At 39.8% G+C, this 144179-nt stretch overlaps 5 protein-coding genes across 5 annotated transcripts; 3 read left to right on the forward strand and 2 right to left on the reverse strand.

Annotated features, from left to right (window-relative positions):
• Positions 1-10633: 10633 nt before the first annotated feature.
• Positions 10634-115548, reverse strand: LOC128718923 (fibroblast growth factor receptor-like 1). Its single transcript, XM_053812540.1, has 5 exons — positions 115491-115548; positions 34089-34384; positions 30070-30280; positions 11133-11429; positions 10634-10995 (listed from the first exon to the last, which is right to left on the reverse strand). Exons 1-5 carry the CDS (start codon positions 115546-115548, stop codon positions 10634-10636), a joined length of 1224 nt encoding a protein of 407 aa, XP_053668515.1.
• On the forward strand, positions 93382-95052 carry LOC128718922 (protein yellow-like). The gene is made up of 2 exons (XM_053812539.1): positions 93382-93892; positions 93971-95052. The coding sequence occupies exons 1-2, from the start codon at positions 93382-93384 to the stop codon at positions 95050-95052; spliced, it is 1593 nt and encodes a 530-aa protein (XP_053668514.1).
• LOC128718924 (mitotic checkpoint protein BUB3-like) lies at positions 101875-102928 on the reverse strand. Its single transcript, XM_053812541.1, has 2 exons — positions 102734-102928; positions 101875-102663 (listed from the first exon to the last, which is right to left on the reverse strand). The coding sequence occupies exons 1-2, from the start codon at positions 102926-102928 to the stop codon at positions 101875-101877; spliced, it is 984 nt and encodes a 327-aa protein (XP_053668516.1).
• A 19044-nt stretch (positions 115549-134592) lies between the features above and the next one.
• LOC128718879 (uncharacterized) lies at positions 134593-138082 on the forward strand. Its single transcript, XM_053812495.1, has 11 exons — positions 134593-134635; positions 134731-134823; positions 134896-135097; positions 135169-135336; positions 135399-135493; positions 135564-135721; positions 135785-136230; positions 136307-136584; positions 136661-137322; positions 137382-137730; positions 137790-138082. Exons 1-11 carry the CDS (start codon positions 134593-134595, stop codon positions 138080-138082), a joined length of 2787 nt encoding a protein of 928 aa, XP_053668470.1.
• Positions 138083-138541: 459 nt separating this feature from the next.
• Positions 138542-142081, forward strand: LOC128718880 (uncharacterized). Its single transcript, XM_053812496.1, has 11 exons — positions 138542-138596; positions 138663-138749; positions 138821-139022; positions 139109-139276; positions 139399-139493; positions 139595-139749; positions 139817-140256; positions 140325-140581; positions 140653-141323; positions 141385-141730; positions 141795-142081. Exons 1-11 carry the CDS (start codon positions 138542-138544, stop codon positions 142079-142081), a joined length of 2763 nt encoding a protein of 920 aa, XP_053668471.1.
• The last annotated feature ends 2098 nt before the right edge of the window (positions 142082-144179 follow it).

A 144179-nucleotide genomic window follows, 5' to 3' on the forward strand; every position in this document is an offset into this window, starting at 1 on the left:
GAGTATTAATTTTTAATGGAAAGCATCTAAATTGTTTCATTGTAGATATTATTTACTTTTGGGAGTAATTTTATCGGATCAATTTTATTTCATTTTATTCATGCTCCAAATAAGTATGTTAAGGAATATTCAACTGCGAAACAAATTAGTAAACCTAACAGAGTATATAACAATTACAGTGTTTTTTTATAACTTGAAAAACCTTGGAAGCCACCTTAGAAACGAATGTCTACTTTGATTTATAATCCTTTTCAAAGGTTCAACTGTGGATGATGTTTTACATATTGCCGCAGCCTCAATCATGAAACCTGTCCTAATTAATTGTACACCAACATCAAAGTCCTACCCAAACGAAACAGCGGATGTTTTCAAACGCATAATATCGTTACAAAAACGTACGCTTAAGGATTGGCAGCAAAACGTTCAGGATGTATGGTTTGCATGTTTTACGCGTCGCCTGTTTCCGGTGTTTGAACAGAGCTTGAAACGAAATCGTTGCAACGATCGTGGTGAGAAAATCTGGCTTCATTATTTCTAACCTGCGCGATCGGTGTACCCAACCAAGGGGGAAAAATAATAAGGGACGGCAGCCACTCGCGGTTGACCAGACTTTGAAATGGTGGTTGGTGTTTTGATTGCACTCGAGCTTCCGGTCATGCGAGGTCAGCAAAGTTCGCATCGTGCTGCGGTGCTTGTAGACACTCGATTTGAGCATAGTTTTCTGCGAAAGTTGATGTTTTGTGAAACAGTTTACCGCCAGTGCGCGTAAACGGGGTGAAGTGCTGTTTAGGTTTGGTGTATGAAACGAAATTCGAGTGAAATTCGAAACACTACTTCGCTGTGTGCCGAGCCGAGTATCAGCATAGAACATGTGTAATTAAAACTAAAACATAGTGTGGTTTCGGATTGGGTTTGTGCTTTTGAATTTAGTGAACATTTTCTCTGAATGAGCACATTGGCATATATGTCAAAGAAAAAAAAATCTACTTTATATTGACAAATTTGTGTCAGGTTGTCAGTGTACAAAGTGTTTTTCACAACACTTAAAACACCATGGCCTGATGCGTTATTGCGAAATTGTCTAATTTTATGGATACTAGAACGGTGCACAGTATTCTATGGATAAAAAAATGATTTTTAGTGTTATGAATAAACTAAGTGTTGCTTGAGGTTAAACTTGAATCGTTTAATTGAAATCAATACCGTTCCCCATCTGATTGAAAGTTACGGTAAAATTTGATTGGTTTCACATAAACAGTTGAATACATTAAACAAACCACATGTAGCCTTCGATGACATCGATTCGTAATCTACAAATCTAAACTACACTCTATATGTGGTTGCCAATTGATGCTGTGCATAGTATTGCCAATTGATTTTGTGTCAAATGCTGATGATTCACGTACGTTTGAGTTTTTGTGTCAAGAAAATCAATTTATTCAATCATCATTTAGTTGTCGAAAAAAAGCACAACTGAGGGACGTTTTGCAAATCTGAAAATTATAATGCTTATACGCTAATCAAAAGAGTTTTCACGAGTTTAATTTAAGAGTTCTAATATGTATCTTTGTAGTAAAACACCATTTAAATGCTTTATATATCTATTATAACTCCATAATTCGTTGTTAAGATTCATTGTTTAGTCTTTACTATCAGATCAATGTTAAATAAAATAGATTAATTAATTAATTAAAAGTATGCATATAGTAAATGATATATTGAAGCAGTATTTTATACCACATACTGCGGATATAGACTGTGTTTATTTACATTGAACCCGACCATAATAAAGTACACTCGAAAATAAAAAAAAACTAACCGAGAAAAGCTAAACTTAACAAAAGTATCTACAAATTACGGAAAGAGTTTAGATTTTACTCGGCCTTTTTTATCATATTTTATCTCTTACACACCAGTTGCATTTGTCATTAACCGTACTGATCGAAGATCATTGTTAATTTGTGCCAACGCCATAAAGGGTTTCTTAAATAATAACACAACGCTAGAGACTATGACAACAATCGCAAGACATAACATTTCAACGGCCTTAGTTGACACCACAGCCGCTTCCGGCATAATAAATTTGAAGCACATTGGAATCGCACATTACCACAGCACTTTCTTTCTAACTGGCACAACAACCTAAAAAGTCCTTGATCTGTCATTTCTGACTTTCTTTTACTTAATTTACTCCTAGCTAGATGGTCAGTATCCGGTCACGTCCGGGGCGGCCCGGTGGCATGACGGCGGTGCCGGTCTTCACACGAACGGCCAAAATACCATCCGGACGAAACCCCCGTACGTAGGGCTGACTATTCAGCTGCGGATAAATAAAGTTACCGGTAGCCAGAAATGACCTCTTGAGGTTGTTGTGCCGATAAAAAAAAGATAATCAGTTGTGCATACGGGCGACCGGTCCATATAAGATCCCATCGGGTAAAGGTCGATTCCGCAACCGAATACACCACAGAGCCTCCACCAGTACAACGGTATAAGCGAAGTACGATGCGAGAAGCCCTGGAATGAATTTTAACAGCCGGGTTTTTCGGAACTTTAAGTATAAATAGCAACTATTGGTAGCACATCTGTTAAAATACACATACTGCTGTGATGGTATCGAAAACAATTCTCTTTATGAAATTGTAATACCCCATAACCATTTGATTAAACCGTATGTTGATGAATTGTGTATATCCTAATTGTTTTTTGGCTAAAGGCGCATTTTAGACCAATTGAAACAATAACTATTCATATCACTCGCAATTTATACGAAAGCATTATTATTTTGTTACTAAGCACGAATCCTGTTGCTTCAATGTTTTTGACAAATGGCCAAATTCGTGAGAATCAAACCATAAATGCACCATAAAGTAAAAGCTTTTTTTCAAACGAAAACAAATTGATCGTCGTTCGAACCAAAACATGAACAATAAATCCAAGCTTATCTTTCCAATTTGCACAAATCGTTCCTAGGATGGTGGCTTCACGTCTCTCTAATGTATCTCAATTATCCAAGGTTCGTTTTGGTAAAAGATCTTTACCGAACATTTGCCATCTGCCCATATACCGTATCGCAGTGAAAATATAAGATTAAGATTGAATAGTTGGAAGAGTTGAGTCGGATTATGATTTCATGCCGGTTCAACTCTTCTGCCATTGTGCTGGACAGAAGATTGATTTTCTGCATTCCCGTTTCTTCGTTTCCTTAGCGTTGTGTCGAGTGAGAGAATCGTTCATTACGGCTTTATGCTTCATTGTTGAAAAGATCAAAAGAGGGAACTTTTTCATCGGCCCATGGTAAACCCTAGAACTAGTTTCACAAAGTGGAGATGGAAATGGAAACTGTGCCTAGAAAGAATCATAAGAGTTTCGTTACTTCGATTGCTGACAATGCAGGGGGATTTTAGGAAGTTGTCTGTTGAATCAAAATCATTGAGTAGAATTTGAAGCATGAATAAGCCCCGGGTAGGGTCATGCCCATGCCGAGCAATAAATCTGATCTCTATCGATCCCTGAAAGTGGCGTTTCCTTTGGGAGCTTTAGGGATTGATGAATCTGAGGGGTGATTGAAAGTTAGTTCGGGTGAGTTGTGAGTAAGTTTGCTTTTTTTACGGAGAAAAGCAATAAAAAACGTTTCAAATTTTCCTTTCACAATATGTTAATCGGTGCCCATTGGGTTTTTGCCCAAAAAGTTGGGACCTATTCTGTGACCATTCCATCCCGGGCTAAATCCCTTATCAAAATGTTTTAAAGAATTCCGAAGCAAACACACATGCAAACAATTCGGGAGTTATGTCAAAACAGCTTAAATCCTCAGCGCTATCCATTGGGATCACTCAAGATTGGGATTTGATAAGATGCAAATAACGACTGATTTAATGGTCATATTGACATTACTGATAAAAACAAAGACACAAAGCATTATTAAGGTTTTGATGATCGAGATTTTTATCTTGAAAATGTGTTATGAATTACGCCTGTTAAATAATAATAAGGTTAATTTTATAAACAATTAAGGTTAATTATATCTGAATTTTGTTATTCAATATCATTAATTCATTATCTCAGGTGATACCTTACCTGCTTCGGTACTTGCTGCTCTGAAAAAGCTTAAACCATCAATCAACTCACAACATGACGGTGATTCGACCAATTTCGTGACTCTTGGAACCTCTGTGTTGTCTCTTCGAAATCTAGCTGCGTACTGGTGAAATTATTACTGCATATAAACTATCCTCAATGACTTCTATGATCAATAAAGGAGACAAATATTACACTGACAACTAATGTGGTATCACGTCGTGTGATATCAAACTGCTTGAGATGCTGTGGTACCAAACTTTGATGATCTACTGTCAGATACTTTCTATATTGATCTAAAGGTGGCGTCTGATCGTGTAAATTACAGTATGCTAATAGCCAAGCTCACGGCTGAATACACCCAAGATAAGATGACCTTTTACTGTTTGGAGAAGGAAATGTCTTCAAACGAATGTGAATTGTATCTTAGATTAAGTTACCGTTAGTTATAAGCAATACGGCCTGGTCGTTCGTCTTGAACAAAAAAATAACCAATCTCGAACGTACAGAGTTCTCTCATTCCTTTTTGGACTGGTTAAGCTCCTATCTACTTAAAAAGAAGTACTTAACAGGATTAGCATTTAGGGCCATTTTTATTACGCTCTTCTATACGCTCGTCTGTCCTGATGACCCTTAATTCTTTAATGTACGATGACGACAATATGATAGTTTATGTTATTCGTTTATTAACCGTTTGTACTGTACTACAGGTGCGTTTGATTTAAAAAAAATACGATTTATAAAAAAAAAACGATTCTCTTTGAGCAACTGTTCAATGAAGACTGTCAACCGCTTTAAATAGCCGGTTATGTAATTAATATTCGACCACAAGCTATTATGTGTTACATAAAGACGAAGTGGTATCTTTCATGATATAGATATCATGTTAAATAATAAATTATACTTAATTTATGTAAGTTAAAAAAGTAAGGCTTCGTGGAACGTGATTGAACTACCATAAGTGACTTTGATTGTCAAAGTCCTCCATCTGTCGTTGGTCCTGCCTGTGCTTGAGTACTGTTTCATTATAAGGTGTCCTTTTAGTATAATTTGGATCACTAAATCGGAATCTGTCTAAAGGAGATACACACGATTGTTACTTTAAACCCACCTTAGCGCAATGCTCCTTATCGCACTCGTTGCTCCCTACTAGGGGTACAGACCTTGACGCACTACGAATAATTATGTATCGAATTTAGGAGGCAACAATATACCACATACCTGCGTTATATAATTTGTTTAACGATGCTATATGGGTGTATAAGATTTTTTTCAGATTTAAATTTTTAGTTAGTTTCAGATGAGTTATATTTAAGTAGTGTAGGGTATTTTACAAATCATGTAAGTATTGCCATTAAGTAGATAAATAAATAACTATTTGAAGATATGTAGTCCATGATGATATTTATATTAATCTAGAACTACTTGCTGTACTGATTGTACATCAAAACACATTAGTTAAGGTTTTTGCGGTCGTTAAGAGCTGTCTCGTTGCCGAATCATACTCTTACGCAGAAAATACTATATTGAAATAATTTAAATACTTTTCTCGTGAAATAAACATCAGCAAGTTCTATCGATAGTCTCTTTACCAAGCACGAAACGAATCGGATCATAAATATAATGTTTTTATACGCTTCTCCAACGCAAAATGACAGAATAACGTTGAACGTTAGGGTGCACAAATGGTTGAAAATCGTTTCATACCCTATTGCTAAAGAGCGAACCGTCGCACTGATCCTTCTGTGCAGCACGACAGCCCTCTTCGGTCAATAAAATTCTTTCCATTTTAATAACTATCTCGCAGTGCGAAGAGGGAATGTGTTGGGGATTATGAAATGGAAAACTGAAGCACAAAAAAGCGGAATCTCAACAACTTGAAGCAGTTCATAATTTTACCCACAAATTGTGCTCCGAGCGAGTGCTAGGGCTAAGTACGCTGGATCGACTCTTGTCGAGACACACTGTCTTTTTGATAGGGTACATTCCATCCTTTCGGTCTAGCTGGACAAATGGTTGCTTCATGAACAAGAATGAAAAAATAAATAAAAAACAAACACGAGGAAATGATGGCGAACGAACAAGATGAAGGTTTATAGTTTTATAATCAACTCAGATGCTATATTTATTAATCTTTCTTCAAACCTCTTCACAATCCACTTTCAGCCACTTCTGTTCGCTTTTACATTATGTTTACTTTTTCACTTTTCTTCTCTATCTCTCTTTCGTTCTTGTCAGGTTCACAGCGTTTAAACCGCATCCTTTGGAACGGGTTTAAAATTGTATTATTTTTTTATCCACATTTGTGCTCAAGTACACAACACCATTCGTCGCTTATGCATGTTTTGTTTGAATCTGTTTTGTTACGTCTTATCTGTAGTGATTTTATACGATACGCGTCACGCAGGTTTGGTTTCCTTTTCTGCGTTGTTCTGTTTCTGGGGAAATTAGTTTACACTGTGGTATTTACAAATGGTTTAGGAATGTTTTCTCGTTTTCTTCTGCATTATGGATCATCAGCATTGAAATGGGTTATTAGCTCTTTAATTATGTATGTACTAAATGTAGTTTAATGGATTTTGTGTGTAATATGTCGTACCTTAACTTATCCAGATTACCACAAATCATACATTATCTGGATTTATTCTTTTTTTCTCGTGTTTTTTCTTCTTTACTATGCGCTTTTTTGCGTTCTCATATTTACACAATTTGCTATAATTTTCCAAATCGTATCAGCAACATCCCAATCAATTGGGGTAAAAATAAACATTTATCTTTCAGTTTAATCTTTCTTCACTTTGATTGATTGTAATGAGAGCATTTCTGTGTTTTCTGGCGTAATCTATTTCATTTTTCAATGAGATGCAACAACTTTTTACAATGTTTTGTTTTGCTTTGTGTGCTTTCTTTCTCAAATTGAAACAACCCTTCAATATCTTAACCGCACTGGAATGAAAATTAAACTCTCTCCAACCACTTTGCCAGACTCGCAGTTTTGATTAGCTGTGCGGTTATGGTTTCAATTATCAAACCACGTTTTGCTCACAAAGTCCCGAAAGTTCGAAACACAAATTAAGTTCTTCTTCATCACTTTTCGTGGTGAAGGTTGGTGGCATCTGAATCTCAATCTGCTGTTGCCCTCCTTTCCTTTCCAACTTTTTTTCACGCAATAAAAACAATCTTATCAATTTCCCATGAAGCTAGTCGTGCCTGTTCTAAGGTGAGGGTAGTTAGAGGCACCATTGGCGGATATTCGCATCATTCCGCCACCTGCCAAAAGTTGGAAAGCCACTCAATTTATTCTACGCTTGTGTTTTGTTTGGACAGAGAAGCTTTCCGAATTAGAGTCAGAAGATGAACCGAACCGAACAGGGGTGAAATGATTTGTTCACGTTCGTTTGCGGAAGTTGGCCGTATTGTAGGAAAGCTTCCGCTGGAGAAGACGTGCCCTATGTTGAGCGGTTTTTTTTTTCGTTTCCCCCCGTAAAGGTGTCGGTTAAGGTTCGTTGTTACTGTTGAATGATTCAAAAGTGGCGATTTGCCTCCGATATTCCTTGCAGCTGGCTTTCCGCTAGGATTTGTGTGTGCTTATGGGAGACCTGATTTGGGTCGTTACTGGAGCAGCCTTTCGAGCAGGATATGAAATGTATAGGAAAAATGGAAGATTTTTCTCAAAAAGAAAAATAAAACAAGACAAACCAAACATGATGGAAGGGATGATGCCAGCGGAAGTAAAGCCCATCAAACCTTGGTCAATGTTCGAACCCTTATTTGGTTGGAAGTGAACCGTGTAGTCAAAGCCACATGCGGGGAGTGATGCGAGAACCCGATCAATTATTTATGCATCAATATTTTTTTAATGATATTGAAAGGCGTCCTAAGAGTGCCACGCGGAGATTGCGTGCACTGTGTGTAGCGTTGTACGTTTTTCGGAAATTGTTTTTCGTCCTTTCCTTCTCTTCTTTACACCACAACGTGAATGGGAAAGCCTTTCTTACGAGACGGTGGGATCATTTTTATTTATCTGCCTATATGCTTTGTTCGATTTCGTAACCACAAACTTGTGAGTGGAAATGCACATACTTATCCCGAACACGCATTTATTCAAGTGCGTGTGGTGGAAAACCCACTGAGAAGAGTTTTGGCTTTTGGGGTTACGGATGATCCAACAGATGTAAAAACAGTAACCGGATAAGCAGCAGCGTTTAATAAAATTGCAGGAAAAAAATGCCCAAAAGGAAATGTAAAACCACATCCATTATTACAGTGAACAAACAAAAAACAAGACCCCGCTACAGAACAGTAAACTGAAACCGGGTGCGTTATATCATTTTCGACTTGTGTTGTGGTGGCAAAGGGTGTTATCGGTAGGGATGGTTGGAATCGCGCCAGTTTCTGCCAATGGCATTGTAATCGGTTTCCCATAAATGAGCTGATTATGAACAAATTGTTTTGCAATTGATTTCGTTCGTTGATGCTTCTTTTTCGGGGAAAGGTATAGAGCGAAAGCTTTGATTTTGGGTTGTTTCATCATGAGTTAATTAACAGAACGAAATATAATGAACTTCGGTGCGGGCGGCTTTGATGTAAATATTATTTGTTAAACGTTCTGAGTAAACCGAGAAATGTTGCGGTTAATAGTTGTCAGAAATTGACATCAACACATCACGTAATGTTTGATCGAAGAAAGTAATAATGGTATATGTTCTCTTTTATTTTACTACAGTAATTATTTAACCTATCTCAAAGTAGTAGTGATAACACAGTACTTAATGACTAATAAATAAGCCGTCTTTGGATGACATCTCGTATGAACAAATATACATAGGAGTTATGATACAACGATAAGTGATACCCCTGCTAGTACGGTTATAAAACTGATTAAAAGAGAAAATATCAAATATCTATGATAACAAATGTAAAACTAGACTTTTGATAATTTAGAAATTAAAACTTTCCAACAAATCACTTCTTTCCCGTTAAATTTGATCAGCACTGGACGTGAAAAGCGATCCAGGTTATTGCATTGCTCATCATTAATGATTTCACAAAAAAGTTTCGTTGCTTATTTCAATGCATGTGTTGTTATATAGGTTAAGGTTTAAAGTTTCTAGTTTCAGATATTCTATGTACAGCAGCACTTTTTCTCAAATCAGACCAACAAATGGTAAACGGGGAAAATCGAAACAAACGCCACGTGTAAAGTGCATTGTACAACTTTTTTACATTGGAAATTATTCTTTAGACAATCCGTTTTCTACGTTTCGCTATAAATACGATGAATACAACTCACCTGCTGGGAATTGTACCAATATAGACTTTTTATACTTCAAAAACTACAATACGATTAAAATCTCACTTGACATTAGTCAACGTTCGGTTCCCATTTCTTTTCCATTTTTCGTGTTTCGGATCATTTTGTTGAGTGTGCTGTTGTTTGTGTATTTTGTTTCGATTTTTTAATTAGCTGTGTAGTTTGGTTTTCCATACGTTAGGATGTGAAGGATGTGTCTATAAGTGTATTATACTTGTTATGTACAGGATATCTCACCAAATTTTGCAATCTTCTTCTTTTTCGCACTACCATAGTTGCATTGTCTTTCTTACTCTACTATCAATTTGATTGATTTATCTAGATGAAACAAATGAAATACATTTGTCACTTGATGAGATAAAAACCAATTCATCTCACACTATACATGTTTGGAAATGTACTTTTTTGTTGTTTTTCTTTTTTTTTGTAACAAAATTTGCCGATTTTTTTTCTCATCCGTTTGTCATTTTAACTAATTGTGAAAAAAAAAACCTTCATTGCTACACCAAATTTTACTAGACTTCCTTCGCGAATCAACGGCATTTAGAGATTGCAAGTCTATATACACAGGTGCTAGATTTGTACCGTTCGTATTTCATCCCAATTTGTTTAAAACGACGAAAAATTTCCTGTTACTGCGTTTACGCTACTGTTCCTAATTACAACTAGCTGCTGGTAAACAATATGCGTAATCAGTGTTGTCATACAACGTTTTTTGCTCAACATGATAAACAGTGTGCAAGTTTCTTTTACTAAAATAAATCGTTTGTGGAATCAATCAAGCCGATGTGAAATCTATCCTGTCACAAGAATCAAACCAAAGAAACGGATTGTTTGCAATTGGAAAACAATGAAACAAATCAAATTTATCTTATCCAACAGCCGCAATAAAACCACCTGTCTATTGATTCCATTTGTGTTCCGTTCTTTTTCCAAACGTTTCTGAATTGCTTACTGAAATTGCTGCTTTACTATTCCATCGCTTCCAGCGCACCTCCGTGCGGACAGCCACAAAATCGCATCTTCGCACAAACACTCGCGCTGCTGATGTCTCCCGGGACAAGGAACGGATTTATGAGCGTTTTCTCCCTCACGGTACAATCATACTGCCGTTCAACTATAAAGTCGAAACTAGGCAAACGAAAGCGACTACGAACGGGTGAAAAAAGAGATATGAAACAAAGGATCCCGGTTTCGTGTACGACACTACTGCCCTCGGACCAAATCGATAGGGGTTTATCATCTCACAGAATCACACCGCATGGGCGACCGTTTGTCGATGCTGGCAGTGTCGGTAATGTAGTGGTGAACATTCAGAGCTAACTGACGTTGAAGAAGAGCCGATTCTCTACTACAGCAGCAACCGGTGCAGCGTGAAGCCGACGTCACCGATGGTTTGCGTTCGCATGAGGTCTGTCGCCGTTCGAGCTGTCTACGGGGAATTGCTGAGACGACGTTCATCGATGCTGCCGGTGATAGCGTGAGGAGCAGTAGTGCGAGTAGTATCAGTGGTAGAAGCGAACGACCGTCCGACGAAACGACTATCGAGGCGCCACCGGTCTGCATCGCCTCCGGATGTTCACCTGAAACGACCGCGCGAACTGATATCAGCGTTAATAGAAGCGGTGTGTGGTGTGTTTTTCGGCTGGCAGCAGGCAGAACGTGAAGCGGAAAGCTTTTCCCCCCGGACACGTTCGCTGTCCGAAACAATAGAAACACCCGTCATGGTTACACTTACCGTTGAGAACGTGCACCCGAACGCTGGCTACGTCTGCGTTGGACGGTGAGCAGGAGTACTTGCCCGAATCGTCCAGGTCTGCGTTCTGAATCAGCAAGTGTGAGGTGGTGACGTCACCTTTCTCCGTGATGACCGAAACACCGCCACGGCTTGAATCGTAGCTGATCACCTCGTCGTGATGGTACCAAAAGATGTATGCCGGTGGCTCCGGACTGTACTTGACCGCACAGGTAAGGTTGATAGTGCTGCCCTTGTCCACGTGCAGATCGGGCCCACCGATTATTGTTGCCGTTGGCACTGCGAAGCAAAAACGGAACCAAACAAGCAGCTTCAGTTAGATGTTTCATTTTTTTGTTGTATTGCTTCACTAAAGAGGAATCGAGATGAGCTTTGAGCGTTTTGCGTTAGCTCTATTGCTGAAATGTCTCGAAGGATACGTATGCTCATCATTTATTCCGAATGGCCTGGGTAAGGAAGCGTTCAAATATAGAAGAATGATGTCCCCAAGACCACCTCGATGATGTCGTGTGACACTGAAAGCTACCTCTTTATTGACCAGGCAAAAGACTCTGGGGAAAGATTGATTGCACAGATGTTCACACAGCAAGCACGACAAGGTATATGAAATTGAATCAAGCGTGCAGTTCCATTGAAATTGTGATGAGTTTGAAATCTGTTTATTAATTTGCTCTCAACTCAGTATTTCAACGCTCAAACTGCTTCGAACAGTACTAAGAAGAGCTTTACAAGTTATTAAAATTTGTGTACCACTTAGTCTTTTATGTACAGTTTGTAAATTGTTGTTAGAATGTTTTCGATTTACTATGACATTGAACGGTTTTGCGCCAAACGTAAAGTTTATTGATTTGGAACTTCATTGAAAATACACAAACATTGATGCAAATTGAGGTAATATGCCGTAAGTTATAAGCGACTAACTTATAAACGCAAAACTGTTGTGTTTTTTTATCAAACAGCCCAAAGGCAGCGGGAAGGAAAGCTTTTGATACGAGGAAACGGTCCATACTAGAATTCGTACCGCTCTTGACGTTCTCGATATAGCTCGATATTCTATTGTTTTCCTTGTAAATTTTTTTTCACTTAATCGGTTATAAATGGTTCATAAATTGATCGTTGATTTGAACATTTCAGTATAAGAGTACCGGGTTTTTTTGCTTTATTTTGCATAGAGAAAACAATACTAGCGAATAAAAAATGCGCTTCGGGTCTAATCCCATATTAAAACAAATATCCTAGTTGTTTTGTATTAATTGACTTCGATGCGCGTTCTTTTCTTAAGTTCACGGGGTTCCATAGTTAAAACTTCAATGTTTTGCACCATATTGCTGTACTCTGCGTTTATGACGAATGATTCTTATAACTTAAGCAATCGATTAAAATATTATCGCACACATTTGTTAACCTACAATCAATGATCTTTACAATGTTGATTTGGAAGAGAGACAATGTGCTAGAATAGTCGCGACGAAGAAGGCCGAAGTTGTAAGTATATAGGTGTCGTATGGTATGACGATGACGATTAGGGAGTGCGCGAGGCAGTCGGATTCGGACAGTAAGACTGAACGGTCGAAAATCAAGGGCAGAACTTTAAATTCAATAGAGCACTGGATTACCCAACTTGCCATTTCGCTACATTGATTTCCCAGAACTAACGCTTTGACGGCTAAACGTACCTTCTTGTACAACCACTCAACCGAACACCTTGTGCCACACCTCGTTATTTCCCGTTAATACAATAATGTGACAGTGTTTAGGTTGTTTTACCAGATCAAACAAGGGTTACCACAACTGACTTTGTGAGGTCCAACCATTTCAGTCCTGTTTTGCTTCCTCGTTTCATCAAACAATCGGTCATTAATGTCAGGGTTAAGAACTTTTCATGGATATGGTTGGGATGGCGTATCAAGGTTTGATAATAAGTGGATGGAAGGCGGTGGTATAAGCATTACAATTAATTAGGTTCCCATTCCGCTCGAACTGACCCGCTCGTCAAATGTTGCAACCGCAACAAGTACAAACAGCTGTTTTACACCAGCAAAACGGTGAAGCTTAAAGTCGGTTTTGTCTAGCAGCCTTTAGAGACACTGAAAGTTGGGACTTGGATGAAAAATGAGATCGTCCTTATCTAAACGATACTGGACGGTTACAGGGCAGAGACAAAAAACACATCAACCGTCCGTTCTTTCTGGGGCGGTCTCAACGAGGCGTGAAAAATAAAAACACCCCCAAAAATAAGCGATCTCTGCCTTTACCCCAAAATACGTTCCATGCTTTGGGATTCTCCATACCGTCGAAAATATCATCCATCCGTACTGCTGATGTTGTGTACACGTAGCGTTGCGCTGTGTGGGAACCATTTGGTCCGATGGGTGGACTGGACTAAAATTAAACATCAACAGCGATTCATTTCCGTCGCGTCGTTTACAGCATTCCGTTTGAAACAAACAGTGGCCCCGCGTACCAAAACGCGTACCGTTGCTGTAGGTTGTTTCTGTGACAGGGATATCTTTTTCCCACCATCGGAGAAACTTTTTCCACACTGTGGCAGCAAAAACAGCTCGTATATATGGACCCGGGCATATTTGGGCACATTGGGGGTCAGGCAGTTGTTTACGTTGGTGCCTTTTTTGTCCGTTCCAGGCAAATTCCTTCATTATCATTATCGTCGTCACTGACAATATTTACATTATGGCTTTCGTTGTTGCCCTGCCTTGCGGAATGTCCCCTGTTCCACTAACCTCAACGGTTAGAGGATGGCACGGGTGCTAGGATCGTGATTTAGGACTAATGTAAACTGTTTAATGTTACACTGCAAATGAAGGAATTGTACTGTTGGCCCAGATCTCGCATTTTGTGCGAAATTTTAATGCTTCTTCGTTTTGAACCGTTTGTTTCCTGTACATTCCATGTTTGGATGAAAAATATACATTTCTAGCATTGGATTTTGTAAAGAATGTTCCATTCCAAGAACGCAGTCGGGATTAAAGTACAGCTTTAATCATTATAAATAAAAAAAAAGAAACAATCATAAACAAATGGTTCATAGATTTTAATTTTAGCAAGGTTTTTAAGAGTGACACTCGAACACTATTTTTCCAAGCTAACAGCATACTTTAAGACCATGTATAAAGCCACCAAATTGTTATGTTTCAAAGGCGTTTTGAAACTGCATGGCAAAGAGATTTTGGGAAAATAAGGGCTGTGGTTTAAAGCCTCAAAGTGGATAAACATAAAATGCCATGAGTTATGTTTACTCCACAAAAACACTAATTAATTCATTACAAACATTACAACAACCAATGCACATTGTATGTAACCCGTGAAGCAATACTGAACTAGGAGAAACCTTAGCAGTTTGGCACCAATTAGGAAATTTATTCGATTCGAAAGCAAAAAGCATGCTTTCTTCCCCTAAAGAAACGGAGCATTTTCGTCAGCCAATGGTAACTGATTTTCCCAAAGACGCTTGCGAAAACCCGGTGATAGTTCAGCAACCATTGGGAGCTCGTTCAGTGCTTTCTCAATTACTCAGGATTTTGTTTCACGTACCAAATCGAAGATTGCCATTTCTTAGCGTCAGAAAGTTTTCGCCCGTTTTCGATGGTAAATTCAATAATTTGCACTAAAACTTAGGCGACTGGTGATGGTTACTAAAGGGGTAGGAACACCCGTAAGCAAAGGGACAGAAATAAATCCACTCAAAGTTTACTTCCATTTTGTGCTTGTACCTAATGGTTCCCATTTGCTTCGCCGTTGGTGGTGAAGATTGATGGTCGCCTTTTTATATTTCTCGGTAGGTAAAATAACTCGGTAAAAGCTTGAATGAGAGAAACGCTGTTCGCCTAGGACACATTTCTATGTTAATTAATCGAACACTAATGCTTTTATCGGATTTAGTTTTTTATACTAGCAGAGAAGTTTTTTTGTGTTTCTCAAACACAGAAGCACAAGGCATAGTAGTGAAAGCTTTTTCTGGACTTGTTTGATTATGTTCACTTTTCTTCCATTTCGTACACTTTTATTTGACCCTTGTCCACCGAAAGCGAGGCAAAAGGAAAAGGATTATCATTTGCGAAAGGTCAGTTTTGGAAAGTTTTTCCCTTCATTCGCGAAATCCGTTTAACTAGTTTCCTCTTCCTGTTTTACTCAACCTCTCGGAAAGGAAATGCTTTACGAAAGTAAAGGATGAATGGGGGCAAAGAAAGCAAAAAGCTTTGTAACAATATTCTGCACACCCTTGAGGGTGTGCCAAACGAGAAAAAGGATGTACGACGCTTTACAGGTGGATTTTATAACTTCGCCATTAATGAAGTTTTTGTTTCTTGCTCTTTTAGTACAAAGCCATGTCATGGCACTAGGAAAAAGAAAAAACCCGTTGTCGAAGAAAGGTGTACGTCTCTGCGATTTGAAGATAATTCCGTAGCTAGAAATTGCATTCGGTAGAAGCGGTAAATCAACTGCGTTGAAACAGTTCTCAAAAGAAAAATGCAATAGCAACACGAACCGCGCAAAAAAACGAGGAAAAAAAAACACGAAGGTAATCTATTGGAATAAATGCATTTCCGAAATCGAGATAGGTTTATAGTGCTTTTTGAACAAACTCGGAACAAAATGGGATTTAAAGAACAAAAATTGATATAGCAAATAGAGAACTCCATTGCACGCGATTAATGAACTTCTAACGTTTTTTTTAAGATTCTTGAATGAGTGCTAAACTGAAAAGTCATTGGGAATAGATGATTCAACCTACTACTTTAAAAAATATATGTCCCAAATTAATAGTGATAAATTTAAAATGGCAATTAGAATGTCATGAACGGTGGTTTTGGTAGTGGAAATCCAACCCTAGTGGCAGTGACTGATCTGATACGTCAACCCCTATTGACACTTTCTTATTATAATGGCCTTTTTTCCTGGATCTTCTTCGAAGATTACTGGAAAAATAGATTGAAGAAGATGTCTTATCCGTTACGTTCGGAGCATACATAAATATGCACGATGAAAATGTCTTCGTAGTTCGATGAGGTACGAACAATACTTCGTAAGCAATTAGTGCTATAACTGATATTATTGTTTATTGCAATTAATTTAGCTTTTATTAAATTTTACTAACTACCTGAATAGTCAGGCTTTGCTAAGGGGGAATTGTGCAGGTAGGATTGAATGGGATTAGTTAACCTGTCACATAATTGACCGACTAAACATACACTTTTTTCCAACTTGTAAGTATATTACAGCTTCAAAAAATACATATTCACGACTTTTGAGGCCAAGGCGAATTTGTTGACTCCATCGACTAAAACAAAGTGTTCAGTATTAATTGAAAAATGATTCATCTATAGGTGTCAAGTCTGGAGTAAAAGACGAGAGAATATGTTTTCCACTATTCTCCATATAACTATTAGCAGAAGCAACCACATGTAGCCGTGTATTGTGGTAATGGAAAATTCCTGTGTCGTGTTTATTAAAATACTCAGACCATGGAAACTATGTATGTTTGCAAACATAACGCAAAAAAATCAAAGAAATATTTCTATCGACATAACGGTTCTCTTTTGGAATCTTTTGTTTCGGTGTCGTTTGAACATGATCTGGGCTTGGCAAATGTTTTTTTTTTAATTTTTGTTCAGGGTTATTATCCATTCTGTTCCAAAAGTTTCTCGTAACAAACGAAAAGCCTCAGCCCTACTTTTCTTCGTATTTTAAGATCAGGTATACTAATCGAATAACATAACCGTATCAATTCCGAGGTAGTCATGTAGCACATTTTGACAGACAAGTGTTTGTACTGCATGTATATTAATGCAAATGTCAGTAGTAATGAAATCGCTTTTCAAAAACGAATCACCCTCTTAATGTCTTTAAGCCCTTCTACGAAATGGAAAATGATTTCTTATGGTAACAAGTCATTTGTTCTTGCGTCATTACATAAATAGTTTTAAAGCGTTGTAAAGGTCAAGCATGTGTGCACACGACGATGTTTACGTAGAGCGCAAGTAATGACGCAAGAAATAGTTAAATTTAAAGGTATTGTAAGCGTTCACAGCAACTGCTTTTCAATTACGAAACATTTATTGCACTCGATACGACGTCACTAACGTCGTAATAAATTATTCATATGCGGCTAAACTTAAACATTAATTACATATTTGCTTACTTTGTTTTTAATGGAGGCCATTTAAACTACCACCACTGCTCCGATAATCAACACCATTCGAGAATGAATGTATTTACAATTTTCTAAAATGAGCAAACGATCCCTTAATTTTAAGGTGTACTAAAGGATGGTTAAACATTAAAACCATTTTTTAAATACTCAGGATGTGGAGTGTTGAGTATGAAGAAGTAGTAAACATATACTCGAGGGCCGTGTTTTAGATACTCCTGGTGCAAAATATCAATTTATTATTGCTATTAAAAGAAGTATTAAGTATTTAAAGAAGTTAAAGCTTTCACTGTTACTGTTACAGGCAGAAGAACCGGAAAAATAATGTAATAAAGTAAATCTCTTTTATGGCATGGTAGCGTTGTGATCCATAGGAAATATGGAAATCTCTAATCAAGAGTGATGCAAAAAAATCCGTTGCATGTTTTCTACTCCATCAGTCAATATGCTTCGTACCACTGGTTCGCACACCCAGGACCATGATATCAAGCACGAAATTGATTAAATCTAAACTGCATAATTTACACCTGCACGACGGGAGTTGTCAGCGTCATCGTTGTCGCCCGTTGAGGTTGATTCCGAGCCATAACTGACCTTCTGTCTATGTGCGGTGGTGCCCATGGAATGTACGGGACAAACAGTAGTTAGAGGAGCATCGCATGACGAGAAAACTAGAAAAGGGCTGAAGTAACCATAAACGGCACACCACGGAGTAAACGCGAATAGCATGACTGTTTCTTAGGGTAAAGCTATTTTAATCTGTGTCAGGTTGCTGCTGCAAGTGATTCGTGCTTTCTTTTTCATTCTCCGATTTATCCATGGAAATACAATGGTAGGACAAAAAAGAACCGACCAGGTGTTGCAAGGTGCATATTAAACAGTACTATTTCTACCCTGTTTCGTGAAACACCACTTTTACTTCTGCACCCATCGCCTAGATTGAGAATTCCCGATACAATCAACACGTCAGTAGAACGTAGAAGGTTGCAGAGCGGAGGTACCACCCAGAACCGGAAGTTACAAAGGATGGGTGGTTTTTGTAATTACAGTCCAATGTGTTAGGAATTAAAATGCAATTAAGCATTATATGGGGCTGCATGTGGAGTGGAAAAAAGTTCTGGTACGATGTAAAACGAAAAAAAGGAATACAAGAGACTGCAGTGCAACAAAAAATAAGTGTTATTACTGCTGTGCACAAAACAGAAAAAAAACCCTGATAAGATGGAACGTGAAAGATACATCGAAGCAAATGTACAATGATGCCGTTTTTTGTTTCGAAATTGCATGTCTATTGTGCAGCCATGTTTCTCCAGCCACTGCTGCATGCAAATGAAAAAATCATTTGTAAATTTCCGTACGTAGCCCGCCCTGCGGTTTATTAGTCCGCCAGTGACATCGTTTTGCTCTCTGCATGTTGGGTGTGCATTGCTATTTTATCTTCGGAACGTGTTTTAATCTATTTTTTATGATATTTTATTACCAATCAAAGGGATAATCCGTCTTTATGTGTGTGAATATGGAACGTAATATGAGAATTCACGAATCAATTATTATCGCGACGATTGAAATTCATGACAAAGGTTTCACTAAAAAAAGTGAGTAATAGCAATGGTACTTTTGGTTGCTGCCTTTTATTAAAGGTCAATACTGAATAAAAGTAAGTCAGCGTGACTTAAGTGGTCTAAAACTAATGTTTATGTTATGTTCCTTTTCTATTGTGAGGTAATTTGTAGTAGTGTGAGTCTTGTGAGACCCACCCGAATTGCTTACAAAACTCGTCGAGATACTGAGCCATTTTTATCGTAAGTAGGAATGATTATACCCCAACCAATTTCTATGGTATTAGTCTAATTGCTGAACTAAGTGGCAGGGGATATTGTCAAGTGGTGTACCCGATATCATAGACGCTCCTCGATCACTTTTTGGAATGCTGTGATAGTGGAACAAAAAGCACGTGAGAATATAAGTGCTTAATTCTTGCGTTAGTACTAAAAAAGAAACGATGAAATATTTCTATCGACATAACGAAGAAATGTTGTACAATCAGATCGGATGTACAGTCAAAGTATTCGTCTACCCGAGAATTTTACATAAACAGGCGAATGAAGGACGTTTTCATTGAAGCGGGAAAAGAACTATTTTGTAGATACTATTCATATAATTATTCAAAATAACTGCAAAGTGGTGATAAAAGTGATATTATTTTTCGATGGATTTTGAAACTTTTAAGTCAAATAGATCATCAGTTTTAATGGAAAAAACACAACACAACAATTGAAAAAAGAACTTCACGAAAGTTATGCAAGGAAATCATTTGATGAAAATACATACCTAGCGCTGGAACAATAAAACAAATTATACATTCATGTTTTCATCAAACAAGCAAAACATTACTTAAAAAAAATCAATGAACTTGTCTTTGCGAAAACGAACTTCATTTCGATTTCTTCAGCCCATGTTGACTAGGCAAAACTTTCACTAGAAAATAAATGATGCGATAAACTAACTGCTGTAGCAAAGCATCTGTTGTTGGATTTCACGCAAGCTTCAGAATGAAAGACCGCTGAAAGTATGTTGAAGCATAATTCTAGACCGATGAAGAGACACAATTTGCTTGAACTAATTTTGCACGAAACACTGAACCATCCTGACATCATCACAGAGCGTCACGGCTGAACTGTTTTTGGGGCTCCGATGGAAAAATTAATTTAATTTAAATCATTGCAAAGTTTATCCTTTGCGGCTTTGCCCGGCGAGAGTTCTTCTTAGCTTTTCAAAATCCTGAAGTAAAATTTGTTATGCAAGAGGATAGGCATGATGAACAACCGCGCATCACCACCAAGACATGAAACGGAAAGCTTAAAAGAAACGTTCTTCGTGCGTAATATTTTAGAATGATTTCATTCAAAAGGGTTATTTCTTGAAAGAAATTTGTAAATAATCGGCACATATATCGCCGCTGATCAACGAAACACTCAGGGAGTGTCTATGATTTTCCGTTCATCATACATATGGAACGCACGAGCGTCGGAATCATTAAATTTAAATTGTGGCACTAGCATTGATTAAAATAAAATTATGTACCAGCGGGTACATCGTGCTTCTCCGACGTGCGCTATGCAACATTCCGCCTGTCGAATATGCCATACAGACTGTAAAGAATCCTTGTGGTACGAGTCAACTTCTTTATTGCGGAAACCCCTCACAGTTCCACCGCATTTAGTCTTGAATGCAATCAGGCATGCATGTTCAATAATTACTTCTGCATATGTTGCTTTACCTCCTTATCGTTCCTGTGCCCAAGTTCGATTGAAAAGTAATTATTATGCTTCAATGGTTTTGTCCGGTTAGCTCAAAGGGACGGATATTAATAAACTGCAAAATCCACACGTTCGACGGTACGGTGGAAGTACAGCATTTTATACAAAACGGAAAATAAAAGTAAACTCCGCTTCTCTGGCATGTCTGAAGTGTGAAAAACAGTATTAACGCATAATGAACACGCACTTGTCGAGTTTAATACAATTCGAGTAACTAATAGTAAAAGGAGAATAACCAAATATCGTAATATGATGATAAGAATTAAAATGTTTGGCTTGCGTTTAAAAAAAAATCAATGCAATTAGATTAGATGCCATTAGATTGAAAAATTCGAACTTAAAATGTTAAATACCGTCTTGCATTATGTGTTCTATTTATCACTAAAAATGTAAAATGTCAGTATAAAAGGTACGGAATACACAAAAAAAATAAATAAAACAAACTGTTAACTCAACCCTTTTTGATACCGGAACCAAGTGCTTCATTAGCTTTAGGATATCGGGCAACTGCTTCCGGATTGTTGACAAGGAGCATGCACGATTCTCATCAAGCAAAACATAGTAAATAAAAAACATTCCCCTGTACACCTGCACAAACACCACTTAGCATTGGTTTAATTAAGCAATCTTATCCATAATCCACGAATTCTGATGGAGTGATATTTTTTGCCCCTCCCCAATAGTTTGTTCACTTTCAATAACACGCGGAACAAACGATGCAAAATTTCACTTTGACACGATTTTCTACCATTTGTGCCGTCAACTCTTTACCGGATTAGGAAGCAAAAATAGGAAAGTCTATTTTTCATGAGCTATTTCTGGCCTGTTTGTAGCAATAAAGGGGACGTTCTACGTTGGAACGTTGTGTGGATACAGAGTTGAACAGCCCATTTACGTTAGGTCATTTCGATCCGTGTAACATTTAATTATGACCGTGTACCGATATGGCTATCAAAACCGGTCCAAAGTAGAAAACCTCACCAGGGTTAGGTTGGGTCGTGGAAATGCAGGATATTTGCTCGAATGCCTTGAAGCCATTTCTTTCCGGCAAGGGTAACATGGATGAAACTCGAAATAAGAACACTGGAAAAGTATGCCGGACACAATATATTCGAGAATTAGTCATGTCCAACAGAAAAAACGAACATCGAAACCGGAGCAGAACCCGCGGCACAAGGTTCGATGGTTTAATAAATATTCAACAATGTTTACCCTTCGTACTACAAAAAGAAGGCAAATCAGCGAATATCTTACCAGCTCTACCAGACGGCACGAAAGAAGTACTGGTGCCTTTTGCTGAAACACGGTCTCAGTTGGCGTTTTTGCAAAGCACAATCTCACTTACGGCAGCACACCGACAAGCATTTGCACTGGGTTGATTCTGTTTTCCAAATTCCAGTGCTTTCTACCGCCAGTATAGACAGGGTGTATTCTAATGCTCAAACCCAGTACACGGGCCCACATTGTTATCCGGTCCCCATTTGCCATCGTCGTCCATAAATTATAACTTTCATGCAATAATTTTCCTACCATCTCAAGGCGCATGTATGCGTCGGGGAATGGTGACGGCTCACCAAAGTATTCGCTAGAACATGGCGAAGCTTTCGAGGCTCATTTCGTTTCGTTTATCGGGCTTAGGAAATCTACAGAAGGTGCTCCGTAAATGAAAGTCCAAAGAATTCGCAACGTTAGTACGGATTTTTCTTGCTACGAATTATGTTCTTCTTTTCCCCGCGGAAACTTAAATTCTCTCAACAAGAAAAAAGCATTGTGTATGTTTGCTGGTGTGAGCCCTTTGGAGTGGACAAGGTTAGCTGGGTAATTATGAGATTATCATATTTCACCGAAAATATTCGTCTACAACAATTTGCATACAATTAGAAGACGCTTAACCGTTGTGTTTGTTGTCGGGGGCACCATCAGCGTGTTATTTGGGTGAAATAGTTATATTTTCGGATTCACAAACAAACGTCTTTTTCTTTGATCCACAGGTGCCATGTAAGGTAAATAATTTAAACACCAAATGAAAATTTATCCAATAAGGTGCATTGATTATTTTAAAATGTTTTATAAAAAATGCGCAATGAACTTTTTTAATGTTCATATATTTGAAAAATGGTATTACCATTTTAATCATACAATTATAATTTCTACATCAGAAAGTATTGAGTTAATTGTGGCCAACAAAAGAATCCTGTCAGCTCAACCATTTTTTTTTTACTTCATTTTCAATTTTTTTTTTCAAATTTTTTACTTCATAGTAATTATCACCTACATTGGAAGAATGCTGATGAAGTTAATAATTCATGGGTAAGGAAATGTTTCAATAAAAAAATAGCAGAATAAAAATAATGAAGGATTTTTCATTTTAAATTGGGCTCGTTAGGGCATTGCTCGAATGAAAAGCTCATCGTCATTCCATGGTTTATTTTTCCTTAACTGTTACACACCTGGCACAGTTTAATTTCAAAATCAAATATGAAATAAGGTGCTAAGATACTGATAAAGCCTAATTTACATTTTTTGTTTGATAGGTTTGAATCGTAAAATGCACGAGAATTTATTTTTCATTGGTAATTGTTTTTCTTTTGTTTTCAATTTGTTTTAAATAGTTTCAAACATGTTTTTCTACTCACTAAATTTCAAAAATTCTCACGTCAAATTTGAAACTCTGTAATATCAATTATCTTAATGTTTCTTCCGTGTCCATAATTTTGGAAGCAGTTTGAAATTGTCGTACAATCATTACCCAGCCCAAAATGGTACATTTACATATTATTTCAATTCACCCGGCGAAATTGAAACCTAACGAGTGGGAGCGAACCTTTTGTGGTGCAAATGTGTCACAAAAATGAAGTAAAGATCACGCCCGTTGCATTCCATAGAGAGTAGCGAAAAATGAAGAAATTTTTGTTTGAACACAGGCGAAAGAAAACTGTTGACAAAAAATGAAGAGGAAAAGATCGTAGGTGAGAAAAACGGATGGAAAAAATTAGAATAAACGCTTCAACACAAACCGAATGGAATGAAATCAGGAGAGAACGTTCCTGCATCTGCTTGACGAGGGAAGAGCGGTTTTCAGAAAGAAAGTTTTTAATGAGATTGAGTTTGAAGCGATCCGAGACTACACGGACGATTCATTTCGATGTAGGTTCGCTCCCTGACCAGCAGACCGAAACCGTACCGAACTTCCCATTTTCTCTTCCCAAGTGGGCAGTGAGTTTGAATATGCTGGAATCCGGTCAGATAAAAGTTTTCATTTTTGCGTGAGTTCATTTCACATAAACTTTTTTACTAAATACTCGGGAATGCCCCAGGAGTTAGCTCGGTACGTGTCAATTGATATGCATATTCAAAGATGATTTTTTTTGCTTTTAAATTTTCATGTTGAGGACTTGTATTTTGTTCGTATATAAATTGATTGAGATTAAGTGCCATTTAATAATGTCATTTGCTTCTTAAAAAAGTGTACCATATACGATCCATTCTCTCATTTGATTTTGTACATAACTTGTAATAACATAATTTTAACGAAATTGTAAAAACATAATTTTTGATCTGAGATAGAAGAACAAGAAGAGTATGAATTCAGAGAATGTGGAATTATACTCTGAAAATCAATCAATAATGGATCCTGGAACACATTCTCTTTGTAGAGGAATAGATACGCAAGTGTGAACAAATGTAGCGAGCACAAACAGAACAATACAATAAGTCATTACATCATTACAAGCCGATTGAATTGGTCGCGTTAAAGCTCCCTGAATCGTTACATCCGAAATATTTAACCTTTCCTCAAACTGTGAAAGGACACCTTATTCTAACGAGCACGATCGTCTATTTTCTATTTTTAAAATTTCCTTACTCTTTCACAAACCGTGGTTGGGATCAATGTTTAGGTTGGTTGTTGGTTGATATCGATTTTCGTCGACTCAACCGACTTCAGAAGTCGAGAAGAAGACGATTTAATAACATAAAAGTATGGCGATCGTAAACTTCTGTACACTTCGTCAGTAAATTCGTTTGAGCATTTTTAGTCACCAGTTGGTGACCGCATGGTAGGTAAGAAGTATGAATATTATAAAAATTTGTGAAAAGTTTCTAATGATACATTTTTATGATGTTTAAATAAATATTCACATTAAATGTGTGGTGTGTTAATAGGATGAAAAAATAAAATTAAAGCAAGTACAAATATCAAATATTGTTTTCAGTGATATGTCTTAGTGGGAAACGTACATGTTTTTAATTATTTAATTCTTCAGGAAGCTAGTTTTGTTAAGAATTATTATTATTTCTATAATTGAGGGCAAACATATAAGTAAGAATAAGACTTATTTTGAAAAAAAATGAATTTTGTTCGTCTTCAGATCGTAAAACAAAGAGTAATTAACTTCTTCGTTTATTTTATTGGGTTTGCAAATTATGTTGCATATAACAGCGTCGTTAATGTTATGTAACGACGTTTACCGTGTATGACATCCTGATGTGTTTTGGCACAGCTTATACTGCGTTGAAAAAAACGTAATGGCAATGGTACATTTTATGATGCCTGTATCCCATGTTCTACCATCACAAAGATTAGCTCTAAAATGTGATTAAAAGTAACGTTATTGCTTCCCATTCCTTTTCAACACAAACACACGTGCGCAAAAAAAAAATTCATTAACTACATGCCTGCATCGAAGTAATCAAGTCATTAGAATGATTAAGAAATTACGCATGCTGGAAAAGTGGTTCTCGAAATGGTTTCCAAATTTGTGTACCCAACCGATGCAGCTAACGAATGAGAGTTAAGGGAACATGATGTGATAGGAGGTATTAAGCGTATGCAGAGGATTAATTGCGTTGACATATCCTGCTTCAAGTTAAAAAAAAAAACAATTTTGATGCCTCATTATCCTCATCGCGTTTTTGGGTTTAATCCATCGGTTAAGTTAAATGGGTCGGGGGATGGGGTGGGCTCTTTGGATGGCTAGTCACCCGAGTGTTTCGTTTACCGGGGGCCATTTATAAGTGTTTCAAATTGCGCATTTTACCAGCTGACGGTTCTGTGCATCAATTAAACTCGTCAAGTGTTACGCAGAAGTAATGATCCACGTGGTACCTTTTTTTTCATACTTCACGATATCATGAGGAAGCATAGCGCTTTCTCGTGGTGTGAGAGGAATTTTGGTTAACCAAAGCCTACAATTTTCCCGGTGACTATGGTCGGATGTTTGGGTGCGCACAAACATGCGAGAGTAACGCAACTTTGATGCTCATTATTTTCCTTTCGTAGGGCTCGTGCCGTGAAAGTTTGCACACACCACAAAACCCATATTTCAAACGCTACCTACGGAAAGATTCTAGTCCTTCGATAATTAGCTACATACCGTACGTGCTCCTCAAAGCACCCCACCCCACACGCAGGAAGTGCGTTCGTATGTGCGCATGTGGGTGTGTGTGAGTATGTTTCCGGTTGTTTGGTTCGAGTAACGTTCACCTACCGAACAGACGGTAGATAATGAGGAAGTACGGCATTCATAGCGCAAGATAGATCGCTCGTTGAAGGCGTACTGTCGGAAAACTTTTCGCTTGAATTGTGGTACTTGTGGGATTGGGATTGATGAGACTTTTCGCTTCTTGGTGGGGATAAAAAAAAGAACGACCTGCCGATCTATGACCTCAAACGCGGTGCGCACATTAGAGGCAACCTCCTATCCCTACAAACGTTTGCTCCATCTACTGTCGAGAGCACCGGATGCAGGAGTTTTCTCATTAAAAGCCGCCCGAAAAACCTCCGTCACTCTGCAGTCCATGATAACCGAACTAAACATTCGAGGCGGTGGCCCAATTAAAGAATGCTTCGATGCATAAATAACGTGACCCTGGGCAACATGGGAAGCTTTTCTTTTCCTTCGATGGCGAAAAGTTAGGGAGCGACGAAGAGACTTCCTCTTTCCGGAGTCTTTGAAGCGCATTTGTGTGAAAATTACTCTACACCTTCCGGACGCTTATTTTCGCCACTCCTGACTTGCTGGGCTAGTGAATGGACGTCAGGAAAATGGCTAACAGCAGGAAGGCCGAACTGAACGATTTATTTTGGACGATGGTGAGCGACGTCGTGTTGAAAAGGTAAGAACCATTGTGAGTACTTCATAGGCATCCTTAAATGGAACCTCCCGGATATTATTAGAATGGAGCAGTATTCAATTGTGCGGTAGTTCGGAGAAGTTTGAATATCGATTTTTTATTCCTTTTCTTGAAAGAATAGTGTACATTGTTATGAAAAGATAAACCCTTTATGAGGTGTCTTCCAGGAGGCTGCAATTTTTAGCGTCGTATTTCATGGACAGATAAAATAATTTATATTACTTTTTTAAGGATTTAGTTATTATTCCAGGAATTGTTGTCTGAATGACAGTCGTGGTTTAAGCAACATTAGTATTTCACAATACTTGGATTATTCTTAAAAAATCACGCTGTTCGGGATCGTTCTCCACGTTGTGTTTTTTATGTGTTTCATTCGAAATGGTGAAAATTAATAACACCATGATTCGGCTTGACCGTTCATCATACGTGGAAAATTTTTCTTAACCAACAACGGTAATAAACACTTATACTTTGATATGTAACGCTAATGCTGCCCCAGTGAAAATACTAACAGCCTAATCTGGTGTGCGGGCAGTTATCAAAAACGTCACAACAAAAAACAACAATGGGTGACGTCCAAAGCGTAAACAGACGCAAAATTTCTCAAAAAAAAATAATAAGAAATTAAAGCACATACTCTTTAAATAAGAAGCTTGTTTGAAAACATGCAAGAAACAAGCTCGGAATTTCATTCGCTACAAGTTAAAAATTGCATTATTTACTTGAACACCCTGGAAATGTAGTTAAACTGTTTTTATTTCCACTTGCTCGCTAGATAATATCCTTTGAACATAGCGAGAAGATGCAAATTACATAAAAAAAAGTTTATTTACCAAGCAGAATTATGTACTTAAATTCGATGCGATGTTTTGCCGACCCTTTGACTGAAGCACGAGTGGGTTTAAAAAAAAACCCCTATAAACGTCAAATTGCTATTTGCTTTGCAAACAGCTAACGTTGAAGCTAAACATTATTACGGTTGTAGTTACTAGTTAGTTATAACGGTTGTAGAACTATAAAAAAATTCTGAATTTGTGAAATAATTCGTGAAACATTGCTGTTGAACGTTTCGATTTCGTTCGGAACAAAATAGTAAGGGAGAAAGAACTGTTGCAATAAAATGTATGTAACTTTGTTTACGCCAATTTGCAAAGTAAGGTTTCCTACCGGCTCAGGCTAGCGTAAACACCCATTGTTTTTATTTCGTTTTTTGTTAATTTAAATCACATGATAAGATATTTTTCTAAAATGTGATTGTGAATTTGAAACTTTTGGCCAAATACTGCTTTGGACCGCTCGATCGAACGGTGAATGAAACGAAACTTGAAATGAAATGAAACCAAATTTGACAATGCAGTCGAAGTGGTCATACTAGAACATACAGCCTGATTAAATAAAAAACTTTGTTTATTGAAAGAAAAGTATCGATTGAATTCGATCGATGAAAAGAAAAGGATCAGTAACGAAACGCATTTTGAAACATTTTTCCGATTCGATGCATTTACTTTTCCCCAATCGAAGTGACTTTCTGATACGTACGAAATAAGCACTTTTTTCTTATCAACATAACCGTTCATCATATTTACTAGAATTGCAGTCGGTGAAGTTTCAAGAAGATCACATGCGCATAAAAAGTAAAAAATAAAAGTAAAAACTAAAAACTATGGAAATATCGAATATAGATAAAAAAATATTGGAAATGTAAATAAATACTCCGTTTATGTTAAGTGAATAGCAAATAAAACATGGAACGAAAATTTCAATTTTTTTATTTTTCACGTAAGTTCTTTCTGTTAATCATGGGGACGCATGGTGTTTTTCTTGCGTTAAATGGAGACGCCTGGTATTTTGTTCTCAAATGTGAGGGGTTGTTTTTACATGCGGGATTGCCTTTCACACGAGTGCTTGCATATTTTTAATTATTCACTGAATTCTATTCTAATCGATCCCATAACTGAAAACGTGACACGGATTATGCAACCAAACGAATAACAAACCATGTTACAAAAACAGACTACAAAAATCAAAGCAATATTAATCCATTTGCATGTTTGATTATGCATCTTTGATGGAAATAAATTAATCTACCCGAGAGGTACTACAAAGGGTGTACAGTTCTATATCCAAATTCATCCACAACTATATCAATGGATTAATTTGGTTCCCACGAGAACGATTGGCGTAATGTCTGTGTGTGTATGTAAGTAAATAATTAACCCATTCTGCTCTGTAAATTCCGCCTAGCATTACATTTTGCACTCACTAATTGTCAGATGAGTTTTAGATCGATTTTAAGCATACGCAGGTGTTATGGCTGGAGGAAAAAGCTTCTCCGATACATCCTGGGGGGATATTATTGAATGTTGCAAACTTGCGTGATACAGGATGGTGAAATGTTAGCACACGGCAAGGTGCATGCTAAAGAGCTATCACATTTCACGTCCATTCCGGTCGGTGGAACGCTATAATGGAATTCAAATCAATTCCGATCCAGTTAACTCACCCGTACATGTTATTTGATTATACGTATGCGAGGCGGGTTGATTGACATAATTACAACATATTCCGATCGGCATGGTGCTGTGCTGGGAGCTTTGGTAGGCCTCAGCATCGGCGGGCAACGTAATTCTAAATGCAAATCAAGGCCACATGCCACTAACGAAGACGGATTACGCGATTGCAGAGCCGATGTTCGACATCTAAGATTTGCTCTCGTTAGCCAAACGATACCCGTGAGGTTTACGATCGTTATCAGCCGTATTGGGTAAGGAAAGTATTTGGCAGGTCCATTTTTTGTAGATAGTTTAACCAAAACAATGAACATACATTATATTTGATGAAAAATACTATTTAATTATTTGTACAAGCAACACATTTTATTCATTTATTACTCGTTAGGGTTAAGTTAATTTATTAACCGATGTCCGGGATAAGGTAAAATGTAATAAGGAAATGAATTGCAATGATTGTACAAAAATCCACGCAAGCTTTATTCATAATACGGCAAACGTCATATTGTAAATATCAATAAATAAAGCTTTTTTTATTTTATATAGAGTTGGGCTGAATATCCAAAGTCATATCCACTAATTTCTATAATAGTTTAACACGACAAAATTAACCCAAAAATCTTTGAGTCAAACTGTCGTAACGTTCAGCATGTCACAAGCTAAAAGCTTTATATTGTTTTAAACTTACTTCACATTTCAATACACAAGTGAATTAAAAAACTACTACTAAACACTACGAAAATCTAAAATCAGCTTCTAAAGTATTAATTCAGGTTTCAACTTACCTACGACGCTCAACGTCACGAAGAAACTACGCACTGGCTGGGTCGATATCTGGCATTCGTAGATACCTGCGTCCCGCTTCTGGGCCCATTTGATCTGCAGCGTCCAATCGTCGATGTTTTTGTGATGTGTGGCCTGGAACCGTTGGTCGGAGGTGTACGTGTAACTACCGACGGTGAGTATATGGATGTCCCGATGTCTAATCCATGAGACCTGAATGTTCCCCAGCCACAATGAATATCCCATTTCGGTGCCGTATGATGGAATGTCACACCGGGGTATGTTGAGCAGCGTGAAATGAGAAATTGTTCGTCAAGAGTAAATATTTAATTTGATTATTCAAAATAAGGCACAGGATCAGGGCCATGTCAGAATGGAAAGAAATAATGGTTTTTCGTTCTTTGGGTACCTCCGCCCTAGAGGACGAGATGACCTTTTTATTTGGCTGTCTTGTGCCTATTGAAAGTGGAACTTTGTTTTGGCAGGATTTAATGTGCTTAATAATTTCTCGATGGCTTTCTTCCAAAAAGCCTTCCATTTGGAGTAGCCTTTTTTACGGGTGTACGTTTCTCGGTTGCCTATCGGAAAGGGTCGGCATGCACCGTCGGCTGCCAACGTCAATTTGCTATGAATACTAAATTTGAATACTCTCGAATGATCTCGAAGGCGAACAATTTTCGGAAAAGGCGGCTATCGACCTTTCCGTCTCGTGAAGTTGGGAAGTGGCCGCGTGGGGTATTAACACTAAAAGTACCCATTCATCTTGAAAAGTTTTTGAGGTAACAGCTGCCAGTAGCTGGACACGATTAGGCACGCATTGTTTTTACACTCCAAAGCCATCGTCCGTGGAAGCTTTCGCAACTCCACGTTTGCTGTCAACCTGTGAATGGTATGAGATAAGCTTTTCTTTTCAATAGCAGGATAGTTGCAGTTGGCGGGACTGCTTTGACATCCACAGGTTCAGAGATAAACATATCAATTTAAACTTAATTGAGAGTATTGAACATTTATCTAAATGTATGATATGGTATGAAGAAATCAAGAATAAAGTTTAGGAACTACATTACGAGTTTATACGGCATGTCTGCACGGGCCGACATAAAGAATTAATGTATAAAATAAAAAAAAACGAGATTTTCTATTTAAAAATATCGTTATACATTTAAAATATTTCGCTTTACTTTAAGTACTCTGCTGAAAATATTTCAACACTACGTGTTTTCACTGACACTGTCGGATTACAAGGATAAGTTGAGTATAATTAAAATTTAATTGTCTTCACTGCTGCCTACGAACGTCGTAACATAACACGCATCATAATCAATCTATCGAAATTGCTGGAAGAAAATATAGCAACTCAACAGAATTACGAAACTTGTCCCACGCTCCACCTTTTATCCACCGATGCCACACGAAAAACATAATTTTTGCAGCCGTTAATTTTCTTCCACCTTAAAATGATAATTTTGATGGCTGTTTTTTCTTGCCAGCAATAGAAACAACACTGCAGGCGATTGTGTTCCTCAGGCGGTCCAGCAGAAAGAAGCAATTAAGAATCAGTCCCAAAGACCATTTATTTTGATCGCTTTTACCGGACGTCCCTTTGTGAGCAGCGTCTTAAATTTGATAAGCCAAACGACACCCTCGTTTGGCAGTACATCAAAAAATAAAATAAGTTCCTAAAACGGCTGAACCGGCTACAACGTTATCCTCAATGCGCAGTGAGATAGAAGAAAAGTAGTTAAAACCAAACGACCTAACGTCGGCCATAACTCTTTCGTCCATTGTAATCGACGGATGCGGGAGACCTGTTAATTATGGCCATTGGATGAAAATTTACGAACTGCTGCAACCATTTGCCTTCCCAAAGGCCAAACTCGGAGCTCCCAGTTTTTGGAACAGCTTTGATCAACCTTGTTTTCGTGGCATACCTTGTGAAATGGTTGCCAATGCCCCTATTCGAGGGTAATGTTTGCAATTAATGGAGCTCAAAAGTCAGCAATTGTTGTGCACTTTTTTTTTGCTCCGTAAACGTTTGTTTGCTAGCAGAACCGAAAAAAAGGAAGCGCAAGCAAATTAATTTGTCTTTCCGTTAATGAATGTTTATTTTCCCGAGGTCGGTAGCTTCCGCGATCGGCACTTGCCGTTCGCGTCGGGTTCTGCCTTTTTAACGGTGTGTTCGTTCGCATTGTTGATGTGGTGCGAAAAATTAATCGAATCGTAGGAAAAACCCTGGGGATACTGTTATGATAACTTGCGAGCGGCAGTATGTTTTCGCACAGGGGTTTGGTATGTTTGCATAAATTTTGACTTTTCTGGCGAGTCATCGGAATAAAATGTTGTTCACACGTGCACCGTACAGAAGTTGTTTGAAGTTGGATAATTTAAATAATTATGGATGGCCTCGACGTCAAAACCAGACTCATCATTCACGGTGGTTGATGTAGTGGAGAAGAATGACGGTAAATACGAAAAGGGTGCAAATTTACGAAGAAAAAAATAACAAATACAAAAGATTATGCATGGTGAAACGGTTGGCTCTTATTATCAAAAACTTAAGGTTTACCCAACAATGTTTCATTTTTTCGTATGATTGTTATGAAAAAAGTTTATTCGTCTGTTCAAACTGGTCCTGGTGCTAGTATTCTTAATGACCAGCAGTTGTTTCTCATATTGTGCTTATAAAGTTAGCTTGTATAACATTATGAAAATAAACATAACAATAATGTTATATCATGCTTGAGTTTTTTTAGAAGAAGTTAATAAATATATATATTCTTTAATATCAAAAGTTAAAAGGTTAAAAGATATCATAACTTGCAGAAACTTTTATGCATTTCTGCAAATTTATTATGAGTTTTATTTTCTGTATAGTTTTGTTTACAATAATTATATATTTTATTTTCCAGAATGACGGCATTTGACGTATTTTCTTCTACACAATTTTGATCTTTTGAGTGTGACTCGTAACAATACTATTGTAGCAGCGTTATCGCATTTAAATTATCAATCGATTCAGTCCATTCACCTAAATCAAAATCTCATAAAGATACCTAGAAATTTTACTATTAGACTGTTTTATACAAACAACTGCTTGAAGACAAGAGAAATAAACGAACATTTGTTACATGATTCGAGACTTTAACCGAATCAACTTTCAACTGGGGGCGGCTGGGGGTATATTGGTAGCGGCGCCGGTCTTTACTGGACAGGATCGGTCCAAATTCCCATCCGGATCAATCCTCCGTAGCAAGGATTGACTATCCGGCTACGGGGTAAAATAAGTCTAGTAAGCCAAAAATGGCAGATATGACCTAGAAGGTCGTTACGCCAAGAAGTAAGAACGTTTAACCCCACCATTATGAGTTCTCTCAAACACCATACTGTCCAAGAATGTGCAACACATGATAAGATTTTTTAATTAGTTAAGCATACCTAAGCTAGAATTAACGACTTATTGCTTGACTGAATCGTACGAAACGATAAATTGTGGGCTTATAAGAAGTCTGAAAGGTTATAAGCAGTAGTTTTCCAACCAACCAACCAGGAAGTATAATAAATAATCGTGTGTTAAAGAGCAAGAGCAATGAAACATAAATATTAAGTATTAATGTCGTTATTAATAGAACTTTTGCAATTTGAATTAGTACGTGAAAAGAAATTGAACTACAACGACTTACTTGCTCCTGTACTTAATGGAAAAAGGGCAACGCATGTGCATTTAATTAAAACACCCTAAAAGAAAATGGTTGATTTCACAGACCGACAACAGAGTTAGAATCTAGAACACTTCTAAGCCAAAAAGCTTCATAAGTGAGTGACAGTATCGTTTGGGAAAATATATACTAAACCTACTTGACCAGCACTCTTCTCATATTGCATTTTAAGTAGATGTGGAAAGGAATATTTTTTTTAGGGAGATGCAAGATTCATACAGCATATGTTTGTTGAGTGAGGTAAGTGAATAGTACGTATGCAAAGCGAAGAACATGTTGAGTAGACATGTAAAGTTGCATCTTACCGTTTTGTTGCCCAGATTCTTCACCCGACAGCTCAGATAAGCGGATTTGCCAACGAGCCCGGTCACATTGGTGGGTGTTGTGTCGTCAAAGTACGGTTCCTCCCATTTGCTTTGCGAGCTTTGGCCCTGCCCCGACTGTTGCTGCTGGCTGTGATGTGAGCCACCGAACTGGCTGGCGGACGCGGACGCAACCGAACCGGACGCCACGTACGCCCGCAGATGGGCCGTGCTGGTATCGAGGAATGATTTATATCCATCGAAGGGCTGATGATGCTGGATGCCACCGCTGGTGATATCTGTAATTGGAACGCGCCGCAATGGGCACGGCGATAGATGGAGAGGAAAATTGTATCAGTACATCGATCACGCAAAAGCCAGCAGTCGGCGGTTTTGCACTGCCGAGCGTCGTTCTTGCGGGTGTGTGTGTGTATGTCAGGGAGCTTATGCTACTCAATGGGGGAGTTTGCGGTTTATTAGTTAGAGGTGTGGCTGTTGGAACGATTTCTAGGTAGCAATATGGTGTCGCATCGATGGGATGCTTGGTGGGTTCGCAATCGTATTTACGTGCGGTCGATTGCGATGGTGTTTATACCCATCCGGTGGTCGTTTGGGAATGGTTTCCACCCACCCATCCATCCTCCCGGTAGATGCGCATTGTCACTGACGATTTCGTTTGTGGCTTCAGATCCCCAACTTTCCCGTTCAACAAAGCAGATACATAACTACCAGCAAACATCGCCATGAATCTGTTATCGCAGCTGATGGGTATTATCTACCCATCACCAACCGTCCAGAATGAGAGTGAGTGAGGAACTTGGCGCATATTTAGCGCACGTAGTGCATAAAACAGTGCGTTTGCATCTGGAAGACGGTGTTGCCATTAAAATGGTTTCCTCGGACCCTGTACTGGAAGATGGATGGACATGTGGTGCCCAGCTTAGTTTGGTCTGCTCGCTTGCCAAGCTACCGGACGATGGTAACCTTTTGCCGTGGATACTAATAAATAATACAACACATTCGTCCGACAATCATTTTTCATTCAAAATAAATGATCCGTCAGAAATGGTGGACGTTTTACGGGATTAATTTAATTTCTCCCGTGCAATGAATGGATCAAGCTTTTTCTTGGGTTGCTTCAAGAGTTAGAAAAAGTTTGTTGTACGATGAAAAATGGCCGTGTGTAGAAATTTCAGAAATGTTTAAAACAATTTGTTGAATTTGTTTTTCGAGTAAAAAAGTGTTAGCGACACATTTGCAAACCAGCAAAACCACTCTCTACCCTAACAAGGCTTAAGTAGCGATAAAATCACTCTCTTTAATCAATTATTGCCGCACGAACGATAAATATTTTAAAACTTTCAATTTGAGGCAAAAAAGTGATACTCACTGGTGCTAACGAATAAATTGCATGTGCAGAAGTACCTGGAGAAAGTGTCAATTATGGTCGTTTCGTTTTGAAAAATTGCACCTTATTGAGGTTTTGTTCGTTGCATGAGTTGAGTTCGTTTTGTTCTTATGAATTTTTGATGGTGTATAGCATTGCTATTCGTTGCCAGCTCTGAATAATAACCTCTTAGCAAACCCTGATTAAGGCAACGGATAATTAATTTGTGGGTTGGTTATACAGAAAAAAAATGTACATGTACTTCAAGAATAAATTTGTTGCAACTATTAAGACTATAACTTTACTTTCATTTTATTAAAATACTAATAAATTCACATAAAAATTAAATAAACTGTGTATATTTGTGCTTAACCTGATATTAATCTAGCCTGAACAACTGATTAGGTGGTGGAGTTGAATGAAGTGGTTTCCAACTCTGCTGGATGACCTATCGTAGCAAGATCATGATAAAACGAATTTAAAGTAGAATAATATGAAAGCGCAATGAAAATCAGAAACATTCTCAAAACTACAGAACCATTCGCTCGCATAAGACTTGACTAACTCAAAATAATCCTTTTAGCGTCTAATTCATACAAACAAAGTGCTCACACTTACGCCTTATAATAATGGCCCTATTTCATGTCCTGTGTTTACCCGCAATGATGCCGTTTTCACCTTTTAATATAAACCTCTAATATCCCAGCCGGGCATATACACACGCGATATACCAGTTCATTTCGTTGTTTGTACAGAAGGTGTCTTTTAACTCCACGCGACAGATACTACTGCAAACGAAAGCTGCAGTGTGTCGGCGTAGTACTGCAACGAAGATAAATACATGAAAGCTTTCCCTTTTGCTTGGTATCTTTGTTCGTTTTGTACCGATCGTTTGTGTGTCTACCACACCAGATAGGCGTGGTAGGTCTGTTAAAGTGTTCTGCTAGACTCTACCACCACAGTAGACGAGTGGAGATGATCCAAATGGCAGCCAGTTCCTTTTCGGTGCACACTTTCCGGATAAAGCTCGCAACATGAACCTGCTACAAAGGAGTAGTTTGGCCAGAAGGTTGACTTTGAGTTTCTCCACTGCCTTTGAGTGTTTGCTCAGCTGAGCAAGCAGCACCCGGGTGAAAGTACATTTACCCAGCGAAAGAAAAAAAAAACAGTTATAAGTTGAACTGCACATGCGGCAAGACCTCGACAACCGTGGCAGGCCAAAAACAGTCAAAAACCAGAAATGCCGTCGGATCCCGTGAGGGATGTGCCTTTTTTCTTCTTCGGTGAGGGTTGCTTGATTTGAAATATATATATTTTCCCGCTTTTCGACACAGTTTCCACCTTGTAGGCGAGTTCCCGGTGCCAGTTTCTTTCACGTACGTTGTGCTGCACACAAAGTTTCAACGGTGCAAGGAAACGAAACACACTTCAAAAGTATCGCACGCATCGCAGAGCGGATGCTTACTTGCCCAGGATTTTCACTACTGAGCCCGTGTGAGTCGTAAAATCGAAACGAAAACATACCCCGAATGCACTCGTAGTGTGAGTGAGCTGGAAAATTCTTGCCCTATTTCAATAAAGTTTGTGTTTGCTGCTGAATTATAGCGTTAGTTTTCCATAAATTACATCGTCGCCCGTCGACCTGTTCCAAGCCGGTTTCCGAAATACTTTCACGGTTGCGATTCGTTCACTACAAGGCTGGCGTTATCCAGCGTTCGGTAAAGGTACGTTTTTCTTGTACGGAGGAAAATTGCAATTGTACGTGTCGTGTTGGGATGGGGAAACTTTGGTACTAGCGAAAAAAGGGGTATGAAATGCTTTCTGGTTTTGGAGACGAATGCCAGCAATGTAAAATTATGATTCGCCGCTATTTTCGGTAGGTTCTGCACTGGTTGGTTGGTAACCTACGGAGAGGAAACGGAACATAAACTCTTTTTTTTTGCGCGACACACATAAACGAAGTGTAATTTAATATTCTGCACAAAGTAATTGTTTGTTGGGATGTTTTAGCATTTGGTTTAGTTACAAAGCTGTAAAGTACAAAATACTCAACTCTTCTTTTAAAAAATTAAGTATTCTTAGTCTAATTAAAAGAATAAACCACGCTACATACTACCACATATATATAACAAAACTATTAATGCAAGTAGTTGACAATCATGCCTGGTATACTATAATAATACTGTAAATGTCAGCTGGGTGAAGCGGATGAGGTTCCTAGCGAAGCTCCACAGAGGTACTTGACGTTGTGAACTCGAGTGAAAAAAACAGGGAAAATTTAAAAATCTGCCATGCAGGACGCCAAACGATAAACACACCGTTAGAGAAGTCTTTTTATTTACTAAACTACCAAGCAAAATGAAGAATCTAACCAAAACTTATAAACGTCAAAGAAAATCACTATTCGTGTAGTATTCATTGAATTTGAGTGTAATGGCAGACAATTGGCTGTCTGAGAAGTATCTTAGACCATAGACATATTTCTTACAGCTGTTTTGTTATATTGGATAAAGCGGCCAGTATGTGACACTACTTTTATTAAATGAAAGTATGTGTATGTGTCAAATCGAAAATTTTACAGGCTCTACTGGTACTTCCTTAATAGCGACATGCAACAGGGCACCTCGATCACGGATGCTACCAGTTTCGGAACCTAAACTTGTTTTATTAATTTTGTTGTTATTAGTTTTATGAATTTTGCATCATTTCATCAGCATTGTTTTGAATTCCTTGATGCGATTTGCAATTTGCGGCATACGATAAGAATCGAATCTTAATGATAGTAATGAATACAAATGCATTTATTCTTATATTGGGAACTTAACAGTTAAATGCATTACGAAATTCTTATCATCATTCTGATAAATAAGTAAATTTCAAATTTATATCTCTTTAATGCCGTTCTACCCAACCGCTTCTTATAAACCGGTTTTCGCATGATCCTAATCCAATGGAATCTAACCTTCCTGCGTGCACCTTCATTTGCGTGGAAGAGATATGCATCTTCATTTTATAAACCCATCATCCATTCACTGCTAAAACGAGCTGATACAGCGTAGTCCCAAAATTTCCAGGAAAGAATATTCTGCTTGTCCTCACCGGAAGGATACACTTCGGCTGGTTACACTTCGCCGAACGTGACAAATGAGCTTGCTGGATGTATTTTAATTATTTCCCGCTTCATAAACTCCCACTTTATATCCTGGATATTGAGCAAGAAGATAATCTGCATCGAAGGAAAGATAGATGCGAGCCACAGTATGAAGGTCAAAATAGAACCCTCGTTTTAAATTATGCCCACAGTAGACTTCACCTGGTGGGCAAAGTATGTATTAGAGAAGTCGGTAGCGATGAAAGTGATACCATAAAATTATGGTTTCATTTTTCATTTTCCCACCCGCTAGGAATGTCGCACGAGGGTATTCCAACAATCTAGCACTCTAACCTGATTCTAGTTGTGCTAACATTCTGTTTTTTTTCTATTACAACTGGCCCCAAACGTTGACTTTGGGATTTTTCGGAAGCTTTATGCATTCTTCCTTTCCTTTTGATCCGCAAGATCAGCCATATTTCACCGGATAGTAGTAAAGGTATTGGAGCAAGTTTGAGAACCAGCGTCCAGTGACCGAATGGAAAGAAAGAATCCTCTCCAGAGTATAGGTATCATCCATCCATGATGGTACGCTTTCTGTGCGACACGAACCCGGAGAAGGTAATCTTTGCGCAGCGGGTGTTTTCGGTTTATTGCCATAAAGATATATTAACTACCATGCGACCCGTACTGTTTGGAATGATTTCGGATCTTACCTCATAGATGGCCAAATATTTATTCACCTTTACCAAAATTGGCCCACAATGTTCTGGGAAGTTATTTCCCTCCTCGTTTCCTGGACTAGGCTAAACACGCAGGGTCGAAGTTCCTTTTTTTACGATCCTACGATTACGTACCTGGTGGACATTAATTTACCAACGCAGGGATTCACGCTGCGAATCTGTTCGAAGGAGTGGAAAACTTTATGGGCGACTAATTTATGAGTTGATGGTTTTGTCTACGGATTTGATTTCCGTCCTGTATTTGGCTTCTTACCATTAAAATTGATGCAATTTAAATTCCTTTGAGTACATCGCATCATTTAAGCTGGCTCAAATTAACCTCAACGCCCTCAGTTGCCCTCGGATGCAAACGACCGATTGCACGGAGCACTTTTTAGCCAAAATGTGACCAAGATAGTAAGTTTCGTACCGACTTTCGGTTACTTAAAGATGAACCTTCCCGTGCTTATCCTCGGGGGAATTTACGATCGTGCAGCACCATAAAAGACGCTATTGCCGCACGTAATGAGCTCGGGTGGCGCATAGAGCACCCGATGAACGTTCGGTCGACCAGCGAACAACAGCACTAACAAGATGCTGAAGCATTCGCCCTGTATCTCCGAAAAAACCTTAAGAGCAGTTTGTTTGTTTGAATTTCTGTCGTGAGTTAATTTTCTTCATCGACTGTAGCACCTCAGACGAGATTTTTTCCACTTTTTTGTGTTGTTTTCAATGCGAACTTTTGGGTATCACGGTACATCCGAAGTGCAAAGTTTCCGGGAATAAAAACGTTCCCATGGTGACATGAAGCGCTCCGACGGTTGTAAACAGGTAATTACTTCAATAAAGTTAAATTTTACTTTCGATGCCTGGAGATGCTGTTTGTGAGACGCATGTCGCCTCGTTTTGGTGTGTTATCCGCTCACGGGTCTTGTCTGTATGGATTCGGTGGGGAAAAAACCGTGAAATAATAAGATCATTCTAAATCACTTCTGCAATTGCTGCATCACTCAAACGTTTTGCACGAAGTGTTGAACATTTTAGATGTTGTTGTCAACAAGTGAATGATATCGTTAGATGTTATAGTAAAAAAAGTTGATAGAGAGGAACAGATAATTGCTTTCAGAATGCTTGAAAAGGCGAGGTGATGGCAACAAGTAGATGTAAACAAATCAGAAGGTTTAACGGCTTTGTTGTGTTACATTCATTTAAAATTAACCGTACATCCAATAAATTTATTTGTTAGAAAGTGTATTTTTTTCCTGTTCATAACTTGAAACAAAAAGAGGTAGGTAGAGGTAACTAAGCTTTTTCAACAGAAACCATATTACAATATATTGAGTTTTTCAGGTAGGAATTGGAAATTGGTACGTCCTAAGAATGTTGAGTATGATTTTCAGAACCGTTTAAAACAATTTTATGTCAAATTTTCAAAATTCCCTTACTAAAAAAATGTATGTATGTATGTAATGTAAACACATGCGGACTACTCCCTGAAGTTGAAAATTAATACGTATTTATTACGCTGCTGAATCGGGGCGAGTTCTTCAATGATTCTGCAAATGACAAGCTGTTGAGAATGATCATCTTATTCACATGTTAACCGCTGAATTTAAGCTATAGAGTTCGACATTCTCATAACATCTATGAGGGTTGGAGAAATGGTAGCATTCAATTTATTTTTATGGCCGCTCATAAATATGCCAATGTCTTGTCACACCACAAATGGTTGGCATACGTGTCCATAAAGGAAGTGGACGGTAGCTACTGACAGATGGCGATTTGGCGACCTTTCTCCACGCTACAGATGCGCTCGATACTTCACAGCATTAGCAGTCTCCTAACGATATGGTATTTATTTTTATCAACGTAATCTGCTCCCATTTTGGAGTCGTAAAGGGACGAAGATTTCGGGCCGATCCTGTTCAAGTGGAAACGTGTCCAATATTTCGTCGATTCGGATATCTAACGAAAGAACCCCATGAGGTACAGAGAGCAAGAAATCGTTTTGCAATGTGTTTCGTAAGTTTCTTAGATCTGAATCGATATCCCTTGAAACATTTATTAGATGAGGTTAAATTTAAATCTTGGTGGAAACTTGACACCCACTGAAATGCCTCTGCAGATGGTATCAAGTTGTCGAATAATAGCAATTGTGATTCACGTAAAGAGTACTCGGACACACTTTGTGTTGGAAAACTGCTGGTTTTCCAACTGATTTGCATAGAATAAGACTTTTTTTGCCGGACACGGATATAACGTGTGCCAAAAAATTGGTCTTTATTCTTCACGTGTCGTTTTTCAAAGAGGTCGCAGGCGCATCCTGCGATCGGTTTTATAATGTTTCTTCTTTCTTTTTGATGTGTTGCTAATCTTTTGCCCTAGCTACCTGACAGTTCGTGGGAACATTTCTCCCACTGTTGTAGTGTTCCCAACACTTTGTATGGAACTAAATATTCGATATGATTCAGTGATCATTTTAAAAGAATTTCCTCCAGTTTATCAAAAAGGGGTTAATAACAAAATCGTACCATTAAACATTCATTCTAATTTAAAACATAAAATATTCTTTTTGAAGAAAGCAAAATCATAGTAAATTAATATGGCCATGAAGAAGCAGAAAATCAGGCTAAAATCGAACCTGTCATCCCGTTGTACTCCCGATACATCAAACTGACACATGCTACTTTCGAAACGCCATTTAACAGGTGAAATCGACAGTACTACTTTTCCATCAAATATATCAACCGATCACTTGAATCACATGATAGAATTTTTCTCATTGATAAAAAAGTGATATTTTTTCTTTGCCATTTTGGGAATCTACCATTAAGCTGGTTAAAGCCCAAAAGGTGAAGCGAGCTGCGTTAACTGGCAGTGCCGACGGAGCGTGGAAAATGTTCCCGATCAATTGCGTGTACGTAAGCACCTTTTTCCGGCCACTTTTGCTAAACGTTCCGAACCCGGCAAGCTTACTGTTTCCTCACCTTAAGCAGTTGGGCCCCGAACGAGAGAAAAAAATGCCTGTGTGGCAAAAGTAATGCTCCGAGTGGAAAGGTACGAGTTATCAGCCATTAAGTGAAACATTGATTGAATTCCGACGGGAACGAAAAATTCCACAAACCCCCTCCTAATGGCAAACAAAAACGGGTGAGATGCGAAACCGGAGTTGCTTCGTACGTAACGTATTGCAACCGGATCGATTTCATTTCTCTTTCGATCGTAGTCATTTTTCACAGCCACGTGCATTCGTACGGCCAGGAGGTAAAGTGTGTGATAAATTTGTATTTTGTGAGGAACCACGTATATGGGATTTCGTTCTACACGAGCGGAAAAAATAATGTTCGAAAATCGACCAGATTGCACGGTACTGATTCTTATTTAAATTTAAAAACAGGAAAACACAATCAAGGTACATTTTTTAAAGAGACAAATAACGTTCGGCATTGCAGCAACAAATCGGGAACATTAAACATGGAATCTACACCGAGTGGGAATGTTCCCGCAGAAATCGATCGATCAACTATGGATGGGAATACTCGCCTGATGACGAGATTAGCCAGCAACTGAAAGCTGAAAATCCATCATTCAACACGTGATGGGTTTGCGGCAGAATTTACTAATCCTTGCTGATTACATGTTATTGATGGAGATTTTGCAATAAAAAGTTTGTAGTCGTAGTTTACAGGATTGGCTGATTAGTTAGATTGGAAACTGTTTCCGACAGATGACACTGTTCGTGACAGGTATAAGCTACTGCAAGGCTAGTTGTTACCGAAAATAGAGGTGAAATGTGCGAATTATGTAATACCTGTTGTATGCTGAAACTATCCTAATATAACGTTAAAACGTTTTGAATTCAAATAATTTCACTCACATAAATGATAATTTTAAATATTTTCGTTGGCAATATTAATAAACATTGGTTCACAAATACTTCCCATTCCAAAAATGGATCTTTATATACTTAATCTGCTTGATAAAAACCCACTCACATACACACAAGTTATCAATCATCCATCATTACACATCTTTAAGGAAAACGTGTTTTTGCTGCAGTTTGCAGTTTGACTGCGATCGATTGGCGATTGATGGAGACTGGAGAGAAAAATGTTCCCCAGATGAATAATCATTTTGCTTGATTGATGGTCTTTTATGAGGCTTGACGTTTTTTTCCGGTATGTTAAAGGTTTTATAACAACTTTCTTTCAATCACTTTCAATCGTACATGAAAATGTGGCTTTGAACACAGGCAAATCATATTTTGCTTTACTTGAGCTGTTGTGACGGTTATACAAACGGGTTTACGCTCTCTTATTTCAGACAATTTCCAATACAAAAAAAAAGATATATCGCACTTTTACGAACAAATGTTGCAACAAAGTTTGCGGCACGGAAGAGCAATAAATGAAAATGTTACGAAAAAGTATTTCCCTGCTTATATTTCAACCAATATGTGAACTGCTGCCCACCTCTGCCCACAAATGAAACATTTCGACAGCCAGCGATTGTCACGCAATTGGATTTAGAAAAGTTTCCGTTCTCGCCTGACACCCAATTGTAAGTCTCCCGGCACATATGGCAATGCGTTTTCAAATCCATATCGATGACGAAGGAACATAAAAATGAGTTATGTTCACGGTCTGCTAGACAGATTTACCGAAAACTGAACGCGTGGCGCGGTTTTATTACGATTGCAGTACGAGCTACCTTACTTTCCGCCGTATGGCGTTTCCATCTTCCACTCCAAAACAGGCACATTAATACGCTAAACCCTCACAAAGAGAAGAGGGCAATCAAATCGGCAACCTGCAACCGGCAACAAATTAATATGGTTGGCATAAAGTTTCACTTGGCAGTGTGGCAAATGTGTGGCAGTGTGTACGCGCACAGGTACACGTGTGTGGGGAAAGTTTCTAACCTGCCAGTTCCAGGGTGCACCACAATCAAAGTAAGAAGAGTAACAGCAGGGGCAGAAGTTTTAATATGAAGATATTTTTATGGCACATATTAAAATGGCAACATGTGGAGTGTGCAGAAGTGTGCCGGCTTTCGCGGTGAGCTGTGAAAACCAAAACAAATCTGTCAGAAATTCTATGAAGTGTATGCAACACATTGTGTATCGCAAAATAACAGAAGGGTGTTATGTTGATGTTAATGAAACTATGCAAATTGTGAAATATACTACGTAAAATATAATAGCAAATCAAAGTTCAAGTTTATTTGTCCACTATTGTATAGTGGAAGTTTTGTGCTATGAATTATTTTCAACAGTTTTTGCAAAAATATTCAAACTGTGCAATGCAGTGAAAAAACAAACTCTTCTTCAGAATATATAAAATAAACAAATATGAAAGAAGCATGCCTATTCTATCGCAAGACGAGCCGGATTTCTCATTTATGAAATAATGTAAACACGACGTACTGTTTACGTTAATACAGCTGCTATTTACTTAGCATTGGCACATTTTACGAACCAAAGGATAATAAGTTTAAACATGATCACATCAACAACTATTTATGTTTCAACTGTTACTTTGTCATGTATTGCCTATTGTTTTGAAATATTTACCATACCATACCATACCATACCATACCATATTTCTCAGTCCTTGAACTTCCAGTAGATGAACAGACAGTACACGAAATACATTATTATTTGCTCGTATGGCGAATCCTGTTTTGCTCTTAGATTTTCTGTCTTGCTCGAAACATATTCGTCAGTTCAGGCTACTGTTTACAACAAAAAAAACTGTTGTAGCCTGTGTATCACCAGCTAATGTACCATTCACAGGTGACATTCGATGGTCACCTTTGTTGATGTGTGCACTGGAATACGGGAAGGCTCCCATGAGTGACACACTCCATCCTCGTCCGTAAACAAGGGCAATATTGTTTTCGTAAACGCTCATTATTGGTATCGTGTTAAACCCTATTAATTGTTGTATTTTAGTGAATAAACAACATCATTTTTAAGAATACAAAAATAACCAAATGCTTAATCAAATTTATTGTTTCAATTTGCCCCCTTTCCCGCCGACAAGCTCTGATTTTCAATTCAAAATTCAAAATTTATTCTGTCAAGGAAATTTAGGAAATAAAAATTAGTAAATAATGGCTCAAAAATAAGTTGAAACATATTAAGTTTATTTGTACGATAAGAAGGTACCTTGCTAACACCAATCAATAACAAAACACTCTCTCAGATATCACGCTTAGTCGGGTCTGTTTTGTAGTAAAATGTATCCTACATCCTCGCGTGCGTTTGTGTACGTGCTATGAATAGTTTATTTAATTAATCTATTCGAATACAAATTTCGCTTTTCAACATCGTGCCCGAGACTGAGCTCGACGTGGCACGTGTTGTTTCGTGGAAACGCTGAGATGTCTTGAGCCTAGACACTTCTCGACTTTTCCATTGTGCAAAACGAATTAGCATAAGTTCAAAGAGCTTCGAATGTTTCACACGGTGAAATTAGTCGAAACGCTGCTCGATGTGTTTCTGCTTTGATCGCAGAACTGCTAAGATGCTGGGTACGTTTGAACTGGACTTGGATTATGCTGAAGAAGAAGTTAATTAGTTATTAATTTCATCGGAACCATGCCTAGCAAGGTAGTACGCTGAAATCGATCGACTAGAGTGGCTAGATAAGATTGTTTCTTAAAACCAATTAACTTTACGTTGGAAGGTCAGCATGTGGAGAGTAATTTACCGACGTGAGAAGCAGATGCCGTTGGGCAAAAGTAATAATACAAATGTCATAAACATTAACAGTGGGGTAGGTTCCAGCTTGGGTACTTCATACAAAAAGTATTAGTAAAATTTTACTTGAAGTCGTTTTATAACCTATAGTTTTTAAACAACAGTATAAAGACTTCCGACCAGTCGGCTTTTCAAATAGAGGACTTGGTCATGTCGAAAACTAAAAACTAACAACCCGAACGTCACATTCCCGTAAGACTTATTTATTCATCCTCAAACCTTCCATCTCAGAATGCTCACGCTGTGTGCGTACTGACAGACAGAATAGAGCTATCAAGCATATGGTTTCGAGGCCCGATCACATACAAATCTCTTTTCAAAACAGTGTCATAAAAAGAGTTTATATGGCTTGCGCGACCTTTTGCTGACAATATGGAAAAACGGCAGGAGCAAAAAAAACAATAAGAGCAGGCCCCGTCATCTTCATCGTACATGGCAGATTCTCCGGCCCGGGCCTCCCGGATGGATGGATGTTGCCGGTTTATGTTTTGTGTGATAAGGTTATGTTGTGTTTGGCGCACGAACAAAAACAATAACATCGTGCCATATGCACGAAACGCTTCAGCGAACCATGAGATGCAGTGGAGCATTCGGTTTTTGCGCTTCATGCCAACGGTATTGTGTGTGTATCTGTGTAACGTGTCAGTGTGGGATGAAACCGTAAAGCGCAATGCTTCATCTCCGGTCGATGAATGTGCTATCGGTGAAGAAGAACGACAAATAGTTGAGAAGCGACCCGTCCCTTGTCCGGAACGGGGTAGTAGGCAAATGGGTAGCCAGTTAACAATTGCGACAACGTGGAATGACAGAAGGAACGCATCATATAATGGCAACGTCATCAGCACGTCACGGGCAGAAGTTTGTTATCATAACAACCCGGAACAGAGAGCATCGCAACACGAAACGCTGGTTGACAGTTGGTTAGTCAACGGGAGGAAAACATATTCAGTACAGACATCGAGGCCAAAAACGTGAGGCAAAACTAACGAAACCAAAACACAGCGTACATTTTCGATTTTACATTACATTGTATGCGTTTATGGTTATGATACTTCTTTTTTGCTTTGTTTTGGAATGGTGTTGGAAGAAATATATATATGCCTTGCTGTACGATTCGGTAAGATATGTAGAAACGAAAACGATTATTATTGACTGACGAACTTGGTTGGCATGCCTCATTGTTATGATTATGTTTTTACCGCCGCTTTTCTTCCAGGAAACCCAAAAGTTAATACAGTCGATAGCGTTCAACTGCTAGTGGCATGTTATCAGATTCGAACCGCCTGATAGGCTGCAACCACCCGTAGTGATGACATTTTGTCAATTTGGAGATGATGAGAAGTACAGGGCAAAGTTTCACATTCAGGCGAAAAAGCCTTATCGGAACGGATCGGAAAGCAGTATCGGAATAAAAAAAATCAAGTGAAACTTTCTTCACAAACTTTGAATTTACTAGACTTTTTTTCAACGTAACTTTTTTCAACATTTTTAAGCACGTTGAAAAAAGTTTCGAGCATTCACAGCGGGATGCTGTTCGGTTATGGTGAAAGGGCCCAAAATCATCTTCTTCGCTGTTGTGTCAGCTATTTCAATAAACTCCAGCCGCAGCGGGTGAGCTGCTACTTTACCGCAGTGTTGCAAACATTTTCTGTCAGTACTCCGTTCAGACGCGGAGATGCTGCAGCTGGATGGAAATGGGTTCAGTTTGAAAATGCAACTGAAGCAGAGAAAGTTTAGTGTTGAGTGAGTTGTGCTCAGCTATGAGCCGCGTTTGAAATTATTTCTTTTGCAGTCAACTCACATGGTACTAAAGCGTGTTCGTGAAGTGATTGTGGTTGAAAGTTTGTTTAGGATATTTTGACCGGGCAGATGAAAGCTTTTATCATCGATAGCACGATAGTTATTCATCGACAGTTGTTCAGATGATTGTGATTTAGCTGGATCCTGTCGAAACCCATGTTGTTTTTTTATATCAGTAACAAAACTGGCAGTTAATTAAATATCAGTATTGCCTAAAACTAACGTTGTAAAGCGTGTTGTTACTCTTTTATTGGTTTTAAGATTGGTTAAACCTCATGTGGCTCTTACCTTAGTAAAGCTTCCTGGACCATTAATGGCACAGATACAGCACGATAAGTTGGAAAGCTTCAGCTTTAAGCCTGTATTTGCCAAATAATCCGAATACCGGAATACTTTTTGACTTAAATACTCACAAAAGGGATAATTTTAGCGGAAACAGAATTTTAGAAAAATCGATTAAACTTTAGAAATTCAATATTAAATTCAATTTATTTGAAACATTATATAAATCTGATTGTTAAAATAATATTTTTTTAGTTGTTTTCTTTAAAAGATAAGGAAAAGTTAAAAATTAAATATGACCTAATATGATACAGATAGTTAGCAAATGGTTTGTTTTGACAGCAGATGACCGAAGCTTTCATTACGAAAATATTTTAATCCTGTAATTCCAATTTCCTACCTGGCTTATCATTTGTATTGCGATACTCCTGACCGATAGGCTTGGAAATGTCAAAATGCATATAAAAAACTGGCTTACAGTACGCTTCCAACCAACATCTGCTTTTTAAGAAATACCACGCTTGCTTTACCTTAACGATAACGATAACGATTTTCAAACAGAGAGCATACTGTGCGAAGACAAAAATGCTACGTTAAATTCATCGTTAGAGGATTTTATTACTGTTCGTTTTAAACTAAAAGAGGCAAAACAAATATTACTGCATACCAAACACAATTGCCTATTACGAACTCATTCCTCCCTGAGGTATGCTTCTAATTGAGAAATGAATTTACTGTCATATTGCAAACGATAGGCTTCAATCAGCTTGCAACGATGCTATGGACATGCTGGAGTTTTGCCATACTCTAACAGCGCCATAAATTCCACCCCGATGAGCTAATTCACTCATGTAATTACCGTACAACCCATTACTAACAACCCCAAGAGTCGACCGTCAGGCAAGTCAGCTCCCTGACAGTGACGAAAGCAGAAGCGAAACTGGAACAAATAGTAACCAATCTTACCAGCGACTTCGCAACCATCACTCAGCGGCTGTAATCACTGGCATCGGCATCGCACATCAAAATCCCATAACCTAACCTAACATATTCTAGCCCATCCGGTGGGAACGGAACCGAAGCTAACCGTGACCAGTTTTCATCTCGCAGAACTTGCGCTCCATATCGCATGGTTCAGCGGGTGGAAACGAATCAACGAGAGGAGGAGCATGTTCTTGAGATGTTACAGCTTTCTTATGTGGCCTGGTTCTGTGACAACACAGTCATGGAAGTCATTAGCAAACCGAATTGAGGAAGGACAAAGTGTGTATATACATGCTTCATCTAGCACCCTGGAAGCCCAGCACCGAGTGGTTTGAAAAACGAAGAAACGGACCGTTTATCCAGAGATCGTCCGTATTCCATTGGAGATAATACCGTTCTGAGAGGACGCAATAGAGAAAGAAAGGTACGAAAGAGCACCCTGTTCCTAACGCTATTACATGATAATTATTTCGCAAATAAATTAGACGCCTACAACCAGTCAACCACCAGCCCAGGCATGTTATCCTACGACGTTGGCAGCGCAACCAACCTTCGCAAAAGGCCGCACAAAACCGGATCACACTTATGGCTGCATGTTTCATATTCCACCACTTGTGGACATCATCCCGGGATAGCACCACAGCAAACGAAAACGGACATTTGTAATTGTGTACTTCGGATCTTGAGGGTGAAAATGTCCTTCATCAAGAAAAAGCAACTCAACGTGATGCTTCTTGCTGGTGAGATCGTTTCTCACCCGAGTCAGATTTATCCGAACGTATTGGATGTGCAGAAGGGTAAAGTGTGAGTAAATGAGAAACGTGCCTCAGCATAAATCTTCGCATGAAGAGTTCTTAGCATTTCAATTTGCTGCTGTTATTTTTTTCTTTTTTTCCTTTGGATGTTAGTTTGCGACGGGAAAACTTGGCTGCTACTCCTGTCATGTTGGTTTGGAGCTGTCACAATCAGCTTCTGGGGGTGAAAATTTTGCATTGAAAAACCACATGAAAGATACAGGATGTTGTTTTCTTTGCACATTCTTCATCTTGTACCAGCTTTTCCACATAGCTTTTTCAACAGTAAAGGTGGGCTAGTTGAAAGGATCATCTTGGTGTATGGGTACCTCGAGTGCATGCAGTAGCAGAAGGTAGTTCTGAAAAGTGGACATGGATATAGTGAGATGGATGATGGATAGCTTTCATCGTTGTCATTCCTGGGTTTTGATGCCAGTTTCTGCATGACGTTTTCGAAACACTTGTTTACTGATCCCACTGTCCGCCTCGGGTGACCATGTGAATGTTCTTAAAGCAAACTTACGAGTTCTATTCTTGATTCACCCTGCATGCTCTGTTGCATTGAAACTCTCTACGTTAAATACCTTAACGCATAGTAGACACCGGAAAGGTTAGGAATTTATTAAAAATGTGGTTTTCAAGCCTAACATGCAATTTAAAAAAAACATCTCCTTTGTGAGCGTGTCTTGTGGCAGAAAATCAATTTCGAGCATTTATCGCTAGCAACGCAACATTCAAAAACACAACGACAGCAAATTGTTCCTATGAAACTAGATATCTGTCCAAAAATTTTGACACTCTTCAATCTTCCAACCCAGTGTAAATATTTTAAATTCATTTTGTGTGCTCTTTAAAAAAAACATCCTTTGTTCGATGACGTCCGAAACTCATTTTAAAAGGGATACTTAACCTCTAGAGACTACAGGGTGAACAAAAGGGATGAAGCCAAACAGTGTATCTTAGTAGCTGTACGAAACGTTCCTGAAGTTCTATACATTCCATGCATAATTAGACTCTATTATGTACCAGGGAACAATTGATTGTACGGTCCGTTTCAGGGCTGTCTCGGTATCGTTTAGGTCGTTTACTACCGGTAGGCATTCGTTGTACCATTTTCAAAGTCTCTTTGATGAAGCATTTCTTAATGAGGTGTATTAAAATTCTATTCATAGAAATTGCCAACACATGTTTTGCCTGTGTAATTATACAATCATTTCTACAACGGTTAAGTGACAGGCGGACAAGTGTTTACGTAATATGATTTAGTTTGAAGGCGGAGTGCAAGTGCATGCTGAATGCTGAATGCTTGAATGGATCAAATGATTTTATAAGAACATCACAATAAGTAATGGAGACGCCCAGCTGTTTACATTAACTTGAACATGTTTCATCACAATGTGAATGAAAACTTGCTGTATCATGCAGTTTGTTTTCAAATTAACAAGTAAATAGATTTTTCATATATTGAGCGTATTTTTTTCTTTCAATCGTTTGCTGTTTATGGATTAAAGCTGTTGCTAGAACCGTAGCTAACTGTAGACGTACTGTAGACGCATTGTGCATAAAAAACAGTCTACATTTACATACGGTAATGTGTTGGTCGTAACAGATTGACCAGAAAATTAACACCAACGTACATCAAATGAAATACGCCATCATTATCACTACACATTGACCGTGTCCCACTCGGCTATGCACAAAATGCTGTCTGGCAGGCTTTTGAATGCAGATTGCATTAAAGTGATTTAATAATGTCCGTGGGCCGACTGCAAATGTCACACTTAAATACCATTACGCACAGGCAATAAATTCCACACATCGTACGTTTGATTATTTCTACCACCCTTTTTGGTACCAACATGTGGTATCACCAGTAACGTTCTTCATTAGACGCTCCCAGCACTGGTAACTAGGTTTCATGACCTTATGGTTGAATCTGACACGAGATTAACTGGTGCTCGATGATAGTAATTGTGCGCAGTACGAACAAAAAAATCAAACAACTCTAAAACTTGCTATTCAAATTTGTTGCCCTTCCTCACAAACATATAGTACAGGTTTTATCAATTGAGGTGTGAATGATGTTTTGATGGTATGGTTTGAATAAACGGAATAAAAATCATCATTTTGTCGTAATCAGCATAGCGCTCATCACTGCAGATAAAGGGTAATAAAAATAAAATCATCTGCATTAATTCCATTATAATCACAACATGCCAATGGTATTTTTTCCAGCTGTGCAGATAAATATAAATCGATAGTTGCGTTGAAAATATGATGCCTATCATAATTTTTGATGTAAATTAATCGCAATAGTGAACTAAATTGAAAAAGTCGGATTTGTAACGATAAAGAAATAAAACAAATAATAAACAGAATACAACAAAATTTATTTGAAACCCTATTGAGAAACTTTTACTTAACACAGCTCCTGCTTGTGTTACACCAGTTGGTCATGGCAAAAGAAAATCTAAATGTTTGCATTTGATTCCCCTTTTACGTGATCTTAGTTGGCTGCGGCTTGATCCTGAGAATCCTAAAATAAAGGTTTTGACATCGAACTTATTAAAGTAGATGCTGTGTGTGATGCTGAGATTTAACAATTAATTTTATAATTTTTTTCCAATCGCATCTAAGAGTGGTTTGATTATAAACACATCGATCTTTTCGTTCGTCTTAACCAATGTTTTGCCATTTCAAGGGTTGACGGTCTTCGGCAACACGTTATAAATTGTAAGATTTTTTGGCGATCTTTCTATATGGCAATGTATAAAATGCTGGTAAAAAATGTTTTAATTTGTTCAAGTTCGTCATTATCTGGTGTATTCAAAGTTTCTCGTGTTTAAAAAAATATGTAATAACATCTGATCAAACTTTTTTATGCTTATTTAGTAAACAGAGCTGTCGTTTTTCGGTTAGTATTCTGTTGTGGTAATTTCTGAGGAAAAATAGCTCCTAATTTGTTTGTGGATTTGTAGCACAAAAGGATTAATATGTTTCCTGCTGCTTCTATTTTCAATGTTTTAAAAGAGTGTCCCTGGCGAAGCCTATTGCTTCACGTTATTTAACACGTTGTCAACGTCGTTGTGACGTTTTAATCACGTATTACACGTTATTTAAGTGGCATGATTCGATGGTCAACTGAAGAATCTGTCATGTAAAAATGACAGATAACTGAGATCTGGATTCGTTTAGACCGCTATGAAATCAAAGTCGAGCCCCTTAAAATTGATGAATGATCATGCAAGCGCTAAAAGTATTTCAAACTATTTGCCTTAAAATAATACTAAAGCACACTAGGTTACTGGGTTATTAAAATGCACAAAACACTGCACTGCACCCCACAAATCTTAAAGCACGGCAACAAATCGGACCTTCGATAACATTCCCTTCTACCAAAACTCATCATTTATCCTACACGGGCAGCAATCGTGTGCACGTAGTTCTCACCTTGGGAACCATAAATTTCAATTTAACCAATCTTAATGTTGCAAATCTGTGTCCTCCTGGTGAAGGTGAGACATGTGAGAATCTGATAGATGTGAAAAAAAATCAACGTTAGGTCACAGCATAACTTTTACGTGACTTCCATTGTCGACTTTGAAGGTGAGACACTGAAAAAAATGGCTCAAAAAACCACAAAAAATACAAAATAATGTTCATCAAAACTCATCAAGTTTCATTTTTATATACTTTTAGATTAAAGTGTGCATTTCAAAGGGAACTTATTAAGAGTGTTTAAAACCCATTCGTAGCTCAACAATAGCACTTCCATAACCAGAAAGAGCATATATTTCATTCCGTATTTTAAAGTAATAACCGAGCAGGCTCAAATCGGCGAGCAACATAGTGAAAGGACGAATTCTGATTTAACAAAATCTAGCTTCCCAGAGATTTAATTAGCCTGATGGTTGGTTCCGGTTATAAATGGCTTCAACCTCCAACCAACGGTCAAAGATTTCATCTGCCGTTCGGTTGTCGTTAGGTTAGGAAAAAATATAACGTTTCGGAATCACTAACCCTGCTAACCGCATCCTTTTGAACCCTTTTTTGATTTTTTTTAATTTTCTTTTTGCAATATTAGTTTTCTTCTTGTCTGATTGCTCCAGCTTGCCTTAAAATTTGCCGGCGTACGTGATGCAAATGGTAATTCGAATCCATTTTACGGATTGTTTACAACGTGTACGAGGAATCAATATGCTTTCTTGCTGTGATATTGTTAAAAAATAGGGTCTTAAAATATGCGACAAGAATTCAGATGAAAGGAAGCTGTACATATGGAACATGTTTATCTATTCTTTTTATTCTTAATGCTTTACCGCCCTTTTTTCAGTAGCTCTGCTTAAATAAGCTTAACTGTACACTGTCTGAAGTTTTAGAGAACTCCTGCAGTAGGCCAATGCCGCGAAGTGGTTGTGGCGTCGGATACTTAAGTAAATAAGTAAGCTCACTGAGTAGTATTTAAATGTTATTGCTAAACTCTTAGGCAGTATAGTTCTTGTTTTCAATAAGATAAACTAATCGATAACACATTTTGCAGCAGCTATTTTGCATTATAAACTGCTGTGCCATCTTCCAGGAAACCATTGTATGCGACACACAGCTCTTCAGAATACATTGGCGTACTTGTTTATCAAGTTTATTTCACATATTTGCATCCGCTATCGTAATTTGCCCAGTGCATTGCAGCAAAATGATGAGTGTTGTTCCTTGCTGTCTCTCAATAAGACATATTTCGTGTAACTATTTGTCGTATTATAATTTTAAATTTAAATTTTAAATAACTTAACATATCAAAAATATATATCTATACATTATCTATTCAGCATTTTATGCATAACTGTCTTTGTGGCATGATTTTTTTTACTTCGACTTTATGTACTTCTTTTGCTTCATACAAGTGAACTGTTTTGAGGATAAGGAGTGCACAGCAAATATCAACATATTGTTATTTCTGTTTTATTTACACTTATTAACATATTGACTGTCCAAGTGCAGCTAACTATGAAGGCATAAATAATAACATATGAGATAAACAAAAAGGAAACGAAATGTTCAGCATGCTTCATTGCTCATAGTTACATTGCATGAATAAATTCACCATACTCAAATATACTACTCATACTCTCAATACACCAATAAAAAATACCTGCATATTGTTGGGCTTTTTGGTATGTTTTTTTTACGATCAAACCATTAAATCGTATAATTTTTGTAAGTTTTTTTTTCAATGCATTTTGTGGAGCTTTGTAGGTGACATTTCACTAAAAAATCACTACACACTACACTTACACCTTAATCCATAAGCAACGTCAAACGTTGGTTTCAAATTCATGTAGCAAAACTAGTTTGCCATGATCCGATGATCAACTGATAGAACGTAAACTGGTGATGATGATGGAACTCATTGCTTCTGAGGGCATGGATGTTAGATTTTTTGTAAGATATCGTTACAACTGCTCTCATGCACGACTGCAACACTGTATGTGGATTTTGGTCGGTATTTTACTGGCAATGATAGGACCGTTAATAAGTTTTATAACTGTACGGTTATTCGATGGCAATGGTCTCATTTGGACTTTTATACTTTATAGATTTCAATCAAGCATTCGTATGTGTGGCATCACAGTTTAATGCCATTCATTGTAATAGTGAGCCCAAAATATTGGTACTGTTTCTCCGCCTCAAATTTAATTTACCATCATGCGCATCGACAAAGAGTATTTTAAAAGTACTTGAAAGCTTTCCACACTACAATTCCCGTTACGCTCTAATCTTTGTGGAATACATGTCCAATGATAAAACATAGTTCCGTCCCGTAGCGCGAGCCATTGCATCGCCATTTTATAGCAAACGAGTGCAAACAAAAAAGAAAATGGTTTCAGATTGAAGCACAATCACTGTACCCTTAACCGCATTTTCATCGTTGCAGTCGTTGCACGGAAAATGTAGTAAATTTTTATAGGAATTGAAATTTTATGTACCACGGAAAATCCACACCGGTTTGGTGAAATTGATGCAAAAAGTCACCCTCTCCGTCCTGAACCGTTAACGATTGCACCAGACGTAACCGATGCGGCGTAAAATCCTGGCATGATTTCGCTAATGGATGACAAAGGATTTTAGGCGATCGATCGGCACTCCCATACAAGCGTGCGAAGCGTTGGTGTGCTTAGTTTTTACCCTAGCATCAACTCTATATCGAACCGTTTCAGTTGTACGTATTGCAGAGGGAAGTATCTAAAGTACCACACTTCGTTATGAGACCGTGGAATACAAAGCGTGTGCAAAGGATTGTATCGTATTTTCGTTTCCAAGAAGCAAATATGCCCATTTTAAAAGTTCCTCGGGGTTTCTCACCAATTGGTTGATTGGTTAGTGCGCGTTACGATAGTGTATTAAAATGGGCAAAAACCCCTTGAAATGCAGTGATGCATGCAGCAATATTTGCATTTAAGCTATTTTTTCTAGAAAATGCTCAGCTCTGAGAATCTTCTTGACAGAGCAGTACAAATGAATGACTATGAAATTGAAACTGGGAAGTCGATACGGCCAGGCCGTCGAAAAAAAAATGAAATTGGGGCTGTAATTTTTGTAGAATTCAATTGGATGAGACTGTTACACAACTACTAACAGTAAAGACAAGGATAGGGACCATAAGAGGTGTATGTCGCATGAAAATTGTAATGAACATTAATAAAATTAATAAAAATACATTAGAATCTAGACTTTGTTCGTGTTTTAAATTTATGTTATTGATTATTGTGGCATTTCCCGTTTCGTTATTTTAAGCTTTGCGTGTTATCTCTTAACACTACTTGCTGCTTTAACTTATTATATGTGTTTACTAAAATTATATCTTAATTTTATTTTAGAATCGAACTCCTGTCTTGATTTCATATTTACGCAACGTAGATTTTACAGAAAACGTTAGATTCTCAAAATACATTCAAATCAACTAATGGAATCATTGACTTTTAAATGCACTAGCTGTTGTGCATTTAGAATGACAATTATTAAACCAAAATTATTATCTTCCTGTTAAATGGTGTGCAATAAGTGTTTGCTATTTCGTATTGAATTAAACCAACATGTTTCTTTTTTGCCAGTTATCATCTTTAACGCTTGAAAGTCATCCCGATTCATCCAAAGATTGCAGAATTAAGGAACCCAACAAAATTCATGAACGGGGAACCAAAGGCCATACACCAAAGGCATGCAGAAACCTTGAGCTCCATGATAGCTGAATCGAAAAAGGAAGCGGATAACAAATCCTGAAGCCTGAACGAAACGATGCATTGGCGCTTGCCTCGTGGGAAAGATAAATTATTCATTGGATGGCAAGAATCGAGGCGCATCGGGATGGTGAAAGTAAATAATGACAAATACCAAGCATTGCTCGTTCTTTATTGGCAGTCAAATCAGGCCAAGACCGTCTGTCGATGCCCGTCGTAAAATGCGAAGATTGAAGCTGGGATTGACTGTATATTTTGAGAATTCTGATCTGCATCATTCCCGATCTTCTCTGCTACATTGTTGCTATGCGGCAGGAAGGGCTATGGCTAAAACTTTGTCATTTGCAACAAGGTACAATAAAACATCTTTAAGCTAAATAAAAAAAATAAAATAATTTGTCAAATAAAAGAAAACTGTTTTGTTAAGGGTAGTATTGCTGCGAAAGCACATTTTTCCATTATTTTTTTTTTTTAGAATAGTGACAAATAAACGTAGGCATCTTAACAGCAAAACGACCGTACAGAAGCTGTAGACAAAAAGCAATCGGCGGTGAAAACATTGCTGGACATGACGTTTTCGAAGCGTTCTGTAAAGCGACCACCGCCTGTGAAAAACTGCATTTGATTTCAGTGCCGGAAGCCAGAGAAACATTCGCAACTGTACACATGTTTTCAATAGAAATTGAAGACAGAATTTGTCCTAGAGAAATACGGCTACTGACACAGTCAGAGTCGAGCGAAACGAAACACACGTAAAAAGTCAGAAAAGTTACTTTTTCCGAACCTCGACGAGGTAATTATGTTTTGGAAACTGTCGGCGACAGATTTTAGAACCGTTCCCAACGTTGGCAGTCTGTTTACGGTACATGTTTCCGAGTAGTATGGGGTTGAGGCTATTAATCTAATCGTTTCCTTCCCACGTACGACTGTGCTAGCGTTCTGCAATCCTGGGATACATCTGCCCTGTTTGGCAGCATGTGTAATCTTCGCAGATGACTTCGCAACCCCACCGAGAACTATAATGAGGTTCCGTGGGGTGTCCGTGTGACGCCAATGCACCTGATATCTTTGCACGCTCGGTGGACGGTGGTTAGCGTACGATAGGAAAACGGTTTCGGTCTTGGAAACATTTTCCAGCTGAGCTAGGATTGTGGGAAATAAAAAAGAGAGGGTCTGCTGAGTTACATGAGTTGAATGTTTAAAACAAATGCTATACTGAGAAAAGATGACAAAAAATGGTGCAAGGGACGCTTTAAGCGTTCAATTCTATGGTGATGCCGGAAAACAAATCGGAATTCTTGTGAGTTCAAGATAACTTTGCCACTAAGCCGATTGAAAAGTCGGTGCTTAAAGTATCTTTCTCGTGAGATTTCACTCTCTTCCGAACTGACCGAATACTAGGGAGAAACAATTTTTTCATGTACTAAAAACGAAGATCTTTGTCTGCCATTTTCTCGTACATTGAAAAATCTATCGCACACTCGTCCGTAAAAGACATGATAAATGAATTTTAAGCTTTGCACGACAAAAGATACAACACAACTTTTCTGCTCGATGCTTCCAACCAAGGAGCGTAACGGTAAAAATGCAGGGAGCCACGACTTCCCATCCATAAAACAAAAATTAATCACGTTTCCTTTCTGCACCACAGCAGCGCATTGTATGTGTGTGCTGAGTATATTGTATTTTTTCCGTCATTACTCATGCTGTGGTAAACTGTGATAAGTTGTAGTAAAAATGGAGAATGCTACACAGTAAACGAAAATCGGGCAACCAAGCACCTCACAGAGTAGCAGCAGAGAAAATTATTCAGGGCCGTTATCGTTCAGTGGCGATACGCTGAAAAGACGGTGGCTTGTGTATTACCTTTCATCCGTGACAAAAACGTAACAAAACATATGCCTTTTGCAAAGAAAAGGAGGGTTGCTCAAATCAAAGCAACTTGTTGGTGATGAAGGGTGGTGGTGGTTGCATTACTTTCTTTTTGTTTTGTTGTTATGTGTCAAGTACAGACATGCACCGGTGAAAATTGCTGCCAATGAAACTCCGTGCAACATGCAATTCACTAGAGAGTGGGCATGTTTCGTGAAGATGGCTGACGGATTGTAAGTGATCCTTTTGATAATACATGTAATAACGGGCCACTCGATCTCTTAGGATATCACGTTTTATTCTTGGTTCCACCATGTACAGGGTGTACAAGGAAAATTTGACAGTAGCGCTAGGAAAATAAAATCTTCTATGCACTTATTATACTTAACGCATTGACGAAAAGAGTTGAATGCAAAATTAAGTACAGTATTTTTCATTTATGTTAAATTCAAAATAGCAAGCTTCCGATCTGGATGGATTCTGACACTAGTCCTAACGCGGAGCTGTGTCGGTATCACATGTACTTCGCCCACAAAAGAGTCAGCTATTTCCGTTCTCGAAAAGATAAAATCAAAACACAAAATCTACCTTAAATTCGCATGTATGGAAGCTATGAAGAGTCGCAGATTGTTCGCTACATTTAAAACTTGGAAACGAAATGTTCCATTTTCATCAAGCTGATAAGTGCGGTTTTGAGAAAACACAACCAATACGAAAACAATTCACACTTATCAAAAAACACTTATTTACAACCTGTTGGACAAATATTACACATCGTTTTTCAACTCTTGAAGACTTTCAGGATCCACAATTCATTTTGATATCGAGTATAACAATTGAATAAGCTTGAAGAACAAGTAATTTTGAGCATTACCGGATAGAACATTACACATTTGATGTATAAAAATCAAATTTCCATATGTTGTCCATTGTTTCACTGACCTCTGTTGAATGATGTCCACAGGACAGTAGATGAAATGTATTTACCGTGGCTCACAATTAACCTCATTATTCTATTTTGCATCCATTATCCTTTGCAGCTGGGTGCAGCGAAGCCTTGAAAGTGTTATACATTTGAACTTTAAAACAGATTTATAAATACAATAAAATTTACAATCGGTCGTAACTTTCTGGAAATCATTCACAAACCTGAAAAATGTTAGTACTAACCCGTTAAACAAAAAAAAATGGATGAATAATCTTTGACTGTACCTCAGTATGATTCACAGCAGGCTCATTTTGAATTCGCACTTGACTTGACCAGTTTCAAAAGGTGCATAACAAAACGAGAACATGGAACTCTACAACCAATGAGAGACTAACGTTAACGTTTAAAGTTAATGAAAAAAATAGAAAACGAATTTTATCTCAATCAACAATAAAACACATTGTTAAACAAACGACGCATATCAGTAAAATTATGTACAGGCATCTTTTCCACTGTTTAACTACATGTGTACACCCTAGATGTGACTATAGTTTAACCACAAAAAAAAAACAAACTATAATGAAAGATATACCCCACAACTTTCTCGCTGTCACCCTTCACTTTCTAACATTACCATCCCTCGGCACTCCTGTTGAATACGGAAGGCTTTTCTCTCCCATTTAGCCGTTTCCGTTGCGGTTGCTGTGGTCACCGTGGTTGATGACGAAATCACAGCTAACCGAACGAAACAACTCCGGGCCAAATCTGAGACACTGTTTGCTATTGTTTTAATCCCGTTCCCTGGCATGCTGCCTTTATGTCCGAAAAATGAAGGTGTGTTTTCGGGAACAAAGCTACATCCGCACAATGGGTGTGCGTCAGGGAAGGAAGGAGGTGGGCGAGGTCGAGCACAACAGAGGAAAAACCAAAAATTACCATAACCAACTGGTTTCTGTTTGTTGCCTATAAATAGTCCCTTTTTCATAATTGAGGTTAATTACCATTTCTGCTCTGGTTGAGTTCCCCTTCATTTATGGTTTCAGGTTGGGTTGGGATGCAAGTTGCCACCTACGGAACCGTGTCCGAGTCGTCCGTGTAGGCCAAACACGGTCAGAACGTAATGAATTCAACAATGCTGTCGACCTCATAGCTCAGTAACCAAAGCTACCACCATCGTTGGGGCCACCAACAACTAAACAGGCTAGTTGCCACACAGGTTCCGCAAGAATTGGATTCTGAAATCCGCTAGAGCTCCTAGTGTCACGAACGGAAACACACATCTCCCTAAAACAGTGGGTAAGGTGTCCACGGCAGCTCAACGACCGTAAATATAAGCTCCTTAGAGGCTGGCCTTACACAGGCCTGGTAGCCGCCCCTGGTAGAAGCCACGGGTAGCTGAAGCAGGACCTGCGCAAGCTTGTCCAAAAAGCTAATTGATGGAAGATTACACAACTGCCATGATAGGCTAGGGGAAAAAGGTGCGTGGAGTTGGGTTTGTGTGCTGCTTTTTTTCACGTTCGTTTCAAATGAAGCTCTTAAACGTTCCAAATTTTCTGTTGGTAAAAGCTGTCACCCAGCAAGCCACAAATCGGTCGTCCGGAACCGAGCAATAGCCGGGCGCCACGATCCTGCTTTGCCAGACGAAGGATGTCAAATAAATGCCAATGTTTAGCACGATTAACCTTCACACGCATCAGGAGGTAGCGCACGCAAACAAACGGTGCACGCAAGCAATTTTATGTGTTTTTTTATGCATATCTATCTATTTGGATTGAAAACTACGACAGCAATTGAAAGAAACGCGGAAGAGTGAATGTGATGAGAAGCTTCAGGGAAAAAAACCTAAGCAAACCGCAACCTGTCTGGTGCCAAAGTTTAAATGACGATTGTACACTTCAATTACGTTTCACTCAAACAATGGTCAGGTTGTGTGGTAATTATAGCCTGTTTATATGTCCCTGTCCTGACTACGATGGACATGCAACGCGCTTCGTATTACCCACCATTATGCAGTAAAAATATTACTCAGTTAAAGTTTAACTTATGACAATTAGCTCTTTCATTGCCATTTGCGACATGACATCTGATTTGGCTAGTAAAGAATACTATTTCACGACGTTTTGAAAATAAAATGCACAAAATTGTTATGATGTGAGCTTTACTTAGTTTTTGGATCGGTTTGTCTAATAACACAACAATGCTACAAGCCTTTTCATTTTACCAACAAACCGAGCAGGGAGAAAAAAAAACATCACTTAACAATTAAATCCTTTGCTCTGGTAGATTTGAGCCTCGGTTCAACCCTACCAAATCTACCGCTCAAATCAGAGCGATAATTGAATGTGCTCATTTTGCTTTACCTTCAAAACCACACACAAATACCCCGAAGGTCCATTTGTAGTAACGAGGGAGGAATAGCATTTGTCCAACCTCTACCTTCATAAATATGCAATTTCTGGTGTTGGCTGCCCCATTAACTAGATTACAAAGGTTCTAGCATCTTCAACCCATAGATTCCGCAGTTGCGAAGAGCACAAGGTGCTTCCTTCACACCCCCGTTCAATCCGCTTCCGCCAACAACATGGCAACAATCTCAACTGGACCGAGAGGAAAAGTGGGAACATACTAAAATCAATTAACACAAAATTTTCTACCGACATACCACATGCACGAGTAGTTGGTGTAAACTTTTCACTCGCTTCAGAGATGTCTTTCCTTGTCTTTTGAAGGGTGTATAGGTAATGGTTGTATCCGAAGGTGAAAAAGAAACTACTACAGTGATACCCGATATGATTTTCCCACGCACACTACCAGGTAAGATATTTGCAATGGAATAGCATAAGAAAGAGGAAAGCTTCTGGCGATTCTAACCCTTCCAGCGGGCAGCAAACCAGCGTAAACATGGTGAATGGTGTGAAAGTGCAAATAATCGAATCGGTAAAGCAGCGTAGTGATCTAACAAATTCAATTAAAAACACACTGCTTCGGTTTTAGTAGGAAGCGGAAAAGCAGTATCGGTAATCCACTTCCTTGAGCTCTTGGCGCACACAGCATCGAAAGCCACATTGTTTGTCAGAATCAATTCAATAGGTGATGCTTTAAAATAATTAAAGTGAACGAGTACAAATCGGTTACCGACAGCAGTGGCGAAGCGTGATTAAACAAATGTTGGACAGGAAAACGCAAACAGTTTGCAGACTTCTGTGTTTTTAGTCTTAATGCTGGAGAAATATTTAAATAGCATTATATTCTGTTATTCTCAGAACTACTGCCGTATCGTGGTGCCTTATAAAATTTGAGTTTGAACCATGTATACAAATCGACATAATACTTGTTCATATCTAAAAAGCAGCCTTACTTTCACGCGTCTTGTAAAAGATTAATTAATTCAGATAAATTCGATCGCAGGTAAATTCTTTAATTTTTCACAATGTTTGTACACCTTAATGATTGCAATTCGTAATTAAAAACAACTTTACTACGATTTAATAAGAGCTTTCATATTTTTTTATTTATACGCAAGGGCTGATGTACAATATTGTAACTTTTTAGCAGCATTACGAAAATGGTCTCGAATGAAAATTGCTCTCATCGAAATAATGAACTATCTTCGCCATTCGTTTAATTTCATTATTCACACCCAAAAGAGTAGCAAAAAGTCCTTTCCACTCCGGCTTCGCTATGATGGATGCTTCCAGCGTGCCGAACGTTCATCCTGCACCAAACATGTGTAACGTTATAATTAAGTTAATGGAGTTAATGGAAATGCTTAAAAATTCATCACCCAGTTTAGGAAGACTCGGGATAGTGCCAAGAAGGCGATTTGTCATTTTTGAACCGAATGGCAGCATCGTGCAAACTCTTACACCTGGCCATGTGAACAGTAGCAAATAAGTGTTTCATCAGCTATTAGAGCCGAAAGTCACTTTACTTGTACCGTTCCGCACACTGTGTGCGAAAATGGCTTCATTGCAAGCTACTAGTTATTTTCAACATGGGATCATTTCCGGGGAACTACACCGTCTGCGTTTCTGCCTTTGCCCTAATTGTTCGTTGAATCACAAACACTTACACATACACCTGCGACCGATTTCTATACCACGTTCACGTTCCACGGTTTCAATTTCTTTGTGCAGAACTTTCTGAGTGGAGAAACATTACGAGCAAAGGAGCTCCGAAAATGTGCGCTAATGAAGTTTACGCAATATTTTTCAATTATGAATATTGAAATTTCTAGTTTATTCCACCCGAAGGAGTGTTCAGGGTAGAAGGTATTTTCAATTCTTACTACGAATCGTGTTCGTGTATTTTACGTACCTATTGCTATCAGCAGCATGGTAAAAAGGATATTTATCCTATTATATATAGGAGTATATTTATGAATCTTGACCCATGATATTTTATATTTAAAATTACAATAAAATTATCTAAACAAAGTTTTCAAGGAATAAAATCAATCCTATGTACCTTAAGATAATTAACATAATTTGCTAAACTATGTACTATTTAAACAATGAGCAATAATTCGCGTAATGTAATCTATTTTGGTTATTAATAACAGCATACCAGCTTTCATCAGACCGTTTCGCCCAGCCAACGTGATGTTTGCAGAAGGGAAGAAATGCCAACTTAATGACGAACTCATCAGCGTCATTTGAGCTGCTTTATGAAAACCCAACGGGATGTAAAGCGCCATCGAGTTAATTATTATTTTCACTTTTCCATTTGCTTTCGCATGAATTATATTGCTAGATGACACCTTTAACACTATTTCTTTCGCTTCTTTGTGAATGCATCCCAATGCACAATGGCCCACAAACGGTGTCATTATGGGAACATTTTTTACTTCGCCTCGCTATTAAGCAAAGCGTAATAATCTCTTCACGTTGATAAATTGATGGGAAGAATTTATTAGCCTGTGATGATTGCAGCCGCACAAAGCGTAAGAATGAATGAATTCAACAAGGTTCATGATTATAATCAGAGAAATTCAATAATCGTAAGATTGAAATCAGCTACACTAATTATTACTTTTCACGTCAGCTTCACTAGTACAAATCAGAAGAGAATCTCCAAAAGCATAAACGTGATAAGCATAGTAAACATTCTATCATGTATCGTTTAAAGTAGAAATGATATGCTTCGTTTCATTAGTATTGCCATGCGTTGAAATATGCTCGTGAAGGTAGGTGGTAATGACACATCCACACCCATTGCACAATATTTTTCTCTCAAAACGGTAGCTTTAATTCCCTGTAATGAAGATGCCGCTGGAATAGCTTCACGTAATGTACCTAATATCGTTAGCGCGAGTTTGTTGCGAGTACCATGACCCTTGGTTTGATCATTTGAATGAACGTTTCCAAAACCGTTTAGCATTAATTTGATTACAAACTTTGAAGCAGCAGAAGCAACGTGTAATGTCCATCGGTAGACACAGTCATGGACTAAGTAATTTAAATGGAGCAGCTACTTATCTCAAAATGCCCTGTGCAGTGAGGACGCGCGCGTTGAGATGAACATCAGAAATGGCTCTTACCTGAAATGAAAAGAAGAAAAAAATGCTTAGATATTGTTCAAGACATACGATATCGTTCGAAGGGAAACACCTTCAAAGTAAGGAAAGAAAAAACTTAAACGAAATCACACAGTGAAGAAAGAAATGGGTTATAAAATTTAAATTCACATTGCACCACGTGATCCGCCGTACGCCACGCGCAGAAACGTGATAGCTATGGTGAGCATCACCATTTGCACTCCAGAAATGCGTCAATTACGTGAAGTTTGGCAAACAACGGTTCTACAAGGGAATTCCTGCAAGGGAAGAGGATACAAATTACCGTGGAAGGGGCGGTTTTAACGGTCCAATTTTGAGAAATCAAATTAGAAATGTTAGTAGATGGATATCTTTATCCCGATCATCATCATTATCGATGGAAGACAGTGCTATTGATCGTATGCAGATGAACGCGGACAAATATTGAACACAAGAGCCAACATGAAAATTCTTTTTGACAAAGGGACATTTCGAACATTTAATTTTTCCAGCAGAGACACATTTTTAAAGTTTAAGATACCATTTAACTCCATCAATGGCATAATTATCGGTTGTGTCTCAAAGGCAGTGAATGCTAATATTTTGATAAGCTCATCAGCTCATATTTCTTGTTTCATATTTTCTTTTTCTCCACTAGACAACTTTCCATAAGCCAAGTTCAATAAAACTCTCCAAAGCCAAGCTAAATAAAAGCAAATATGTAATAACTCGTTCACAATCAAATACTTCTTCTCTTTATTCCACAATACCAGCATAACAACCGTGAACTTAACACCTGCTGTGGAGATTTCTTATTACATGTCATGCCAATGTTTATGTTGAACCTTTCTATTAAAGCAAAATCATTTTGATAGTCAATATGTTTCACTTTAATGTTTCTGCTCTTGTTTGAACATAATAATAGAAAAAGGTTTCATTAGCAATGCATATTTTGTAACCGGTGGATGACTCAAATCGTAGATATTGTATGCTCCTACAGCAGCACAGCAGCGAGGAAGATCGCTGATAAAATGAATTTTATGCAATCCTAACGAATCATTACTTGCACAACTGTTACGCATCAGCCGACATTTACTAACGAAATAGTTTTGCGACATCAACCAGAGAAACACCGAATGTGACCCAACCCAGCGCTCCAAACGACGCGATCGAGCGACAAAATTGAATTCGTAAGTAAATTACGAACTAATAGAATTATAATTAAACTTCACGGTGCTGGAAAAACTTTGCGTCTGGTGCCCGACCTGTCATTTGGCTTGTCACTACCATGGTACTGTCAACTTTAGAATGAAGCGCTCACAGTCACACCCGAGGATGGCCCCGTATACCCGAGGTCAAGTTAAAGTTCTCACCCGGGATAGTGTAGAGAATGTTCCGGCATAAGGTTTCTCGAAACTGATTACAATGCTGAGTTCAGCATACTGCGGTACTTTCAACAGCGTTACGGAAACTTTCATGACCTGCCGAAGGCCGCATTGAGTGAAGGGTAGTAAATTTACACTTTCAAACACTTTCAAATATGGATGATTTGGAAAGTTTGCATATAACAGGTTTCATTTTTGACGAAGTAAATTATACGTTTCTGCAAGATTTCAACTGAGCTTCAATAAATTAAGCTTTGATGGAAATTAACAATAAGCTTACATAAGCTAAATTGTACTTAAATAGCTTCATTTCTCTTAACGGCAATGCAATGTTCAAAAAAGGAATTAAGCATAAACAAAATGATCTTTAAAAATTACGATGGTTTGTGAGTGCAAAGTAATTCCCAAGACAAACATCGCGTACAATTACGTCAATTTTAATCCTCCTCCCAAACGCTTCGGCCTGTAGTATATGGATTCAAATATTTATCGCTCGTTTGTCGATTTTTATTGCTCGCTATAAATTAGATACGCACTTTAGCGTCACCCTGGTAGCCGTACCAAGAACGGAGCTTCGAACGCATTGCTGTGACAAGCTTTATTTGTTGTTCTCTAGTACAAATGATAGAATGCATCCAAAGTGCCTAAAAGAAATTTGTGGCACGTCATCAAACACAGACTGACGTCTTCCAATATGTGAAAAATTGTTCGAAATGAAAAAAAATGTCGTTCCTGATTCACTAGCATACATACCGTGTTGTCCCACAGGCAAAAGTTCTGTGTATACCGTGGAATAAAAGAAAAAGACAACTTCCAAAAAAGACATAAAACATTCTTCCTACACCAACCAACCTAGTCCTGTACAAACCCACGGTTATGCGATCCAATATCCTGCCAATCTCTTTCGCCACCGAAAGTGTCCTTCGATGGCCAAAATGGTCGAAAAAGCGATCAAAAGCATTCAGGAATGGCAGCTTCGCTGTCCGTTGAATATTTTCTTTTATTTATCTCCGTTTTTTCTTGGTTGCTTCGGCTGCCAAATAGGATGTGAGTGTGATAAAATATTAAAATTTATGTGTCGTGCCCGTTGGCGTACATTTTTCTTCAACGCGTCGTGCAGAATGGTCGTCGATGGAAGAGCCGTCGAGAATGACAATTTTCAATCCACGACTGGTGCGAGTCTGTTTCACGGTACGCATAGCTCTGTTCGGCGTGCGAGATTTTTTGGTTTCAATCTCTTTATTTATTTTATGTTGTGTCATCGTATTTTTGACGGTCAACGAGGGTTTTTTCATTCATTCTGTCTTTGGGTAAATGGTAAAGGTAAATGTGTTTTATGGTTCAGAAAATGAATTCCTGCATGCTATTCTTTTACATCAGTTAGACGACAAAACAAGCAGTTACACTAGTACCTGGTCAAAGTTGAGTTATATTGCACATATCGGCACCGATAAGATGTGATATATGTTATATGTTATATATATGTATATATTATGAAAATAAATTCTCAACTAATATTTTTGTCATGCAAATTGCATATCTCTAGGCGATTGATGATTTAGTCATGAATAGGCTTAAAGATCCCTCATCAACAAGAAAATTTTGGCTGAAAATATTTTACTGCTGCTTCGAACTCCTGTCTAAATGGCATAATTATGCCGTTCCATCAAATTGATAAGTAAATCGCAATTTCACTGTAGCTTTTTTTAGCGTTTTACAGCCAGTTTAAACATATTCGGTCTCAAGGGCTGCTAGTGCCGTTAGGGAACGGTTACACGAAACATTTACTATTCATGACAATTTGGCAACCATTGTAAACTAATTAGAATTGCCCACAAAAGGGTTGTGTGTGCTGCTGTGATATGGATGTAAACGAATGCTGGAAGGAAAACAAACAAGGTATACTGCTAAAAAGCACACATCGTCTCATACGATCTCAAAACATTGACGCACGTACCGTAAATCACGACTGAAGCCATTATCATTAGCGAGCAAGGAATTTGGAAGCTCCCTTTAATGAACAAACAATGTTACCATTTTACTTGCCTTGTGCCATCTCAGCGCGCCATTGGCACCATTGCCCAAACCATAAAACATCTCCACTGTCGTACAACGTTGCTCAAGATGTTTCTGATTGTTTTCCGACCTTTGTTTTGCCCGGCACAATGAGATCCTTTTCGCTTTCTCGCTAATATCTTCCACTGTCAGTTCACACAGACAATGATGGAAATTTGTACGGAAAAATTAATCCTACAACCTGCCGGCATCGGTTGCGTGAAGGAAGTCGTATCTGAAAATTACCTGTGTGCTCAAGCTGCTGCTGTCAAGGGCAGCTGAAGCGAAGGCTGGCGAGATCAGGAAAATCACAACAAACCCATCAGGAGCGCAAATAAGCATGGCATCATATACAGGCCGCTCTCGTTTGCGGTTAATGGTGGCGATGATGCGGTGGTCATAGAAAATTCAAACGATGAAACGAATGGTAACTTCAACCAGAACCAACCAACTAACAGGATGGGAAGCCCTTTCTGCCTTACCGATTGGGTCGTGTAGGCATCAGCATCATCAGAAAGTTACCATTAATTATTCCACGCAGCGCATAAGCATCCCACCGTAGTTTGTCTAGACGGCGAATGAGTGACGGCAAGCATCAAAAGGCGTTTGCATGCTTTCGCGAAACGTCATCTCGAAAGCACTACGCATCATCCGAGCTCATCACGTTGATTGCTTCCGTCGGGTGGTTTATCATCCATCCGTCCCAGAGCCATGGTTTGTGGACTTCCTTTGAATTTTCCATCGTTTGCATCGTTTCTTTTGCCACTCGTACAGCCGTCTGCGAGGAGGCTGTTTTTCATTCGTCTTTAATAGTTAAACGGTTCACGAGAAAGGCGTTTTCCGGTGACGCCACAAACCGAATCCCTCCCTGTCTGCTTGCATTCAAACGCCGGAGGGAGAAGAAAATGATACACGCCAACAGTTACTCGTCCCTGCTGACGTTCCGTCCAATCCGTGCGAAAGCGTTTTTCAAACGCTGCACACACTAATCAGACTGATGAATAGCTAAATGTGCGTCTCTTCGTGCCAGAGTGGTGATCGCGCAGTGTTTGGATTTATTGCCATTAGTTTTTTGTATGGTTTGTAATTTTTCCACTCGTGCCTGGCATGGTTTCAATGCTATGTCTGTGTGTAGTGGAATATTTCATTCACGGAATAGAATTAACTAGAAACATTGCTCAGACACCGCTTGTCTCCAATATTGCTAAATTTAATCAGTTCATGATAATGCGATTTCTAATGCTATGAAAGTATTTGTTATTTTCCAGAATCAGGAACAAATAACCAGAAATTACTATAAAGCTATTTATGATTCAAACGCTAATGAGATTTTATAACCGTTTATAATAGACAAATAGATTAATGTCAAGAATTTTATTTCTCGTGTTATTACACGAAAAGGACACCTCTACCAAAAGGTGAAAGATTAAAATAAACTCTCACATAAGCTTACATTACCAATGCGGGAACGCCAATGTTAGATCCGTCCCTCGATGTTCTCCGATCCCTTCACACATCAAAATAGGTTAGATAAAAATGAAACCGCTAAAGTGATAGAAAAAGAATTGTGGCGATATATACTCAATTCTAAAAAAAAGTTGTTTTATCCAAAAATTCTAAATAAAGTATAATATTTGTTAGATTCCTCAAGCACAGAATAAAGCTGTAGCGATAAGAGCTCTAAATATGAAAAGAGTGTCCTTACAGCAGAACTCAAACATGCCTTACATAAAATTATCATTTAGGAGACTCTTCAGGCCCTGCATAAGCAAAAACCTCAATTCGTGCCTCTTGTGTGTGGCCGTGTCAATTCCACAAGCCACACCCCTCATTTAACTCATTTAAACAAGCAATTGCCGCTGCATTGCGCAGCAACATTGCTCCGGGACAAACTTTCCACCGAAATGCTTCATTTGCATTTCAGTAAGGAAGGGCGAGTAATTAAAGTGCACTCTGGCCTTCAAGCTGTTTTTGCTGCTCCATTCAATGCTACCCTGAAGCGTTGTTAATAGTTTTCAGTTCTATATTTGCATACACCCGTAGTGTTCTCCAGCGGGACAAGAACTTGTCCCATTTCATTACTCAGCGTGGCTCACGTGGACTCATGTATTTCTTGGCGGATGGGGAAAAAAACGTATTCCAGGAATGGTCGTTTGCGCACAGGTCGATATAATTGTTTGTCTGGCTGTGGAGGCTTTCGAGGAGCTGGAGGCGTTCGAGGAAAATTTGGTGCATAAGAAGCTGACGTCAAAATGTGAGAAAGAAACCTTTTCCTTTCGGTTGAGTGGCTTTGGCAGTGTTTGGTGTTTGAAGTGTGACTTTTCGATGGTTATAAATTTCCTCCAGAATGGGTCTGGTTCCAAAGTGACAGCGTTCAATACGACGACTGAAGAACGATCTGATGGCGTTTGCAATTTGATTAGATGACAGGGTGAAACCTAACGTCTATGCTGCGGCCAGGGGAAAAACCCAGGCAAATGTCATACGAGCAGAAAAAAGGGGAAAACTTTGCCCTTTGAGACTGAAGCTGCCAGTTACCGGCATAGTGAATCAGTTGCCTCACTTTGTGTGTCTTGTCGTTCTCGAAACAATACAAAAAATGATGTAAACCAAGTGTCGTAGACCACGTCCGGTCCATTTGTTCCGTTTCCGCCCCCTAGAAGTAACGGAGGAGGGAAGTTCCAACGGTAGTTGTGGTTGACTGGTGATTCTTTGTGGTAAGTTCTTGTGCTACAAACGGGCAAGAACAGGCGAACGAGAGCAAGATAACGATTTATTGCCATTAATCAAATAAACAAAGCTATAAATCTCAAGGAAAAAAAGTGGCAGCACTGCCTTCAAACCACGCGTTTCCTTTCGGGAAGTTTGGTCTGTTTCGATTCTGTGCGTTAACTGTGTTACTACAATCGTTGATACCACTGGAACGTTTGACTGTGTTACAGCCAACCACAGTTAAGAATTCTCTGAGAAGATGTGCAAAAACAAACCTAGCAAACAGAGATACGCAAAAACTGATTAATTTCTTTATTTTTTTCTTAAAAGAATATTTACATCATAAAAAGCGAGAGTAATAAAATATTTTATTGTTCGCTCATTTCGTTATTCGTAGAGCGCCTAAAGGTATGCTATTTGCTTGTTTTTTCGCAGCGTTATGTTGCATACATGCCTTAGTGGTAAATTGATCCAATTGATTATTTAATCCAATTCTCGGGCACTGGTGACTCCCAATTGAAGTTATTTTCAGTACAGTTTGCACTACATTCACAACCAAGGAACAAAAACTGTACGAGAAAGTATAAAAGGCTAAGCTTATCTCGTGGGTTTTAATAATTTATACACGAAATCGATAATCTCCAACTGAAAGATCACCCAACCATTCGTTTTCTTCAACAAACCTTCCTCCAATTTGTCTTTCACCAATCAACATACCGTGCCATTGCGTTCCAATGCTTCCAGAAGACGTAAAAAGAGCCACTCAATCAGCTGCAATCGCATTTACGTTCACACCGACCGATAACCATTTTCCCTTACCTAACTGGCGAGGCTAATCCCCAACAATCTGCTAATGCACGTAATTATGTCTTCAGAGGATCTTCTGACCTAGTCCGATTTTTTTTTTGTTTCTTCTCAACCTTGGCCGTACCCGTCATCAGTTTGAGAGGGAAGAGATCTTCTACGACAATCCTGCCAGTAGTTAACGAGCCATAACGCACACCATCCATTCTCAATCACATGGCCCAGGCGCATCGGTAACCGCAATCCACCTTTTTTCGGAGCCTCTGTTGCCGGTTTCATGACCTAGTTTCGCGTCCGATTTATCCCGGTCAATCGTACCCAGATAGAGCAGTTAGTCTTTATGGTCGTCCAAGCAGTGTATGGGAAAGACAGCTATAAAATAATGGAACCGAATGTTCTGTCAAACCAGGGCACATGGTATTTTATACTTAATGAAAAAATAATGTAATGAACCGCCTAATTTTTAAAGGCGCAAATAATGATAAACTGTTAAATTGAATAAACAGAACAATTACAAGCTAAACTACAATCAAAGCATATCCCCAATTAGTTAACGTTTGAAGTAGCATAACGACATCAATACAACCCATTTGGTTTAGAAAATCATATTGAATTAATCAATCATCGTGAATCAGATGTGCATCATCCTGCGATTATCTTTCCAGCAAAACCATTAGATATCAATCTAAATGAAGTTAAGCTCAATGGGATGACGAGATCGAATCCATCCACGAGCCATTTTGAGGAAAGGACATAAGTCTTCATTTTATTACCCTGCGGAAGGGGGTCATCTCGGCCATCGTGAGGTTATTGTTTGCTGCTTACAAACTAATCTCGTCCGCTTTGCTTTACGTTACGATGTGGGTGCTATTTTTCGGGTGAAATAATAACACACCCGCCCTTTCCCACGCTGCACCACAAACGGGTGGCACCACAGAAGCTGCCACAAATGGTTTAGCTGTTTGCGCTCGTAAATGCGTTGGGAAATTTGCTACCCAGTGATGCTCGGGGTCAAAATCAACACGGTATTCTGAATCTACACCACCGTTCGAAGCGAAGGCCCTTTTGGGAAAGGTTCAATGAAAAGGGTTAAAGATACCCCGAGTGATGGATATCGAAGGGCTGCACGAATATTTTAGGATTTTTTTTACCATTTTCACCAAAGACGTTTATCACTGATGAAGTGATTGTGTTTTAGGCGTAGAAAGAGAAACTGAAACAGAGAAAACGAGAGAGAAAGAGCAAGAGGAAAAGCAAACCGAAGAGGATTTTCTTGTGTAGACTACACATCGATGAGAAAATAACGTACGTTTTGCCATCTGCCTTAACCATCGACATGTGACATACTTTTCTTAGATATGAGTTTTATTTTTCTATGGAATGAACCATAAAAACGAAGGTCGGCTATGAGTAATATTATCTAGATGGATCTTTCCAAGATGTAGCGCTTATTGTCAGAAATAAAAATAGATTTGTATAACATTTGTGGAAACTGCAGAAAATTACGATGAAGGAAAAATACATATTATTGTTAATAATAATAACATAATAGTACTTAATAATTCGCAGATTCCTCTCTTTTACAGCCACATGTGATAGTTGAAGCTAAAATCAATTTATCTGACGAAAACTGATCCATACCAAAGTACAAAACTGTGAAACTTCTTCCATTTCCAGTAAACTACCAAAACTATTAGCCATTTATCGTTTATTTAACCGATTCGTGTCCACCCTAAGCCCGAATGGTGTTAATAGAAAAACTTTTTCCCCGCTTTTGTCTGTAGTAATTTAGTTTTTCTCTTTTCTTGTTCTGTATTCTGTTACTTCCGTTTCAACTATGTTTTGGTCAGCTTTTTGACTGTCCGAATCAATCGCGTAATGAACCAATCAACGGTTTGTTAGCAACTGTTTGGACGTTTATCGATCAATCAGTAACATAACACGGTAAAGCAACGTGGCACGAGTGAAAATTATAGTATGCGTTGCGTGAAGAATGTGGAGCGTGGAAAATTAATCTGAAAGTAAACTAAGTGACAACAGCATCGTCATTTACTTAGTGTTAATTGTTTTATAATTGTTTTACGAAAGACACAAGTCGTTTTAATGCAAGATGTTTTAATACTACCAACAAGTGTACTACTGCTTAAAAAGAAAAAAAAATACCATAAACATGTTTGAACCCTATCGTATTATTATGATCCAACATGCAATACAATGTTTCTACAAATAATAAATTTTAATTGCATTTGAATTACTTTTTTCTTTAAAATTGCTAGAAATTATTGAACCAAAAGACCTTGTTCTGAAAACAACGAGACTATGGAATTTGTCATGAAATATTAATAATTTGCTTTCAGCTATCTGCGATACCGAACGGTCGTTTGATTGGTAAAATTGAAATCGAAACTCCCGACGTTCAGGAGAAATAACATCACGGATGAAGTATTTCGGTAGAAAATCTTCAAGATCAATATCACCATTTCCACGAGTTGTTTCCGGCATGGTATGAAGGTATGTTTACCTTGAACCGTAGAAGTGCATCCAACTGAGGACAGATTTTATCGACGGTTCAATTTGTCCTGACATTTCCAAGGATGATGACTGCCTGCCACGACATTGATTCTTGGAGAATGTTCCACCGTGCGCCTGGTACGAAAGTGTGCGTTTGTTTGTGTTCCCACATGTGAAGAGCAAGGTCAATCCCAGAATTGGTTCCATTTCAACATACTTGTTATCATCGAGGAATACAAAATAAATATTGTATATACATTTTCAATCAAACCTGCTCCACCTATGCGTGAAAAGTGTCCCCGATATGATGTTTTTTTTCGTAACGCCTGCTATCAATGTGGAAATTGATTGACACTCCAAAATTTCGCGTTTTCAAGATACGCGAACGATTTGACACTTGTTCTCCGTCTTGTTTGTAATGGCAAATAAAACGTTCCAAAAAACCACGTAGCATAAATTTATAGCTACCGTATCGAGCTGACATCAGCTGACAAAGAATTAGTCTTGCAAAACATTCGAACACTGCCTGTATCTATTTCCTAATCCACGCAGCACCAAATAACGCCATGAGCTGCTGTCACTTTATGCCTTTCTTCCCCTCTGAACTGATGGTAACATGTGAAAAACCATGCTCACCAAACGATGCTGTCAGAAACACACTTTCTCACACATATCCGAATCGGTCCGGAACACGGCTAAGGCAGGTTGATGCGTTTAAGGTTAGGTCGTGACACACGACTCACTGCAGCTACCCAATCGCTCCGTGTATGTGTGAAGTGTTCGGTGGTGAAAAGTTTGACAGTGTTTTTCCAACCGAAAGCATCACTAACCAGTTTGGTAAAGTCGTTCGAGGTGGCCTTTGAACCAGTCCAAGCTGTGGTCGCTTCCACATTGGATATACTGTGACGTGACTAGTAAAGTAGACTAGCGTGAAAGCTTTTCGCAGCAAGCTCCAAAAGAGTGCTTATGCGATAATCGTTGTTGTTTATTGTTGTTAAGTATTTGTTTCCAAAAGTCCGAGCACGGTACATTTCTGTTGTCCAACGATACTTCTAATAGTATAAATTAAAGCTCTCTAGGTGCTTTGTCAGAAAGTGGCAATTAAAAATCTATAACAAACATTCAACTATATTGTACAATTGTTTGTATGTAGATGAAGTTGAGCTAATTACTAGGGAATTGAAGTATCAAACTTTCCTACTCTACACATCAATGGCAGATTCATTTCATTCAACTAGTGAATGTTTTTTATTACTTTTAATATTTAATATCAACGAATCATAAATCTAACAAACTTAAGCTAACAATAGCTGCCACGTTTCATGTTCTCTAACTTGTGTCTGTTGTCATATTCACCTGTTTGAAACGATCACCGATTTCACACCATGATCGAAGCATACTGTCGAATTGTAGGGTCTTAAATTTCTTTAATCTCACTATGCCCCTAAAAGCTGGGTAACCATTCGAAGGCACTCACTCAACACTATTAAAAATGCATGGTACGCTGACGAAGGAATTTATAATTCACAACGGTCAGTTTAACCTTGACCGAAACAGATGGACGCCTCTAGTTCTTTGCTGCCATCCCTGTAAGATGACGTAGCGTATTGTTATGTGTGTCGACCCTTTCTTACACGTCGCGAATGATGATGATATGTATTCTCGGTCTGTACATGCGTTATCCATAGTGCCGTCCAACACCATTCACGCTTGCTTCCCTTTGTCTAAAGGCTTGTGCCTGGTGAACGCGCCCAAATATAAAGTGTAAAGTGCTTGCGCATCAGTGTATGCAAATGGGATACAAATATGATGTAATAATATGTTTTAATCCATAATAAAACAAATGTTAAACAAAACTACAAAAAGCTAATGATAATCTTGAAATTAATTTAAGCAATCTGTGCTTTTGCTTTATTAACTGTAAATAATGTGTAATTGTTATTGTAACTGTAATTCTGTGTTCAGAAATAGATGCACAATAGTTTTATAATTTGAATTGTACATTTATTAAATATTTCAATTAACTAATTTTGCGGAACAGGCACATTTCCGTAAAATATTGCACAAAGTATTACAGTAAAATTGCGTTTTCTTTCAGTTCAAGTTTTTTTTAAAATGAAAATCATATTAACACACGGAAAAAACAAAATAACCTTAATTAAAACAATCGCAAAACTAAAAAAAATTCAACACCATTCATTCGTTTGTTTTATTATTGTTTGTTTAGTTTATTATTAGCGTCTCTTATTAGCGTATTTTCTGCCACATTTAGAAAGAAGTTCATACGATATGATTTAAAACTTGTTTATGCAATCAATGAAGTTGATTTGATATCAACTATATTTGTTAAACTTAAATTTAAACCTGGAATTATTCACTTCTATCCAGGTTGCATTAAGATGTGAACAGTTTGTTTTGAAGTTAAACATTTGAATTTATGTACGGACTTATAAACCTTTAAAATTCAGGACAAGTTTCATATGGCACTATCTGGACATATCAATTTCATAGCAGCAACACAATCAATCGTATGGATCGCAGCGATCAACAGTAAACATAGCAAACAGTACCAATTTGCAGCCGCACATGTGCAGGCTTATAGTGTATTGTCTGCGTAGCTCCATGGCAAGTAGGGAGTCTCATAGGAAAGTATATTCAGAGAATCAAAGAAGCAGAATAGTTAAAATGGTATTTATCATTCATATCAAAAATTAAAGATTCTTGCAAATCCTTGCAAATTAAAAGTCAAAAGTAAAAATCATGTTTACTTCGGTATATCATACATTGATTTCCTTTCTAGGAATCATACATTAAAATGACAAACAAGCCTTTGTTAAATCGCATTGTGCTATTTATGGTATTAAAAAAAACATCCATAAAATCATTCATAGCCTATGACATATCGTTACAATCGACTATTTTTAAAGATTCTTTGGCGCAGTGAAAAATATAGCAAATCGGGTCCTTACCAGGAAATCAGCATCCACACAAGTCTCAAAAGAGCGAAAAATAGCTTCAACGCTATTATCATCCATTCCGCCACACTTATCGCACCCCCGAAGTGCTATTTGCGATGGTTAACGATGTTTTAAAGCCATTCTTTCACAGGAAGCAAGAACGAAGGCAAAAGCAAATAAAGCAGTATAACCACCTCATGAGAAGTGACATTTCGTTTCCTTGTCTCAACACCCGATCTTCCCTGCAAGAAGGAAGCCAATTTAAGCAGACATTTTGCACTCCGATCACGTAAGTGCAGTCAACATTTTTATAATTTTCAATGACAACAACACAAGCACACGTCAGCCGAAGCGTTGGGACGAGAGTGAAAGGTTGGATTTTTCCCAACGAAACCGAAGCTTTGCTTCTGCTAACCTACTGACGGCAAAGTCGTTTCCGGCCGTGTGTTGGTAATGGTGGTGGTATCCTTAAAATAAATGAGCCCCCAAAGAGCTTCCTGCCATCCGGTCTGGAGCCACTTCCTGGCAGCAAAAAGGGGCGACATCAAACCGGGTGCGGATTTCTGCTAACCGGCACCGGTATTGGAAAATCGGATTGCGTGTTGCTCGTATGAGTGTGTGAATTTATGTTTAGGTGACCGTACGACAATCATGATAATAGTTATAGAATAACAACACTTAAACTTAATCGCTCGAATCCTCTCATTTTGTGCGAGGGAAATGTGACGGGGATAAAACGCCTCCTCAAACATTCGTCTTCCTTCTCCAAACATTGCCAGCGTACGAAATGGCCAAACACTTAACCTAATGGGGTGCGCCTTTTGCTCCCGTTAAAGCTAAAACGGCCAATCAAATTTCTAATTGAGGGTTATAACCGTTGCTGAGCACAAAACACAAACGAACACTCGAATGCGCCAAGATCGTAGCAACCGAAGCATTTTGATTTCCCGGAAACGATGGCTACACTGCCACACTTTTCCGTTCACTTCCGGCTCCTTATCGATATGGACACATTATTTCGTTCCTGACAATGTACGTGGAACGTGCTGTTCTGTGTCCTAGGCATGACAGAGACATGTCAGTGGGTCGATTTCCCAGACACCTCACACCGCACAACCACCCACCCTCGAAACACTACACTTTTGGCTAATAAATTTGAATGTAAATAGTACGTACCCCGGGCACTTTTATGGCGCACTTTCACACAGGCGAAATCTTTACGATCGTACGGTTCAAGTGCTTTCGGCTGCAGATTTTCCGCTTTCTTGCCGTCAAATAAAGGAATCGTTTGCTAAGGAGCGATTGTTTGAAATGTATGTATAACTTTCATTTACACAAAAAAATATTCTTTTGTTAAGAAAGGGTGCAACCTTACGTTTTGTTTCATAACTCTACGAAAACAGATAAGTTTTTAAAATTATTTTTGCCCAACCTTCGGTACCACCTCGACAGGTCCACAAGTGTATGGGAAATAAAAATGTAAAGCAGTAAAACGTAGCACAAGGACGGCAACCTACAGCTCGGAAAGCTTTTCCTTGTAAAAGAACCTTACGCTAGCACGCGTACGGGTCACGCACGTATTTTATGATGCGTGAGTGCATTTTAAGCGCACATTTCACCGATCAATTGCTGCGAACAATCAATCTACAGTTTACCCATATGATTCATTTGATATTTTATTCTGCCTTTGTCCTCTTTGTTTTTTTTTTCTTGCTATGAAAAGGACATCCTTCGCTTTATGCTGCCGGTTTATCGATACCCTATTTTGACATGGTGCAATGGTTCCGTACTTACGCTTCTTTGTTTCCGAAACGTAAAAAAGACAATGGCAACAAGGCAAAAAAAAACAATGATAAAATAAGAAAAGTACTACATTGCATGATAAATGATTGTTCATTTCATGGTTCATTTGAACAAATTTGTTTTATGCCACTGACGAGTGTTCCTGTCTTCATACTTGGCGGTCGTACCTCAAGGTATGGACGGTACCGATTCTGCCCGCATGCGTATCTTACACACATTTCGAAAGACAATCGGGATTTTCCATGTAAGTGTGTCTAGTGTGTTTACTAGCAGCAAACAGGATGTTTCGATCGGAAAACGAATTTACATGACAAGCGTCTGTCGTCTGTCGAACATTGAACTGATTGAATAATATATTAGACATGCATGTGCCATTCCCATCGGCAGTCTGTTTGAAATTGGCAAATGATTGATTCGTTGGGCAGGTTCGGAGTGTTCGGGTGAATGTATGCGTTCCGCTTGAGATCGATTTCTCTAGAATCAGGTCATTGCAATCAACATACGTGGCGATAATGGAATGCTTGATTTTAAACAAAAACTTAATAGTGTATTCTTTCTAATTGTCGTTACAAACTACGATCGCCCAATCAGGAGATATGTTTCCTCTTTTTTGTTACATTCTTATACTTATAAACCTGCTGGATTGATCTGCTGAACTAGTCTTTATGACTTAATCAACACTAAGTTTTCATCAAATTATGTTTTGGGGTCAAACGAACATGGTTAATGCATCATACCATAGTTGAAGCAAGCGTGGGAAGACCCCGTGGTGTATTGATAGCGGCACCGATCGTCATACAACAGGTCCACAATCGCATCTCGACCAATCCCCCGTACGCAGAACTTGACTATCCGGTTACGGGTAAATAAAGTCAAAGAAAGCCAGAAATGGCAGGCATAGACTTCTTCAAGTTGAAGTGCCGATAAAAAGAAAGAAAACCTAATAAAATATAATCAAGCTTTTCGTAATTGTTTGTGAAGTAACCACTAATAAAAACGTTAAAGTTACTAAGTGCTTTTTGTTTTGAATATGTCATACTAATACTGTAAAACATTTCTCAATCTTATTGTATCGTATTGGAGCATTGAGAATAGTATTACGAAATAGTCGTGCATCAACTATTGTTGAATTGTTTAACGCCAATTCATTTACTTTATGATAAATTCTTAATTTACAATGTCATTTTATTTGAATCACTTTATATCACTAATTTGATACTATCAAACGTAAATATGCTGCACACGATATAATAAAAATAAATTCAAAACCTAGACCTAACACGAATTAGCAGCTGGTTGAAATAATTTCGGTTTTCTTTGCTATTCTCATTATTTATTTTAGATTAAAAGTTTTTGTATTTGAGAATAAAAACTGAATCAGAAAAAGGAGAGTTTACCCTTGGACTCAATTTCCTTTCATCACAGCGTAACATATATTTGACAAATATCAAAACAAGTTATGCAGAAACCACTCGATGGTACAGATTGTCAGTTACACACTAAACATGCCCGGTGTCAACAATAACTCATAAAAATACATCCACGTCCCAGAACGGACGGCGAGATCAAGTCCGGTGTCATTTGTTTGTCCACTAGTTGATCGTTTTCCGCCTGCACATGGAGAACCATACCAGCTTGGTACCTTCAGTGCAGTGCAGCATTAAAATTCTACTCAACCGTTTCATTTGCAACCCCGGCGTTACATACGAGCGGCGTTATCTCACTTAATTATCAAAGAGACACGTAGCGTGGTAGCTTGTGTTCGATCGTGCGTAACCTTCAACCGGCGCTGGTTACATCCCTTAAGGTCCAGCACAAACAGCGCAAGATGTCCCTGCACATATTCGCAGGTTTAAAGCACACACGCTCACGGAAAAGGGGTTAGCATTTGCGTAATCGCGTTGGTACGAGGTACAGTATGGTTCGTCTTTTGAACAATGGTTTGTCAATGGTGGCAAAGCTAAGACGAAAAATAAAATGATACGTAGGTATAACCTCCTCAAACCCGGATTTCAAGATAGCGAGCGAGAGATAAAAAAATCAACCCAAAGACAACAGACACTCTGTTGCCTTCTTTGGTGTAGCGTTTGTTCAACATTTACGGGGTCAGATGGAAATTACTAAGATGGTTCCTATCTACACTCAAGACGCACAGCACTCTCACTCTCTTCTGATGGACTGACCGTTTATGATCCGGTAATACAAATTGAGAGAAAATTTATCACATTACACGAAGGGTTATCTTTGACCCATGGAACTTTCACCGTGCATTTGGGGAAAGGTAATAAATGAGTAAAATAATTCCAAAAGGGCGTTCATGTGATGTATGGATATAACACAGGTCAAGACAAGTAATTGGACACCCTATTTTTGGTTGTTGTTCAGTGGCATTGACTGTTTTTTTCTGTTGAGTATATAGGTTTCACTTTCATTTTAAGGTTTATGCCAGTGTAATATTTATGTAATGTACTTATTTATATAGTAATATTGGTTTTGATCATGACATAAATGAAGAAAAAGCTCTCACTACTTGGGTTTTACGTTTGCATCACAACCATGGCAATTATACCAAACCATTTATCATATTCCAGGGGCGTTGTTCCGTTTAAAGAATCATTTATGAAAAAATAATGTCCCACATTATCAACCGGAAAACATTCCATTCATACCAAAAATGTTTAACAAAAGTGAAGTTATTGCAAAAACTAAACGGTAATGATTCAACCAACAACCATCAACATCCGGATGCATCTGCAATTTTTTGTGCATAATCTTGGCTAAACCGTTGGACATGGCGCCCAAAAGAAAGCAGCTGCAAACATGACCGAAAAGACATGACACATCAGCAAAAAGCGTCAACATAACTCAAACATAATTAATTACGATACAATTGATGCTTGTTTGTTACTCTTTTTCCTCTGTCCTCTGGCAAAGGCTGCTGCCAAACGGTGGCTTTTGACATCAGGCGTGACATGGATAGCGAACAACATGAAACAATACAAAAAGAAACAAACCTTCAACAAGATGATGAAAAATGTTGCTGAAAGCTTAGCGAATAGAATTGTAGCAATAAAAAAGTCAAACGATGAGGCAAACATCCAAACGCGCATCAGGAATCTTTCTTTTCTCTCTACTGCTATCGCTCGCTCTCTTGGTCTTGTCTTAAGGGATTGCAAAGGGGTTTGTAATAATCCCTCCGTGGAAGATGAAACCGGTCAAAAGATTGCTAGCATAATGAATAACATTTCGGTGAACACAGTTTTAGATTGCTGTGCGCTGTCCGCGGTGAACCAAGACATGATCCAACAGTTGGAGATTTCGCTTGTTCTTTTGACACCTTGAATGGTGGCAAAGTTCATGTTATATGTCCGATTGTTCTTCAACCGTGATTTGACAAAGTGCAACTTGTTGGTGGGTTCTCAAGCGTTGGTTTTTGCCAATTTGCAGAGTGTATAACCTAGAGTCATCGAACGGGAAGATTTAGGTTCTGACGTTGCAGTTATATCTCTCGTTTGCAACGCCATGTAAACAATACAAAAAATGATTGATTGCACATTCTTACACAATGGTTCACCATACCATGTCCCTTACAGAGGAAAGAACATTGTTCGATGAAGGTGTTAAAATACAAAAAAAAAAAATCCACAACACGATTAAACGGTAATAATGATAGGTTACGCAAAAACGATGTGCGTTATGTGCTTTTTGGCAATAAACTTGATTTTATTCGGCCATAAAGTTTTAATTTTTTTTTTTACAAATGCAATAAGAAGAAAATCTTCGCTAAAAGCAAAGAAAGAAAAACCATACAGTTTGTGCTTAATTACTGTAGTCAACAGTAGCGAGGCTGAATTTTTATATAATTTTTTAAGCAAACCAAATTTTTCTGTTATTTTATGAAAAATACCCTGAACAGACTTTCGGCCATATGCCTCTGGTTGGGACTTAAGTAATAGAAAACTTATTGAAACAGACCTCGACTTATAACATCATTCTGGGGGACGAATCAACGTCATCTATCTTTCTCAAATTGCACCTTCCATGCCTCATCTGTTTATGCCAATGACTTAAAACTTTACGGACTGGGTCGTCCGGTGTCAGTCTAATGACATGTCTGGCGAATTTAATGCGCTGTGCGGTTTATAATGGGCCGTTCTAATTTCCAAGTCATTGTGCTCCTCGATGGTCCTTCCTCTCATAAATGACCTTAAATTCCTTTGATCTACTTCCTCTCGAATATTGGCTAAGAGGTTATCGTCAGCCTTGGTCAGATTTCACGTTTCAAGGACATGTGCGAGTATTGGAATTATGCATGTTTTATTTAATTGCAGCATTTACCGTTGCGATAAGTGCATTGAGTGGTAGTATTATCCAATGTCTTTTATGGCATAGGCCATCGGAGGTATCAATGACTTTTGAGAAATGATCATTGCTGTTCTGCAAAGATAGTTAAACTTGACAGGGAAAGTTCTACATAGGCAAAAACATCATATGTAACCTTGAATTCTATGAAGACATGACATCTATTATATCTCTAATCAGTACTTGATATTCTGTTCTGATAGTCTCTACAACGAACGGGATCAGTCTTTCTTAAAATTTATTATCGGAAAGAGTCGTTTTGATCGTCTACACTCTATACATTTTTGAAGTAATACAACCAATTGTTAAAAAAATGATGATTTCATAGGGATTCCACGCCAGAAAACAAAATTTAATCAAATAGACATCGAGAGGAATGAGCCATTGCATTTCAAGGACACAACACAACTCTCCTAACACCTTATCATCACATCTAGTAGGTGTGGATGAGCGGCGAGAAAATGGATCCGCAAGTATTTTCTGATTTCACGGAATTAATCAAATCACATGTTTTCGTCGCGTGTTCGACCGACACGCTAATATCATGGTTAGCAAGAATATTATTTTTAGAAACTCGCTAATGCATGACAAGTAGAAAAAGCGGATAGCTTCCACGCAAGTGATAATTGTCACATGATTTTGATCACTGTTTATCTTTAATATTGGAACCATGTTCAAAGAATTCGTAACGTAATTTAGAGAATCTGAATGATTGTGCCTTACAGGCAACTTTAAAGGCAAATTTTAAATTAACCAACCATATGGTTTACTCTCAGAAACAGTCAATTAATATTTAAATGAAATATGACATCCACCCGCAAGCATTCCATTGGTAAACCACAACCAATGACCGATAAATACGGCTCGCTGAGAATCGCAAGGTGAAATCGAACCCGTTCCCGCTGAGCAACGAGAACATTGCGCGGTTTTGTTAACCAACGCGTCCGACAACAAATACGACAACAACAACGCAAACGAACAAACATCAGAGGAAGTACAAACAAAGTGAACAACTGAGCAAAGCACTCGAGCAAATCACCGTCGAAGGTGCCCGGGCGAAGATGGATTAAGCGGGCACTCGAGGCACTGAGTGTGTGCTCTGAACCACCGAATGATGCGGAACGGAGCCTGCACGGAGTGTGAACAAACGTCTCGGCGGTAGGTCGGTCATTCGGTCGATCGTCGCCGTGATCAGGCACGATGTGATCGTGATCGCTTAATCCACTATGCAGCCGACCGAGCGCCGTTTGATGCTTTCGATGCTGTACGCTTCGCTTCCGTTCGACGTTGTACGCCGTGCGACGCTACGTGGGGGTAGGTGGGGGGCGTGCGATAAAAACCAGTTTAAGCGTGAGTGGCCAAATCCAACTCGAGTGACGCGAAACATCCGCCCGCTTTGGCCCGCATTGCTGACCGAATGGGAATGTTTGATTGCTGTGGTTGGTTAGTCCTTTATCGGCATGCGTATGGGAAGCAAATTGGCAAAGCTTCATGCGGTGTGATGGTGTATCTGAACTTGACACCGCTCCTATGTTATTCGAGACATTGGAGAAGCGACACGGTCGTACGATGTCCGGATATGAACAAGGATAGATGATGGCTGTGCGATCAGCATCCGTTGACTTGTGATATATACGGCTTTGATGAGGACACAACGCATAAATCTAATGGAGTAGAAATAGTTGCTAGTGCACAACACTAATGAAGCAGTGATTGAGACAGTCAGAACGAAAAGTGAAATCACATTTGTAGGAAAATGGAATATAGGAAACTGAATATATTAAATCAAACAGATTAGAACAAAGCTTTCAAACAAATCAAACAAAGCACAAAGGACCTTTAAATAAAAGACAATAGACAAATAGACAAAATTAAAACCAATAGCCCAAAATGATATTTTTTTTAAATAATACGGCCTAATATTATCTATGCCTCTCCAGTTTGGGACTCATGTGCTAGGACTCATAAACTTAGATTGCAAAGAATTCAAAACAAATTTCTGAAAATAATCTTAAATGTACCACCTTGGTTCAGAACTTTACACAGATTATGTCGTATTACTACCATTGAAGAATTCATTAAAAAAAAACTTAATCATAACTACTATAAAAGATGCAGAAATAATAATATAAACGTACAACTTTTCTAACAAAAAAAATCACTCCTTCCACCTGATTACCACAAATTCCCTGGATCCCTAACAATCCTTATGATACTAAAACCTGACATCCTAAAAGTTATTAAGAGTGTTAAAACAGAACGTTATAAGTTTAGACTATATAATTTAGTTGTAAGAATTAGTTTGAAGCATTAGATAGTAATTAGGATTAGAAAACAACCCCCCCCCCCCACTCCCTTTTTTTTGTTCTTATTATGAACTAGGTTTTATCTGAAAAATTTTCCCTACTCTTGCATTTATATTTGGTAAATTGTAAATCCCTACTATTGCATTTATATTCGGTAAATTGTTACATTTTTGCATTCCAACTGGCACAGCCAAATAATATCTAGTATTTAGCGAGGAAAAATAATGTCGTTGAACCCACTGTCCTATGAGTTTATGAACCATTACGATTGTAAAAAAAAGGATACCATTAAATATACAAACATACTATACTACTAATACTACTATTTTTTAAATTGTCTTTAAAAATATTTGATCACTGGTAAACGCCAATAAATTAAACAAGAAAATAGTATATGCTGGTAAAAACTAGAAATTAATTACCTGCAATCTAAATAAAAAAACACACTTATTTTTGAAAACCATATTTGATCACTTGCTATTATATCAACGCTTCGTCGACGGTAACGAGCTGACAGTTCCGCAAACAACTTGTCAGAAAAAAGGGAGGTGAAATCAGTAAATTTTTTATTACTCTTTATAGTCCACTAAAAATGCGTTCTGCGTTTGATGATGATCCAACAGATAATGAATCACAGCCGCTGCAGCTTGGTCAAGCGGTAAAAAAGTAGCGATTCCAATTAACTTTAATCACATTTTGGTAACGTGATATGTACATGAACTTGTACCGACCATCCACACCTACGATCAGCAACACTTTTTTGTTTGATAAATTATTCTTCAATCAACAATAAACGCTATCATTTATGTGCTTTTCCATTCCGCTCTGTAACACCTTGCCGCAATGATCACGCCGCGTTGCTGGTTTCGATCGGGCCGGTGTTAAATGCGAAAAACGGTTGTCTATTAATGCGCGTGGAATGACTCCCGCCGAGGACGACCCATACTGGGAGAGCTAGCGGTTAGGTAGCCGAGTCATGGTCGAGCGGCTCATCAAACTAAGGCGGCGATAGAGAACAAATTCAAATCAGCTTACCATGGGTGAGTTGTGTGTGTGTGTGTTTGTCAATTGCCTATCCCGTCAAGTTCAGCCCCTGGAGCGCAATAGGGCCCGAGATTGCTAAAAACCATGTAAGCTTCCGGAAGCACCAAGGAGCAAACCGTCTGTGAGGCGCGGGCATGGAAAGGGACACAATGATGTCGTTGTGCTTCTCCACACTCACGGGGCTGTAATTATTGAAACTCACTCTCACGGAACTTTGTATCCTGTCAGCGCCAAAACGATAAACGTTACGGTATGTGATATGGTGACCAAACCGTACCTGGCGATACTCTATCAACCGTCGAAGCGGAGGTCCATATCAGATAGACCTCCTATCGGCACGGTGCGAGAACATTTCGTACGGCAGTCGACAGCCACCTGCCGGCCTCTTACCAATCCATTCCTGCTGCCGTGGATGGATGCGAGTCATCGTAACGTAACCTCCAGAAACCATCCCACCGTCTCCATCGTGCTGTAGTAAACAAATCGTGGTGCCGACACCAAGCGTTCTAACGCTACACCGCACTGCTGCTGGGAGCTAATGTAGTTTATAATTACAATACAACGCGATGTCGATTCAGTGACGCTATACACCACGCTCCCGATGAGTGCGAGTGGCAATTAGTTACACTGATTTAGTATTCATGCCATGAAAAACTATTTCTGCGGCACAATCCACCCAGAGAGCGTGGAGGTAGTATGGATAATAATTCGAAACGATCCAAGGCATCGATTCAAAGGTGTACCACCGGATCCCGGGGATGATCGTGGGAATGTATACTACCATTATATAACGAGCTACCGAGTGAATCATGTCAATCGATAGGAAGAGAAAAATGAGCACGTTTTAAAAGTTCTACTGCGGATGCATACGGTATGATGCATTCGGTTCCCGGAATTACTTTTTAAAATGAGACAATAATTCATCTACCAATAAACGTCACTGGGGCACAAGAAGCTAATGAAGGCAGGTGGTTTAGATGGTAGGCAATAGCTTACCTAAGGATAAGTACAATGCATTGATGAGGTGATGCCATCATAAAACCATAAAAAGACCACCATAAAATCAATTCCACCAACAACAAAGTAATTCCAATTTGCATCTACTTACCTTATAAGGGAAGTGCTACAATATGTATTTTATATGGTGCCCAATAAGTTCAACCACCAAGTCACCAAACAAGAATTGTTCAAGATGCTTATTATTCAAAACACAATAACAATAGAATGAACTGCTCCAATACATCCATTGGGCCGACAGTTCATCCATCAATTACCGTAACAACCACTCGAAGCGTTTGAAGAAGTTTGGTTCAAGAAGAACCGATAAATCCCCTTACCAATTCTTCTCCTTCAGACGGTGTAGGTGACGATGGACAATTTACGCACCCACCGATCGACAGGTCTTCCCCATGTGCAAGCCGATTTCAAAGCAGCAACCACAAATATTTGAAACCAGGCAAAATTGTGGTTTTCAATGAGCGTTCTCGTGGCGTTACGGACACAAACAACGCGCGGTGGGTCAAGTTTGTCGCAGAAAGATGCCACCTGACGCGATGAGGCAAGAACAATTTCATACGCACCGTTTGTTTGCGGTTCAAGTGTGCTCTTCATCGTGATCATGTAGCTTAATGCCAACTAGTGAACATTTTTGCAGATCTCATCTGTGTCAAATTGTCTTATATCACAACACTGTAAAAATATCTCTCCCTCCCACGAACCTTACAATTATCACGCGTAATAAATATTTTTGTTGTTGTAAACCACACTTTACCACCCCGCGAGACAAGCAAAAGGACCGGGTCTTCCTCGTTAATCAACAAACGGATCAATCCGTGCGGCTCGGCGAAGAAGAAGTGAGAGCATCCACAGTACAGTGCGGCGACTGGCCGAAGTGTATATCTACACCTCGATATCCGGCGATGCCGCTCAGTTGATGTTCGGATGATCTTGCAGCAACACGCACGCGAAATACGCCGTGTCCCACCACATACCGAACGAGGGTGTGTTTGAAGTGAGTTGTATCAAAAGTTGTGTCACGCACCGGCTTCTTCACCGAGACCTTCTAAATTGACGAGGTTAACCCGAAGCGATAGTGCCACAACACCGGACGAATGGCAAATTATTACTTTTCTGTGTGTGTTTTTTGTTGCAGTCGATGGTGATAATTAAAGGTTATTTTGAAAGTGATTGCTGCCCCCCATTTTAGTCGACCGGCCAGTCGGAAGTGAGTTAAGTGAGTTTGCAGTGTCGGCACATATACGGACGGAACTTCCTGGACGGAATGTAGACGGACACCGTGTCGATACACCTCCCACCCGAAGGTCGTACGGGACGGTGGTTCAAAGTGAAAATGTTTCGGGCGAAGAAATTAAAACCATAACTCCGCTGCACCATGTGATCGTGTCGTGCGTGCCGTAGCATACGCTCGGAAGACTTGTGCAAGCGACGGACGAAAAAAAGTGTCGGACCATCTTGGGCCCTTTTCGGGGGGGACAGACTTTGAGGGTGCCCGCCGAAAAGTGTGCATGAAGCGTGTGATGTATGCGGGTCTGCAGCGGTGCTAAACAACGCCACGGCCTTTAACAAACGATTTGTGTGTCGCGCATTGAGCTGCGCGGCCTTTTTGTGTGTCCGTTTCCTGTACGTCTATGGGCCGTACACGCCCTGTCCTTAGTGTGAAAGATAACCGCCGCATCGACATTGAGCCGATGTGAAGTTTCACTGCGATGTGCGTTCGTCGCCAACGTAAAGCAAAGCACTAACATTGTCCGCATATGGCCGAAGAATAACGTACGTACAGGACGCCTAGTGTTACCTACAGCATGCCGTGAGTCACACCGGTACGGCGCGCTGCAGATGGCGTGGAGAATATTAGATTTGCATTCGGAAGGCAAATGATCGTTATTCCAGCACGAGTTTCCCACGATTAGGCTCACCGGAGGTGTAGCATGAAGGAATTAATTGTCCACTCGCAAACTCGATCTCGATCTCGGCGTGGTGAGAAAATCAAACCCTGCAATTGACGTGCGAATTAATTGTGCTCAGTAGAGTTCCCTTTCCCACACTCCTCTCCCAAACCATCTTCTTCCGAACGAGCGTTGTAGTTGGAGGAGCTGCCTAATGATTACGAGATGAGATCAATCAATCAGACTCATTGGAGCACGTTAAGGGTCTTGCGGGTGGGGTTGGACATGAAGTCCCGACGATATCTTCGATCATGATTGTTTGTTGCTTCGTTAAACGGTCCGGCCAATTGGGTTGTGCCGTATGTTTGGTGCGGTGGAGTACGCTTCATTGCAACATCATCACAATCATGGCAAAAACAAATCACCACCGGCGTGACATGCGCCTTGCCTGTGATTGCGTCTGTCATTGATCGTTGTCGATGTCGTAGTGGCAACGAAACGAGTGGATGGTTAAGATTGACACCGAGCTTAGGCAAATAATTGCGTGTCCCAACCCTCACGGCTAGGATTCTCGGGTGGTTTATGAGATTGTAAGCAAAGAGGCAAACTGCACGGTATTAATAATGCGTTATACTGGAAGCCTATTATAGCCGCAGAGTATGCTATTTATTGGCTTACGGAAGAAACTCTCCCCGAAATGCACTTGAACTTGGACGCGGAGTGCGAAATGGCGAAGAACGGCCAACGCTCACCAGCTGCGGACTTGAAACCGTGTCAAATTCAGCTGCATCCGCACGGATTAACAAATGGCAATCAATCATAGCACAATTAAATCCCGAAGCGACGCTCAATAACTGCAGCCTGGGAATGCGGGAAGAATTTATCCGCAGCATCGTGCCTCAGCATCGTAGTTTGATTAATTATTTGTCCATTTTGTCGTCAGTTTGAAGTTGAGCTGCTGTTACGCGACAAAGCAAAGTGCTAATCGACGGTCGCTTTTCGTAACAGTGTGTGGATAAATATTTTTGCACCCAGCCCGGGCTTCAAACTGGTGTTCGAGGTGTTGTTTTCGTGCTTGCGTTCGTGTTTGGCATATTAAAACCATGGTCCGAGTGTTTGATAACACCGTTGTTTTTTATTTGTTTTTGGGGTAGTGACGTCGGGATGGTTCAAAAATAGAAGTACGCAAAATAATGGGAGAGATCAACATTGGCAAAATCTTCCCGTGAGCTACAGAGTTTTCCGACCCGAAAAAAAAATGCTATAAAATAATCAAATCAACCATGCCGTGTTCTATTTTTTTGATAAAAATCGAGAGCATCCTGCTACAATTCTAAAAGCATCGATGCCGCACCATTGCCCGTTGGTGGACCATTACTAAATGATTTACCGCTGATAAACGCCCATTCGGCCCACGGGCAGCAGAATGAATGCACCGAATGCAAATAATAGCATAATTTAATTATTCAAATTTATTCGACTTGCTCTAGTCTGCTGCGAACGCGACGCGTCCGACATATTGGGCTGTTTCATTCGTTTTTTCGAATTCGTTTGACTTTTTTAGCCTTCAGCAAGGGAACAGTTGCGATCAAAATGTGATGGAGGTCGCATGCAAGATCATTCACGTGAGATCACCATAAAATGAGTTCTTTTGACAATTTAAGAGAGAGATCAGTGTAAAATTAATCCTTTATAGACAGAAGAAGCGAAAATACATCACCCAACAACTGTTAGTACACCAGACTCCTCTTTCACCTCCAATGTCCGATGTACGTGGCAAAAAAAGCGTTCCGCCCATTAAAATTAGCATAATTGCGTTGGAAAATTGCAATTATTTGCAACGCGAAAAACAAAACCCACAGCTTCTCATCCGCGTGGTACGTCCGGGCGTTGATGCTTGCCCTCGGACGAACACTTAACTTTCCCCTCCGGTGTCCCGGATAGAAACACGCGACCGGAAGCAACCCGTAACGATCGTTCCTGTTACACGTCCACCACTTTCCATTGCGGAAGTAATAAAATAGAATGAATTACAACCCGCCGGAAGTGTGCGGAAACTCCACTTCTGCAGTGGGAAATGTGTAAAAAAAAGGAGAAAAGCGCACCACATCAATGATTTTTGGTGTCTATGCATGTTGTAGCAGGCAGAACAGAAGCCTGCACATGGATCCGTTTCTATCCTTCATCTTTACGTGGGTATATCTGCCGGGTACAGGCCTCGTACTCGTACAAACTGGAAGCATATTAATTAATTTTTCAAGAATCTACCTTCATTCGAAAGGGGGAAAACCGTTTTTGCTCCCAAAGCGAGCTGCACGCCGCTGCACGTTCACGTGCGGGAATAGTTTATCACTTCTTTTATCGCCTTCCGACCCCGGTGGTCGACAGGGTCGCTTGCAATTTACATTAGGATGACCTCCAATCGTACTGCTAGCTCCAATCACCTTCCGCTCAGCTGACTGTGACGCGGTGCGTTGCGATATGGAGAGCGAAAAAACTGTCCGCATTCATCCATACCTACCATGAGCCATGCTCCAGACTGCCTTAGCCGCAAGGCAGAATCATCGTTTGGTCGTGAAGCGATCGCGTAATTATTGCAAATTAAATTAACACCTTCTTTTCTGCATCTCGTTCCCGAACCTGTCGGTTTGCAGTCCGTCCACCAGCTCAGAAGCCTTCCCATCCCTAGGAGCAGCTCGTGATATCGACAGCACCTATTCATTGCGTCTATTCCCCACTTTCCAGGCAACAGCACGACCAAAGTGAAGTGATAATTGGCGCTAGGCGTGTGTGTGCGTGTGTATTATGGGCGGCTAGCACCGTGCCGAACTCCGTCTCCAATAAAACACACCACAGTGTCTAACCGGTGCTCACCGAAAGTAGAACCGGGTCACCAATAATACCGTTTAGTAAGGTGGTTAATTGCGAGTCCGAAACATAAACCCATACCGGGCTGCGTGCCAGTAGCTGCAAGTGAAGCGTTACGATCATTTACCGTGCCAGACGTCAAATTAATTGATTAACTCGGTCGGACCGTTTCGGGGGTGTAGCCCGCTGATGATGGCACTGGGACGAAGGTTGTTCGCGTTGGTGCTAGTGATCGGGTGCGCACTGGGGCAGCAAACTAACGAGAACGGCCAGCAGCCGTTTGACAGTCTGAGCCCCCCGACACCCGCGGTACCGACTGCGGCGGGTGAAAAGCAGTTCCGGGTGGTGTACGAATGGAATGTGCTCGACTTTGCCTTCACGAATGAGGACGAACGGGCGCATGCCCTGTACGGTGGACATTACATCCCGAAGAACGTGCTCATCTCCGACTGTAAGCCGTTCGCGAATCGACTCTATCTGACCATTCCGCGCATGCTGCCGGGAGTTCCGGCAACGCTTGGGTACGTCGTACGGCCGGATAACAATGGGCGTACCGATCCGGAGATTGTACCGTACCCGTCCTGGGAGATGAACGAGCGAGGCAACTGCTCGGCGCTTCAGTTTGTCCAGGGCATCGCCGTCGACAAGAATGGCATCATGTGGGTCGTCGATTCTGGACGCACCGAAACGTTGACGCGTGGTAAGTGGTGCAAAAACGGAGCTGCTGGTAAAGTGAAACGCGTATAAAGCAATACGTTCCCTTTCTGATGCTTTACAGGTAAAGATCATGTCGTCTGTCCACCGAAGATCTTGTTGCTGGATCTGAAACGCAACGGCACCATCATCCTACGGTACCAGTTCCCGGAGTCGGTTGTACCAGCGGGTAATAATTACCTCAACAAGATCGTTGTAGACGACGCGTTCGGAGGGTTCGCCTACATCACCGATAACAGTGGTGCCGATCCAGGCATTGTGGTATTCTCGCGACGACTCATCAGGTCGTGGAAGGTGCGAGAGAACAACTCGATGCGTGCGGCCCGTAATGCGGTGCGGTTCGGCGTCAACGGTACGGAGTTAAACTTCTCGATCCACATCGATAGTATCGCACTCGGTCCGTACTACAATCCCAACCTTTCCCCGGACCAACCGGTCGTGGATACGCTTGTCAATAGCCAGAACTACGAGCGTAACGTGTACTACAGCCCACTGTCCAGCTATCACGTCTATTCGCTTCCGGCCTCCCTTCTGCGCGACCCGGAGTATATTGGTCGGGCGACCCCGCGTGACATCCTCGAAGCCGTCGTAGACTACGGTCGGAAGCAGTCACAAACGGACGGCATGTTTATGGACAACCAGGGTGTGCTGTACTACGGGTTGCTCGGTGAGCACGCCATCGCCAAGTGGGACAGCTACAAACCGTTCACCGCGGAAAACCAGCAGATCATCGCGAAAGATGCCACCTACATCCAGTGGGTAGATAGTATGGGCATCGACCACGAAGGCTACCTGTACGTGGTGGTTAACCGACTGCACAACTTTGTCGCCGGCCGCCTTAACCCGCTCGAGGTGAACTTCCGCATACTGCGTGCGAAAACGGGCGCACTCAGCTACGTCTACACGCCGGACAACTTGTTCAACAGCGATGGAAAGTTCCTGTACTCGGGTGCGACCGGCGAACGGTTCGCGGACAACGGGTTGCTGTATCAGTACGAAGGCACTACGCCTGCCTCGAGCCGATTGGCAGCGGCGGGAATACTTGGTGCGAGCGGTGCCACGGTAAACACTTCCTTCGCTGGATTTATCGGTGTCCTTGTTCTGTGCGTCGTGACTGGCATGATTGGCCGGTGGAGCGTTGTTTAGGGCGGATGATGTTGGAATCTTCAATCGAGTTGACATCATCGTACGCAAGGACGAATCCAACAGTCAGATATGAGGGGGTGGATAACATGTCTCCCTTCGCCGCCACGTTACCAGTACTTCCGTATCAGTATTTGTATATATAGTTGAGCTTAAGTGTAAATAAGCGAAGCGTGTTCGCTGCTACCGTTCTTGGATTTCATGTTGTATTTTTAACGAGGACTCGCTTCGGCAATAAAAATGGTTATTTTTTACGACAACCTGCTCAGCGCTCCGTTTGTCTACGAACCGTTCAAAACTAAACAGACACCATTGATGACTTTCGAGCTACAGTTCCAAGAAACCGAAATCATCACAGATTTATGTCTGCTCGCGTCGCTCTGTCCGCTGAGGGAATGACACATTTTCGCCCATGATGGCTTTATGATGGCGTTTCGAGGAAGGATATGAATCCGGGGGAACAAAAAAAATTAATAAAGACTTGCCCAAATTGACGCCCCGATGGTCGCAGCGCTGACAGAATGGGGTTTATGAAGCACAAACCCATCAGCGAAAGACGCGCGTCCTGCCCAAAACCTTGCAATATTCCACAGCGACGAATTGATACCGTCGAAAATCAGTTCCTATTGCTGCGTCAACATTATTAATCACCTGGTCGAAAGGGAAGAGTACGCGTTCGCGCGTACTGGTACCGCTGATTGCGGGGTATTATCTTGTCCTTTTGGTGGAGTTTCGAAAGGATTTTCTGGTTTTTCTCGTTGATCAAGATTTATGCTCGTCTCGCCTGTCACAAGACGCCATTTGGTCGTTTTTTTTTCGGGGAATTTTTCAGTACTTCAGTGCTGTTAAATAAATGCAAATAAATTCCCATCCAGAAGCCAAGAGTGAAAACGCCTCTCCTGGTGTTTCTCTACTTTTTTAAAAGGATTTTATCTGCGTATGTCGGATCTTTTCCCTTTATTCCTTTCTATCAAGCAACAAGCCTGTCTTTAGCAGTAAGGTACCGCGCAACGAGCGCGGATTTTTGTGTAAGTTGAAAGCGCGCAAATTTGTGAGTCTCTCTGGTCTCGTTTCGGGCCCTACCAAAAAAAAAAACCTTTGCCATCATTATCAACTAAGCTGCAGGATCGGAATGCGACGGCTGCAAACCCACTGGTGGATGAAGCCAGACTTGCGGACCTGCAGAAAAAAGTACAATAAAACCTCATCGGGACAGAGACCTGGCTGGTAAGCTGAAAAATTTATTTTCCATCCATGATGCAGAATTAAACGAGCACACACACCACCGTGCGCTCGTGTAACTGTGGAAATCTTTTCAACTTTACTTTTCCAGGCAATGGTGCTTCGTTAAGCTGGTTTCTCTGGGGAACCAGGGAACGCCCGAAAATTATAGGCGGCTCAACCACGATGCGACACCGTGAACAGACAGCAGTTTTATGACGAACAAGCTTTTTAATGGAATGTTGAGCCGGTGATTCTAGATCGTACTCTGAACAGAGAAAGAAATATCTATGGAAATGCATTTTTAAATAGTATTTGATTTCAGTACAAATCCTAGAGAAGCAAACCAGTTAGAGAGAAGAGATACAACAAAAAATAGAGATATTGTTATGCCCCTTTGTTTGTTTTGTATCGTCTGAGAGAGTCTCCACTGAATTTCCACCGCAGCAAAACCTCAACTTCCTCCTGTAAACGACGCTTTTGTTAGTAGAAATACTACCTCACATTAGTCACACGGGCGACGCCAACAGTGTCACGCGCTTCATTTGTTTGCAGATATCGTCAGCATAATAATGGTACAAGCGAGTGGAACGAGAACAACACTCGTCACAGGGTGTGGACCGTGTACGGCGCCCTAAGATCCAGCGTAAACAATTAATTAGGAGCTAATCCGATACTTAAGCACGATGGTTGCAAAGTATAATTTTAATTACAAACAATACAAGCTACGAAATCAAACTTAAGTAACAAGATTATTGCATTATCTACTTTTATGGGCGTCATAAAGATGAGCAGGATTTGGTACGTTTGCATATCAGTTTGCATATCAGATTATTCATTTTTGTACCATCTCGTTGTTTTTTTTTCAATTGCCGACCACCGATTACATGGAAAAACAAGCCATCATTTCTATTTTCCGTAAAATAGATGGATTTGCTTCTTAGCCATTTCGTTTTTTTTTTCGTGGATTCTTCTTCTACTGCTCCTTTCCACTCGTACGGGATGCACCGAACAATCCTTCCAAATTTCACATGGCGTAGGATTACGAAGGGATGTTGGATGCTTTTTCCCATTTTACGACTACGTATTCATAGCAACGAACCATTGTTTACGGTTTTAAGCCGACCGGATAGCTTTGCGTTTCACAACAGGAGGTATCTAAAGAGCTTCGCCTAGTGCTTCTGACCAGTGGTTTATTCGCAAATCGAGTTTACTGCGCCCGAATCGTCCGGTGTCGGATATTAAATCTTCAGCAACCTTTTTCCGGAATGCAGAAAATCCAACGATCCAGGGTGATGAAGTTGCGTGCCCAGGTTGCCAAGGATTGAGGCTGTATTTTTTTTGGTGCGTCCAATAAAACTGATACGGAGCACACGTAAAAAAACATATTACACCTTATTTATAACTCGTTCAACCTCATATGTTTCAAAGAATTCTAAAACAAGCAAACCTCTTTGGATCGCACTGGGAAAAAAAAACATCAACGAAGCAAATCGGGGAAACATTTGTTTATCCTTTTAAACACAATTCCACCAACGGAAATGCCATTGTAACGAACACGCGGTCTTCCTGTTCCCATTGGCGGAAAGCTCCAAATCTCGTCGGAAAATCTTTACCGAATAATTTACACTACCTCATCATAGTGTAAACATTCGCTATCTTATCATGCAAACAATAGAATCGTGAAATTCTCCACCATGAAACAAAAAACCTTCGAACGCAAACAGCTGAAATCGAATTGAACGGAAAACTAGACAAGCAAACCGTACCCATTCGCATTTGGAGATAGCAGGTCAGCGCGACATCCAAATCACGATAAAAGATAAAAACGTGCTTTTACCCAAATTTGAAACCCAAACCCCCGGTCACAAACGCGGGAAAACTCTTCCGGATTCTTTTTTTTTTTTTTGTATCATGAGGGCACGAATGTTGTAAAAAAAATGCCAAAAGAAAATTTTCCAAAGATTGTAAGACGTACGAAGCTGACAGTTACACAGGTTCAGGTGCAATAATACCTCGGCGTAAAGTTTGTCCCTTTGCTCTAGTCACCTTTGAGCCACGTTCCAGATGTAAGGCAGAGCAAAACGTCGACCAAGTTATCGTAAAAAGTTTGCTTTCTTTTACTCGTTAACCGTTCTCCACCGCTTACACCGATAAGGACGAACGAAATATGCACGTACCATGGACTTTTTTTTTTGGTAAAGAAGAAAAAGTCTCCCCAAATTGCCTAACAGAACGAAGTCGTGGGAAAATATCAAAGTTAATAGTAACGGAGCAGGCAAAAGTTCTGACAACATCTATTCCTGGTTTGTTTTTAGCAACCATTTGTGCATTGTGGTGATACCTTGCCCGAGATGGTACCGTCACCTTACCCGGTTTCGCCCATGCTAAGGTGAAGTAATTTTATTCCTCATCCCGATTCCATCGTCCGGATGTGTTCTAGGATGCAAGATTAAAAAGGGCTCGGGCCGGCGCGTGGTACACCAGACCACCGCAGCGGAAAGCAGATGGCATGCAACATTAACGAATGACGCGAAACGGTATCGTAAACCGTGAATCGATTCACCAAAAACGTGACAGTCGTTGACACGAACGCCAACTTTCTCCACTCTGACCAGCGTGCTACGGCTTCTCCGGTCGTGGTCTTAGGGGATACTAAATGAATCATTCATAAATGATGTAATTTTCTTATTTCTGCTGTTGATAGTAGTGTTGATGATGGTCTAGCTTATCACTGAACCGTAACCTGCCGGCAGAGTGTTTAGAAAGGTGGCAGCATAGCGCACAGAGATAAGCACAGATGCTCATGCAAACCAACCGTCCGCCTTACGGTGGAAGTTCGGCGCGGAGAAATAAAAACAGAACAGAAACTTCTAGGCAAAATGTAATGAAGTACTATTTACGATCCCTGCTGCCGCTAACCCGCAAATGGGGCTTGCTCGTCCGGTCTCTGGGTCAGTGGTTCCGCCGTTTGCACTATGGCGCTAGTAAGCTCTAGCTCCTCCAAAATCCTACCACCGTTCATAAACATCCGACGAGTAACGATTGTCATCAACGAAGATTGCCTGGCAGCAATCGAGAAAAGTAATGACATTTTCGCACAAGCACAGAGCCGTTCCGGTCGGGGGGGGGCAGCTGTTGTCGGTCGGCTGTCGCACGCGGGTGCGATGCTTGAAAGCACATAGACAAATTTGTGACCGTAATATAAACTCGCTTCCGCTTTTCGCCATCGCGCGGTTTCCCGGTTTATTGTTGCTGGCCACTACGGGCGTTTGCTTAGGATTCCAGCAAACGGAACATATTGCTTGCCATTCACTTTCATCTTTCATCCAAACTGCACCGTTGTTGAAGTGCTGCGGCGTAGTACAACCACCAATGCACAACGCCGCCGCTTCGGCTGTACTACGTGATTAACCTTGATGTGCGTTATTCGGAATACGGTTCCCTATCCAACGCGTGTGTGAGATCTAAGCCAAAGTTTTACACCACTTCTATCAACCGCGAACAACCTTCACACAAAGCGGGACATACTGCACGTAGCCCAAGCACTCGAGTGGCAGGGCACGGTATAAATCGCTTCATTTATTTCCATTACGGGACGTGGAATTACATTTTTTCTTTGTTTTGCTTTCTGAGTGCTTTTTCTCAAAAATATCCTTCCGAGCTAACACTAGCAAAAGGATTACCCATGGCACGATGCGGGTATACTGGGAGAGGAAGCAAACGTTAGCCAAAAATATGAGAGCTATTTTTTTGGTGTGGTTTTGTGCTCGTGTGCTGAGGTAGCGGACTTACAACGTTGAGTTCATCAAATGCCATTTGAGCGTAATGGAGTGCAATGCATCAGAACTGAAAGTACCAAATGGATTTCTTCCAATATTACAAAGGTGTTATGAAACTGGAATGAAGAAAGGAGCGTGTCCTTCCTAACCCTCCCATGTGTTTGTTCTTTTTGGAAAAGTTTTGAAAAAAAAAAATCCGGTCTTTTTCTAACATCGAACCTTGATCTCAATTAGCAAACAATTTGCTCCAGAACTGTACCCGGTTACTGCATCGTAACGCACAATCTTTACCATCTAGGGCAGCTTTATCAAGCGCTCAATACACGCCTATACGATGGCACTGTTAGCACTACTGCTGCGACTGCCGTTTAGTTAAGCTTTCGTAAGGTTACAAATTCAATTTACACTCGATCAAAGCAAATCTGCTCATCGGTGCTATCGGGACGGCAGTTTCTATTACCGCATGGAAGATCAACTTCATGCAAGACGTTTCGGATCGTATCGTGCAGTAACACAACCACGGGAAAAAAGTTTTGCATCGTAGTGTTAAGATAACGTTGCTGCTTTAGTTTTTCTTCCAAGCTCATGTCGAAAATGACCAGCTTGATTGGTGGTATCATTTCATAGGCGAAGTTTGCGCTTCTGTCAGACTGCGGCAAATCTCCCAAACGTTACACGAACGCTTTGGTTACGCTTGTTCATTTCACATTTCTTCCTCGCCACGGCGTGGTAGGTAAAAGGGAAAAAAACTTGAATAGAAGTCCGCATTCTTCCCGCCCGGAGGCAAGTTCGTAATAGCTCCGGACGGGAAGTTATAGATGGGAGCCAAGACGAATCAGCAGTAATGCCCACCATGACCATTGCCAGAAACGACTTACACTTGTCTTTCCGTTTATCGGACACAATTTTATGTGCAAACTTTGCACCGTACCAGAAACGTGCTGCAAGTTTTGTGGAATACGTTCAAAAGACTGGTACCACCATCTTGTACGAAAGATTCGCAAACCAACGGTTCCAACCTCAAGGGCAGATTTCGGTAAAGAGTTGAAACAGTGGCATCGGCACCCTTCTCGCTACACATTCCCAACAAACATAATCTACCAACATCGATGGTCAAACGTATGGCAGACTTTGGCGGGAAGTGGAAGACCGAAAACAAAAGACATTTCAGCGCAGTCGGTTCATTCGAATCTGGGTATGCTATTTGGTAAATTGCACGAACACTACCCAAAGTTCCGGAACGTATCCTACATCGTTACTGCTGCTCGTATGGGGGAAATAGTTGTGTAATCTTTCTTTTCATCTGTTTTTGGGCTTCTCCCTCGTGAAAGGCACTGACCATGATTGAAGCGGGGACTTATATTTCCGTCCATACAAATTCCGAACCGAATACCATTTCATTAAAGTGCATTGATTACTGCCACATATGCTCTCGATACGGGAGTAAAGCTTTCAATAAAGCAGTCCATCAGCAGAGACGAGCGAAAAAAGAAAGAAATTCTCGTCAATACGCCTCATTGAACTTCAAACGAAATTTGTCCAGATGAAGTGGCATACATACGGATAAGTTCTTGCATACACTACACACCCACACGCTTGCTGTTCTACTTCCCTGCCTTTGCTCAATCCTAACGTTCCATTAGCTGATTCGATTGAATTAAAGTCTCTTTAGCGGTTTGCTCTTGTATTTGCTGTTAGTAAAACATTCCGTTATCTTGGATTCCTGCCGACAGGATTCAAGAGCACATAAATCGATATAAAATCTACTTAGATGAACTTAATTTAATACATGAAACACATTTACAGCGTAAACCAGCCCTTCCTACTTTGGTCGCGTTTCCTGCTCGCTCACGTAACGTACGTACAGTATCGGTTCTGGGTACGGTTCCGGAGGGGTTTCAGCCTCATCCATGTACGAACAGGCGATCGCCAGTGCGCTTCCATCGTCGCTGAAACACAAGCTAGATATCGAACTATCGTACATGTGGAATTGACACAACCGCTTCTTGTTGAACCCGTCCCAGATGTTTACAAAACCATCCGAACCGCCCGAAGCGAAGGTATTGTACACATTATGGAAGCTAATCGCGTTCACCGGATAGATATGTTCAATTTCGTTCTGCTTCGACCGGTGGCATTTGAAGGCGAACTTTTTCATCTGCCATTCCGGGCTCGGATTGAAGTACTCCAGCGCTACCCGTCCTTCGATGGAGCTCATCACGTACCCTTCCTTGTTCGGGAAGCAACGCACGGTGCGAGTTTGATACTTTAGCGACGATTCGCGTCGCTCGACATAGTTGCTCATGTGTCGCAGATCCCAGATCAACACCTTCCGGTCGGAGGTGGCCACAACGAGCCGCTCCTCGATACAGCTCATCGAGTACACTTTGCCGGCACTCTGGTCATACGTTCCCACGCACTCTTTTTCACGCCCGTCCCACAGCTTCACCGTTCGATCCCAGCTTCCGGTGAGTATCCCGTTGACCATCGACGCATACTCAACACACTTCACGGCGGCATCGTGCGTTCCCAGGTTATGCTCGATGTGTGTGTTCAGATCGTACAGCTTCACCGTATTGTCCAGTCCACCGCTGACGGTTTTTACGGAATCCTAAACCCAAATGGTAATCCGATTAGATGAATGCACTGAGGGAAAAAGTCACTGCAAGCCAAAAACCTACCAAAAAAGTGCAATCCAGCACGGGTGAGGTGTGGAAAAACTTATGGCGGAGCGTGTTGTTGACAACATCGTACAACCGGACGCTGGTGTCCCACGACGAAACGAGTAGAAATTGGCTGGTTTTGGGAGAAAACTTTACCGCCGATATTACATCACTGGGTGGGTTAATAATTTGCACTTCCCCTTTACGTGCCATTTTGGTGCTTTTTTACGAATAAAACTCCCAAATTATAAAGAACTGCACGACCACAACACAAGCTTGAAATGAAACGACAATCAATGATGCTAGAATCAGCTGTCAAAGTTAAATAAACGACCGGTAATAGTACCAACGTTCAGATGCAGGTGGCGCTGCGAAAGCCGAAGTTTACCGATTTTAACCGAAGCGAACCGAAATTAAAATTCGAAACCAGTTTAATATTCGAACATGATTTCAAATCATTCGAACATGGCGCAAACGGCTTAATGTACCGTCAGATACGCACATGATATTATTTAAGGGAAATTTTGAAAAATAGAAAACAATGCGTTAAAATTTTCCTTTTGAATTTCAGCGTACCATTAAAACATTTCTACATTCATGGGCTTGGCACACACTGGACGTCCTGCCCATGTCCACATCTAACATCGTCCAAAGCCAAACATAAACGCCTATCCTTTACCGTACGCATAGGCGAGACAGCGTTTGCTCCGTACGCGTCATTCTAATAATTTTTTCCTATTCATTTTTCATTTCGTGCTTTGTGGACGCGTCCACGGCAGGACCCTATTTTGTTAAAATTTTGTATGACTTCGTAGATTTTGGACAGCCAGTGGACATCCGTGTGTGCTGATGTAAAATTCACGTTCATAAAAAATACATCTAGTCAAAAATGTCAAATTATTTCAGTTTAGCTAAGAACAAAGATAATAATCCTTGTGGGCGTTCCTTATAAATACTATGCTTATTTTTTGTGTTCATTGTTAGAAAAATGTTGTTACAATTTAATCGTGCTTCTCAACGCTATTGATAATACCATCATTTCACTTATATCAATTCACTTTCAACTAATTTTACGTACATTTTTGCGTTCTCCTCTCGCGTCTTAAACATTAATAAGCTTGGAATAATGGAGGCATCACATCTTTCCAGAAATATTTTTTTCTTTGTACCTCTGTTTTGAGTTTGCCCTGCACATCTTACCCAAGAACCTTTTAATGATGCTTCAAACATAATTATTCTCACAAATCCACACATCAAGATAAATAGTAGGAAGGAAGGAATCCTTGAAAATAAGAACGCATTTTGCATGCACCTTAAGGAAATATAAATGGAAGAAATTATTTCACTCAAAACAAGATAACAGCCAACGAAAAGAAATCCTCCCCCTGGAGGTTCAACAAAGCGACATGCTGCTCATGCCGGAAGGGTGACTTGCTGGGAAATTCATTGTGGATTAAGAATTGCTCACCCTGAAGATATCATTATTGTGCGTGCTTAGAGAAATAAGTCCCGCCGGTACCGGTGATCACGTGCTGTGGTGTGGATTGAAGTTCTTAACTTTCTGCCTCACCGGTAGCTTACGGTGAGCCAGCATATCTGCACATTTGCCACACCATTCCATTGCCACGAGTGTTTGGGTAAAGTTCTACGGCTTACTTACGCTGCCCCGAGCGTGTTTCGTCTTTCGCTTCGCAGCAATCGTTCGCAAACCGCCCTCGACACGCGTCGACGTATCCTAATCTTTTAATTCGTTCATTTGCACGAGCCTAAACCATCGACGGTTGGTGTGGAAAACCGTACGTAAGTTTAATCAGATTTACCGAGAATCTCGTAGGCGTTCGGGCAGCCACTGGAAAAATCGTTCTGTTCCTGCGCTTCATAGTCGCGCAAGTAGGAGGAACATTTTTCCTTGTGTAATGTTAACTTTTTTTTAACTTCTTCCTCTTTTTCATCATCTTTTTCTTTATCAGGCTGTTCAGTGTGGTGCCGGGGGCGCTGAAAACCACTGGAGTAACAATTAGTCTCGGGTGGCAAATCCACCGTACAAAACCCTCGACGCTTCAGGGCTACAAAATCCATCCACTTCCTGTCCTATTTCACACCCACATCAAATGGTCCGAACCGGTTGATGGCTCGGAGGTAAAATATTTTAGGCCTTGCCGTTTCGCACTAATGATTTTAATAAGCCCCGTTGTATAATTTGCCTCCTGCTGATACTCGTGACTCGTTCGCCTTAAACTCGTGCGATGTGAGTTTATACGCGTGGGCATCAAAACTGCTGGCTTCCACATATGATGATACAGCAAAGCGTCGTGGTACCGTTGAAATATGTCGAACGACAGGCGCACGAATACTTCACAGGCCTCGGTGAGCGTTTGCTTATTAAATAATGAACGATAACGCCTTCATTAGTATGCGCTCTGGTCTGGATGACGGACAGCAAAATTTCGGAAGTAGTTTGCTTTTTCGGTAATTGATTAGATTTAATTTCATTATGTGCGAATCATAATTGACGCGTATAACAGATTAAATGTCAGTTACCCATCTCCGGTTGAGAAAGGTTGCAATGGAAATCATTTATCAGCACAAAATTAAACCTGAATCGACCCCCCGTACAAAGGAGGGAGAACTGTTTATGCTGTATTAAGCATAAAATACAGCTTTTACCGTGACGTGGCGCTATAACAACACAGTAGATAAAAAACAAGCAACAACCGTGAGCTAGAAATTTATAGCTCAATATAAAGTTTGCATATTTGCAGTTTGTTTTAATGAATGACATAAAAATATTTATTGACCACTGCTATTGCTGCTGCCCTAAAACCACACAGTAGTTGATGAAACTCCGAAGCACTTCATAAAACCGTGCAGGATCCCGTGAACCGTTTCCGGACATTCGGCGACATCACCCACTCGCCAGTCACACCGGATCGATAAACCCGTTGATGGCTGACCAATGTGTGCCGGTGCAGTCGGATATGCGCTTCAGACACCGCCTGCCCTGCGTAGATCCATAAATTAAGCAAAAAAGAAAAGCACGCCGATTTCAAAACCCCCAATTGCATTGAGCAACAAATCCACAAGCATGTTTTCAAAGCATCCCCCGTCATCGGAACACTGGCCACTGATGGTGTGCATACCGCACTACTGCTGGTTCATAGTTAATTACGCCGTTTTTATTCTACGTACATCAAACCGGGATTGTCCTTCGCAATCCTGCATACAGGTTTCACCCGTTGGTAAGGAACGGGCCCGGTACCGGGCTGTCATTAGCTGCGCTTGTGTGGAATTTATAATCTGCAAAATTTACGACCTTCAACAGCAAAACCCCAAATGCAAACCACAGCGGACCAGCTGGCCCCACCGTATATCCTCGGCATTTTTGGGGTGTGATAGAAGCGGTGCGTAAGAAGCGACACGAACACCACGCCACCATTTACGGGATGCGTGCCGGTGCTTCGATGGCTGGACAAACAAAAATACGAAGCACAACGATCCATTAAAATGTCTCCAAACTGCGACACTCCTGTGGTTCTGTTCCTTTCCCGTGCTTTCCCACAACCGGGTTCAGTGCTATGGTCTCTGTGTGGTACGCGTTACCCACCGCCAGATGGCGCTCAAGTACACGCTGAACAGCGTTCATGTTCCCATTCCCAACGTACCCGCGGTACCATCTCTTTCGCATCTCTTTTCTGTGTCATTATTGAACATTTGTTTGCACGAAACCCAATGGCCAACCAGAAATGGAACGCCATGAACACAATATGATACCGAACGCTTCACATGAATGGTAAACGGTACTTATAACCGTTGCCAGTCTGCAGTGTGGCAACACAAAACCGGACCCAGGCTTTGCTGCATTGCAATGTTGCTGCCTGTGTGCTTTCTTTCTGTCACTTCTGGCACAGATAAAGGGGCCTCTAGGTTTTAGCGAGAAGAGATTTATTCGTTAGGTGAGGTTAGGGAGTGCGCACGTTTACCTTGAGTAGTGGGGCTGTAGTGCTCGTATGACAACCTGCGGCGAAGTAGGATGAGATGCTATGCCGTTCCTTAAGATGTTCCACGTTAGCCGAATAACAAGCTTAAGGTTCTTCGTCTATTCCACTCCAGTGCTAATTTATTGTTCCGATGTTCAATGGGTTAAAGAAAAAGGAGTTGGCCCGAACATTTTCCGATAAGGCCTACGTTGTAGCATCATGCCTTTGAGGTTAGGCCTTTGCACCATTTTTCTTCCCAATTTATGCATTCGAATGAAATCTGCATAGCAAGCTGGTGGATTGGACTTGCGGAATAAAATAAATTTGTTAAACAGAATAAAACAAAGCAGATATCGTACATGGTGATTCAAACAGTCTAATACAACCCGGTATATATGCTATCAGCAGGTGATGATTTTGGCCAAATTTCAAAGAATTTTTCGGTAAAACAAGAATAGACTTAATAAAATGCCGCTTTCGCGCGCGGTATGACAACATATCAATCGAAACACCTTGCACCACAATTCCCAGGAAAAAGCGGAAATACGCTTTTCACAACCATTACCGGCCAACAGCACTTCCCAGCAGCACAATGCGCGTAATAAATTGGGCATAAACCGAAAAGCCCATATCGCCCAGAGACTCATTAACTGACCCACAGCGCCCTAAATGGCATCAATTAATTTCCCTCCGAATGCCAATCATTCATCGGTGCTCGTTGAAATGACCATAAATCCTGGGTGGCCAAAGTTCGGAGAGCTAAATGCACAAACGCCAATCGGGAAACGTTTATGAGCGACTACAAAAATAAGCATTAATATATCCAATGCGCCTCCATCGGCTGCCGACGCGCTGTTGTTCCGGCACTACAGCTGTGCGGTTTTAATCGATGCACCCGTACGCGACCGTGCACACGCTGGAGTGCACACAATCAATCGATGCCACTCACGAACCGGGCCGGGACGGGGTAAAAAAATGATTTCATTTCCGCTAAAACACACAAACGGCGCCGTAAAAGGGCGTTTGGATGGACATAATGTGGGGACTTTGCTCCGTTAGCATTGTTTATTATCGATCGAATGGGCAAACGTTTGATACAGATTTGTTTGCTGTTTGCGCCCGGCAAGTGCCAGTGGAAGAAAGCGAAACAGACGTAAATAACTGTCAGTAGGACAGTTCGGAGAACCACTCATCTCACTCCAATGTCCATCTGCAATGGCCGCAGAAGATGACCGCCATGTTGAATTTGATGAGCGGATTATTCATCGCTTATGTGGCCAATTTTTACTGCGCGACTATCAAATCCCCATTGACCGGCTGTAATCGAGGGTTTTGGAGCCGATTAAGGTACCTCGATTGCATATTTACGCGTAGAACCGTTGGTTACGAAACGCGATAAATTCCGATATAAACTGTGTTCGCTGCGTACAATAAATTCGACGCCGCAGTCAACTTTTAACTTATCAAACCTCTTCACAATTACAGAGATAACCGCACTCACATAACTTTCAGCTGTGGGCACATGCCGAGCTCATTTGTAGCCCATTGCAATAAAAATGCCCGCAACCTTCTCGATTACAAATCTCAAGCACTCATTACGAATGCAAATGAGCTCATAGTTTGCTTCCCTTTCCTTCAGCGGTATGGGGCAAAATCAAAAAAGCTCATTTGATAGTCAGCCAAAAGTGGGCCGAAAACTCCAACCGAGTGGCAGCGATTTGGCTACAAAATATCAAAAATCGTACCGGAAAAGGAGCGCCTCATTTCGGCACATTATTGGACCACTTGCGCCGTAAGGATTCGCCGGAAAGTATTTGATGTGCATTTTGCCGTATCACGATCGCGAATGGTCTTGTGATAAAGAGTGCCAAATTGCTATTGGTGGCCGTAAAAAAAAAGCCCCCAACCCCCGTTTCGAATGCCCCATCCATTGGCCGTGCTGATCGGTAATCCATACACCAGGAAACGTTCGAAGTCTCATTACGCACGCACGAGAGGGTCGATCGTTGTCCATCAAATGTAATCAATATATTTACGATCCAAGTCGAATAGGCGATTCACGGGCAAACCACAGTGATCATAAGCAAAGGCTAGCGCCTCGTCTAGGGGTGCTGGCGTAGTGCGGCATCGAGCCAATGATGGCGATAACTGTGAGCGAACTTTTGCGCCATAAATACGGTGTTTATGACGATGGCAGTTTTATACCGTCTCGTGTAATGACCAACTCACTTGACCTTTCGGGCACTGGCGTCAAAGAACTGTTGGGATCAAACAGATTCCTGGAGGAGAAATAAAGAACACAAGCGACGGGGGTACGCAAGCCCAGCTGTCCGGACGTGTGCTAACGGACGAAAATTGAAAATTCCAACGATGCACCGTCGGGCTGGGATTGGATTCCGTACGGAGGAAGTTTAGTATCTATCTCACGTGTCGTCAGCATAACAACGAACCATAAACGAGATGTGTGTGTGTATGTGGAAAAACGGAGGGAAAAACACGCATTCATATCAAGTGGCTCCACCGATGGCACAGTCAAGGAAGTAGTTGGTGTAGTCACGGTGGAAGTGGTTGGGAGTTTCATTATTTTGTTGTTACGATCAAAACTTTTTATCTGCACAAGCGTTTCAGGAAACGGATTTGCAGCTCATATGAAATCCATCGTAACGCCGTATAAAAAGCTTAACTTAACGCTTATACCATTCAAAGCCGTACAAGGAAAACATTATAAGAAATGTTGCCTTTTGTTTGTAAAAGTTGTTGTCAATGGATACGAGATACGTTAAAATAAATAAAAAAAAAACAATTCAAACTCATTTTAACCAAACTGATAAAATTTAACTAAACTAATAGCTGAGTAGCAACGTCAGTTCCGTACACACAACGTCGGAGCGGCACTTATTCTCATCCAGACCGTTCCCCGGTTACAAGGAGTTTACAATTTAAGTGTAGTATCCCACTTATTACAAGTATTACCGAATAACTCTTGAAGTAAAAGGAATGAAGAGGAAGAAAAATCGGGATTACGAGGAGGATCCAACATAGCAAAACGAACTAAACAAAAAGTAAGGAGCGGATTTTAAATACATTTACAATTAAGACTGTGTTAATCTGTTCCAAAAAACTTCCAACATAAGTGTTCCAAATGAAAATTGGAAGAAAAAATTGAAAGTGAACTGCCAATTCAACACAATTTGCAGCGTCTAGATCACCTTTTCTAATACATGGAATAGCACTCATATTCATTTTCTACATCAGCTTAATTGAAGTGACTGGATAATCGTTTGACTTTTTTTTTTTTAAGCATTGGTTTATTCGAATGTCGTCAAGACAAACGTTCGTCAGACAAAACGAACTAATTTTAAGATTTAAAGGACTTTATTTGTTCGGCTGTGGTATTTCTGAAGATTCCTCTACTCTGCTATCTACTTTGGTAGCGTCTGAATCTAGCGAATTCCTTATTGGCAGAGTATATAGCTTGGATGGTAAAATGTTTTCTTCGCTACATCGCTGGATTTGCGGGATGCCTTGGACATTGTCTAAACTAAGTCTAACTATGTCTCATTAAATCTCAAAAGTAAAAAATAAATTTATTGCAAAGGATGACTAAGAAGGACGAACTAAGAATGTTTTTTTATAAATAATCAGCTTAAAACTTAAGCGAGGTGAACAATAACGCTGGTTGGGTTCAGATGCAATCCGGAATATTTGGAGAACGTATTAATTTCCGATTCCAAATTTGTACGAAAATTATTCCTCTGAATCTCCTCTCTTAAGGCAATCTTTATTTTACCAGATCAGTGTACTTTGATGTTAGATTATATATAAACACACATGTTATCGAAGTAAAGAGTGACTGCAATCACTTCGTTGCACTTTTGTCGAAGGACATGTTCCATAATTAGAAGAGTATAAAACTGTGAAATCAAACGTAGCTTCCTGATTTGAACATCCTTTGTGGTGAGCGGCAGGCAGCGAGGCGTTCCATACTGATGTGGTGTGAGCAACCATGAAACTGATTCAATTTAGTACTAAGTAAAAAGTTTCTTTATGCCAAAATGACTCACTAGTTTTGAGCGGCTTCCAATCTTTACCTGTTGACCTGAATGGTTATCTTTAAAGATTTAGTGGTATAATTATCATTACCTGTTCTTTTAATTTAATTTTTTTAAAACATATAAGCAAATAAATTGAACTCTCTGTCAAAAAACCGGTAAATTGAACTACAACTCGGAAAGTTCATCCAGTACAACTAACAAATATAAACAAACCTCATAAATAATCAAGTTTCACAGCAATATGAACATAAGCCATCCGGAGGATACCAACATTGTCCCAGTCCGGGTTGTTTCGTACCGGCAGTAAGTTAGCAAAACTTCGAATAAGAAATCCATTAGCTTTGCGCATCCAATCGAACGTATCAATTCCGCCCCGGGAAGAAACGCAATGGACCATCGTACTGTCGCAGTCACGGAGTAGCGAACTACCGCTGCCCAGTGAAGCAGATCGGATGTGTACAGTGTAGCAACTTTTCAATTTTATCACCAGTGCTCCCCGGTAGTTCTCAAGGACCCGCATGGGTGTGTACATGTGTGTATAATTGAGCGTCGAATGTGCTAGTATCATGAAGCAAAACGAAACAACGATAAAGTACTTAAAAATACGCTAGTTTCCTGTCTTCGGATGCCATGTTAGCGATGGGGAGCAGTTCCAGCTCTTGTAATCGGAGTGAAGAGAAGAAAAAAAAACACGGCTCCTTCCAATGCACCATTTGGTGAATGGTATTGATTTCGAATTTCCCGTAGTAAGCATTATTCTTACCGATTGGCTTTCCACTCGGGCAAGCATCGTCTCGTAGGAAGCAATGCATGGCCGTTACGACATGGGGCTTTCGTCGATTGCTTAGGGAAGCAGCTCGAGATCCTTGTGAACCCACACTGCCAGACCAAACCAGCACTTTGGGAAGCGAATGGAAAACTATTTCCGTTTCTTATCCCCTCTCGGAAAAAGAATTCTCTCATTTGTTTCTTCGCTACGGTGACGAAACAGAGACAGCCAGCTGCTTTTGAAAGGATGTTGAAAGGAAACAAAACAATTGGCAGCGTGCAGCATGATGCACATTTGCAGCAAAAGTGTAACGAAAAATCACTTGCCTGCTCCATTTCAACTGAGCGCAGGTCACCCCCACTGGCGAAAGATTTATAGAATAGTGCCGACAATGGGCACACGAGAGCTTTTCTTACAAAGAGAGCTAAACCCTAGAAGGCGCTATCTAGAAGCAGAAGAAATATGGCAAAATGGCGACTTTTCCTTGCTTGGACGATTGCTTGTTTCACTGTCAGCGGACACGATGTATGTGCCAAATATAGAGGGTCTCTCTGTGGAGGCTGCTCAAAGAAAATCATGCCGCACACACGGCGAATGAACAACTTTAATCGCCCGAATGCTTCTGCAGCTCTCGAGAGAAATACTATTCCAGATCTTGAAACACTCTAAGCTTCGGCCGGAACGTGAGGATTGGAAGTGGAAGGGAAAGCCGGAAAACACATTGAAGTGAAGCGAAAATGCTTTTTTTTTCACCAAAACCGGAATCGATATGCAGCTGGCGTGGTGCATCGGGTACAGTATGCAGGTGATGAAAATAAATGGATGCTCTGCTCTGGAACATTGCAGTGCTTTTAGCTTTCTAACCTTTTGTCTATCAGCTGAAATGGTACGGAAGAGTGGTTCTAGGGGAAAAAACGAGTTAATCTAAAAAGCCAACGGTGGACGAAAAACTATTTCGAATGCAGGTGAGAAAGCTTTTCATTATTCAGCATCACATAAATGGCCCACTTTGAGGGATAGCATGATCGGCTGTGACATTGGAACAGATGGTATATTCTTATTTAAGACACTACGTGTAACAACCGATTTATAACAATTGCAAAATGTATGTAAGTAACAGTTGGAATCAACTTTATCCAGCAAAAATAAGGTGATCAATTATACAAAAGTAAGGAAACTAAGGTAGTCATATTTTATTAACGCCACACTTAGGGGGACTGCGTCAAATGTACACCGTCCGTGAAGCACGCGAATGTTTTCATAATCTTAATTGCTCCACTTTATCACGTTGGAAAGGAAAGCTTAAATATAACACCATTTATAAGGATTATCACTCAATCAAGCGCTAAGGTCAAGAAGCGAAGATTGTCACATTTATCAAGCGCTATGAATTTGCCATTCCTTATTCATGAATTTCTAATTAAGACCGTCGAATCAGCATCACCATTGTGGGTTTCCAAATTTAGATTGCTTGCCGACCACCGGGCACGAATGCCAGTAGCGTTATTTCTGGCACAGGACAAAAAAGGAAGCAAAACCAACGTACATGCACATAAAAATCCACTCACGATAGAGCTTCCGTATCCGCATCGCTTTCCATTCGTTTGGAAAATCGCCCAATTAAAGCATTAATCAATTTTCATTTCGTTTTTTCTTTGTTTCGTCTGCGAAACATTCGTATTTTTGAGCCCAGAATTTGAAATCAGAGTGAAACGGGAATAAAACGGTAAAAAAATATTCAGAGCTCAAACAACGTTGAAAATGGAAACATAATTCGTACGGAGAAACCAGGTCAGGGTGTTGGGAAAGTGGTGAATTCGTTTGTGGTTTAATAAACCAAAAAGTTTTATGACGTTTTTATTTTAAATTGGTAGTTATGCGGTATGCAATTATAATAATAACAATGCAACAAGAGTCTTCATGGAAGAAACATTTTGATCAGAAAGTTATTCGCAAAAAGATACAATTGTTTCATTAACAGTCTGCAAAATTTTGCTTGTTTGAATTATAGCGATAATTTATATTGGTTCTTGTGAAGCAAAAAAAAATATAAAATTGTCTCATTTGTGACTAAGAAATGTTGGTTGATATTTTTTCCAATTTGAGTCTTTTTAAGGGAGTTTCACATATGAATCTTCGACCGTTATTGATTTCGAAATTTGATTGATTCGATGATTTGCTCTTGAGGAAAATACTATTTTGATACGTTTTATATATTTGAATGATGGCCAGAATAACCATTTGATTTCAAGGATTCCGAATAAATTATATATTATATGATTTATTTCCTTTTGGTTTTCGGTATTGATTTGCCTTTTATTTTAAACAAAGAAAAGTTTACTAGGATTATAATTAACATTGTTTCGGTGGCAGCCGTTGGTGTATTGGTAGCGGACCTGATCCGCACACGACAAGGCCGGTCAAAAATCCCATCCGAACTAATCCTCCGTAGCAAGGATTGACTATCAGGCACTAGTAACTAACATCTAGTAAGCCACAAGAAGAGAGCATTAACATTGCTGTAAAACTCCTGGATCTTCGAATTAGATCTTCCGCTTGGAGACAAACTTACTAACTGATTTTTAAGCGATTAACCACCTGGGAACGAACTTTCTAACATGTTAAGTTGTTAAGTTAATGTTGATGTTAAGCTAAAAACGATGCCGCATGTTGAGTAGAATCTCGAGATGAATGTGACACCTCGCTTGGAGCTGCCGATATGTGACACTTGTTTATATTGACCACTAGTATTCACAACACCGCGCTTTCACCACATGGCCGAATAGTCAGTCTTAGCTACGGTGGATGGAATTTTGTCTCGGTTCTGTCGTGTGAGATTAGTATTTATTTATATTTTAGGCATATTTATTTATTAAAAACTAATTACATTTATTCTATTTTTTTAATTTTAGCAACTCAGGGTTTTTTTTAAATTTATTTTGGATTTGCTATTAAAAGGTATACAATAATACTTTATTCGTTATAAAATAATTCCCTTGCGCTCCCAACCAAGGGCCTTCCCCGAAGAGTATCTCCATCGGTTGTTTATGGCAACTTATTATATTTGTGTATAAAAAATTGACAAAGAGCTGTATTTGGTAGCGGCACCGATCTTCACACGACAGCACCGATCTAAAATCCCCTTCGTATTAATCTCCCGTACGCAGAACTTACTATACAACACCTGGTAAAAAAAGTCAATTATACCAGAAATGGCAAGCCTGGCAAAAATAGCAGACCTACATTATAAACACTGTTCTCGATAACGAATGTATGCTATAACGAAAGATTAGAATTAACGATCTCTTCTCCTCTGATCACCCGATAACAAAAAAAATCCAAAATTTATGTTATGTTGTGTTGTTGTATTTCATGAAATTTAAAATTTGCTTGTTTTGTTATGCTTAGGAATACATTTCATTACACAGTTTAGTATTAACAAAATGTTTTACGAATATTGTAAATAATACTTTACTACGCTTGAACGATATGTTTGATTCGATATTTCATTTAAATTTGAAACGTCTGGTAAATGTATAACAAAACCGGTTGTTTCGCACATTGTATATTTGAATACACCCTAAGACGCCACCAAAAAAGGATATAATACATATGTACCAAATCCAAACCCCAAGTGCATAGAATTTATTTCATAAACAATATAAAATGATGCAGCAATTTCGTTGCATACGAAATAAACAACACTACAAACGAAATGCTTGAGCTGTACCGTTAGTTTTTTGTCTTTGTATTTTGAAGATAGTTTATTACTTTATGCTGAAACTAAGCAATAAATACCACGACCCTAGGTGACACCATTGAAAAATCCATTTTTCGTACACCACCACGCAACGTACCCGTGCCAATCGCTCCCGAACGCCAAGAACAATTCTTTCACACTCCTAAGAAAAATGTCTTCCTTCTTCCTTTGGTACCCCAACAAAATGCAGTAAATCATGTGGCAAACAACTTACCTAGCACGTACACCAGCAGTATCCAGATGTCCAACGTAAGCCGCTTGTGACACTTCATGGTGATTGGGTTGTTATGCTTTGGTGGCCGCAAACAACGACTTGTGCTATTTTGACTCCTTTTTTGTTATTTCGTACCACCTTTCTCTCTACACACATACACACTCGCGCCCGAGCTTCACAATAGTAAGAAATCACTTCACAAAACGATTTTCTTCCACCACTTTTACTCCACTTCCGGATGCGATATTTTCAATTTTTTTTATTTGTTACCTTCTATACCCATCCACGGAACGAGACTGCACTCCGAGCGAAGTACACTGGGATGCAATTTATATTTTCAATGCAAAACCATCACCCAGCTGCTGGGGAAAACACGAAACTTCTTTTTTCCTCACATACCAACACAAACTCGCACACACATACGCGCGGGTGCGCTCCTAAACGCTTCAGGGAGTTTTCACTTGTTTTATCCAACAGTCGTCGCTTTTCTGTTTTCCTCGAACACAACCACCGGGCACACTCTTCGTTTTTCGTTGCCCTTCTTTCGGTTACGTATGTGTTTGAGTGAATCGTTATGTGCACCACCAACTGCCCACTTGGCCCTGACCACAATGGAGCTCCGGTGTACCGGCCAGGAATACCGAGCCGGCGCTTTCCGTCGACTGGTGCTGCCCGGGGTTGATGCCCTTTAGGTAAGACCTACCGCGTACGGGGTACGGTGGAAGAAGGGAGCATCCAGGATGGCATTCTGCCCCGGGGCCACTTTCCAACTACCGCTCCAGTGTCACAGCTGGAGAAAATTCTCACATTTTTCAATCTCATCCCGACCGCGTTTTGGCCGCGTTCCGGTCTGCCTCGCTTTAGTTTTTTATTTCTTTCGGCAAAGGAGTTTTTCTGGCGCCTTTCAAATAAAGCGTCTTCTTCCTATGAGCTTTACCGTTCCTATTTGCCGAAAAGAAAAACACTCATACACACACACACACTGCAACACTGCTACACTATTTTCTTCTTTACAAAAAGCCTGGCGCTTACATTTGCACCTCTTGGATTGGGAGGCGAGTTTTGCGCTGGTTTGGTGAGTCAAATTTATGTTATTCCTTTTATTTCCTTTGCATTCATTTCACTACTACCGAATGCCACTTTTCATCGTCAGCTGGCTGTCGTTTTTATTCAAAGATTTCACAAACATACACGTACACACCCTGGAAATGGAGAAGAAGAAACAAATAGAAGAGAATAAAAAAAAAACAGATCATTCCATTTATCGCAAGCAATCGGGTCTTAAACGACTACATCTAGTAACCCATGACGAAAGCTCTTTTATAGTAGTCTATATTGTTGTTTTTTTTTTGTAGTTGCTATTCTCTCGCTCGTTTGCTACGATTATTTGTGGAAAAAAATCCAAGAGGAAGTGGAAGTTATGGTTTTGTTTTTAAATTTGTATTTTGCCCCTTTACACTATACCGACCAGAATAATAGAAAAATCGTTTCCACTGCCGGGTGTGCGGCGGGTTATTCTTCGTTGGTTTGTGAGCGAGTGCACCTTGCGTCACACTTCCAGCTCGTGTGTCGGGGAAAAAAATCTCTCTAACTCGGAGTAGTAAGACAAGTAAGACAGGCCTGCAGCAAATTGCAAATCACATTTATCTAAATCACTTTTTCAAGCTAAGATTTTGTACGTAAAACATGCATTTACCATCCGGAAGTGCGGTTTCTTGCGCTGTGATGTACTTCTTCGGTGTTGTGGACATGGTTAGCTAGGCTAACAGACTGAAGACGCGAATTTCCTTACACCTTCGGCCAGGCGCGTTAAGGACAATCTGTGAATGAAAGCAAGCAGAAAATTGATCGAATAGGACGCTTGCGAAAATGGTTCGGTAAGTAAATAAAACTTAACCACAAAATTATGTAAAGCAGTCGTCACCCAAATGAGAGTGAAAAAAAAACAATGAAACCAAAATAAACATACAGTTTTCATCTATTATAAAACAAAGTCCTTGTGTCACTGTGGTTCTGTGAGAATCTTGTGTCGTTGGCGCTTCACTTTTGTAATAAATTTGAATGGAATAAAAACGACTTCCTTTGGCCGTCGTCGAGCTTTTTGCTATGAAAACTGTAGCCATTTTATTGTGCGTTTTTCTACCTTCCTTTTTATTCCTTTTCACTTTATGATATGTCCTGTTCGATGAATTGCAGAATGTTCACTTAAGCGATTGTCCTTTTCTATCTATTGCAATGTAATGTTTCTGTGTGAGTGCGCAGTGTTGATGTGTCTAGCTTCCGATAAGCAATTGTATCCCAGACAGGTCGAAAAGCTCTTACCCGCCATTCAAGTATCTCCAGATGGATGAAATGGAGCTGGAAAATCTTATTTGTAGGTGTTTTTTGCGTGCTGATGTCTTTTTGTTTTGTGTCTTCGTCGGTTTTTATTTCAAGCGCTCTTCAGAATTGATGTTGGGAGTTTTGAGTGAAACAATCGTAAAAAAAAATCCCTCTTGCCAACGAGCAGCGGCTAAGCGTCAATGATGCCGTAGCAATGCCCGTGGCAACCTCAAACACACTCACAGACAACCGCATTCGTTCTGTTCCGCTGAAAATGATTTCCGGGTTTTGTGAATGTTTTTTTTTCATTTGCTCTTGGTGCTGGGATGGAAAAATCATCGCTTTCGCAATTGAAAACCGACAAACTGTTGAACCCGCGCCATCGATGCGGCACAACGAGAGTGGGGACACTTTTCAATTTCATTATGGACCGAAAACGACACGGGACCCCGTACTGTGGTGGTGAAGAAAAATGGAAAATTTATTGTAATTTAATACACCCGCTAGGAATGGTTGCGGTGTGAGTGTTTTGTGGCAATGCGCTGAAAAAAATAGTATGGTGCACGGTGCGCAAATATGTTTTTTTTTTGTTTGTTTGCATGGCTCGTAGGAATTTGAAGAAATTAATGGCACCTATAGAATTTTTCTTATCGTACTGTAATGGAATGTGTTTGGAGCATATTTCTATGGAAAACATATTATTGCTCTACAAAACGGTTTGACGGTGCTCTTTCGCTCTTTGCTTTGAATCCATATTGGCGTAAGAGTGTTGGGTTGAATTTGTAATTATAAAACTTTTTCTTATTCTGATTCATGAAACGTTAAACAATAAATGTATCTGATGCAGTTTTTGTAGTGACGTACATTTAACATTTATGTTGGAAAACAGCTGGTTTTCTAACTAATTTACTGAGAATAAGACTTTTTGGCGGACACGGTTATAACGTGTGCCAATAAATTGGTCTTTACGTATTCTTCACGTGTCGTTTTTCATAGTGGTTGTAGGCGTATCCTGCGATCGGGTTTATAATTTTTCTTCTTCCTTTGGTATGTGGCTTTTCTTTTCCCTGGCGCTACCTGACAGGTCATAGGGACATTTCTCCCGCTGGTGTAGTGTTCTCAAAAATTTAAGTACGGTCTTCTATCCTGGATGTGGTTTCTACTGGTTTACAGTAATAAAATTTAAACTGAAACATACAACATCTATTTTTACACATTACAGATTATGATAAATTGGTTTCAAGATTTTACCAGATACTCCCTAACCCCCTGGCCTAATTAACACTAGATTTTAACCGATAATCCCTGGGATAAGGCAAACGACATGGAAGAAACGCCTTCAGAATAATGTAAACTTTTCTGCCCATACTTCCTTACTGATCCGGCGCTACCCTGTTAGAGCGTGTTGGGGCTGCAGGACTCCTTTAACCCGCTCACACACGCGCCGACGTATGCCAATCGATTATCCCAGCTTTTCTGACGGATGCTTCAACGCCATCATTCCATTTTAATTTGGGGCCTACTACGTCTCCTCTGTCCATGTGGACAATCTATAAGGACAATACAGGCTGGGTTATCCGGTATCATTCTAATGACACTAGGGCTCATTAAATTATTACGTAACGCTGTTAGGGGGGAAGAGAAGAGGGGGGGAGGTTGGGGGGGGGGGCTTTTACCAGCGCTTCGATTTGTTACATAGGTGGAGGGGGTGTTTAACTTTTTGTTATGTAACATACAATAAGATGAATCTTCAATGTAACATATCTGGCATATCTGTAACATATCATATCGAACATAATCTGTTATGTAACATACAATGATTTCCACCCCATAGTTTATCAAAAATTTAATTAAATTTAATCTTTAATAAGTAAGGGATTTTTATACAAAAACCATGTTATCTATCTACTTGTTGACGTTTAAAGGCTGAGCTTCCCTTCAAGGTCAAGACATTCTTTTGATACTCATCCATTGATACTTTCCGATGTCCACTCAGATCGTGGTTAACAAGCATCGTCGACTTCAAATCTTGAGCTAGAAGAGCAGTCTCGGAATCCTCTTGCGTTTAAACATCAATTTATAAATCTACTGACATATATCCAAAATAATGCTCAGTATTGTAAGTGCATTGCCTTTTCATGCATCCAAGATATCTGCTATTTTAAAGAACTTCAGTTTTTATCAAACGTCAGTTCATTATTCAATATCATACAGTGCTCGGACGATCATTCTCGGAACAATGATTTTCGATAACTAGAACATGCGACATCATGATCGGTGCTTGTATGGCCACACCAGTTAAAACAGTTAATTTTAATGTTACTGAATTCTACGATGCTTATCAATTCAATTTAACCGTATTTTCGCCCATTAAATTACAATATTTCATTGACACTTTAAATTTTTTATGTTCCTTTGAGTGTTGACAGAAATGGAATCACTAAAACTGCTTTATCATCCAATTGTCCTTTTTTTCCAACCTTCAAAACTGTGTTTTATGTGATCTGTGCAGTGGTGTGAGTAGTAAATTTACTAGACAGTATGGCTGTAACTTTTTGCATCTGTCAAAATACGATGGAAATAAATGGATTACCTAATCCGTCAACCGCTTAGCCCGAGAATGAAACGGAATATAAAATCGTTCCACTGTAGCGTGGGGAATTAGGTGCGATAGTTTTGTCGTACTGGGTCAAAGAAGCGCACCAAATTATTTGATTCACGTTAAACTTAAAGGGTTAAGTAAAGTTTTTTTAATGTTAAGTTGTACATTTATCAACACTGAATTGGTGGTAAGTTCATTAAATGGGTGACAATTTTAGAACCGAGTGCTAAAAAAAATTATCGCAAATGTCAAAGGGTAACGAAAATTTTAAGACTTTTTTTTATAAACAAGGAGGTTACCTAATTAATAGAAGGGGGATGCGTCCAGTATTACGTTTTGTTACAATAGGGGGCGAGGGGGTTGAAAATTGACAATTTTTGCGTTACGTAATAATTGAATGACCCCTTACCAGCCAACCCCAGTCTTATTCGCTGTACGACATCGTATAGATATCGTTCATCGTATAGTTCATAGAGTCCGTCATGTCAACGGTTCTTCCAATGTATTATAGACAAAATTCATGTTCAAGTCATTCAGAAATGAATGTGAGTACTCTTCAGACCATAAATATTGAAATGAAATATGCGGCTAATGCTAATGAAAAAATCCTCCCAATTGTTAGAGATACCTCAATACAAGTAAATTTATTGCAATGTCTATGAAATAAGCCAAACTGAGCAAATCAAAGATAAATTCCAGAAGCCATCAACAATTTACCAATACTATTTGATTGCCATTTCGAGGTCGATGAAAGTTCTTCCAAGTATTACCATAGATTTAGTTACCTATAGTTATACGATAAGCAATACATCCTGATCATTCCATGTGAATGAAACAACTATCTTCACAGAATTGATAGATATCTCGTGTATACCGAAGTAAGTGCATGAAACATTAGGACTCATGTATTACTGCATTCGAAGCAACAAACATAATACGCATAGTGGGTTTGTCATATATCAATGGAATAAGGCATTGTACATTCATATATATAAATAAATAAATTTATTGGGTGTTAATTTTTCAGGCGAATACTACAAATCAATACTAAAAATACAAGTGAGAAATTTGAAATGTAAGTAGGTGGTCAGAAATGAAACAAATAATTTATGTTGGAAGTTCCATCCATTTGTCTGTAGCGGCACATGATGCCTTGGGAGCTGACCGAGCGTAAAATGGTCAATTAACTTTCATCAACAGAGTTTGGGAGGGCGATCTTCGTTTTGTCCCTTAGGAGATCAGGAAAGTTACTTAATAAACGCTCTTTTGCTCCTGAACCATCAAGCGTGTAAGACGTGACCTAACAAAAATCAATTTTCCATTGCTCATCTATCCTACCCCGCATAGCAATGATGATCTATAAGAACATTGTTTTATAGTTTTACGATCTCAACAGTTTCACTCAACTTATAGTTTTATAGTTTTATCGTATTTCAACAGTTTCGCTTTTATCGCTTTTTTTGTATATATAAGTATATATATATATATAAGACAGCATGAAAATCAATTTCCAGACAGACAGATTATTTGCAAGTTAACTTGCAACTCTTTCAAACATCTTTTTCTGTATACAAAACTCATCTAATTTTTTTTAAATGTGTACATTCCTAGTTTGCTTCATTAATATAGATTGACCAATTTTATTGAACTATCCGTCCGTTTTATCGGTCAAACTAGCTACACCCGTGACAGCTGGGTTGAAACTTTCGCTTGTTTGCATTATTCAGCTTCTCTCGAACCATTTTCCGGATATGACGGGAGCATCCTGAACGAGCCACTGTGCCAGCATGCCCGGTGTGGAAAATAAGGTCACACTCACACACACACACACACAAAAAAGGACATAAAAGATTTCGTTTTGGCCGCGAACAAAAGAGAAAAATCATGACGGGTGTTCAGAGAGTGCGAAAAATGACACACGTACCGGAAGACGAGAGTGACCCTTCGGTTCGTCTTGTGCTTCATTTCAATTTTAATGGAAACGATTCGGTAAGTTCAATTTTAAACCTGTCTGTTTTCTCTGCCCATTACACGTCTGTTTGTAGGTCGAAGACCAATGGTTGGCTCCACCGACTGCATGTTGAATGAACTATCGATCGGAAAAGCTGTCGGGTCTGTGGGAACGGCAGGAGAATTCATTCTTTATTGTGAACTAGAAATAACCCTTTTGACACACAGAGACAGTGTTGTGCATATGGATGATATTGTGGACACATATGCGTGTTAGAAATCCTGGTACACGTATGACAACCGAACACTGCACAACAGAAGACTGAATAACATCTTGCACAAAACACTTACAAAAGAAAATTTTCAGGCAAAACAGGTATTTATGTTCTTATTTCTGTCACATACCCTATAGAACTATGTTTGTTTAGTAGTATCAACGGAAAATATAGATGTAACTCTTTAAAATTCGTGATATACAGTTAACACTGAATTGAAATCCTGTTTGTAACAGTTCGTATTCAAAAATCGATGTATCATTCTTTCAAATTCAAATCCTTGACTAAAGCAAAATTGATGTCTCATACAATATACAATTTATTTAAAAAAATAAACAAGCTTACAACAACTGCAAACAGCATCATTATACACCGCCATCTTCCCAGAAGGCTATCCATTAAACATAAGATTTCGCTATGTAGATAGACGTGGAAGCTTTCTGGTTCCTACCAGTCAAGATCCGGTTTCGGCCCGTTTCTATTTCCAGTTGCAGATAAAATATTCCTACCTTAAAGGTTACGGTTGCGGTTTGGCCGGAAACTGAAGACGTTACACTGAATGCAATAGTGATGCAATTGCAGATGGCATTTTTCTGTGCTCTGCAATGTCATCTGGAGGGAGTCATTGCGAGCATAAAGGGTAGCAATGAAATCTGTGTTCTTCGTACGATGTTCGGGCTCGTCTGTGCTAGGAACATCATGTCGTCTTACATAAAGGGACTCAACCCGTGGAATAAAATCAGCTTCGCAAAAATAATACAGCAAAAAACTCCATACATTTTAATAACGGGTTCAAAAATAAAAAAATCTTGTTCTTCGTAGCGTTGTTTTATGTTTCAAGCACATTTCTGGTACAGCTGAATGAAATGAGCACCAGGAACCTTCATTTATTAATTGTTGTAGACGATTTGTATTTCAGGTTCAAAACGATAAAGAAGCTATTTGTCTCTGTGTACTATGTACAACAGTTGTGTTGTTGTGGTGTGTTGCTGAAACGGAAATGCTGATGCTATTCTGATGCTTACTGCAGCCGCATTATTCGAACTAATAATAGTGCTCAGTGATGGTACTGATTATATTCCAACTAGAGATTCTGTGTATTAGCAAACGTGATAATAACTTAGACGCATATAACGTCATATACATAAGGACGCATACATATAGTATTGTTTGACACAGCATGTAAAGAAAACAATCGTAAATTTTATCATAATATCGACATACAACAGAACACTCATTTGTTTTAGTTGCATTCAGAAAGCAGCCACAAAATATAAGTGCCGTGCCCGGCTGGAAAACACTTATATCAAAATCGCAATAAATAATCAAGAAGCAAAGGGCTTTAGATCCACTAATGCAAATCTCTGATACCTAATCTCCTGTACTCAGGCTAAACTATTGTATAACGCATGACGCTCATAACTTCATGAAAATGATAGTGAAAAGGTAGTTCTTTCGATTCCTTAAAAGCCGTTTGCAAGCACATAGAATTCTCGGCAGACTGCGGTGCGATAGCCTTTTGGTGCATGTTGACTATAACCATTACCATTATGTTTCTATGTTGCGGTTAAAACAAAAACCAAACTGAGTAAAATGGTGAATGGTGAAGTAGTTTTCAAACCAGGACTTTTTGATTATCTATAACAAATACAACCAACTTGCTGAAGAACAACATAAATATCTTTCATTGAAACCATATGTTGAGGCAGAGTAAATACTACTTTTAGCAATAAAAGCAAGCTGGGCTTGTGGTTTACTTTTTTTAATTGGCAAGCTCATGTTGCTCACAAATACAACAGTGCACAGGAAGATGCACAGTCAATAATGAGTGAAGACATTATCTAACCTTTTCCTAACCAGCATTATATAACCTTTTCATCCATAAAAGAACTAAACAACTGAATATCATTTCAATATCCGTGGGAGTTTTTCGAATAAAAAAACTGCAGGCATATTGTAGTAAAAATTGATTGGCTGATGTTTGTACGCTTAACAACGAAACTTATACAAAGAAATTGTACTATGCTTTATTAAATATTCTATCAAATCTTACCGGATATGTTCTAAGATTCTATAAGCTATTTGATTTAATCGAGATTAAAGAGAAAGCTTTGCATATAACCGTAATAACATAAAGCCGAGCACCAAAGCCACTCTATTCTATAGAAGGTACAACGGAACTGACTATGCTTACACGCAATTTTACATCACAACGATCACACCGGACGAAGTTGTTGGCATATCCTGTACCGGGCCTGTACCTGCCCGTGCGGTCCTGTGGTTGCTACCGATTACATCGTAGCTTTTATTGCATTTTGCAAAATTGAACAATTTCACACATAACATGCTCGATAAACATTTCGGTCTCCCTAATGGCTATCGAGATGCGGTTTGATGCAAACAAGCCCTGGCCAGTATTGCACCGAACCATGGAACAAAGAAGCTGAGCTTCGTTAGCCCTTCCATCTCGGAGCATCATCGGAGCATCATCACCATCCACTTGTCCGCCCGATGGGCCCCTGATCACGCTGCTTTAACCACAGAAGGATGAACCTATAAATTATCCTTTAGCTTCGTTCCGTTTCGAAACCCGATGGATCGAGTTCACCTCCCGGTGGCACTTCAAAAGTTTATTTATGTGACTGGCACACAGAGGCACACGGGCCGGTTTCGCTTGGCAGTGGTGTTATAGAAATTTTGCTCTAGTTTTTGTATTAACCTGCTCATCCTGCCTTCCTCGAGCGGGCACAAATACCACCTGGGTCTTGTCAGTTGGTTGGATGTATTCTGCCCGGTTGGGAATGGTTTGTTTCGAGCGGAATTTATTCCACTTCTACCTTCAGTCGCTAACATCGATGCACACCTATCCGCTGCTCGAAAGCAGCTCCCTGTGGCACGAGGCCTTCTTACGCATGCACCCAGTGTGTCCTGCGAATTATTCGCCCGACCAGACCAAATCGATAGACCGGTGGAATGTTATAAATTAAATTTTGAGCATGTCAAGACGAAACCATCGTGAAGGTTTTCGTTTCTCGAGTGTTTGGAGGAAAATTCGAAGAAATAGTGGGTGCGGGTTGCTGAACATTCCATAAAAAAAACAAAAGCAGGTTAAAAACAAGGGCCTCCTAGTCGAAACTTAAGCTGCTTCGCAAGATGATTCAAGCCCATGCCGATACCGACAGATCTTTTGATATTTTAACCTCAATTAAAGGAATGACAGGTTCCTTTGGAGATTCTGATTATCATACGGCCCACGTAAAAACAAAACCACTTGTCCAGCACAAAGTCATTAGATGACTTGGTCCTTTAAATTACAGAATGTACAAGAAACGCGTTATTTCATTCAGAACATGAAACAATACAAAATATTTCCTTATGAATTTAACTAATTTTAGTGTGTTGAGTTAGGCGTAGATTAAGTTTAAGATCAAGATATTAGTTGTTAGGATTTATGCAAACGATCGTTAAAAAACGTACTAAACTGCAATTTAATAATTGCTACCTTGCAATTTAATAATAATTTAATAATAGATAAACCGAAATGGCTTGAAGGTACAAATAATGAAGTAGAAATAGACGTTGAAAAGCAAGATTAACTGATTTTTGGAAAAACAATAAACAGTTTGATGATTGGAAAAAAAATCACTTGCTTTGCAAAAGATGCAGTATCATGTTCTTTTCGATCGTTAAAAATCACCTCGCATAAATTCAATAGAAGACATAACAAAAAAACAAAATTTAAATTTATTCATAAAATGTTATAAATTATATATTATTATTCCTTTATCATCCCTTTAGTCGTTTCGAACACACAGAGGAGATCACAAGAGTCATTAAAACATGAAACATAATTTTGCGTGATAAATAAGCCACCACATGCAGGTTTAATCAAGCCGATGTAAAAGAATAGCGCCCATAACAATATTCGCACATTTTCGCAAAAAAAAAACCTTCTTTCCTTTGCTTTCAGTTTTCCCGTGTGGTTCTCTCTGGTGGCCAATCATAGGAGTAAATATTTGCTGGTCCATTTTGAACGCGGTCGAAAGAAATGGGGTACCATAAATTTTCTCCTATCAAATTTTACAGGACCAATGAAAATTTATTGCCACTGACTGATTGGGGCGAAAAAGCGAGAAGCGAGAAGCGAACTTGACCTGCTTTTACACGCAAACTCCCTTTCGGTGGCCATACTCCTTCGCAATTTTACGTACGCCGGGTATAGTTTGTTCAGGCCAGACCGAAAGTAAACACACGAACCCGACGCAACCATCGCCCCGAACAGGGGATCGTTCTGCTCGTGTTGTACGTTGAAGCATCGCTGCTACCTGCTCGTAAGTGGACGGTGGATCAGATCTTTGGCATGTGAATATGTGGCGAACAGCGTCCATGCTACAAAAGGGTCGACCAATAGTTTGTCAAGAGTTTGCCGGGAATGCTGATCGATTAATCTTCGTTTGATTTTGATACAGGCGTGTTAAATCAACAGAAACAATTCGGCAAAAGACTGGCCGTCTCGTTTGAGAGAAAGGTCGCTCTATACAGGAGAACGAATAAATCATAATCTTTTACTGGGCGCAATGGTTACTTTTATATCCAAACAAAACGGGCAGCTGTGCTTTCGAAATCCTTGAAGCGGAATCAACAAATCAGATTCTGAGCAATTGATAAAAAACGATCATGTCAGTTAAAAAAAATGTATGCAATTTGATGTTTTCAATAAATAGAAAGGTTTTTTAATGATTTTATCTCTAGGCAGCAGAAATACATTCGACATTAGTCAATAATTATTTTTGATACAAAATTAAATACTGTAAACCGAAAAATCAACCCCCAGAAACCTAAGCATGCGTGCAAAAATGGGCTAGATTTAGAATGCACTATGCAAAGTATGAAACAAAATCTTCATCATCTCGATCTTGAGCAAAAACTTGCCTGTACATTTATTTGAACTAACATCGTGCCTTCACTTTCACCCAATACCCAACGCAACACTCTGCATGGTTTCGTAGTTTTACGGTTGATTTAAAGTTTTCCATCCCCTCATATAAACCCCCTCCCGTCCATTCTTAGGCCAAACTTTTCCAAACAAAGAAATGAGCCTCGAATGTCAGCAAAAAAGTTGGCAAAGAAAATGTGTAGCAGCTGGACTTGTGGGTACCCCTTGGGGGCATACAGATTCCACCCATGCCACGCAATGATGGCGAGTGGCTGTGGGAAAGTTTTGCATAATTAGTACAGCCGATCCTAACGTTGTTCTCGAAGTGCTCTAAGCACCGAAGGAGAAAAGTGAAAAGGTGTTGGGAGGATTTTTTATGTTAGCCATAGAATCTGTTTTTTCTTCAGTCTAATGAAGAATACATCAGAATCAGCAGATCAGAATCATGCTCATTAACTCATGTACGTCCATTCGGTTGAAAGCTTGGCGAAAGCGTTGCGTATCGGTATATGTATGAGTGTGTAGCGGGTGTTAGGATTCTAATCTGAAACGGTAAAAAATCAAACAAAACTGTAAAAATTTCAACACTTGCAGCACTAAAAAACTAAGTGCTTTTAATTACCTTACGGTAATGGAATGTGCGCTAAAACTTTGATGGTCTGAAGGACTTTGATGAATATTGATGCTGTGATGACCGAGAAAGCTTTTGGGAATGGCCTGACTGTAGGATACAAAATATGCATGCGTCCTAGCTATTTCAGTATGCATTACATTATATGGACGTATGCATAGAAGATTATTTGTTAAAGTATAAAATTTAATATATTTTTTATAAGTTGATATATCCACATAACTCACTTTCTCTGATTTAATCTATACGCTTGGCACTGATTATTAAGCTTTGTTATCCAAATTTAATTAGCTCTTTGTTTTAACTGAACTGACGTTGATCAATGTTAAAACAATCCTACAGACAATGCGTTACTACAGTTTAGGACAGAAACAGTTACAAAAACTTCGTGAATGATTTGGTAACATATTAATTCTTAATTGGGAAAAAATATTCTACTCTTAATGCTTGCAAAGACAAGAATGCGAGTTAACAGTTTGAGTGAGGCTAACTTGAACGACTTATATTGTGCGTTATGGATCAGCCTAACACTATTTACTTTATTAACGTTTTCACACTAATTGTCCGAAATACCAACTGTTACATTGTTATACTAACTGTTCTAGCTAAAGAAATTAAATACCGCTTTGCGTACAGTGTACAGTTCTACCATTTTGTTACAATTTGTCTTCAAGTATCGCTTATAATTTATTCCTCCAAATTTGCCTAATCTGTGAAAATCTGCATCTTCCTTAGTTTGCCAGACTGTGCTACCAGCAAACTCGTCTGATACGGCAGTCCCAAAATGGACGGTCACAGCGTTTGCTTCCGTTCAGTAAACCACTTTCGTTCGGTCACTTTCCACTTGGAAAGTTCATTCATCCTGTCCTGTCAACTCGACAAAACCCCGACCGGATATTTATCTTCAATCATGATCCGGTGGAATTAATTATCTTCCGCTTGACAAATTCATATCGACATATTTTTTATTTTTTGGTGGGGCTGTTATCAACATCACTCGCGCTGTTCATTCCCTTCGTTCCGGAAGTCGTCACCTCATGCCGCTGATTGACGTCCTATTGGTGCAGCAAAATTTTCACAAAACTGATAGAACCGTTCAACCCATTTACAAATCACCGCAGGACATTTCCTACCGAGCATCATAAACAGGGGGCCGAGTGCTTCAATGAACGCTTAGCTGCCTGGACCTTCTAAGGAGTGTAAATATAAGCGAACGCCCGAAACGGGTCCTAAGGAGGAAAAACAGACAATTTAATCGGGAAAACTTTCCTTTCAGTTCCTCGCGCCCAGCTCTGGATCTTTGGTAGAAGAGTAATTTTCGAAACAAACGCAAGCAAAAACAAGGCGCCTTATGCCAGAGAAAAAGAAAGAAAGAAAAAAAACATGATTCGGATCGATCATGATGATACTGATAATGATGTTGATGGAAATGGGCACCAACCTGGGGCAACTCCATCTTCCGGGGAAAGCAGGAAAAATGCTTCTGAAAATTCAAACCCCATCTTCGCGTTCAAAGAAGGGTCTTCAAGAAATGAACCTTCAATCTGAATGGGTTTTTGGTAGGGAATTATGGACGAAAAAGTTTTCCCTTGTTTCACACACCATCCCTCAAGCGAATCGTCGTACGGCGAAGAGAGCAAACGTGTCCAAGGCGTAGAAAGCAATCTAGGCACGAGAGGTTAAACAAAAACAGATACACACACACACATACACACACTACGGGTTGAAAATGAAAAATCATAAACATTTTGCACAAGAGCGAACAATCTGTGTATTGGCAGGGAAATGTTTCTCCGAATAACGACCCCTACGGGCATCTTTTTCGGAACAAGAATCGAAACAGGGGATGCGGCATAAACATGACATCCCGGGGCGAAAGACACAATAACTTTAGCAACAAATTAAATTGAACCACTTTGAGTGGTTTCTTTCGGATGATTTGGTTGGTGGTGCAGGAAGAAACAAGATAAATAAAATTGTCTCATCGCAAATAGAAAAGACAAACAAATGAAGAGTACTTACGGGTGCGTTTTGGTTTATTGGTTAACGCAAATTATTACCAGTTGTTTTGTCCAGGACCAGGACGAATAAAACTAGAGAAATTGCGTAAGAAATTAATGCGGTTTTGAATTTAAGTAACTCTCAATCGGGTCCAACTACACTAAGGAATGCCTATGCATTCACATAAGCGTATATGCGGAAGTGACATCGCATAGTAGCAACATAATAGTTCCACTCACGGATGTAAACCGACAAGGAAACAAATGACATGACATGACGATTTAGCGTATTTGTTGTTGTTCTGGTACTTCCAATTTGATTAACTTCCAATGACATTTTAACTTAAGTATGAATTAATGAAACTTATCTATACTTCAATGTTACAGCTTCGTCAATTATGATCAAAACTGTAAATCTGCTAAAAGGCAACATGGAAAATCATTTCGATAACTTGCATTCATTTTCTTTACACGTTTCCTACTATCGACAAGATGATAGATGTTAACCAGGAAACCAGTGTGAAACATGGACGTACACAATGTTTGTTGTGTAGTTTCTGCATCTACTCAGATGGAGCTAGTCCAAAATATCGAAGGCAAGATAAAAGAACTAATCAACAAAAAAGTGTTTGCCACTGAGATTCTCCTTCGCTGGAGTTATTCCCGGGTGTGAATGTTTGTTGTTTGTTTTGACGTCAGCTTTTGTTGCCTTATGCTGACAGGTTTTAAATGCAAACGGAACACTAAAAAAGAATTCTTCCTTTAGAAGTGAGCGAACAAAATAAAAATTCTTTCTGCAATTGAATTTTTCATTCTATGCGACAGACGGACTGAAGGATTGTTACTAGGACATGGGTTTTCCGTTGATAGGATATTTTTCCGTTTTTCCTTCTTAATAGACTTTCGTTACCTTAGACCAGCGATTCAAGCATAGGGATCAATCGCTCGAGGGTTGAATTGATTGAATCTTTCGACGAATTGTTTGTTAGAGCTAGATGCACAATGAGCTAGTTCATTTGAATAATTTTTATGAGAATAATATCAAACAACTACGAGAAACATACAATAGTATGTTTTGAATGAAAAAATGAATATAATAAATTATTATATATAATCTGCTATCAATGGAAAAGCGATTAAAATTCAGCTTGTTAGTTAAAAATAACATGTAATTTTAAATCAGAAAAAAACTTATTTTTAAAAAAGAGGAAATAAAGTGGGGTACATCAAAGGACATTACAAAGGACGACGAATCATTGGATAGTAAGCATATACAACAAATGCTTATAAATGAATTTACTTTGATTTCCGTATACTGAACATTGGTTCATTCAATGCTTTTGTTTGTGATATTGTAAAGCTTTTTCCCAGCGTTGCTTTATGATCCTTTCTTTAACCTTCTAAAATTTCTTTAGAGTGCTGTATTCTCAGAAACTAGAAAATCAATAAATATAAACAGAATTTCCAATTTAATACTAATCCATTAATTTATTAAATGTAATATTTTTCAATTTAAAAAAATTGGTATTTCAGATGAAGACGAATAGCTAACTAGTACTTATAACGAAAGTGATGAGGAATTGCACATTTTTGTGATGAATTAATTTATAATTAATTTAGAAAACCCACTTATAATTTTTGTCTAAAGTACACCCGCCTTTCCCCTTTCGAAGAAGCCTTTCGGTAAATTGATAGTATCCAATAGTTTTAAGCAAGACAAAGGCATTCGATATGAATATGACGATGGCTGATGACGCAGGTCACTACATATATAAACAATATTTATATATGTAAAGAGACGCGAGTCTCTCTGGAAACTATCTGATAAAATACAGTAGCTTACGAAGTTGTACTATAAAATTAGTACACTTCTTACTTGACTTGAATACTTGCTTCTATGTACTTGGTGTGCTTGTTTTTATTAACAACACGTTAATAAACATTTGATTGATTAACAACCCATCTAGCTCAGTAGGTACAGCATGAGACTCTTAATCCCAGGGTCGTATGTTCGTGACCCACGTTGGGCTCGAAATTTTTTTTTTTACTTTTTTCACATAATTCACATTTTTATATTTTTATTTGTCGTTTATATCTGTACTGCAATAGTCTTACTTAAACTCATTGAATTCAAACAATAAATAACAAAAATAATTGAATTCCCAATGAGAATATGAAATAATACACATTTTATTCAAATAAGGTACAAACTTTGTAACCAAATTTCACGTTAAAATACTTTAATTGCCATTTTACGATGTTTCCACTTCCAAATTAGTAACACCACCATTGGCCCCAGAAAAATCCAACTACGCGTCATCAACAACAAAAAGCTTCCCATCAACGTCTGCCTACAAACGGATCAAACTCCAACGGAACGTACGGCATTCATCACCATTCATTTGCGTTCCACCGGAACGTACGAAAATCGTACCATAGCCACCGGAACCATACATAACCCCCCATCGCTATGGTAGAGCTAGATGAATGGATTGCTCTTGATGACTGTTACTCACTCACACATCAGCCCACGGTTTGAGGATTATGGATTCGAAGAAAAGCTTAAAAACTTCGAAAAGTGTTACGGGAAGGAAAGCCATCGCTGCGTAAAAAGCAACAACACGGCACACAATGGTGCGGTCATGTAGCGATGTGCAAGAAACAAAGTAAACTCGTACCATGGAACATGGTTGAAAGAGAGGTCGAAAACCTCTCCGTAAACGAGGCCACGAAGGCAAGGACCTATCGGCACTATCAAAGCACGCAGCATCCGGCGTGATGAGGGAACGTGTTTAAGCCGGTGTTTCTTGGCGAAAGATATTACAAACTCTACCCCATTTTGAAACACCTGAAGACTTGATTGGAAGATGGGGTCCAGTTTTTCTTATATTGTGCTTTGTTAGGAATGTAGCTTCATAAATCACTATGTTTTTCCCCCTGTTTGAGGCATCAGGAAGGTCCTTAAGGGTAGCTTGCAATATTCTTTAGTCATTCTCCAGCTTTGCGCGTGTCATATTTTCATCAGTCACGTGAGTTCTGATCTCACCTGTCCTGGTTGCACTTTCTTATCCATCTTTTCCGATGACGAACATGATGATGATGGAGTTCCAAAACCGTCTTTCGAAAGCAGTTATTGAGTAGCCTGTACGGAAAAGGAAATGGGCCAACGCAAGCACCGTATTATGTAAAGATCATTAATAAGCCGACGTGCCTTTTACATCTCGGCTCACTGCTCACACAAACCATGATGAAAGCAACGATGATGAGTTGTCGCGTATCCGTTACATTCTTCAACCGTCAGTTCCAGACTGACGGAAGCTAAGGGTGGTAAGTTTGACATGCGACGGAAGCAGAAATTTGTCACTCATTGAACAATGCCAACGAGCATCGCTACCAACGAACAACACTGAGCAGAAGCATGACTTTGTCAAGTCATGGGATGTATCTTGACAAAGCGGTAACCTTTTTTTATGATGCTGTTAGAAATAATGAGAAAAAAGTAGAATCATAAAACTCAACCAAAATATGACGCCATTGGCTGCTATCCTAAAATATTTCATCTGAGCGTAAGAGCCCAACAGATACTGAATAGTTAAGGAAAATATTGATCGTAATTTCAAAGAAATGTATAAATCGATGTTGCGGTATTTACAATACAATACGTTGCGATACGAAAAGATACGAAAAGAAAATATGAGGATTTGCCGTTTTACATTATTGGTAAACTAAGCAATTGGGCGACCTAGTGGCATAATGGTAGTGGCACCGGTCTTCAGACGAACAGACCAGACCAAAATCCCATCCCCCGTACGCAGGATCTGACTATCCAGCTACGGGTAAATAAAGTTACAGAAAGCCAGAAATGGAAGGTCTAAACCTCTTCAGGTTGTTGTGCCGATAAAGAAAAAAAATAAAAAATGCTTTCATACTAGATACTAGATAGATCAATCGATCGATTCGATAATATCTAACCTGGTTCGCAACAGATTATGATCGCACAAAAAATAGCTCTATGCGCTAGTTCATAATGCGTGTTTGTAATAGGTTAAATCTAAATTGTTTAGATTTATAATCATTCAGTCATTGATTTTCAAGACATTCGTACAAACCAGAAGAATCGTTCTGAAGTAAATTAAAATATACAATAAGTTTTGTTCCAGTTTTACAATGTTCACTTATCTGTATTACATGCAAATACACGCAATCTGCTCGATGCAATCAAATAATATTAACTTCCAACACATATACCGCAATCTAATTAAGAGAGCAATAATGAAAAGAGCGAATTAAAGAGAGACCTCATTACGCAGCAAATTAATATACAATCCTAAGGGATTTGTTGTACGCCACAGTGTTGTGTTAGCTCTTGTGAATAACTGATCGGCGATGAAGCGTGCCTATTTAGTTCCTCTCTTTGGTCTAGTGAAGGGTACGAAATAAAACTCTCCAGAAATTATTTCAGATAAAGCTCTCTATCTGAAATAATTTCTTTTTAATCGCTTCATTTATATCATTCATACACAGTGGTCGCTGCGATTCTATATCCAGTTCATTCGGGGATAGAGGAAGATATCCCCGAAAATACGTTCATGTCAAATGAACGTACTACTCTTGATGGTAATTTACTGGTCATTTGCAAACTCAAAATCATTACTGAAAAACTCAAAATTTTTTACACCCTTTACAAAGATTGTCACTTACGGTACTATGCATTTGGAGGCAGGGGTATAGTAGGACCGGCCTTTGCTAAACCAGCTTTTCTAACCGAATTTGCGCATATTGGCGCAATCGGATGGACACAACTGGACGGTACGATCGTGTGGGGCTGCGGTGGATCATTGATATGGAACAACTTCGTTATTACGGCCGCTCACTGCACGGCTAATGATGAGTTGAGTGATTGATTGACGATTTACAGCCTACATAAATAATCGGTTGGAAACTGACCTGTTTTGTTCTCAGAAATATTCCTCCCGACGTAGTCCGTTTCGGTGATCTTAACATACATAGTGCTGATGATGATACGTACGCACAACAGCTGACTATTATGAACATATTTCGGCATCCAAAGTACCAGTTTAGTGCCAGATACTACGATATTGCACTGCTACAACTGGAGCACAATATCACGTGAGTATGGAATTGTATTGTATTGATAAGAAAATAATAAGCACAATTTCGATTAATTCTAGTGTCCATGAGACAGTCGCTCCGGCCTGTCTCTGGTTAGATCAAGAAGTACGATTTAAAGAGCTCGAGTCGGCTGGTTGGGGGCAGACAGGATTTGGTAAATTTATTTTTAGCAAAATCAATTTGATGGAATATAGCAAAAGTGACTGCCTATTCTTTTTTTACAGGAGAATCACAAACGCCAATTTTGTTGAAAGTTACTTTGAAGCCGATCAGTAATGAAAACTGCTCCGAACACTACACACCGACAACCATACGAGGTTTGCGAAACGGACTTGATCTGCATCATATTTGTGCCGGCGATGAAAAGATGGATACCTGTCTGGTGAAAACGAATGTATTTAGTGGTGATTTTGAAATGGTTAGCTCATGTTAACTTTCTTTTTAGGGTGATTCTGGAGGTCCTCTACACATACGACTGCAGCACAATTTCAAAGTAACGCCATTTCTAGTTGGGCTGACCTCATTTGGTCGACCTTGTGGACAATCTCACCCTGGAGTGTATACCCGAATAGCACCATTTCGTGCCTGGATTTTGGAAACACTTCAAATGAACGGCGCCCCGGAAGTGACAGAAAGCCAGTTCGAACCAGCAGAGTGTGCGTTACGGCATGTTGCCATTCGACAGCTGGCAATATCGAACGTAGTGGCAAACGAGACCGGTGTATTCGAGTCTTTCGATACACAGCGATCGTACTTCACCGCGGAGTTTGTTGATGAGATTGTAGAACTAAAATGGCCCGATTCAATCGTGCCACCAGAAAACATTTGTATGGGTTCCATCATCGATCACGACACAGTTATAATATTGGCCGATTGCGCATCGCACGAAGGGTAATTTGTTTTGTATAGTTGAGATTGTGAAATTGTTGTTGAAATACTAGTAAATGCCTATTTGTTTTTGTTTTAGCCTAAAACCATCAGATGTGCTTCATCAACGAAGGACTGGCAGATACTTTGACATAATCGAAGAGAAACAATATACTGTTACAGAGGTGCATGTGCATCCTAATTATACCAAAGGTTCCTTTTATAACAACATCGCGGTGTTAAAGATCAATGATTCGTTTAACGTTTTACCGGCTTGCATTTGGAATGCTGCGAAACTACCAAACCCAGAAATGGAAATATCAACCGTTGGTCGGGTTGATTTGAATGTGTATCAGTATAAAGATAGAACCATACATAGTAGGTAGACAAACAAACCATTTGCAGTGAGGAGTGCTAATGCTTTAAAGGTTTTCAACTATGTTTTCTGATAAAGATTCCAGCAACATGCGAATAACTCCCCGGGTCTACGCATATGACAATAATAACTGTTCGTTCCCATCGCAATACCTTGCGAAATTGGATCAAGGCCTACTGCTTCAACATATGTGCTTCGGTAACGACCCGTTTGTAGTACCTCAGGTGTGTGAACTCACCAGTGGAGGTCCTCTTCAGCGAACGTTAGTTCGTCTGCAACGTTTCTTCAAACATGTGTATGGAATCAGCCTTTTTGGGCGAGATTGTGGTTTCGGTGAACCGGGTGCAGCTGTTCGATTGTATGCCCATATGGATTGGTTGGAGTCAGTACTGTTGCCAAACAGGTCGTTTGTAAATAAACCCCAAACAAACGATGCTGTTCTATTCATCAACTCTGATCTGGAGCTGTTTGACAGATGCGATTATTATGATGGTTCAGTAGGACTTTGCATCCCTGTGGACCATTGCAGAGGAGTGCGGAACCGCCTAGAACGAAAGGAAGGGTTGATATTCTGTACGAATAGTACAGTTGTGTGCTGTTTGCCACAAGACGTGTTGGATGATGAACAGCTCTTGCACGATGAGGATCAGCAGGTTGAGGATTGTGAAAATCGGTATGAACCATTCCGCCGAAGGAACTTTATTGGAGCTGCAGAGCTACCTGATGTGAAGGCGCACATTGTAATTCTCACATTCATTCACTGGTAAGATCCCTAAACTAATGATTGTGTCTGTTTTAGGTAGAGGTGCTTCGGATGGATGAAAGCAGCAGTGAAACGGACACTTTATGTCTAGGATATCTGATTACAACAAGCACAGCAATTACAAGTGCTGCGTGTACTCAGCTTGTAAATCATGAACCCAATTTTCTAAGGCTGGGATCTATCAGAAGTCGATATGATGATCCCTCCATTATGGCGCCAATAAAAAGCATCGTTACACATTCTCAGTACGATTCTGTGAAGAGAGCAAACAATATCGCACTATTGAAACTGATCAAGCCCATACAACCTACAGCAGCTGTGTTTCCTGGATGCTTGTGGAGAAATGAGACCCACACTCCGTTGATTTCGACAATACACTCCATTGGTAGGTTTGAATCGCATCGTCATGGGAATTTTTAAGCTAACATGCCATCTTTATTGCAGTTAAATCACAGCTAAACCTAGAACTCGTGCATCCCATGTATGGTTCTCACTGTGAGCGGGTTTTGAAGGTTCAGTTGCAAAGTGGGGAATATTGCACCATTGCTACTGAATCAATGTCATCTGCCTGTCCCAACTCTGGAGACCCTATTGTGTGGCGCGGAAAAGGAAGTAATGGAGCACCGGTCGAGTATCTCGTAGGAATCTTCAGTAACACTAACTGTGGAACTGATGAGCCTCTCTTCAATACCCGTATCTCGATGTACGTTCCATGGATAATAGACAACTTACGGTAAACGCCTTACGTTACAATCTCACAAGATTCTGGTTACGCGCAGCTTATAATACTAATTCTTGAAACAACAAATAAACGTTTACGAATTTAACAAACGAATGGTCGCAATACGTAAAAGACCCAGTGTTTGATTATTAATCAAGCTAGGGTTTGCCCACTTAGCAGCATAATAAGCTGTCCAAAGAGAAATGAAACAATAAACGTATTCTCCTGTGAATTCCCAGACCTCTCACCCGCAAACCTATCGCTCTCACATGCTTACATGAGATCTATCGAGCAGATTAGCTTTTTGCTCTATCGCTGACGCGCTAGAAAGACGAACTTAAACCGGTTTACTGAAGGTATATGTGAACACGGAACGGTTGCAAATGTTGTAAATGTTACAACTGTACACACCAGTTCCAATGCAAAATGAATTGCCAACGTGCGTTAGTACACGATCGACTGCAGCTCAGTGATAATGGCGTGTGAATGGGTTCTACTGGCATTGCTCGTCATTGCGGTGTTATCGTACAGTAAGTTAACAGCTCAATCAATGGTTAAAGGTGGTAATTTATGCTTCGTTTGATTTCATATCACAGGTGAATCCACATTGTTTCCAATCAATACGAAACTACCTGAAGATGGTATGGATATGATGTTACCGTACGATAGAATATCATTAGATGGTGAGTAGCTCGTTACTCTTCAAAAGTTTTCTAAAGAAAACCCGTATATCTAAAATTTATTCCGGTACTAGATTGCCACACACGAAACTGGAAAGATGGTTTCATGGGGTTGGTGGCACCTGCCTACGGTCAACCAGCGTTATTGCGCGAGTTTGCTCATATCGCCGCAATCGGTTGGACGGGACCGAATGGCAAAATAATCTGGGGCTGTGGTGGATCGCTGATATGGGAGAACTTCATTCTTACTGCAGCGCACTGTGCAGCGAATGATGAGTATGTAATCAATCGACGTTGTAATAATAGAATAGCACTAGAGTTCCATGGGCTTATTTTAATCTCACCTCATTCTTTACCCATAGAGATGTTGCACCGGATGTGGCTCGGATGGGTGACCTCAACATTTACAGCGATGAGGACGATGAATTTCCTCAGCAGTTACGTATTGTGAAGATCATACGGCACGAACAGCATCGGTACAGCGCGAAGTACTACGATGTGGCGCTAATGCAGCTTGAAAAGAATATCATGTGAGATTCATTCGTATGAGACATTGGGTTTGCCCGAGGACAAGCGTGCCGCAGCGGGTGTCGGTTTCGGCGTGCTTTTATTATAGTCATTATCTGTTGCTGTTCTTTTGCTTTCGATACAGGGTGCATGAAACCGTAGCACCGACTTGCCTCTGGTTAGATGACGAGGTACGCTTCCCGAAGCTTTTTGCCGCCGGATGGGGTAAAACAGGTTTTGGTGAGTAGAAGAAACCCCACACATTGGGAATTAACAAAACAGTATATCCCAAAGATTCCATGGAAAAAAATCACACATACACCGATCATATCGTCGTTCAGGTGAGGACAAAACGAAAATTCTGCTAAAGGTCGAACTAACCCCCATGAACAACACTGAATGTTCGCGCTTTTATACCTCCTCCGAGCGTGGATTGCGCAATGGGCTACATGCGCATCATCTTTGTGCGAGTGACGAGAAAATGGACACATGTCCGGTAAGCCGAATCGGAATGGTTTTAAATACCGTGAATAAATGTATTTTTTTCTAACTTCTGCCAACAGGGAGACTCTGGTGGCCCGTTGCATGTGAAATTGCTACACAACGCTAAAATGACACCATTCCTGGTAGGTGTCACATCGTTCGGTAAACCGTGCGGGCAAGCGAATCCCGGTGTATACGCGCGTGTATCCAGCTTCGTAGATTGGATAATCGAAACACTGCAGAAAGAGGGAGAAAAGGCGACGGCACAGAAATTTGAGCCATGGTCCTGTGCTCTGCGCTATGTACACGTGCGCGAGTATGAGGATGATGTGGTTGTTTCGAGATCCAACAACTATGAAACCTACAACTCGGATAACGCTCATCTGGTTGGTGGTGACAGTAGACAACGGGTTCAAATCATGTGGGCGAATTCCATTGTTCCCGGCCGGGAAAACTGTTCCGGTACACTTATTGATCGTGATGCCGTTGCTACATTGGCAGAGTGTGCATCCCATATGGGGTACGTTGGAGAGAAGTTCAAATTCAAGAGAAAAGAAATGTTTTAATTTTTTTCCTATTCTGTTTCAGAGCAAGTCCCAGTAGAGTTAAGCTTAGTAATGGCAATTTCATCAATGTCAGTGAAACCGTCGTACATCCGAAGTATAATCCAGCGAAAGGACGGTACTACAATAATATTGCTATTTTGAAGCTGCCGTATCCTGTTTCTATTATTCCTGCATGTGTGTGGTATCATGACTCCATTCCGGATCCTAAGTTTGAGGTGATCGGAAAAGGTCGCGCCGATATGACGCCCTACAATCGTGATGAACCAGTAACCTTACTCGGTAAGTGACTGGTAATAAAAGAAATAGATTTCCATTATTAGTAAAATACTCTCTACAAATGTTACTTTAAGATCCTCGCATCGTTGGAATTTCGCCTCGCGCAACGCTACAGTCCAACAGTGAATGTCGGCTGGCCGACCAGTTTCGTACACAACTAGGAATGGGTCTCCAAGCTGAACATATCTGCTTCCAGAACAAACCATTTCTAGTTCCATCCACTTGCGATCAGCAGTTCGGTGGTCCTATCGAGCGAGAAATGTGGCGCTTCACACGGTACTTTAACTACGCATATGGAATGAATCTATTTGGGCGCGATTGTGGCTTCGGAGAACCCGCGGTAGCTGTACGATTCAACGCTCATAGGAAGTGGATGGAATCCGTATTACTACCCGAAATTACCAATCGAAAACAGAGTAGTCCTACTGGATCGAGCGATTCGGTCATCTTTATCAATCCCGATCTAGTACTAAATGACCGATGTAGTTACGGAGGAGGCGTTGAAGGTGTTTGTGTACCGCACAATAATTGCCCTAATATTCGGCAACGAATGGATAATAGTGCACCAGTAATGCTATGCTCGAAAGGATCGGTAGTTTGCTGTCCCCAGGGAGATATTAGAAGCCCACCGAGCGCGATCGAGATGGAGTTCAACGAGTGTGAACAACGTTACGCTCATCTAAGAAAGCAACGTCAGCAGCGTTGGAATGGATTTCAACCATTGAACACGAGGCAGCCGCATGGTGTGAGTAAAAGTCGCTGGCAATATGTAAAGTCTTCGACCCACTAACATTCTGTACTTGCAGGCTGAGGTAGGATGGGAAGACGGTTCGGAAATACGGTTTCAGTGCATTGGATATCTGATCAGTACACGAGCTGTCGTAACGTCCGCTAGCTGTTTGGCATCAAAGGAATACCTCCCGAACGTTGTGCGCTTAGGTGGGTTACAGTCTGGACAGTTCGCCACTGACATAGCGATTATACCCATCGAAATGACGAAGTATCATCCGGAGTTTAACGTGAATACGTACGAAAACAATATTGCATTGTTGAAACTTGTATCACCAGTGCAGCTTACCGTTACCACGTTCCCGGGATGTTTGTGGCAGAACAAGACTCATAATCCAGTGGAGTCCCAAATTTTGAGCGGTAGTAAGTAATCATTCTCTCAGTAAGTTTTGCTGAACAACGTATGATCACTCCTTTTGTTCAACAGATGGTTTCCAACCGATGCACCCTATGTATTTGAGAGATTGTAATGCGCGCTTTGCCAAACCGTTTACAAATCCACGTATTACATGCATGGTTCCGGGAGTGTACGGATCAGGAGAGTTTTGTTATGCAGCGGGAAGTCCGATCGTTTATAGGAAAAATGAGGATACCAATCTATTCACCGAGTTTCTGGTAAACATATACAGCCACGGACCGTGTAATTCAACATCTCTGCGCATAGTGCACCGTATTTCGATGTACATTGATTGGTTCAAGGAGGTACTGAAGTAGAAATGGAAGCATTATCTTCAGTGTTTGCAAAGTGAAGTTACAATATGTTTACGTTATTTTGTTCTTCATTTCGCTTTTTTCTACGTTGTCTTTAAATGTTGCGAGTTGTGTATCTGAGGTTTAAAAATCATAAATCAAATCGAATTTCAACAAAATTTGATCAACGTTAGAATTGATTAAACTGCAGTTATTTCCATGACATCATATGTTGTCATAAAAAGCTTTTTTCGTTTATTGTAGAACTTGTTTGCTTTTTAAACATTACAATAATAAATTTGCTCTAATAAAAAACGATGTCTTATATTTTCACACACGGTGTTCCCTGAAAGGGTGAAACACTCTTTAGCAACCTTGCTAACAATGTATGTACAGCTTTACAGTTTGAGCCTAATTATGGGTATGGTAAAATTTTCTCCGTATAATATTTTTACGCAATTATTGTATTCCAAAAGCGTTAGACTGTTTGTTGAAAGAACACCGCGCCGGAAGCAGAAATCAGTGGCATCTGTTAGCACATTTTGTTCACCGCGCTAATAAACAACAGCACGCGTAAATACAGATTCTCATCCCGCACATCTTTCATAGAGGTGGCAACTTAAGACGACCAATTTTGTTCGACTATGGCCTCACTCGAAAGCGGAAGGAAGAAGGCACATATCCTTGCCCAAGGCACTGTAAGGCATTTCTGAAACCGGAAACGGAAACGTTGTCTCTTCATCCCGAGGTTTACGATACATCGTGCCGGAGTTCCTTCTTTGCGGTTGTTCTCGATGCTGCGCCAATCTCAGACCGGCTCGACGTTGAAAGCTATCGAAACTGCGGCACGAAATTGTCTAGTTACGCTGCTTGCCTTCCTTGGGTCGGTTGAGTTGTTGCTAACTAACGAAGCGGATCAAAACTCCAGTCCCTACTGATGAGTGTAGGGTTTCCCGTTCTCGTCAGTATTTTTATATCCACACCGGCATACCATCTGAGGGCTTTCAGTCTGTCCGTGCTAAAAGAGCTCAAACGCTGCAATCCAACTATTCTCATTGGCAATCAGCACCATCTTCCTGACCACCACCATCGAACAGCTCGATTTGTGGGCAAAGTTTTTGCCGAATAGAGTAAATGGATAGATGTTCTCTGACGAATGGCGGATAAGAAAGTAGCTCCCGATGGTCCGTATAGACACGGTTTTCCATTTGCAATCGCAGTGGATGACATTAGCTTCGACTGATTTCGCACCGTTGAGCTGTGCGGGCTCCATTTTGCTTCACTTTTTTTAATACCCATCAGCACAAAAGTGAGCTCGTTGATGAGCTTTTAAATTTCGTTTCTCTGATAACCGTACGAACCGAATTGGATAAGCTAGAGTGGGAAATACTTTCAAAAAATCAACTACAAGAAAAAGCAACCAGTAAAAACCATTTAGTATAAAACGTAAAACATAAACAGAAAGGCATCACGAAAGGTAGCGCGATAAAAAATCAGCAACCAGAGCATCACGGGTGGTAAATAGAACGGAAAATTGTGTGATTCGGGAAGTAAAACCACCTCCTGTTGGACGGATCTCTTGGGCGCTAATATAGCAAAAGCATGACGAAATTGCTACGTCATCGTGTACGGACACACTTCACCGGCGGTGGACGATGGCCATTAAAAACCCATCATTTCGCGTGCCTATAACTGGTTGGGCAATTGCAACCTCAGAGCCAGTGGTTATTACTTTCAGATTAATACGCAAGGCAACAAACGATGCAAAGATTTGCGGTCTTCAACTGATCACGTTTTACACAAACATTTTACAGACACTTGAACACCCGAATCTTTTACAAGACAAACGAACACAACATTCATCCACGATGATCAATTTGACTAAAATTACCGTGGGTTACCTTCGTTGACTTCTCTAGCATATTAGTCAAAGTTTTTTTCCGGTTGGCTTTGAGTGCGTTTACTTCGTTTATGTCTTCAATCGATATAGGTGCTATTCGGACATTTGCATTTTTCGCATTCTATGTGGAATCTGGCTGATGGACACATTTGTTGTTGAATAGCTGAGCCAATCCCTTGATCCTAGCATCATGGCAAGCTTCGAAGCAAACAAACAGCACTT

The sequence above is a fragment of the Anopheles marshallii genome, chromosome 2, assembly GCF_943734725.1.
Source record: "Anopheles marshallii chromosome 2, idAnoMarsDA_429_01, whole genome shotgun sequence".
In the NCBI taxonomy this organism is placed as follows: domain Eukaryota; kingdom Metazoa; phylum Arthropoda; class Insecta; order Diptera; family Culicidae; genus Anopheles; species Anopheles marshallii.

Excerpts from the sequence above, each read along its gene's own strand:
- LOC128718922 (XM_053812539.1), top strand. The coding sequence starts at position 93,382 with ATGATGGCACTGGGACGAAGGTTGTTCGCGTTGGTGCTAGTGATCGGG. Across the intron at positions 93,893-93,970 it reads CACCGAAACGTTGACGCGTG|GTAAAGATCATGTCGTCTGT; the intron begins GTAAGTGGTGCA and ends GATGCTTTACAG.
- LOC128718924 (XM_053812541.1), bottom strand. The coding sequence starts at position 102,928 with ATGGCACGTAAAGGGGAAGTGCAAATTATTAACCCACCCAGTGATGTA. Across the intron at positions 102,664-102,733 it reads TGCTGGATTGCACTTTTTTG|GATTCCGTAAAAACCGTCAG; the intron begins GTAGGTTTTTGG and ends ATTTGGGTTTAG.
- LOC128718923 (XM_053812540.1), bottom strand. The coding sequence starts at position 115,548 with ATGAAGTGTCACAAGCGGCTTACGTTGGACATCTGGATACTGCTGGTG. Across the intron at positions 34,385-115,490 it reads ACTGCTGGTGTACGTGCTAG|ATATCACCAGCGGTGGCATC; the intron begins GTAAGTTGTTTG and ends TTCCAATTACAG. Across the intron at positions 30,281-34,088 it reads AGAATCTGGGCAACAAAACG|GTCTCATGGATTAGACATCG; the intron begins GTAAGATGCAAC and ends GGGAACATTCAG.
- LOC128718879 (XM_053812495.1), top strand. The coding sequence starts at position 134,593 with ATGAAGCGTGCCTATTTAGTTCCTCTCTTTGGTCTAGTGAAGG. Across the intron at positions 136,231-136,306 it reads GATTGCGCATCGCACGAAGG|CCTAAAACCATCAGATGTGC; the intron begins GTAATTTGTTTT and ends TTTTTGTTTTAG. Across the intron at positions 137,323-137,381 it reads CTGATGTGAAGGCGCACATT|GTAGAGGTGCTTCGGATGGA; the intron begins GTAATTCTCACA and ends TGTCTGTTTTAG.
- LOC128718880 (XM_053812496.1), top strand. The coding sequence starts at position 138,542 with ATGGCGTGTGAATGGGTTCTACTGGCATTGCTCGTCATTGCGGTGTTA. Across the intron at positions 138,750-138,820 it reads CGATAGAATATCATTAGATG|ATTGCCACACACGAAACTGG; the intron begins GTGAGTAGCTCG and ends TTCCGGTACTAG. Across the intron at positions 139,023-139,108 it reads CACTGTGCAGCGAATGATGA|AGATGTTGCACCGGATGTGG; the intron begins GTATGTAATCAA and ends CTTTACCCATAG.